At 33.7% G+C, this 144,179-nt stretch overlaps 1 pseudogene; it reads right to left on the reverse strand.

Moving 5' to 3' along the window:
* Positions 1-11,238: 11,238 nt before the first annotated feature.
* Positions 11,239-86,280, reverse strand: LOC100686565 (annotated as a pseudogene).
* Between the last annotated feature and the right edge of the window lie 57,899 nt (positions 86,281-144,179).

Raw genomic sequence — 144,179 nt, forward strand, 5'->3', positions numbered from 1 at the left:
ATATATGCAAAGTAGCAAATTAGCTATGTTGCCTCTTATAACTTGAAGTGATGTGAAACATATGAAAGATAAAAGATATATAAAATTGGCCTCTGCTCCATAAGTCCTTTGGTATAATTGTCTGAATAAAACATTACTGTTGTATTGGGATCATTGCTGTTTTCAGCACACAAAATATGTTTCAAAATTTATGAATTTTACTTTTAACACAGCATTCTTACCTGTTTGAATATTGAACTCTTTCTCTAATCATCAAAGATTATGTGTAGCAATATTTTCTAGGAATAGACTAGGTCAATATGCTACAGTTATTCTATGGTGGTCTTGACATATATATATGTATATATGTGCAATATAGAATTTATAAATTATGTCATACACACAATAAGATAAACTTGTTCTAGTGACTTCTAATATCAAGTAGTAATGACTGAGTGTCATTTCACAGTAGTAAATGGCTGGTATAAAAATGATGACTCCATTTATTATCCCCTTACTAGATGTTTAAAAATTAAAATTAAAATTAGATCTGTTTCCATAATTTGGGTATTGTAGATAATGCTACTATAAACATTGATGTACATGTATCCCTTTGAATTAGTATTTTTGTATTCTTTGGGTAAATACCTAGTAGTGCAATTCCTGGGTTGTAGGGTAGTTCTAATTTTAATTTTGACGACCTCCATACTGTTTTCCAGAGGGACTACACCTCTTTGCTTTCCCACAAACAATGCAAAAGGCTTCCCTTTCTCTACATCCTTGCCAGAACATGTTGTTTCTTGTGTTGTTGATTTTAGCCATTCTGACAGGTATGGGATAATTGTAGTTTTGATTTATATTTCTCTGATGATGACTGATGCTGAGCATCTTTTCATGTGTCAGTTGGCTATATGTTTTCTTTGCCAAAATGTCTAATTATGTCTTCTGCCATTTTTAATTTGATTATTCATTTTGGGGGTCTTGAGATTTATGTTTTTTTTTGTAATTTGGGAACTAACCCCTTATCAGATATATCATTTAAAAATATCTTCTCAGATTCTGTACGTTGCCTTTTAGTTTTATTGATTGTTTCCTTTGCTGTGCAGCAGCTTTTTATTTTGATGAAGTCTCAAAAATTTATTTTTATTTTTGTTTTTGTTTTTGTTTCCTTTGCCTAAGGAACATATCTAGAAAGAAGTTGCTATAGCCAATGTCCAAAAAGTTATTGCATGTGTTCTCTTCTAAAACTTTTATGGCTTCATGTCTGCATTTTAGGTCTTTAGTCCATTTGAATTTATTTTTGTGTATGGAATAAGAAAGTGGTCCAGTTTCATTCTTTAGCATGTTGCTGCCCAGTTTTCCCAACACCAGTTGTTGAAGAGACTTTCTTCTTCCCATTGGATATTCTTTCCCTATTTATTGAAGACTAATTGACCATATAGTTGTGGATTCATTTCTATTCTTTTCTATTGATCTATGTGTCTATTTTTGTGCCACTACCATACTGTTTTGATCACTAAAGCTCTTTAATATATCTTGAAGTCCAGAACTGTGATGCTTTCAGCTTTGCTTTTCTTTCTCAAGGTTGCTTTGGCTATTTGGGGTCTTTTGTGGTTCCATACAAATTTTAGGATTGTGTTTCTAACTCTGTGAAAAATGCTGGTGGTATTTTGATAGAGATTGTATTAAATGTGTAGATTGCTTTAAGTAGTATAGACATTTTAGCAATATTTATTCTTCCAATTCATGATCATGGAATTTTTTCTATTTCTTTGTGTCATCTTCAATTTCTGTCATAAGTGTTCTGCAGTTCTCAGAGTACAGATCTTTTACCTCTTTGGTTAAGTTTATTCCAAGTATCTTATGGTTTTTGCTGCAATTGTAAATGGGACCAATTCCTTGATTTCTCTTTCTGCTGCTTCATTATTGGTGTATAGAAATGCCACATATTTCTGTACATTGATTTTGTATCCTGCAACTTTACTGAATTTATGTATCAGTTCTAACAGTTTTCTGGTAGAGTGTTTTAGGTTTTTTTATTTTAATTTATTTTTTGTTTTGTTTTGTTTTGTTTTGGGGTTTTTATATAGAGTATCATGTCATCTGCAAATCCATTGACTGATGAATGGATAAAGAATATGAGGTATATCTCTCTCTCTATATTATGCTATATATATTATGCCATCTATATTATGTCTGTATATATATCTATAGATATAGATTTATAGATATATACATACAGATATAGACATAATGCGATATTACTCAGCCATAAAAAAAGAATGAAGTCTTGCCATTTGCAACAACGTGGATGGAGGTAGAGAGTATTATGCTAAGCAAAATAAGTCAGAAAAAGACAAATACTATACTATTTCACTTGTATGTGGAATTTAAGAAACAGCACAAATGAGCAAAGGGGGGGAAAAGAGAGAGACAGGCAAACCAAGAAACAGACTATTAAAAAAACGAAAACAGTTTATTTATTAATGAGAGACACAGAGAAGGAGAGGCAGAGACATAGGAAGAGGGAGAAGCAGGCTCCATGCAGGGAGCCATTTGTGGAATTGGATCTCAGGACTCCAGGATCACGCCCTGAGCTGAAGGCAGATGCTCAACCACTGAGCTACCCAGGTGTCCCAAGAAACATATTCTTAACTATAGAGAACAAAGGGATGGTTACCAGAGGAGAGGTAGGTGGGGGGATGGATGAAATAGGTGATTAAGGAGCGCAATTGTGATGAGCACTGGGTGATATATGGAAGTGTTGAATCACTATATTGTACACCTGAAACTAATATTACACTGTGAAGTAACTGAAATTTAAATTTAAAAATTTAAAAATAAATTAAATTAGACTTTGTAGAAATATCTTATTTGCTAAGTCTTATACTTTTTTAATTGTTTTCACAAGAAAACGATTTTAAATCTTACCCTTTTAACAGATGGAAGAGTTATCAAATTTTCAATTGGAAAGAAGATGAAGAGGGTTGTGTGGTCTTTCCTTGTGTCATTGAGCTCACTTATTATGATGAAAAGAATAATAAAATAAAAATAAATAAAAATAAAATATTCTAGTAAAAGAAGAATCAACTCTGCCAACATCCTGATTTCAGACTTTTAGATTCCACTGTGAGAGAACAAACTTCTGTTGTTTTAAGCTACTCAGTTTGTGGTGCTTTGTTATGGCAGCTGTTAGAAACTAATGCATATAGACCTTGACTTTTATTTATGATCTTATATTGGCTTACACCTAATCACCTGTTGTATCATTTATTGTTGTCTCTTTCAAAATGAAAACCAACAGTATGAAGGCTTTAGAAGTAAGATGGGTTCAAATATCTTCCATCATTTAGTAGCTGTGTGATCAAGAACAAATTATTATTTTTTAAAGTCTGAATGTCTTTATTTATAATAATTGTAAAATAATAATAATTCTTTATGTTTGTGCCTGGTATTTAATTTCAGCTGTTATCATTAATTTAAGGTCTTTCCGCTATATTATTTGACTTACAGAAATAAGTCAATACTATTTGCCCTTTGCTTACACACACACACACACACACACACACACACAGACCACACACAGACACATACTTGTTAACATGCTGTGCATGTGTTTCAAATGTACAGACTACACAGGAAAGTTATGTACAAATTATTCTACCTAAACTTTTTAGTCTTTCTTCCCTACGTCAATTTAGGATTGACATAGAAAATGTGAGGAAATTCTGATAGTGCTTATTATAACGCTCAGTGTCACATTTTCTGCAGCTGGTTGTGATGTTCCTTATAATTGTGAATATTACAAATGTAGAATAGCTGTAGTATTGTCAAGATAGGTAATGTGTTTCTACTAAATGAATGACCTGCCAAGCTGTTGAGATTGATATTAATTTGATTGAATGAAATTTTTTGTAATGACTCTACGTGTAAGATGTGATAGCAAAATAAATCATTTGTTTCCTTGATGTTGAACTTTATTATATATATATTCTTACTAGTTCTCAGGAAACAGGATAATACCACACTTCCCAGTAAACTGCAAGAAATGGATGTACTTAGCAGACCTGTAATCCTTTGATCCCCCTCTTAGCATTTAGTTCAACCCTGAATTATCTGAGAAGTTCAAGGCAGTTGGTGCCTAAGTCTAAGAACCGTGGCCGTGGGGCGCCGCCACGGTTTTGACCTTTAGGAGAGAGCCAATTCTGGAGAACAACCTAACTTCTTTGATTGAACATTCACATAATGCATTGGAACAGGATAGGAGATTAAGGTTTAATAATGATAGGATGAAGACCATAATAGAACAGTTCCCCTACTTAGCCCAGCAATTCTTATGTTAGGTCTTTTGAAAGGTGTACCGCAAGGAATGAAGTGCCATCTGTAAATTAATGCTTTTACCAAGGTGGATATTACTATCCTTTATTCATCGAAAAGTTTTATTCTAAGTGTTAATTTCTCATTGAGTATTGACAGAAAGGAGAAAAGTTATTGTCCCAAACTTTTGAGATAGATTTGGCTCTAGTAAGTATTTAGACATGTTATTTGCATACCTAGGAGAAGAAATGAGAACATCATGATTTCCAGCTAAAATTGTTTATTTTCTTACCTCTGTCAAAGGATTTCTTGTAATTTCTATCTTATTACAAATAACTTAAGCCCCTTTAATGCAGAATTAACTCACCAGAAATGTGAGAGTATATGTTCTTGCCTTGTTTGTTTATAAATATATATCTCACAGATTTCTGATATTTTTTAAAGCTATATACAATGAAGAAAATATTGACAAAATAAGTTTAAACCTTTTATGTTAAAGTTACTGTGCAGGGTGACAAGTTAGTTGCCTTTTTTTTTTTTTGTCCCTATTATACTGAAATTAAATTTAACATTTATATAAAAAAAAAAGTTGAGCTGTGTTAGGACAGCCAGATGTGGTTTGTATTTGTAAATGTAGATAACATAAGTCTTTCTGAATGGGATATTACAGCTAGAAAGCAAGATTATGTTGCATAAATCGGGGTAGTATCTGTAAATATAACAACATGGATTCAATAGTAAAATATGTGAAATTCAAAGAGAGGTACCTTATAATGTTTTGCCATGTGAGTTCTTGGATCAGATTGCTTGGTATGGATTTTTGCTCTACCACTCAGTAGATACACCACCTTAATAAGGGACTTCAATATGGATAACTCCAGGTTCCTCATCTGTATAATAGAAATAATAGTATTTAATGGTGTGGATTTCATGGTATTCATCAAATATTCTATCAACTCTTCCTCATTTCAGAGTCCTCGAAGTAAATCCAAGGCAAAGTGACTTGCTTTGGCAAATAAAAATATGAACTGACATAGATATAGATAAAGACATTTATGTTTTTAAATATATTTAATGTATTATATAATATATATTATTTAATATATAACATATTTGTTTTACCAAAATAGTGAAATGTTTATGTATGATTCTCCAATCTTTCTTCCCTTGCCATGACAACTGCAGTGGATCAAGGAGAAATATATGAAAACAACTCTATACCCTTTTAGGCTTCCATCCTTGGTTTCCAACCAGTATTATCTTTGTGGCTAAGCATTGTTGGTCCTGATAGAGTTGACTACTCAATGACTTGTCATCTGCAGTTTAGGGCTTTAATTAGAGTTTATTCATTTGTGGGATGCTCTCATGCCCATTCAGTTCACAAAATATTATTCAAAAATGAAGTTTCAAGATCTTGTCCCATTCCAGGCCTTTAATCATGAACAACTATCCTCCTTCCTGGTATTTATCTCCTAAGGCCATTACTTCAGAAGAGAAGCTTATTCTTCATCATATTATTTCTCTCTAAAGAATACGTATTACAAGATAAAGCCTTCATTTGACTTTGCTGTTCTCTTCCTTACTGAAGGGACAGTTATGAACTCTTGAAATAAATATCCATTTGGTCAACAATGGTTGCAACACAAGAAAACATTTTCTTTCCTTGAAAATTTTAAATATATTGTTCCTGTGATATTCTTTTGGCACAAATTGGTGTTGTCAAAGTCTAAGCATACTCTTCCCTTACACATGTACTCTTTCTCTGTCTACACACCCAAAGGACTTATTCTTTGTCTAAAGTCAGGTAGTTTTTTTTTTTTAATTTTTATTTATTTATGATAGTCACAGAGAGAGAGAGAGAGAGAGGCAGAGACATAGGCAGAGGGAGAAGCAGGCTCTATGCACCAGGAGCCCGATGTGGGATTCGATCCCGGGTCTCCAGGATCGCGCCCTGGGCCAAAGGCAGGCACCAAACCACTGCGCCACCCAGGGATCCCTAAAGTCAGGTAGTTTTATCACAATATGTATTAATAAATCACAGTCATCACATAGTTTTCATTTATTTTTTTAAAGATTTTATTTATTTATTTATTTATTTATTTATTTATTATTTTTTATTTATTTATGAGAGACACAGAGAGAGAGAGAGAGGCAGAGGCACAGGCAAAGGGAGAAGCAGGCTCCATGCAGGGAGCCTGACGTGGGACTCGATCCTGGGTCTCCAGGATCACGCCCGGGGCTGAAAGTTGTGCTAAACCGTTGGGCCACCATGGTTGCCCTCATCTATTTTAAATCAATACAGTTTCAATAAATAATACATTTTACTATATGTTCTGCTCCCTTGCTTCTCCTTCAACAATTCCTATTAATTTGTAGTTTCATTGTCTATATTTAATATCCCTTATTTCCTTGAATAATTTATGTTGCATTTTTATGTTTGGCTTTTAAATTTGTTTCTTTTTAACCTTATATAGTTCTTAAAATATCATTATCACTTTGATGCATGTTGGGTTCTCTTTGTCTAATCTTAATTTCTAAATGATATTTTTAGTTTATTTTAATTCTTTCTTTCGTTCTTCTACTCATTTCAGATTATTTCTAGTTTTCACATTTTATTTTTTCATGTTTTGTGTAAATGTCTTAATATCTTTTAATCATTTTTTAAAAGTACATTAAGCTTTGATACTTTTAGCAAATTTTGCGGTGAACATGCTGTCTTTAGTATTGTTTCTTTTTTTTTTTTCAGTATTGTTTCTAATTCTCTTGTTTATCAGGATAATTTTAGGTAGGATTAGACCTTTATCACTCACTACTGATTTTGTCTGCATATGTGTGTGTGAGTGTGTGTGTGTGTAATTAATTTTTCTAATTTTGAGGCAGAGGCTTGGTTTAGTCAGTAGCTTTTTATAAATTAACCAAATTCTCTACAGTGTTAAAAATATAACTATTTTTCTACCTATAGCTAAGGTGGAATAACCTTCCACTTTAAACAATGGCGAAACTGGGCACATTCATATTGCAGCTGTTTGGGGCATTGAATAATAAACCACAGTGAGAAGAGTTAGAACCATGATAAGACCTCCACATTCACCTCAAATTTCATCCTTTGAACATATTCCTAATTAAGAAAATGGATCCCAAGCTGAGCTGAGATGTAGAAATGGAGGGTCTGTAGTTCTCAGTGGCTAGAATTTGTGGGCCAGGTTGTTTGAAAAGATACAGCTACCTAAAGAAAAGACAACTGAAATATGTAAAGGGGTTCTCCTCAAGTCATTGGCCAAGCTCTTGCTTGCACTTTCTTGGAGGCCTCTTTGAAACCTAGCAATTAGTGGTTCTGAAGGTATAAACAAAGATGTAACAGATTACACATATCTGGAAAATGCTGGAACTAAATAGCCCAGCCCTTGTGGAGAAACTGCACCAATCACTTAGATCATTCAGATTAACCCTACAAATATTTACATCGTATATGTAATATGTTTATATTATATATACACATATTTATGTTGTTTTAGATATATATACATTTTTGTATTTATACATATGTTTGTTTCTTTGCAAGTCTGCTGATTTATTATTGCATTCTGGACTTTGTTAATGGCACATGGTAAAGAGTGAATAATTAGATTTTCCTGTGAAACATTTTGATTTTTTTAAGATTTTATTTATTTATTCATGAGAGACACAGAAAGAGAGAGAGAGAGAGAGAGAGAGAGAGAGAGAGAGGCAGAGGCATGGGCAGAAGGAGAAGCAGTCTCCATTGCAGGGAGCCTGACATGGAATTCGATCCCGGGTGTCCAGGATCATGCCCTGGGCTGAAGGCGGCGCTCAACTGCTGAGCCCCCCGGGCTGCCCCCAAACATTTTGATTTTTGTTCAAATCCTTGATTTTTGTTCAGCAGATATATGTGTATATGGAGATGTATATATTTGTATCTATTGCCATATAAATATCTATCTTCATATCCACATGTCTCTCTCTCACTTATATACATATATATCTTCATATACACCAGTTTTTCAATATATGTGTCTATATATATATATATATTTATGTATCTATCTGTTACACATATCTCTCTATATAGATAGATGTAGATATATAAAAGCAGTTACACATATAAATATATCTGACAAACTAGAGGATACATTGCACTAAATAGAAACAAATCCAAGAGTTGACCCAGATGTTGGAATTAGTTTATAAGGACTATGTTGCTGCTATTATAATCAAGTAAGAACATGAAGACGTCATTCTATTGATTGTTAAGTAAAACTGCAGGAAACAAAGTATTAAACAATATAAATGCAATAAATAAAGATCATAATACTTGAACAAATAATTACATGTTAAGTATGAAATACACATTAAGAAGCTAGAAATTTGTGCTAAAATTATAGAAATAGAAAAAAGTGGAAGGAAGATAATAACTAAAAATGAAAACAGATCAACAAAGTAGAAAATAATAAGTTTAAGGAAGCCTACTGCTGGGAATTTTCATAAAACAAGTGAGTCTCCAACATGACTGATCACAGTGGGAAAAAAAAGGAGATATAAACTATCAATATAGGAGGAATGAAGGAGGAGCCACCATCAGCCATCATATGGACCTTAAATGTATAGTTGGTCAGTATAAATAAGAATTTTTATTTTCATAATTTTAACAATTCAAATAAAATTAAAATCTGAAAACAAAATTTGTCAAGTTGACATGTGAAGAATTAAAAATTGTGAAGGGCTCTATATCTATTGTTTTCAAGTTTTAATTTAAATTCCAGTTAGTAAATAAATAAATAAATAAATAAATAAATAAATATAAATTCCAGTTAGTTGACATACAGTATAATTTTAGTTTCAGGTATAGAATTTAATGAGTGTCACTTACATATAACACCCAGTGCTCATCACAGGTGCACTTCTTAATACCTATCCCATTTAACCCATCATCCTGCACACCTCCCCAACAGCAACCCTCACTTTGATTTCTAGAGTTAAGAATTTGTTTTATGGTTTGCCTCTTTTTTTTTTTTTTTTTTAATTTATGATAGTCACAAAGAGAGAGAGAGAGAGGCAGAGAACACAGGCAGAGGGAGAAGCAGGCTCCATGCACCAGGGAGCCCGACGTGGGACTCGATCCCGGGTCTACCAGGATCGCGCCCAGGGCCAAAGGCAGGCGCCAAACCGCTGTGCCACCCAGGGGTCCCTGCCTCTCTCTTTTTTTGTTTCCCCTATGTTTATCTGTTCTGTTTCTTAAATTCTATATATGAGTGAAATTATATAGTATGTTTCTTTCTCTTATTTTGTTTAGCATAATACTTTCTAGCTCCATCTCTACATCTATTTTTTAATGGCAATTTAAATTTTTTCTCTCAAGAGGTCTCAAGGGCCAGATGGCTTAATTGATAAATTTTATCAAACACTTAATAATTAAATCATAACAATTTTACACAAGTTATTTCAGAAAATAGAGGACAATGGATACTTCCCAAAATAATTTTATTTATTCAATGTAAGTAATTAATTCATGAACATAAAAAGAAATTTTTCAATGAAAATATTAGCAGATCAAATTATGAAACACACAAAAGGTTTAACAAACTTTGGTATAATTTTATCCCCATTATGGAAGGTTGTTTTAATATCCCAAAACAGTCAAAGTAATATTCTACATTATTAAGAAAAAGAAAAAAAATCAATCCCCTCAAAATTTGCAGAGAAAGTATTGACAAAATTCAAACCAATTTGTAATTTCAGAACATCTCTCATAAAATAGGAAAAGTTAACTTTGTTAAGTTATAAAGATTGTGTACAAACCATATATAACTGATATTCTGGAGGTTGAAATACTGAATAGTGTCTTCTAATTTGGAAACTAAGATAAGAGTGTGTCATCTTAAAAAAAAAAGGGTGTGTCATCTTAACATTTCTATTAATTATTACAGCACAGGGCATAAATTGTGGAATAATCTAAGAAAATGAAATAAAAAGCATAATGATAGAGAAGGAATAAGTAAAAATATTTTACATGCAGATAATATGTGTTTGGAAAAATCCTAAGAAACCTAATAAGTGAATTTACCAAAGTCTAAGAATAAAATATAATTTTTTAAAAAGATTTTATTTATTCATGAGAGACAGAGAGAGAGAGAGAGAGGCAGAGACCCAGACAGAGGGAGAAGCAGGCTCCATGCAGGGAGCCTGATGTGGGACTTGATTCCGTGACTCCAGGATCATGCCCTGGGCCGAAGGCAGGCGCTAAACCACTGAGCTACCCAGGGATCCCCCTAAGAATAAAATATCAATGTTGTTTCTATAAGCTAGCAAACTAGCAAGAAAAACTGAAAAAGCATGTTTTATTAAAGTGCAATTTTCAATAAGATTTTTAAAACATCAATTACTTTAGAATATCTTTTACTGAAGACAGACCACTACACTGGAAACTATCATACTTTATGGAGTAAAGAAAATCAAAAGGCTTTGAAAATGTAGAGACATATCATACTCATACATTAGAAGATTTTGTATTGTTATAATGCTAATTATCTCTAAAATGATTGGTAATTGCAAATGTATCCTGATCAAAATCCAAGCAGCTTGTAGAAATCAACCATCTGATTTCTGTAAGAAATATTTCTTAGGGAGGTCAAAAGAACAATCAAAAAATGAAAGTGATGAATTTCATCAAAATTTGAAACTTCTCATCTAGAGATACCGTTAAGAACATGAAGAAGCTGCTTCAAACATTAACAGACATGCTGTTTGAGGATTTCTTTAGGTTAAGCCACTAAATGGTAGATTCTTAAATTATATTCTTATCTATAAAAATAAAATTATGCTCAGCTTTGAGTGAAAAGAGTGCTATGATTGGTATTCAATTGATACTACTGAAACAATTATTTCCAAATAAGGTTAATACAAATGTAATAACTTAAAGGGTTGACTCTACAAAATACTCTTTGAATAACTTTGAGAATGGAAACCCTTGGAAGCTGAAATCCATCTATTTTTACAATAAACTGTTTTTTTGTTTTGTTTTGTTTTTAGGAGTTGCCAATAGCACTTTATTTTTTTCTTTTCAACATCCTGTTCTGCAGCTTCCTTGGCCCTTTTTGCCCAGATGCCAAAGAGCCGGGCATTGCATGGGCCATGCGGAGGCTGGCAAATGCCTTGAAGTTCTTCTCCTCTTCTGTGATGACTCTGGCCTTCTCCTTCTTGTGGACATTCCGGATGGGCATGACCGGTCCCGTCGTCTGTGTTGCCAGTTTGAGTTCTTCAGCTGAGCTGTCGCCTTCTTGGGGGCCGAAGGCTTCCTGGGGAAGAGGAAGAGCTTGGAGCAGTATTCCTTGAGCCGCTGCGCGGTGGCCTGCAGGGACTCTCTCTGTGGACTGGTTCCGCCGCGGGTCCACCGAGATGCCAATGGTCCGCGCCACCTTCCTGCGGAGCCCGCCTCCCGGAGCTCCTCCAGGCTGGAGCCCCTGCAGCCCGCACCTTCGTGTGCCAACTCACCCTCACCGTGGGGCAGGGAATAAAGAGGTACGATTTCTTGTAACATTACAGCTCATTTCAAGTTAGCCTGATTCTTTATATCAATGCATGTCATTGGCAACCAGGTATTATGAAGCAATACACTTAAGTCACCTTTTTTTCTCTAATCACAGAACACCAAAAATAATGGCAATTTATATATTCATAGAATAGCTTGAGGCTACAATAAAAGCATTAGATGTACTTTCACTATTTTCACATTATTTCCTAAAAATGTTTTAGTGTCATCAGAGGGAATTGTCTTAACAATCTCTAAAATGAAGGAAACATACCATCTCTAAAATCAGTTATTATCAAAGGGTTTCTAATAAAAGCTGATGAAATCTTGTTTCCAACAGTAATTTTTATTATTACAACCTTTTTCAATTTATACCACAAAGTGGGTCAAAAATAAATGAGCTTTTTAAAACTACTGGATTAAGCATCACTGAAGTTATCATTTGTAAATTGAAATATCTTTATATTAATCAAAATAAAATGATGCAATGATAACATGCATATAATATTCAGCTCTTATTACTGTTATTAGAAACTACATTATTTCTAAGTATTCAAGGACAAGGCAAATATTTTATTAAATTAATAATTGTTTTTCTTTAAAACATTGACTTAAATAGCATTAATCTGGTCACAAATTAAACAGGCTATGACAAGAATATAATCTCCACAATTCAAATTTAAAGAAGAGTCTACACTTATAAGATAGAGCTATTAATAGATCCTTTGCTACTAAGAATTTTTTTCTGAGAGATGTATAATAATAAAGAAATAAAATAAATTTTGGGGACACAATTTTTCACTTTCAAAATCTTTCAGTTAATAGTTTCATTTCCCTGGATAGCCTATCAGCAGAAAATCAGGAATCATAATTTAGACACCATGAATAAATCATTGTGTAGATTTCTCAAGCTTTGGACCCTGCAATGTGTATTGTTTTTACTTTTTTCTGCTTTCTGTATTCTTGTTTTTGTTTTGTTTTGTTGTGTTTGTTTGTTTTGTTTTTAGGATAAATACATCAGCAGTAAGAGGGAGTGGGAGGTATACTACAATGAATTTTTGGTAAAATTTCATTAAAGAAAACATTAAATATGAACCAATTTGATGTGATTCAAACTAGAGATTAGTTACCAATATATTTATAAAGGAACTTAAAACTTTAGTTTAGGGATGCCGGGTGGCTCAGCAGTTGGGTGTCTGTCTTCGGCTCAGGGCATGATCCCGGGATTCCGGGATCAGGTCCCACATTGGGCTCTTTGCGTGGAGCCTGCTTCTCCCTCTGCCTGTGTCTCTGCCTCTCTCTCTCTCTTTCTCTCTCTGTCATGAATAAATAAATAAAATCTTAAAAAAAATTAAACCTTCAGTTTATAGCAATATGCTAACATAGGATATCTAGAAATATTAAAAGTGTAATTTATTTAACACACTTAGTTTTGTTGCTGTAAACTCTTGAAGTTCAAATCAATAAAAATGTAGCTATTTTTCAATCATTTCTACCATCAAAGAAAATGCATTTGCTTCCAGACAAATCCTTCCATGCTATTGCCATAGTTTGATTTACTTTCTAGCATGTGACAGGAGGCACCAGGTCTAAGGGTTCCCAACTGCTATAAGCATACTTTAACCTGTCAAGTCTTTAGGGAAATAACTTACCCAAGTAAGTTTGAGGTAAAGGAATTGCCACCTTATCCACCACTCCTCTTCCTACTCCAACCCTCGCTCTCCATGGCATATAATATAGCCACATACTTTCAGCCCAAAGACTACAGTAAGACACATTGTAATCAAATTGTTTAAAGTCAAGGACAAAGAGAAAATTTTGACAGTACCAAGAGAAAAGTGTTTTTTCCCTGTATAAGAATAGCTCATAAGATTGACAGATTTCTCAGAAGAAACATTGTAGGCCAAGAAAGAATGGGATGATATATTCAAAGTAATAAAACAACTACCAAATAAGAAATCTATACCGATGAAATTATCCTTTAAAAATGGAAGAGGGGATCCCTGGGTGGCGCAGCGGTTTGGCGTCTGCCTTTGGCCCAGGGCGCGACCCTGGAGACCCGGGATCGAATCCCACATCGGGCTCCGGGTGCATGGAGCCTGCTTCTCCCTCTGCCTGTGTCTCTGCCTCTCTCTCTCTCTCTCTGTGACTATCATAAATAAATTAAAAAAAATAAAAAAATTAAAAATGGAAGAAAATTGGGTGGCTCGGTCGGCTAAACATCTGCCTTTGGCTCAGGTCATAATCTCAGGGTCCTAGGATGGAGTCCAGTTCTCTGCTCAGTGGGGAATCTGCTTCTTCTCCCTCTTCCTCTGCTCCTCCTCCATGCTTGTGCTCTTTTCTCTCAATAAATAAGTAAGTAAGTAAGTAAGTAAATAAATAAATAAATAAATAATAAAATAAAAAGAAGAAGAGGAAAAGAGAAAATCTTTCTCAGACAAAAATTGAGGGAGTCTATCATAAGACCTGCCTTATAAGAAATACTTAAGGTCTTCAAATTGAAAACATGTTACCACAAAAACATATAAAAACATTACTGTAAAGACAAATATATAGGCATAGACAGTTTAAGTAATGCTATAAAGGTGATGCATAAGTCACTTTATGCTCTAATGTAAAGTTAATAGATAAAATTTTCTTAGTGAATGCACAATATAAAAGGAAACAAAAAGAAAGTAGGAGAGGAGAAGGACAAAAGAAATGGAAGATAAACAGAACCAATTAACGAAATGCCAATAGTCCTCATTTATGCAAAAGTACTTTAATATAAATGAATCAAACTCACCAAACAAAAAGTACAGTGTCTGAATGGATACAAAAACAAGATGTACTTTCACCAGTTCCACCTGAAAGGAGCTAAAAAGTCTCCACTAAGTCCTAACAATAAGTTAAACAATGGAGACAGTAAAAAAGTAAGTGATTGCTAAAGGTTGATGAGGCTGGGAGTGAATAGATGGGTCATAGAGGATTTGAGGGCAGTAAAAATACTCTGTGGGATACCATAATGAGGTATTTGTCCAAATACACACCAAGAATGTACAACACCAAAATTGAACTAAAATGTAAACTCTGGGTTTGTGTGACAATGATGTGTCAATGTAAGTTCATCACTTGTAATAAATGCACCACTCTGGGGAGGTTGTACATGTGTGAGAACAGGAGATATATGGAAACTATATTTTCTGCTCACTTTTGCTGTCGATCTAAAACTTCTAAAAATAAAAACAAAACTAAGATCCAACAACTTCCCATCTGCAGAAGACTTACTTTATAATTAAAGACACAAATAGGATGAGAAGTGAAGATAAAAGATACTTCAAAGAGAAACCAACAGTGCTTACGCTTATTTTAGAAAAAATGGACTTTAAATCTAAGTGTAGAGACAAAGAACGTCATTATATGCTGATAAAGGGTCAATTAAACCAGAAGATATAATAATGATAAATATACACCCATCAAACTTCAGAGTACCTAAATTTATAAAGCAAATATAGACAGAACTCAAGGCAGAAATTGACAGCAGTATAATTTCTATTTCTATAATGGAATTTCTATAATTTCTATAACCCACTTACAATAGTGGATTATATGTATGTGTGGTGTCCAGAGAGAAAACTCAATAGAGAAATAGATGACTGGAATAGCACTTATAGACGAAATGGACCTAACACATGCAAACTTTTTTACTTAACAGCAGCTATTCACAATCTTATGGCACTCTATAACAAATTGATTAAAGACTTAAGTGTAAGACTTGAAACAGTAAACTACAAGAAGAAAACATAGGAGGAAAATCTCCTTGACATTGGTCTTGGCAATGATTTTTTTAGGTATGACATCAAATGCACAAGCAACAAAGCAAAGATAAATAATGGGGACCATATCAAACTATTAACCTTCTGTACAGCAAAAGAAACAACAGAATGAAAAAGCAACCTACTGAATGGGAGAAAATATCTGCAAATCATACATCTGATAAAGGGTTCATATTCTAAAATATATAAGAACGCATACTACTCAATAATTTACAAATAAATAAATAAATAAATAAATAATCTGATTTTTTTCCCCAATGGCAAAGGATCTGAATACACATTTTTCCCCAAAGAATAGTTGCCAACCACTCATCTGATAAGAAGTTAATATCCAAAATATGTAAGGAACTCTTAAAACTCAATAGTAAAAATACGTAAATGAATAATCCAATTTAAAAATGAGCAAAGAACCAGAATAACATTTCTCAAAAGAAACAAACTGCCAACAGGCTTATGAAAATTCAGCTCATACTTTTATTTAAAAATCCAAACAAAAGGGGCAGCCTGGGTGGCTCAGTGATTTAGCGCCACCTTCAGTCCAGGGCCTGATCCTGGAGACCCAGGATCAAGTCCCAGTTCAGACTCCCTGCATGGAGCCTGCTTCTCCCTCTGCCTCTGCCTCTGCCTGTGCCTGTGTCTCTGCCTCTCTCTCTCTCTGTCTCTCATGAATAAATAAATAAAATATTAAAAAAATAAAAATCCAAACAAACAGAAGTAGATAACCTAGTGAGTGACAGTGAGGGGAAAGGAGTTATCCACACAGTCTGACATAAAAAATATATAAGATCAGGAGCACCTACATGGCTCAATCAGTTAAGCTTCTGATTCTTGGTTTCAGCTCAGGTCATGATCTCAGGGTTGTTTGATCAAGAGCCCTGCGTTGGGGATCCCCTGCTCAATGGGTTTTGCTTCTTTCTCTCAATCCTTTTACCCCTTCCCCCACACACCCTCTAAATCAATCAAACTTTAAAAAAAAACAAATCAGGAGATTGAACAAGCATAAAAATTAGGCTAGAGATTACCTCTGGGTTACCATTAATGTTATTAGAAAGGAGTTTATTGCACCTCAAGAGTGCTGACTGGGTTTTATTTCTTGACCTGGGTGGCTATTATATGATGGCTCACTTGTGCAAAATTTATTAAAATTTATCATTCTCTTTAGGTGTGATAATTTGTAATTATGAATGGTTTAACTGTAGATCACTTTATCAGAGGAAGGTTTGTGGGAAAGAAAAAAGAAACAATCTGGTGACTGGCTTTTAGCAGTATGTACTCATTTGTCTAGGATTGATAATGGTAAATAGGCCTGGAATATATAAATTTATGAGGCATGGCTTCCAGGAAAATGTCACATAAGCCATTTAGCCTCTGAGTATAAAATGAAGATGTTTCATTACCTGGCTTCTGTGCCAATATGGTCACTACCCACCTATCTTAGAAATATATCTCTTAATCTGGGTCAGTGAATATCAAATGAAGAAAGAAAAGACCTAAGGAGATATGTCTATAGTCCTGGCCTCTTCTGTTTTCACCTTGTACTTATTTGAAAAGCTTTATGGACCACGGTCTCGGATTCACGAAAATCTGATTAGGAAATCCAGTATCAGTGCCGTTTTGATGATACAATATAAAAAATAAGTATGTTTATAAAAATAATAAAAACACAAGTATGTTTATACAATTCACAACTATAACATAGTGTTAAAAACTGCTTGATAACCATGGTAGTAAAATTCATGACACTAATATATTCTTGAAATTATTTAACTAGATATATTAAAATAATTCACGTAATCAACATAATATATAAAGTATGTGATACAAATATTTGATAAAAAGTATTTCATATAATCAAAGACTAATTTGAAATTTAAAATGCTTCATAGAAAATTAAAAGAATATCTTTAACCTAATAAATGTTACTTATCACAACTCTACAGCAAATTTAAGGACCAGAATGTACACATAGACACCACATCTTTAGTATTGTTTCTGAACTCATAGGCAACAAAATAAATTAAATAATAAGAAAAATATGTCAAAAATTGAAGTTATAAGTATTAGAGAAAAAGAAAATATACTTACCATATCAATTGCCATTAAGAAGTATTTAGAAGTATCTACAGTAATGAGTCAAAAACATTTGCGTTTTACAAGAACCATTAAAATAATTTCATTTCCAAAATAAACAAATTTAAAATATAACAGCAAACAAAACACATGAATAAGATTAATCTAATAGAGAAAAACATTATTTTAATCAAAATATAAAATTTACTTAAAAATATAGAAAAACAGACCTAAAATGATGCATTTTATTCAAGGAAATAAAGACACAAACTTAATGTAATGTGAAATTCCAATATGGCACTTTAGGGAATTTGACAAGGTAATTCAAAATGCCAGTGAAATAAATAATCATTAAAATCTAAGAGTATTCAAAGTGTTTTTATCCATCACCTCAGAATAACTTTTCAAACTTTCTAACTAGTCACAAATTTATACAACATATATGGCTTTATTTGGAGGTTTGTTTACAATTCTATAGTCCATTCATTTTTTTCAATTGTCATATTTTGCCAGAATAAGATTAGTCAATTTAATTTAATCAAGAGTTAAATAATTTATAACTGAGATAGTTTACAGTTTAATTTTGTCAAGGACCGTGGTCCCAGACCTTTAGACAAATGCTATAAACCTCTAGTCAGCAACTTTGTCCTTCCGTCAACATAGAATAGCATGAATTAAGGTGCCCATAGTGTTTTTGGCTGTAATTCTTACAGCGGTATAGAGAGTAACCTTAGTCAGTTGAATGAAACATATATAAATATATAATATCTGAGTTAATTTTAGGATTGTCCATTTTTTGTTCTCACTTTCTGAGGATTTGTAGATCAAAGGCAAATATATATTTTACCATACACTGCTATTGAAACTCCTAGTCTTTATAGGATGATTCATTAAAACATGTCCTCAGTGGAAAAAGATGTAAACATTTATCATTCAGATAAATATGTCAATTAAAACATACAGTTTGTTCAAACAAGAAAAAGAGACCAAAGATTCACAGTGGTCTACGTAAGACAAACTCTGCTTGGGAGACAATAAGAACATTGTGATTATCTGGCAACTGCTATATTTATCTTAATTTGAGTTACAATCCTCACAAGGTACAATATTATACTCCAGATCAAAAATACATGAAAATATATGGCTATCAATTGATCTAAAGATGTAACCATCATAAGTATAAATAGGAAGTGAATTGATAAGGGAGTTAAGTGCATTTTATAACAGTACCATTATCTTTTTTTTTTATTTTTTTAGCTTGAGATAACACAGACATACAAAAGCAATTAAGATAGATGCAAAAAATTAATCTAGTAGAGAGGAAGTACAATATTTTGCCATTGCTCATATTTCATATTTTGTCTAAATAATATTTTATATTTTTGTTAGCATTTATAAGAATTGAAAACAATGTAATATGTCTTTTGATTTAAATGATTATATGGTCTTATATTTCCCATGCTCAGATTTACAAAAAAATCCATTACATTTTTACGCCTTTGGGCATTGCTTCTTCCCTTCTTAGGTTCAGAGTTATTCCATCCATACATCATCTTCTACTTGGTCAAAGAAGTTTTAACTTTAATATCCTTGGTATACTATCATGTGTTAATCATCAAATGTTTTTGCACATGCATAAAATACATATGGATATTTAGTTTTAACGTCATATGTGTAATCATAATTAACATATAATTTTAATACTTCATTTACGTAGGCAGCTCTGGTAAATATTGTAGTATATTGCTTAGATGTCATCTCCTCTAGCTCTTTCAAGAACAAAATAGTCTTCCCCAACTTCAAGTCTTAGAAAACTCAGGAGGCTAAATATTATGCATAATACCTGACAACCCAGTCTTAATCAGTGGTAGAAAAAAGCCTCAAAACTGTTCGTCCCAATTGGCCATTTAAGTTTAATAGTAAAAGACCAATTAATGATAACAATACTTAGCAAAACCTTCAGAAGGAAAAGAGAATGTTTTATGGACCATTTGTGTGTGTCTGTGTGTTTGTGTTTGTCTGGATGTATTCATGGCAGCTTTAGGTTGTTAGTTTTTAAAGTCAGTACTTTTTAAGTGAAAACAACTTGACCAAGAAATCTGTCACAGAATTTTTGAAACCTATTAAAAACAAAGTCGATGAGAAAAAAATCCCGTCCCAAACAGACTAACCCCATGCCTACCCTAATTTGCAGACTTACTGGTTCCTGCCTCCTCTCTTCTCTGCCTCAGGGAGGAAGATCCCCACCAATGGCTCTACTTTCTAGCTGATCACACCCATTTACCTATGCAGATTTATGTGGCACAAAGAGTACTTCAAGAAACCAGATGTCTCTCAGGGGACATGTTGCTAAGTGTGTACTTGCCTTACGACTTGTTTGCAACCAATTAAAAAAGAAATCTAAAACTCAGTCCTACAAAGAGATCACAACATGAAAGAATTGTTTAAAACCTCTTTTTTTTTTCTATCTTATTGTCAGTCTTTTTGGACTATTTTACGTACTAATTGAAACAAATTTACTTAAGAGTCAGAAGTCATCTAGCTGTTTTCTAGTCTCTTCACTTTCTAAACTATATTCACTCTGTCTTTAAAAGGACCTGAAATTTTGGCTAATGTAGGATATAATGGTGGTTGCAGAGACTTAAAAAAGGTGTTTTTTGTTGTTGTTTTGTTTTGTTTTGTTTTATACTTCCAATAGATGCTGCTGAGTTCAATTGATGCCTTGGAAAGGCTGAGGATGATCAATCCTCAATTAAAACCTAAATGTGAAAGGCATATGGCTTCATTGGCAGCATGTACAGGGACTCTCATTTCCTGCAGCTGGAACATAGAAAATACGTAGGATCAGGGCTATAACTTAATTATGAAAGAAGCAGAGCTCCTGAGAAAGTTGTATTCTCAATCCCAGCAATATGTTACACTAAGGTCAGGGCTCTGAAAGGAAGGATTGGGACTCTGAGACTTCCTATGGAGTTTTCTTTGTAAATGCACACTCAGAAGTCTTCAAACATCAGATTCTTCTGACAGCTTTGCACTTGGAAAATTATCCCTTTGTGTCTTTGTGCCAAAGCTCAGAATTCACCTCTTGGTTGAAGAAAATATAGAGGTGTCTTCCTTGTAGGAAACATGTGCTCCCCTCATCATCTAACTGCCTATTTCCTCCTGACCACAAATTTAATTAGCATTGTTAATCATTTCCTGTGGCTTGCTGCAACAAATCACCTAGGTGCTTCAAACAATAAAAATTTATTCTTTCAAAGTCCAAAAGCAGTATTACTAGGTGATAAAGTGCCATCAGGGATGTGTTCATTCAAGGGGGTCTAGAGAAGAATCATTCCTTGCCTCTTTCCGCTTCTGGTGCTACCTACATTCCTTGGTTTGTGGTCATAATGTTGCAGGGTTGCAGAGTTTTTGTCTCTCAGAATCAAATGAATCCTGTAGACACAAAAGGGTGAAGTGAAAGTTTATTAAGTGAAGTGTTTATTAAGAATGGGAAAGAAGGGATACCTGGGTGGCTCAGCTGTTTAGTGTCTGCTTTCTGCCCAGGGCATGATCCTGGAGTTCCAGGATGGAGTCCCACATCAGGCTCGCTGCATGGAGTCTACTTCTCCTTCTGTCTGTGTCTCTGCCTCTCTCTCTTTCTGTGTCTCTCATGAATAAATAAATAAAATCTTAAAAAAAGAAGAGAATGGGAGAAGAAAAGCACCTCTCTAGAGTGAGAGGAGTCTAGAATAGATTGCCAATGAGGTCTTTCATGGTACTCTTTTACAGGAAACTGACCAGGGAACTTGGTAAATTTCTTGTCAATATCATGGTGGACTTGTAAATATCATGTCTATATTTAGAATAAACATGGTGGACTTTTAACTGATCATGAGACTAAACAAGGGTTCATGTAAATATCATGAGCCCAGACAAGGTGTTCCCTTCTCTCTGGTTAGTATTTCATCCATAACATTTCTCCACATCTGGGATTTCTGTGAGCCTGGTTTCAGTCTCCCTGCATGAGCCTTGATCACATAGCCTCCTATCAATCCCTACCTAGCCTCTCCTGCCCCTCCGGTCTCTTTTATATAAAGATGCCTGTGACTGTATATAGTGCCCACACTGATAATCCAGGATAATCTTCCCATTTAACTATCCTTACCTTAATCTCAGCTCAAAGGCCCTTTTTCCTCATAGGATAACATGAGTTCTCAAGCATTAAAGACTTGATAGTTTTGGGTTGTCATTCCTTAGCTTACTACAGAATTAATTCATAGCAGTATCTGACATGGAAAGAGGTAGGCATAGTAAAAAAGGAACAGACTATACTATTAATGAACTACAGAATTTAGTCAACAAGTATGTATTAGCAGAAGATGGGATGCTGTGTGTATGGTTGGATCCTGAAGATACTGAATCAAGAGTGGTGGAATGTAAGGTTGGATTAAGAATTCCCTTCCACATAAAAGCCCTCTCCTGTGAAAGGCAGCTTCTCTACTGCACCAGGAAGTAAGAAAAGAAGTCACTGATGGGGCAAGGGTTCCTATTCCTGATCAGCTCTAAGAAATTTGGGATGCTTTTATATGATGAGGGCAGGAAGGAAGGGTGTGTAACCCTGGTGATCCACTTCTGCATCCCTTAGCATTTTTTCTTGCCTGATTGTAACTGAATATATATGTGCAACATTTCAACCCTGAGAAGAGTAAAGTTAATAAGAACCTGTATCACTTAGGAATGAGAGTTTAAGTGTAAGTGATAGTGATAATGGAGAATGAGGATTTAGAATAAATAATAGAAAAGGAAGATAATGGGAACTAGTTGTGGCCCTGAAAACAACTGCAGAACTGGACCTGCATGTCACTAACCTTCTTCCAAATTTTAGCTGAGGAAGTGAGGCCCAAGAGAGCCATAGAAAAGCTGCTTCCCATATATGTGTAGAGAAGTGATTTGTATAGCACATGGTGCTATGAAATTGTAGAGAAGGTATTTTCATGCTTCTAAATGTTCAGGGCTTTTGGAGCAAAAAATACAGACAATCTAGGTTAAAGAATCGTTTAGTAGTAACCCTAAGAGTAAAATACCTCTGAGAGATTTATTGGTTTACCTCTTCTGAGCTATGTGTTTACAGTCCAATGAAGAATTAAAGCCCAAGCCATTAGTTTATATTCCAAAAAACTGTAAAATCCCAGACACCTCTCTCATAGAAGATTTGAGGGTTTTCTCCCTTTCTCCGGAGAAGAGAGTGGCAGCTGTGCAGCAATTCCTCTATAAACTCCCAAATTTATTACATCAGTGTTCCTCTTCAGTAGTACATCCTCCTGTATGTGCAGCTGACAACTGCCTTCATTGTATTGCCCCAGAGAGATTGGGGTAAGGGGAAATGATGCTGCTTTGCTATAGGTAATTCTGATGCCTCAGCCAGAAACTGCATGCTTTATTTTATCTTACTTATTTTTTAAATATTTTATTTTGAGAGAGAGAGTGTGCATGTGCATATGTACGAGGTGGGGGAGGGACAAAGGGGGAGAGAGAGAGAAAGAAAACAACAACAAAAAAAACAAAACCAGACTCCCCACGGAGCTGAGTGTGGAGCCCATCACAATGCTAGATCTCATTACTCTGAGATCACAACCCAAGCCACAATCAAGAATCAGATTCTTAACCCACTGAACTACCAGGCACCCTCCACATGCTTTGTTTTAAAAAACAATCCATCTATCCATATAAAACTTAACAGGAGTAGACCTTGGCCGCCGTAGAGCTTTGCTGCTAAGATGCATTTGCTTTATTAAAACAGACAAACAAACAAACAAAAAAGCTTTATTGAGGTATAATTGATATGCTAAAAACCGCACACGTTTAATGTTTACAATTAAATTGAGTTTGGACATAGGCAAACACCAGTGATTCACTATCCAGAATCTCCCAAACTTCTTTGTGTTCCTCTGTTTTGGGATTTGTTTGTTTTGTTGTTTGTTTTTACTTTGAAGAGAATTATTGTGAGTGGAGTAGTTGGTATACACTCTCTAGCTGCCACACAACTAGATGCCCAGCAGTGCTCAAGACAAAGCTTCATTCTTTCTGGCCTGCTCACAGACAAGAAGTGAAGATGACAGGGGACTACTGGGTCATTTCTGCCCAGTGTGGTACTCCACTAATGGCATTTTCCCCTCTGGGCCTTTCCATCTAATTGGCCAACAATTTTTGAGAACTTCACTGCAGTCTGAGAATCTTCTTTCCAATCCTCATTTCTTCCTCTTTTCACAGTTATAAAACCTGTATCATGGTTGAAGGCTCTGCCTACCTTTTCCCACCATACATCTCTTCATTGTTTAATTAGGTCTTTGCATTTGCTTCTCAGTAGAACTGAACTAACACCAAAACAGTTTGGATATAGGCAGGATCCTAAACAACACACAGTTGCCTCTTCTCTGCCATAATATATTCTATAGAAATAGGGCATTTCACATACATTGAACTACTATATCAACAACATTCTTTTAATTCTCTCTCAATAAACAGAAAGTGACCAGTAGATTAAAAATGTTGGTAAGACACATGCATCTCACACAGTGGATAGCAAAGCTCACAAAGATTCAGGGGCTTTGTACTACCATAAAACTATGAGGTGTCTAGCGCTATAGGTTATCAGTATACTCAGATGACTACTCCAGAGTAACAGATTAATTATTACATTTTACACCTTCCATAATAAGAAAAAGAAGCAAAACCTCTAATAGACATCTTTAGGTTCTGGATTACCATGTTCCACAATTGGTAATACTATTTTAATGCATGTACAAGGTGACACAAGAGGCTACCAGCGCTGAGTGGGGATCAGAACAGAAAAGGGCACTACAGAATGTCCAGGGCATGATGAAGGTTCATACTACTTTTTGCCATATAATCCAGCAGACCCTATGGTATTAAAAGTATTAGTGCTACAGGAAGATGACTTATGGAGTTTACAGCAAGTCCTAATAGGATAATGACATGTGACAAAAACCATGCTATCTACAGAGGAAAATTATACATCTTCTGCAAAATAGCTCCTAGTATGGTATTGAGTCCTGGTAGAGATGAAATGCCTAACCAGAACATCAAATAAGCTCTGTTTCATCCTTTAAGTTATAAGATTGGGTAAACCAGTCAGCATTCCATAGTAAGGCAAATGTGGAAAATCCAGTTCAAAAGCAATATTGGAGTAGACAAATACATTATGTGAGCAGATAGTCAAACCCTATATCTTCTACCATGATTGTACCAGTGCATCTCCATTAGGAATATAATACTCACCAGGCATAGCAGTGGGAACTTTGGTTTATCCTACTAAATGTCACCTTGTAAGTACTCCAGGAAAAGCAGCTGACCAGAATTATGGAGAATATACTTCCCTAACATATTATATGAGTAAGTGGATGCAAGGATCACAAGGGTTAAGTCTACACTGGATGCCGTTGGGGCTTCCTAGAATTTCCCTGCTATTAGAATAAATCATTCATTTCCTTGGTGTCAGGAGTGTTGGGAGCTGACAATAGTCAACTGTGTACCTCTCCAGGAATTGTTCTTATCTGAAGAATGCTTTCTTGCCCAAAGTTATACCTCTTATCCAAAAGACTAGTCAGTGCAAGAAAGGTAGGCCAAGTTCCATTGCATCAATATGGGACAAGTTTGCAGGGCCATCCCCATCACAGATATCAGAGTTTGATGAGCTGAGACTGTTGTTATAACGAAATATCACTTCAAGTTCTTGTTCTATCACTTTCGCTTTTTTCATTTCTCTACGATGTACATCAAAAAGCACTTCCCAGTTAATCTCCTGGACATAAACTCCTGTCTCAGATTCTGTTTCCCAGAAAACACAACTTCCAAGTTCACTTATTTATATTATGATTTTTAAGGTTATGAAACTGTTGATAGATTTATATATTCTGGGCTAAAAACAAAACAACAACAACAACATAAAGGAAATAGGAATTTTTTTTTTGCTTTTCCAAAGTAATGTGAAACTATTGTGGGTAGTCAACATATCCTTGCTTTAAAGGTAATGAATCTCTCAGATCATTGGCTTCCTATCAAAGAAGATGGAATGTAGAGAGATTTTTCAAAATAAATGTGATATCAGTTGTCCTACTGAGATGGTGTATCCTCATTTAGTTTTTTAATACCCATAGGTCATTTCCTGGTGTCATTTAGACAAATAAATCATAAACATGGGCAAGCCCCGGTGGCGCAGTGGTTTAGCGCCGCCTGCAGCCTGGGGTGTGATCCTGGAGACCTGGGATCAAGTCCCATGTCTGGCACCCTGCATGGAGCCTGCTTCTCCCTCTTCCTGTGTCTCTAAGAATAGATAAATAAATAAAATCTTCTTTAAAAAAAATCATAAATACTAGATTAGATCATTTCTGGCTCCTCCATATTCTGGACTGTAAATTGTAATTTTATTCATTAATCCTGGTACTCGATATATATATTTCTTGTTTTATAATGTTGATGAGGATTAAGGTCTTTGAGATATCCCATTTAGAATTCCCCTTATCCATGTCCAAGGCCTGTGGTCTTTTTGCAACAGCTGCACAAATTCATATATATACATATATACAGATATATCTATATATCTATATATCTATATCTATATATATATATTAAAGTAATCTCTATTACCCAACATGACCCCAAGATCAAGGGTCACAATCTCTATTGCCTGAGCCAGCTGGACACCCCTACATAAATTAGTTATAAAACACACCCAGGGAAACATGAAAACATTCCCAGTTACCGCAACTTAGCAAACAGATTTGTGTTACTTATTTTCTCTAATGGTCTTTCTCTTTTATGTAATCTCAAACATGAAAATCAAAAAACAAAAATTTTATCTCATTCAAAATACCTGAGCTCTGGCATACAGCTTAGGTCCCTCCAGACAGTTTTGATATTTTAACGAACCTGGAGAAAAAGATTAAGATTTGTTACCCATACCATTGATAGGTTCCTACCATATGCCTCAGGGTTTATAAGGCAAAAAAATTTTTAAATTTAAAAAGAAAAGCATAAGTAAAGTAGTCCTTTAGATGCAGAGAGAACTTCATTCTTAAGATAAATAGCTCTTTATCTTGGTGCTATCTCTCTTGGACCCTTTCCCAGAACTTTTTACTGTCCAAGTTGATAGTCTGTCAAGACTTTTGACCTGGGTATAGTAATTTCTCAGAGTTTAACTCTTTCTGCAATTGAATCAATCCCTTTAAATTTTATTAATTCTCTACTAGGGTTTTTATGGATTTGAAGAACAGGTTTTTAAGAAAAAAATACTACGATCAGGTAATTTGTCTTTGTCCAGACTATGTAATGCATCATAAATAGAGCAAGAAATTAGCTACTCAGAATCTTTCTCATTAGTCATTTCCTTTTTTTTTTTTTTTTTTTTTTTTTTTTTAATGATAGTCACAGAGAGAGAGAGAGAGGCAGAGACATAGGCAGAGGGAGAAGCAGGCTCCATGCACCGGGAGCCCGATGTGGGATTCGATCCTGGGTCTCCAGAATCGCGCCCTGGGCCAAAGGCAGGCGCCAAACCGCTGTGCCACCCAGGGATCCCTCATTAGTCATTTCCCTAGGAATTTCCCCCACATTAACTCTGTCTCTGTTAAAAATGTTCTAAATGGAGAATATGAATATCACAAAGCAGATTTAAGATATCAATTTCAAAAAGAAAATTTTTCAAGCAGTGCAGAATACCAGCCCCTAGACAATCTGGGTGGTAGATTAGGTTTGGTATCCCCCTTTCAACATTTTTTTTAAAGATTTATTTATTGGGATGCCTTGTGTGGCTCAGTGGTTGAGTGCCTGCTTTCAGCTCAGGGCATGATCTCTAACTCTGGATCACAATAAGGACAATGAGACCCCTAGTAGCTAGTTGGTTAAGCATGTGCCTTCAGCTCAGGTCATGATCCTGGGGTCCTGGGATCAAGCCCCAAGTTGGGGGTCCCTCCTCAATGGAAAGCCTGCTTCTCCCTCCCCTTCTGCAGCTCCATCTGCTTGCATTCTCTCTCTGTCTCTTTATCAAATAAGAAAAATAAAAATTAAAAGAAAAAATAAAAATAAGGACAATGGATTTATGTTATGCTCTTAGAGACTAAAACTCCCTGGAGGACCCTCAATGTCAGCATATTTAACAGTAGCTTTCAATGGGCCTAACCAGCTGAATAAACCTGACTTGTTTACATGATTTCTTGCACAGATATTGATATTTGAAACCATAAACACAGTACAATACATGAGTTCAAATAAAAAAAACATGAGAAGTATGCACATAGCATGTCTCATGGACCTACGGTGCTCACCTGCACTTTATTCCGCTGCCTCTATCCTTTGCCCTAAATGATAACTATAATGAGTATGTTCTGTAAAGTCTTGTGAGTCCTTTCAAATATCTGACCCAGGGAATTTTGTACTATTCAATTTCTCTTGCTCAGGTAAATAAATTCAGTACCCTTTCTATAAATTTATACCATTGAAAAAAAAAAAAAAGAAAGCAAGCTTTCTTCCCCTTCTTCCCTCCCCACCTTCCCTGACTTCCCCCTCTTCCTTCCTCTTTCTTTCTTGCTTTCTCTTTCTCTTTCATTAGAATACAATTTCTTATACCTGTACAATTCTCTATCTGGTATACTTCTTTTGCTTTTGTTTTGTTTCATTTTGTATGGCAGATATGCGTGCTGACCCTTCTGGGGACAGGCATAGTCTAAATTCAGATATCTAGTCTCACTCAGAAAGACCTGGATGGGATCAATTTGACAGAAAGCTCCCTTTTCTAGAGGTCTTTTTTTTTTCTTTTCTTTTCTTTTTTCCCCCTCTGGTTTGCAGGTAATTTGTCTTCACACTCTAGTCTCTGAACCTTCTCTAATTATACAAACTGGATACATGCTAGTTAGAGTATGGGTTACACCTTTGGGGAAGGTTAATTCCCTGCAATTTACTAAATATATTTACAGACTTAAGAAAAAGGAAAGGAATCATTGAAAGAACCTCTAGCCTTCCATTATCACTTCACCTGGTGTTCTTCATCAAAATTTCATGCAAATGAGAGAAAGGTTTAATTGTGACTCCTAGATTTTGGCCTTGGGTAATTGAGTGAACACTGGTGACGTTTAAAGGTAGGGGAAGCCTTGGTTGTTTATTTTGTTAACTGCAGTGTTGAATGATAGAACGAAGTATTTAACTGTACAATACTGTGTTTGAGTTTCCTATAAGACATTCAGGTGAAAATGACAAATGGGCAGGTGAATATTTGATATACTTAAGAATAGATGGTATTCAATAGGAGTTTACTAAGATACCTATATTTGTTTTGAGTGTATCAGTATTGTAATGTTATAATGAGATGTCAAGTATTTTTTCACAAAGAAAAATTTCAATGTAATTTGAAATTAAGCAATAAAATTATTTTCCAGGTTATTATCATCATCATCATCATTATTATTTTAGTTTTGGTCAACTATCCTCAGGGTACATAAACCCCAAGTAAGGCACTGTTCATCCCAATAAAAATCAATGGTTGTCCTCCCATTTCACTCCATTATCAGTAAGGACTAGAAATGACAAAAATAATGGATATAGCACAATTTGACTTGGAACATTTTCTTGAAGACAACAAATAAAAGCTCTTCAACATAGAGCACTATCTAAATAATTCATCTTTGGGCTTACTCTCTTGTGTTGTCATATTTTATTTAGAATACTTCTTCCATAAAATTGTTATAGTAAGATAGAGATGGATCTACGTCCCTTAGCTTGCAAAGAGGTGTAAGTAGAAGATAAATCAAAGACAAGTTATGAGGGCAAACTAGAAAGTGAGCAACAACTGAATGGGGCAAGTCATGTAGTCTGTCTTACTGGTGTATAAGATAAAACAGAAATTTTGGATTATAATATAGTTTAAAGGAAACGAACTAGGGGTGGTGGAAGAGGAGGAGGGCGGGGATGGGGGTGTATGGGTGACGGGCATTGAGGGGGGCACTTGACGGGATGAGCACTGGGTGTTATTCTGTATGTTGGTAAATTGAACACCAATAAAAAATAAATGTATTAAAAAAAGAGTAATTTTACCAGAAGTCTGTCATTCTCTGTGTATATGTATGTGTGTGCATACTCACATACATATATATTACTTATATATGTATATATATATTAGTATTTAGTTTTTGAGACCTGTAACAATAGTAAGCTGAAGTTAGATTTCATCTTCTATAATGCTTAACTCACTCAAGACCTTAATGGTATTGGCATTTGTTAGTTGAGGATAGATCACTAGTTCCCTCTCATAATCTCTTCTTTCTCTATAACAGACAACCTTCCAGGTTGTGTTTTTTTCTGATGAAAAATTTCAGTAAAGCCTTAGAGTCACTGTCAATATAATTTTGGAAATTATGAGTTTTATATAAAAAATTCAAGTGAGAATAATTATTTTATGCTTAAAATGGTATATGCATTTAATATATATTTAATTAGGTATAAATCACCACTAATCAATATTAGGAGTTATATATATCTGGTCAGAAAATATTCCCAGCCTTCCAAACACTTTGCATTATATTGATGATGATTTTTCTAACCTAGAGCTGACCAATTATTATGGGGAGGATTTACAAAATCTGCAATAAAATATCAGAAGTAATATTCTGGATGAGAATTTATAACTGGAAAGAATGAGATAGGAGAGTAAGAGTAAACATAATGTCTCATGGTTGAAACTGCTAACAACTTTTTCTTAAGATGTTTGATAAAGTGGGTCACCTGGTGGTTCAGTCAATTAAGCATCTGACTCTATCTTTAGTTCAGGTCTTCAAACTGTGAATGTAACTTTTGGACAAGGGTTATGAGAAAACTGCTCAGTCACAAAGCAAGCATATCCCCCAATGCTCACTTCAAATTTAGCCAGGTAAGACTGGAGAAGGGAAAAAAATCTTAGGAAGCAGAGACAAGATTCATGGTAAAATATCATATGGGGATTCCTTACCCACTGAGGAGGAGTACTGGCGAGGGTCCTTGATTATAACTGCCGAGCAGGGTATCAGGTTTGCTACAAACCAGTGGCTTCTGTGTCTTTTCTCTCTTTCTTTTCAAATGGGAGTGTTTATTGTGGTGTGTTGGGTATTTAGAAGGTAGATAAGTTGTCATTTTATTTTATAATAACTGGTTCAAGTCTGTCTGCTACAGAGATTACATGTAGGCATCATGGACTTGAGTTACCTTTTAGAGAAAAAAATCATTTTTTGTTTGTTTTGGATTCTAAACTGAACCAAATGCTTTGTGATCATGGAGTATTTACTGCTTCAATTTTATAATAATTCTGATTCTCTGTTTTTGGATTCTGATGGCATTACACTTTCTGGCTCCTTTTCAGTGTGTGTGGGGGGGAGGATAGTTATATCCAATGAATTGTTAGTAGAAATTTTAAGTGTCACTTCTGAATATCAGCATGTTACTGGGTGCATAAGATTGTCTGAAGATCCCTATTATTCTGCCAAGAAGAATGCCAATATTTACTTGGGTGACTCTTCTTTCAGCCTGGGTCCTAGAGTAGCAAGTGAGAGAGTTGCTTGGCTATGGACATGTAGTGTGAACAATAAGTAAACCTTTGTTATCTTACATTATTTTAATTTTAGAATTGGTTGTTACTGTACATTAGTTGTTATAACCTGAATAATACAGAAATAATTATTAGAGTATTTCACATTACTTAATTGAATATTTACAAAATTATTAGTAAGTTTTTAGATTTCCTAATTATAGATGAAAAAATAAAGCTTTAAAATGCATATTTCTTAACTTTTAAACATGTGTGTCTGCTCACCTTTTATTAAACTTGTGATCAACCACAATTTTGATAGTATATCTATGTGAGTTCCTAAATGGGGGATGGGAAATAGATGTTAGCATATTACCCAGGAGCCAAACTTAAGGATCCTCTAGAATTAAATGAAGATACATATATTCCAAAATATCTAAATATTAAAAATGTATCTTTTCCTTTGTTTAAGCCATAAAATGTATTTTACTTGGAACATACCAGTACTCTTGCAATAATGTATTTATAATATACTGTGATAGTGAATGTCTTATTTATGGTAGTTAGCAGTGTAATTTTTACAATGATTTGTTCTTTCATTATAGTATAGATAAATAACACAAGGATTGTCCTATCAGACTTAGAAAAATCAGGTATCTTTCTCAGAATCAATCTACCGATAGATCAAAAGTTACAGGTAATTATAAAACACAGGCAGAGCATGGAAGACTCTGAGGTGACCAGTCCATCCCCACAGACCATTGTCATGTTAAGACACCTTGGTCCAAATTTAACATGTCAGCTTCTACATGATGCAATCAGAGTATCACTTTCAAAGAGACCTTTTGAGATTGTTAATTGTTTTGGGCCCACACAGGAGAGGAAACTACATAATTGGTTGAACAGGGAAGGTTTAATATAAAGCATCATTAACTATGGTAAGTGATTAGAGGGAGGAGTTATTGGCAGGTAAAAAGTAAAGTGAAATCATGATATAGAAATAACAGATTTAAGGAGCAGTCACAAGTCCTGTGGTTGAGAGAAATTACCGGGGTAGCCTGGGTGGCTCATAGGTTTAGCGCCGCCTTCAGCCCCTGGTGTGATCCTGGAGATCCGGGATTGAGTACCACGTTGGGCTCCCTGCGTGGAGCCTGCTTCTCCCTCTGCCTGTGCTTCTGCCTTTCTCTCTCTGTGTGTCTCTCATGAATAAATAAAATCTTTAAGGAGAGAGAGAAACTACCCAAGGAAAAACCAGCAGAGCTGGAAATATGTCATCTGGAACTTGCCAGAAACCCTACTACTGGCTAAAATTGTTCATTGTGGGATTCTGCTACCTACTGTGCACTTCCCTCAGCAGGGAAGACCCTGGCTGAGGTGCGAGGAGTGTCTGTCATCTACGGAAGGCTGCTGCTGACATGGACTGCATGAGCTGGACACTGGGACCTATTCTTTTACAAAGCTGTCAGATGTCACAGGAAACTGCTGGTGGCCAGATATTGCTTCTTGCTCTGTGCTGGAAGATAGTCACTAGAGAAGTTGTGAGCAGTGCAGGAACCTGCAAAGCCAGCACAACAGAAGTAGGAAACAAAACTCTTTCTCTGACAGTGGGCTCTACTGACAAAACTTTATGCCAACTGACAGAGGAAAAACATATTTTAAAGGACCTCACTCCATTTTCACAGAGCTATCTAAAAAGGTGAATTTGTAACGAAGAAGCAACAAAATTATAAGGAGCAAAATCAAGAAATATCAACACTTTTTACAAAAATTACATATCTCATATATTTCTGGGTACTGTACCCTACAAATCCATACATTTCAAATGTATTTGCCATGAGTAACCTAGGTCCGCTCAGATATGTCCTGCTAAAAGCTTGCCATAGAAGAAAACATCTGTTCTGTTAATAAATGCTATCAAGAGATCCAGTTAACACATTTAAAAGAACATTTATTTAATTAGACCATTTTTCCCCAGGTGACTTCAGGGAAGGAAACTTGAATTACATTTCAGCTGGTAATCCTTTTATTCTCAATTGGTTATTGGGTAATAGTGTTGGCCATAGCATTTGAATAATGCAGAGGGATAGCTTGGGTTTGGGATATAATCAGGGTTTTTATTATTAGAACATAGAAACTTATGAGAAATAACTGATTAAAGTACCTGTAGGAGAGAGGAAGAGTAAGTCTATTATTTCATAAGATGTGGAAATGTTGATGGCAAGAAGGTTTCAAAAAAAAAATCCTTTGAATATATTCCAGGTTTTCCAGAGTCAGTAGTTTATACATTTATTTACATCATTACTTCAAAATATTGTTTTCTGCTCATTTTCCAGACTATAACCTATCATTTTAACTGTATTTGTAAGTTGACCAAAATGTTTACTGAAATGCACATCATTTTCCATCTTACAAAGTCATATATTATATTATGAACATGATATTTTACATTGTCACTGCTTACTATATTTTCATAACAAGCAATTACAGGCAATCAATCAAAATGCCAATTGTTTGTATCACAGCATTTAAAAATCTGTGATCATTAATTTCAACATTCAGAAGCACTGAAAGATCAGTCTCAGTATCATAAAGACATGAGACGTCATGAAATAAAAATAGCTTCATAGATTTTGCCAAAGTCTGTCACTTCTTTGCTTTCAGATATCTTCTCCGAGTAAATAAATTAAAAGGAAGGAACTAAAAATCTATATTGTAATAAAAAGCAGGCCATGTGTGAAATTATTTTTGTTTTTATTTTACAAGAAACAATACTAAAGACATCCGCATTTTCTAGGGAAAGCTCAAGTGCAGTATACATTTCCCTAACCAAGGAAAAGTTTCTAAGCCTCATTTGTTTTTTGTTTTTGTTTTTTTAATTTCCTACTTAATGTGGTCATGGTAGAAAAGAAAAGTGAAAAATGATTATTTCTTAGAGGTAATGTGGAAGGGAAAAGACTAGGTGAGCATAATTTTTGATTTTGGGTGTTATACTATTATGTGAAATTTAAAAATTTAAAAATTTGACTTGTAAATGAAAAAGACCAACTGAATGGAAGGCATTTTTGAAGAAATATGTGCTGGTGCTCAAGGTCCTCATCTATTAATTTTTTCATGGGCATAATTTTGCATACTTCTTTGGCTACACCAATAGAAGCCACCCAGTGGAGCCTATACTCAGCACCCAGAGGTCAACAGGCCATAAGCTTAGTCAGAATTATATGAGAATAGGGATAACAATCCAAAGAAATGTGTTTTCCTTAAATATCTATAACAGTATTTTTCAAGTGAGGCCCGTTATAGGGTGGAAGTTTCAGAGGCCATGAAAACTGTAATAATTTTGAATTGCAGAGCTGATATCTCTAGTTTAGGTCAAATTCTACCACCCAGTAAATTGCAACTTTAGTATGTTAAATGGCGCTTAGTAGCCTGACAAAGTTAATTAGCTTCTAAAATATTAAACTTATTTTTACTGAGTGACTAACTGGAGGAATCTTGCTGATTATGGAGTATAACATGAACATATTACTATTATTAATAAAACTAATTATGTGATAATTATTTCATAATTTGACATTAGCTTGTGTGTTCTAAAGACATAACACACTAAATTAATTCTTCCTGAGCAGCAAGCTGCCACTTAGTACCCAGAAAGAAGTAATTTACTAATACCTGATTCTTTAAGAGTTCCATATCTTGTGAGGATAAACACTGTATCTCTAGAATATTTTTCTCATCATCATTTATCATGGAATTATTCCTAGTATTATAAAAGCAAAGCATATAATTATACCTTTATGCTTCAATGTATCACTTTCATTTTAAAAAAAAAACTATTTATTCATAAGAGACACAGAGACAGAGGCAGAGACAACTATTTTATTTCATTATTTTTTTAAGATTTTATTTGTTTATTCATGAGAGACACACAGAAAGAGAGAGGCAGAGACACAGGCAGAGGGAGAAGCAGGCTCCATGCAGGGGGCCTGATGTGGGACTCGGTCCTGGGACTTCAGGATCATGCCCTGGGCAAAGGCAGGCGCTAAACTTCTGAGCCATCCAGGGATCCCCATCATCCTGCATTTCATATTGCTTTGGATAGTTAGATTTTAACCTAAGTAATTCAACACATTTAGTTCTCTATCTCTGTGAGTAGCAAGTAGAGGAAGGATGAACAGCATCTGAAGACTTTCCAGCTGTTTTTGTCTTCCTGTTATTTGACTTTATTTGTATTTTTAAAATTAGGCATTTAAAAAATTGAACTATCCTATCTGTATCTCTGCCTCCTGCTACTTTATGATTTCCTTACTATAAAACATGGTTGTGACAGTAATAAGATGTCTTAAATAGTTTAGAAAATGCAATCTGTTTTATCATCATAGTATAACATAGTTTTATTATAGTACAGGGAAATGATATTTGCTGTATTCAAACAAGAAACCATTTTTGCTTTTATTATCTGTCAGCTTTGAAGCTGAACCCTCTCGACTTTCACTTAAATGCTTACGTATGTTTTCCACCCTAAATCATACTTGGCCTTAGTTGTGGTCAATAGTTCACTGTCTTAATATTGAGTAGGTCTCAATGCATTCTTTATATAAGCTGTTTCCTAAGTACATTACCTCTTTGCCCTTTTGTGTAAAGTTCTTTTGTTTAGGACCTAAAAACCTTCAGATAGATTCTTTTCCCACTTTTCATATTACTTTTTTTTTCATAATGATGAATCCTGAATATCTGGTAATAAATCTGCTTTTGGTTAGTTCTTTTTGTATTAAATAATAAATTTTTACAGAGTGCACACTGTCTAGGCATTTTAACAAATACAAAGAATGTAGATATAAATATGAAAAGTATCCCTACTTTCAAGAAACTGACTGTCAAGCAGCAGTAGCAAATACATAAATAACTTCAGTATGATATGATGAGTGATATGACACAGACAAGGTACAAAATAGTAGAAAAAGATGTGATCAATTCTGGTGGGATATAAGTTATTAAAATTGTACATGACTTTCTGAGCTTAGATCTTTGTCAGTGGAAGACTCTGAACTATATTTGATAAATGGTTTGCAACTTAGAATGACTTATTAGAATGACTAATGAGCCTAAATCATAATAGTATTATTACACTGTTCTTTTAATCAAAATACTCAACTAAACAGTTTTACAAATTACTATTGAGTACAAACCTACTTGATCAACCATCTCTGAATTTGCTCTTATATTTAATGGTTAATTTTACTTGCATTTCCCCAATCTAACGTATCACACTAATACTAAAGGTTATGTTCTAAAATTTGTCTATTACATCCTAAACTCTGGAATAATAACCTAAATTTCAGAATATAGTGGACAATAAATTTTTTTTTCTGTTTGTTTATAAGCAATCTCTTCCTTTCTTCTGAGAATAGTCCTTTCTACTAGATCCTGCTCCTATCTTCTCTCTATCCATAGGGTTCTAGAAAAATCTTTCATATTTTACTATGGTCCTATCAGCTGCAAGGTAATGGTTCAAGACAGATTGTCTGGCATAAGATAAAACAACAAGAGCATATTTCTGCAATTTTTCAAACTTAATTCTTCAAAAATCTTAAGTAGCAGAAATATTAAAACATATATCATATAATTTTAGCAACATGAGATTAAAGACATTATTCAGTGAGAAAAAAATGAAACAATCACTCAGAAAATTAAAGAAAAAGGATACAGAAATATCTAGAAGCATTTAAGCCAATAATTATAAATATTACTGAGTACAGTTGCATTGCTAAACTTTCAACTTTTTGATTTGACATATTTTTAAAAATTCTGTCAATTTTATCTAAGTCAATTTAAGGAACAAAAAATGGCAGCTGCAATCCAGAATGTGTAGCTATTAATCACTGAGGGCATAGATTTCAAGGGACCATGTTTTGGAGAACAGTACTAGAATCTAATATATCATAGACTTATGACGTTGAGGTTAATTTAAGCACATGATATTTAGTTCAGTTATTTAAATGATGACAGCCAACAGCATTCGAATTGGCTGCAAGTCGAGATCACTGTACTGATAGCAATTTCAGCAATACAGTCAAGAAACAAAGATATGTTTTATTATTATTATATATTTTTAACAAAATACCAGTTTACATTAGGGCAAACAAGAGAGCAGAAAAAGTCACAAAACAGTATTCCCTATTTGTTGATAAATTTAAGTAATCTCCACCTCTCATAATAGCACTAAATAGAGAAAAGAGTATGGGAATTGTGACAATAAATGTGAGGAATTTAGAGTAAGACTTTCATTTGTGTGACTTAGGTTCTTAGAGGAGCAGACACTAAGACAGTATTAGACACAGAGGAGATTCACTGGGAGAAATACTTGTGAGGGATAGTGGGTATGGGCAAGAAGGCTAAAAAAGATTTCAGACTACAACACAGGTTTGACCACCGTAGAAGAAACAAGGCAGGATGGTTACCTAGGAAGTCTCTGATTGCAGCGTGGTTACAAGAAAGTTTCAGTCAGGCCAGTGGAGTCCTTGAGCCAAAGCCGACCATTCATCCAAAGAGTCCTGTGTCTTGTAGAAATCGACCTGCATTTGTATCCTTGCTATATTCAGTCACTGGCTTGAAACAGCTCATGGGACCCCTGGCCCAGTGCAAAAGCACCACTAAATTCAGAGAGTAGCAGCTGGAACCAACAGGCAATTATATTGCATGAGCAGTATATCTGAATAGTGTATTTTATGCTTGCTATTAACTCTAGATGTCTTATTGTCCCTCAGCAGGGTACTGATGCAATTTAACAGAAACGCACTAACTCCACTGTCTCTGTTGATATCATTGCCCATTTATCTTTTGAATGCTTGAATCATTCCACTTCAGTGGCCTTCTCCTCCAGCAGGACATTTAGGCATCACTTGGATTAGTTGGGGTTTTCTGAGAAGCAGACATTCAAGCTGAACTAGACTGAAAAAAGATTTATTGAGGAAAATTTCTTTGACAGAAAAAACAAGAGGAGCCAGAGATAGTGAAGAGAACCTTCAGAGCATGATTCATGTATTACCTCTATGGCAGAGAATGGGAGAGAAGAAGGGTCAGAGGTCTAAAAAATATTCAGCTGGTCAAATGAGTCCTGAGCCAAAGTCTCCCATCAGAGGAATCTTACATCATTTAGTATGTATGGGTCTGCATTACTGTATGTAGCTACTCTCAGTTATTAGCTTCAAGCAGTCTTTCTGGGGGTGTGGCTTAAGTGCTAACAGGATGATGGATTCAGAGTACAGTAACAGGGGCCTTTTGTCAATGTCCCTTCCTACAGCAGGAGATCTGGGTGGGACATATTCATTATCATCATGCCATTTCAGTGGTATCACAGAATGCATGTTCCCCAAATAAGTGAATAAATGAGCAGATAGTAGTTGAGCCATTTCAAGTTCTTGTTTGAACACTGAATTTTCTCCTTGCCCTGTCTTCCTTATTTTGGAATGATAGATAGCATTAAGGCAGGAAACAATTTGATTTCTGGAGAAGGGGAAATCTAGTAGCTCCTCAGGTGAATATAAATTTAATTTATAATGAATCCACCCAGCAAGTTCTGCCTCAAGACAAAATCAACACAATGGAAATCTGAGTTGACTCACACTATGGTACTTGGTACAGTGTCACCATGTACCTAACACCAAGTTCAGCACTCTATAGTTCACAAGACGTAGTACATTTGGGATTAGATGTGCCCAAATACAAATCGTATCATACTTTTGCCATTTTATGTCTGCAGAACCTGGAGTGAAATTTATTTCACCAAATCCCAATGTAATATAAAATACCTGACACAAGGATTGTTTTGGGGGGAGAGAGGGATTTTATGGGATCAAATGGAGAGCCTAACAGGTGTTCAGTTCATATTACTTTATTGATTGGTAGACTAGCAATGTTTGGCTGCAAACTTAGGCATTACATTAAAGCTGAGTACACTTTTAATGGTCCTTGTATTATATGAAAAGGTGTTTTAACACAATGTTGTATCTTGCTTTATAATAGTTATGTTCCAGTAAGAGTATATTGTAATGTTTTCATGGATTATATACATTATATTAATAATATAAACCATTAATTTATCACTGTTTTTCAAATCTGCCTGTACACCATAATCACTGTGGAATACTTTAAAATGTCCAGATTCTTGTATGCAGGCAGTCTCTGGCTTACAGTGGTTCAATTTAGGATTTTTTGACTTTATGATGGCGTGAAAGCAACACACATTCAGTAGAAATTGTACTTCAAATTTTGAAGTTTGATCTTTCCTCAAGCTGGCAATATGCGGTATGATATTTTCTGATGATGCTGGATAGTGGCAGTGAGCTGTAGCTCCTAATAAGTCACATGATCACAAGGATAAACCACTCATCCCCTTACAATCATTCTCTACCCATACAAGCATTCTGATTTTCATGTTCAGTACAATATTCAACAAATTATGTGAGATTTTCAGTACTTTATTATAAAACAGGCTTTGCTAGATAATGTTACCCAACTGTAGGCTAATGCAAATATCCAGAGCAAGTTTAAGATAAGCTAAGTTATGATGTTTAGTATGTTAGGTATATTAAATGCATTTTTGACTTATAATATTTTCAATTTATGATGGGTTTGTTGGCTATAACCCCATCATTACAGTACATTAAAGAAGATCTGTACTTGCTCAGATAAACTTAATCAGAACCTCACAGGATTGAGTTTTTAAGTGATGCTTAGTTATCTAATTAGAACACAGTTTTATACTATAATTTGGTAACCATCCTCCTAGCATATTTTTAAAGATTTTACTTATTTATTCATGAGAGACAGAGAGAGGCAGAGGCATAAACAGAAGGAGATACAAGCTCCCTGTGGAGAGCCCAGTATGAGACTCAATCCTGGGACACCAGGATCATGACCTGAGCCAAAGGCAGATGCTCAATCACTGAGTCATCCAGATGTTCTCTCCTAGCATAGTTAGATAAATGAAGAAAAATATAGTTTTATGATACTATTCACAATAGTGAGCAACATCACAACTTTAAATGTCATGAAGGCTTTCATTTTCTGATCATTAGGCCCTTAAAAACAAGGAGTTACCCCTGGATAAAAATGAGAATTGTGTTTATTTGATATTATTTATTTATTTATTTATTTATTTATTTATTTATTTATAATTTTATTTATTCATTCATGAGAGACACAGGAAGAGACAGAGACATAGGCAGAGGAAGAAGCAGGCTCCCTGCAGGGAGCCTGATGTGGGACTTGATCCCAGGACCCCAGGATCACGACCTGAGCCAAAGGCAAACACTCAACTACTGAGTCATCCAGGTGTCCTGAGAAAGGTTTTGTATTAGTTAACCACTGCTGTAGAACAAATTGCCCCAAGATTTAGAGGGTCAATATAACGTATATTTGTTTACTCACATTTTCTGAGGGTCAAGAATTTGGATGTCATTGACTCAGGGTTACTAACAAGGGTTCAATCAGGATGTTGGTCCTGTCTAGTCATAGAAAGGCTCAATTTGGGGAAGATGCACTCCTAAACTCACTCATATGGCTGTAGGCTGGTCTAAGATCTCCACTTGTTGGTTGGACACATCAGTACCTTGCCAGATGGATTTCTCCATAGTTCAATTCACACATCAGTTGACTTTCTGCAGAGTAAGTAAATCAGGGAATTAGAGAGAGACCTGAGTCAGAAACTACTGTATATCTACAACCTAATCTCAGAAGTGTTCTCTCATAACTTCATTTTATAAGTGAGTCGATATGCCCAATCTACATCCAAGAGGAGAGGATTACCCAAGGTTGTGAATACCCAAAAGCAAGTATCATTAGGACCCATTTTTGAGGCTACCTACCATGGCACTACCATTGAATTCCATATCACTGATTTCCTCTCCAGTTCTATTTATGTTAATGTATTAATTCATTTACTTTTTATTCATGGATGTTATTGATTTATTGTGGTCTCTTTGAAGACATAAGCCCATTATGAGTTTATGGATGTTTTATTCTGTTCAGGCTACTATAACAATATGCCACACACTGGGTAGTTTATAAACAACAAAAGCTTCTTTTATCACAGTTCTGGAGGATGGGAAATCCTAGATCAAGGTCCCAACAAGATCACCTTCTGGTGAGGACTCATCCTTGTTCAAATCTGGTGGTCTTCTCACTATCTGCACATGGAAGAAGGGGCTAGGGATCTCTGTGGAGCCTCATTTTTAAGATTGCTAATCTCATTCCAGAAGGCTCCACCCACATATTCTAAACATTTCTCAAAAACCCCCTCTCCTAGTACAATCAAGTAGAGCATTAAGATTTCAATATATGAATTTTAGGACATAAACATTCAAACCATAGCAATGCTCTTCAGAGAAAGAACCTGTATATTTCCCATTCATTCTGTTATTTCTAGAGTAATAATGGATTTATCCATCCTGAAAACTAATATATGACTAATCATTTGATTTCTCCACAAAGTTTTCAATGTGGTTCTATTTATCACATTGCTTGATAAATGCCTAAAGCCTGAGTTTTTAAATCTGTTTTCAAGAAGCCCATGCGATTGGATGACCTACTGCTACATTCTCTAGTGATCTCCTCTATATTATACCTGGCAACATTTTTAGTTTGAATATTAGTTCTAATAACCCCAAAATTCAGATGAAATATGGCATATCAATAGGTTGATACATGGACATTCTGAAGATGAATAAATAGGCATTCTGAATAATGTGGTTTTCTCTATATTTTTTCATTCAACCAGATACTTTGTAACTAACTTGCTTATTATGACTTCTCAAAAGTAGAAATTCAAGATATATTTATTTGCACAGTAGAATATTTCTCTCATAATTCACAAAAACATGCAGTCTGAACCTTGATCCTTTCTTTGTCCTTTTCTCAGTGTTCCCTCTTTTGGAACCCAAGTCCTATCTCAGTGCAAACTAATATAGAAAACTTTCCCAGAGCCACTATTTTACTTAACTAAGTACTCAAGATTTTCTCTATACTGTCCCATTTACTGGCCAATATGGACCCTTTTCAATTGTCACATATTACTTTGAAAAACTTTTCATTCCTGACCTCAGTTGAAGTGAAGTATATCAGATCAGGTGTTATCAGTTGCTGTAACAAAAAACAATTATTGAAATATACAATAGTTGAAACAGACATGAGAAATATCTATGTTATTTAGACAAAGTCCACCATGGCCATTCCTGTTTGATGGGCAGCTTATCTCCAGTGGTGATTCAGGAACACAGGATTCCTCAAATGTGCAGTTTTACATTTTCCAGATTTGAATTCTGAGGTCAGGTAATCATGTACAACAAATCAGTAGAAGGAAAAAGAATGTGGAAGATTGTGCCTAGCAAATATTCATGAGCCAGTATTAAAAATGGCTCACAGAATTTCCATTTACATGCCACTGACTAGAACTCTTGAAGAGAAAAGTATCAAAGAATGTGCATGTATTTTGAAATCACTATTATTACCTGCTGTAAGTTATATCAGATATTTGCTTAAGTAAAAAAAAAATGTGTCTAGGGCAAGATCATAATTTAACAAGAGAAAATTTAAAATGCATAAGCAATTAAGTCAAATCTATATGACATACTGAAGTGTAAATTAAAATTATGGACATATAAATGAATAAGTATTAATGTTATAACTATGGGAGATAAGAATTTTTTTAAATGTAGCCATATGTTGCTAAACATTGAAGAGTAAAATCAATCTCCATAAGTAGATACTTAGATAAAGAATGGTGTTTGATCACTATTGTGATCATTATCATAATAGTTTCAGACAAAAGACATTGAAGAATAATAAGTCCAGTGGCTGAGACATAATATGAAAGACAGTATGTGCATCTTATCTTTACTGCATATAATATACTTATAATTTTTTCGATTTTATTTATTCATTCATGAGAAACAGAGAGCGAGGCAGAGACAGGCAGAGGGAGAAGCAGGCTCCATGCGGTGAGCCTAATGCAGGACTCCATCCCATTACCCTGGGATCACGACCGGCCAAAGGCAGACAGTCAACCACTGAGCCACCCAGGTGCCCCATATAAAATCCTTATTTATTTTAGAGAAATAATTTTATATTATAAAATGTGGAAGACTCCATCTTACCTAAGTAATTAAATTAATATCATTAGTAATTAGAGGGATAGATATTATGTGCTTCCTGATATAATATTGAGAAGGAAACATGACCTTCATGCAATTCCTGACCAAAATACATAATCTGATTCTGTTTATAAGGAAACTGTCTAACGTGTAGCCATGGAATTTTAATTTATGGAGGTAACTGAGTGGCAACACAGAGAAGCCAATGCCATTGAAAGATTTTTATTACTTACACTTCTGAGAGAAGTGCATGCCATACCATGCAAGGCCACAGGGAGAGTATATTGGTTAGGAGACAGAAGCAGGAGCAAGAAGAATGTCCAGCCCAAAATCTTTAATGGAGTTTTCACAGGGAAGGAAAGGCAAAACAGGGTAAACAGTTTCGGATAAGCTAGTTTGAATAATTTCAGCAAGCAATAGGAATAATTAATAATTGCCTCCATTTGGCCCTAGATGATTTAGAGGAGGGGAGGTACTGGCTTTTGTGTGAGTTTGATAAGAAAATGGCTGGTGGTAAGGCTCTGGACTGGTTAATTTGGATGTGAAAAGCATGCTCCCAGGTAAAACTTTGCTATCTAAAAATTGACTTAGCTCTGAGAAGGGTCATTCTGTTCCCACACAGTGAGACTATAAATGCCTAAGCATTCAGAATACAGAAAATAAGAAAATATAATTAATATAATTTGGCCAGTGTTGAATGAATGCCAAACAGACAAATACAGAATCTATGAAAGCACATTTGGAATGAAAGCATAGAAAAACCCAATAGAGGTACTGCTACAAAATGAGTAGCTTATATTCTTCAAAGATGTTAAGGCATAAAGATAAAAGATAGGAAAGCTATCCAATTTTAAGGAGATTAATGTCTTGTTTTGTTTCTAAAACACAGCAAGGATTCACCTTTACAGTTAATCAGGCCAAGGTTAGCATACCTTCAGCAGTTCATTCTATTGCCACTCAGTCTGGTCATGCAATTATTCTAGAAGAGAGGTATAGGAATGGCAGGGAGTGAAAACAAAGAGGTAAATTGATTTCATAGGTCCTGGATAATGTGCTCTTTCATGAGAAATGAAATAAAGTATGTTTGGTTTTGTTTTTGAAATATGTTCCTAAATAAGGGCTTGTTGGCAGATGGATTCTGAGGAAAGGATGATAATTTTTTATGTCCACTTGTCTAACACACTAGTATGAAAGAGAAGAAAGGACTTCTATAGCAGAGTGTTTACTGAAGATTATTTGGTCTGTCAGTTTCCTGTTCAGGAGGTGTTGTTTGTAAAGCTCAGAGCTCCTAAAAGAGCTACAAGTGATTATATCAGTGGTGAAACTTGATATATCTTAACTGCTGGGAGGTGAGTGTAGCTGCTGCAATCATCTTTTGCTATAATTTAAGGTGGGACAATGGAAAATATGACAAGATTTGGAATGTAGAGAAAGTCAGGTGTAATTATTTGTCAGCATTAACTTTATTCGTGCTCTAAAGATAAGTATATGTTAATGATAAGAGCTGCTTTCACTATCAGGTTGTATTTTAATTTCCTTTCATAGTGTATTTTATATTATCTGAAAAGGTTGTCACATTTATTTTACGAATGAAGACAAACTTCCCAGATAGATTTCATTTGATTTTTTTTGAAATTTCACATAACATTATGAGAAAACTTTTGGTTAAAATGTTGTAAGAAAGATCAATTTAGACCTAAATAAACCAGAAAAATTGAAAGAATGTTTAAAAGTAAAGTAGTTTGGTGATCTCTGGGTGGCTCAGTGGTTTAGTGCCTGCCTCTGGCTCAGGGCGTGATCATGGAGTCCCAGGATAGAGTCCCAGGATCGAGTCCCACATCAGGCCCCCTGCATGGAGCCTGCTTCTCCCTCTGCCTGTGTCTCTGCCTTTCTCTCTCTCTCTCTCTCATGAATAAATTAATAAAATCTTTAAAAATATATATAGTAGTTTGATAGTAAGAAAATGAAGAAGCCAAGATCATCTTTGTATAATTAAAAACAAATTAAAAATGATAAAGTAGCAATTTGATATGGGTTATAGGTAGCTAATATAGTAGGTAATTTGATATGGGTTATGTAAAATCTATGATTAATATTTTGGGTATTTCTATACAAATAGAAGATTTAAGCATAAAAACAAGATTTTTATCTAAGAAGATATGGAAAAAATATACACTTAATGAAAGCCTAAAATAATTTTATCAATGTAAGTATAAATAGGTTCATATGAATTAAAAGATGATAATATATTTGAAATTATGTTTCATATGTGCAGATGATGGGAATCTTACAAATATAAAGTGCACATTCATTACAATTATTATGGTGAATTTTTAAAACTAAGCATATGTTGACCCACAAGGAAAACCTTAGTAAAGTCAAAATGCAGAATTTGTTTAGGCCAAGTTTCTCTATGAAAACAATATAAGTAAAAATTAACAGTGAAATCCAAGTTAACAAAAAACAAACACTTTACCTTAAATATTTGGGCAAAAGAGAAATATCAAAATTACATTTATACAATTCTGAGTAAATTATTTAAAAAAATAACTCACATATATATTTATATACACACATGTAAGCACATTCACATAATAGTGATAAAACTCTATTCAGAGAAAAACATGAATTTAAATGTCTGGTTAGCAGAAACCTATAATGATTTTTTTTTAATGTTCATGGGTTGATAACACTTCATATATCTATTTAAAAAAATGCTTTTTCTTAGGAAGACTATACAATCTCAAAGGATATCCACACATCTTATTCCAGGAGCCTAATCCCACACTTAAAAATCAGTGTCAAAAATATTCAAAAATGAAAGTTTTAACTAAAAAAAATAAAAAATAAAAAAAGAAAGTTTTAACTAAGAACTAGCATTTCCTTTGACGTTTTAGCCAAAGCACTGTATTCTGTAAACATGAAGGTGTTAAATGACTGCTAAGCACTAATCACAGTAGAGTAGAGTGGGGGTGGGGGGAGAGAAACAAACAAAACAAACAAAAAACAGGGCAAGGGAAATTTATTTAACAACGTGGAATAAATAAAAGCAATGGAGTGCCTGAGTGGCTCAGTCACTTAAACATCAGACTCCTGATTTTGGCTGAAGTCATCATTTTAGGATTATGAGATTAAGCCCCATGTAGGGCTCTTAGTTTAGCACTAAATCAGGTTGAGATTTTCTGTCCTTTTCCCTCTGCCCCTTCCCCCACTTGCACACTCTAAATAAATAAATACATAAGTAAATATCTTAAAAGTTAAAAATATGTGCCAACTGTGTTAGATCTGACACATTTCATCACTGAATGTTAGATTAGTAGGACTAATACTAGTAGAAGTATTGAAGTAGTAGCTGTGGTAATGATAGTAGTAGTAAAACTAGAATTTATTTTTTTTTTAAGTTTTATGATATATTTGGACTTGTTGAAATTGGTAGTTTGGAATTTTACAACATAATATCTAGGAACAAAATATGCTTAAAACTTTAAAGAAAGTTTTAAGTGGCACAGTCATCTACACAAAACCACATGGCCTGTGATTTATAGGATATCTCCAAAACTAGTAAAAAGTATTTAATATATATAGGTCAACAATGAATAAATATTTCATAGTAAAGAATCATATATTGGCGTGAATTTGTAACATGATTTGGGAAACCTCTTGGTTTATATTAGAATATATTAGAATTGATCTATGTTAACAAATAATGTCAGCTATGTTATCCAAATGTTAAATTATCTATGTTAAATAGGTTAAAATGTTTACCTGTTTTCCCTTCACATAAATTTGATACTTTTTTTCCCAAATATATAAGCATTTGAGATTGACTTCATCATATTTAAAAGTCTAATTGAAATTAAACTCAATAATATCATTATTGAATGACATTTAGAGATTAGATATGCTGCATTTTGGAAAATCTACATGGAGACACCTGGGTGGCTCAGCAGTTGAGCATCTGCCATTGGCTCAGGACATGATCCCTGGCCCCAGAATTGAGTCCTACATTGGGATTTCCACAAGGAGCCTGCTATTCCTTCTATGTCTCTGCCTCTCTCTCTCTTTAAATAAAATCTTAAAAAAGAAAAAAGAAAAAAGAAAATCTACATGAAGTTATATATGACATTCAGTGAAAATTTGTTTTATAACCTTAAATACATTAGGATAAAATCCAAGTATACAGTATATACAGTATATAATTTATTATTTATTATGTTTAAAAAACTCCCAACAGGAATTTTTTACCTTTTGTCAGTTAACTCTTCATAGAATCAGAAGATAAACATTCAGTTTCCACTCCTTGTTTCATTGTCATGTGCTATCTGTCCACCTTCCTGGTTTTTCCTGCAGATTCAGGATTGTCAGAGCCTGATAAATTGGTGCTTTCACTTAGAGCATCTCCCTTACCCTCTAAATCCCCAATCCATCTACCACTGTCTGTGATTCTTGACGACAGGCTTTGTGGGATATTCTGTTAGCACTATGCAGCTATACTGAAGGAAGAGACAGGTTTGCTACTGCAAAATTTGTGAGCATGTAAAAAAAATCCATATTTTTAGCATTTTCTTTTTCTACTTTTTTTTTGTGTGATGTGCTATTTGATTTCTTTAGCCATATTTGATTATGTGGTGTTTTAATTTTAATTAATATTTTCATTGTATGATTTAAATATAGATTTTATTTTCTCAGTAATAAAGCTCAGGAGTATATCTTAATATTATAGGAATAATGACATTTTTCAAGGGGCAAATGGGTAAACATGAAAATATAAAGGAATTTTAATTAGCTGATTTGTTTATTTAACTGAGGAATGCATGCATTGACTGTTGTGCTATTAGAAAATGATAAAAAGATATTTCACAAATATGACTATTTGGAAAATTAAATAAAAATTCCAATGTATAAATATTACTAATTTCCTACTTATGGTGATAGTTTAATAAAATTTTGATGGATGTTGACATTTATTAACTAAGTAATTTAACTTAGATAAAACAAATTTAATAAGAAAACAGTTCTAATATACTATTTTTAAATGTTTTATTTTGTTTTATACAATATTGACTTGTATTATAATATAAAGCATCTAACAGTAAGACATGGATTGTGGCCAGGAAGGCCTCAAATTCCAGCTGTCTCTAAAAGATAAAGGCTTCAGTGCTTTCTTGATGAAAATTAAAAAGAAAGATACCAGCTATAAAATTGTGTTTTCTTTAAACAAATGACATCTGTGATTATATATACATATTGTCTGCCTCCTAAAACTATTGTTTGCCTGCCTTTATTTTCTATTATAGGAATATGTTTTGGATATTTGTGTTCACTTTATGTGATTAGTATCTGTTTGTTGACTATGCATTTATTATTGGTCTGTTATATAACAGACAGTTTGCTTTTGCAGCTGACCTCCAAAGAAATTTTAAATAGTTTATAGCCAGTAACTTATCAATGAGTAAGTATTTTTTAGCTTAGGAAAGAATTATGTTCAAGTCAACTTTCTTCTAAAAATGTGGCTGTATCCTTTATTTTCTATGAAAGTTTGGTAACCTTACGATGATTATCTCTATGATTTTTGTTTCTTTATTTTTAATCAAAAAGAACTTCCATGAATTTGTTAAATATCTGAGTCATCCAGTGTCTGCTTATTTAAATAGTCATTCTAATACATGAATTTTTTTTTTAAACTACACTGAAAATACGTGAATGGATATAACATCTCATTTAGTCAATAGGCAGTCCTAACTCAATTAAAGCTCCAGAATGATTGTCAGTGAAATACAGTTGCTACTCAGGATTTAGGTGGTGTTACTTATCTAGAAAATATGCATTTTGAGAATGGAAATGCAAGGAAAAATAATTCACATGACAGTTTTAGTATAATTGAAGATTTCTGAAATATCTAAGATAATCATTACTCTCATGTTTTATATATATAGTTTGTGTTAGATAGTAAGGTTCATATACAAGTATGAAATGGATTGTTTTTTTTAAAGATTAATTTTAATATATTTCAGAACTATTCAAAGTTTTTTTGGAAGAAAACAGAATCAGAGTAATCTACTTTTGAAATTTTACACCTATTTTTCAAACACCACTAATTGGATTTAAAATTTAATTTATAGGGATCCCTGGGTGGCGCAGCGGTTTGGCGCCTGCCTTTGGCCCAGGGCGCGATCCTGGAGACCTGGGATCGAATCCCACATCGGGCTCCCGGTGCATGGAGCCTGCCTCTCCCTCTGCCTATGTCTGTGCCTCTCTCTTTTTCTCTCTCTGTGACTATCATAAATAAATTTAAAAAAAAAATTAATTTATATTATGAAAATCGTGAACAGAATCATTTTATTTTTTAAAGCTTAAAATGAATATTTTTAAAAACAATAATCTTGATGAAGTTTGCTTACTAGTGATTTTTTTCCTAACAAATATATTTGTGATTAGGTTTTCAAATAAGTGATTTTTTTTTTCTAACTGGTATAAGAAACATAATTCAAAGCAAATGACTACCGTGGGCCTACTATCTAGAGAGTCTTCTGAATCATTGTTGGTCCTCAGAGCATAATTTTTGTTCTTTCAAGTCCCCACTGAGTATTTTGCCATCATCAATTATAGCCTACACACCAAGATTCTTCTAACATTTCAAACCTCTGTGGTAACACAGTGAGATCACTGCCATTTGTTGCCCCCAAAACACTCAGTAATTTCTGTTATTTTATTATGCTATAAACTTCAACTGGTTTAGTTGCCCTTGTGAAAATATATCTTGTGATTCCTTTACCCTGGATCTAAAAAAGCAGTAAATTTCTAATCTGCTTTCTATGTATAAATGAGCTTTGAAGGCACAACTGAGAATTGAATTAGTTTTCTTTCTTCAAGCCACTAATATATATTTTGAAGGATTGTTTTCAAACTTGGTCAAATCACATGTTATATCTCACAATTGATAAGTTTAGATATAAATATGCAAATAAAACCACCTACACAGTTAAGTACCGAACTCTTATGTGCCTATGTGCATGTACACACACAGGTTCCTTACCAAAAACTGTCAATGTTTAAACTTTTTTGCCTCCTCCTACACTGCTGCTTTGAATGTTAAAACAAAAGGTTGGAGAGGAACTTTTTTTTTTTTTAATCAGGGAAGGTGGCATCAGTTATAGAAATCTAGGTCACTTTTGCAATCCTTATATAATAAAGATATTTTAAGATATTCCTCTTAGAAATATGTGTGATATTTCCGATCTATATTGTAAATGTTAAATTTATCAAATAAGTGTTTTCCCTTGACAAATATTAAGTTACTTCTATGTCAAAAACACTTAGCTTTGCTGAGACATCAATTTAAGTAGCATAATTAGATATAGTCTAACAACAGCAACAGCAAACCCTTGAATTAGTTACTATTATTTTTCGTGTTTGAACCTCAGAGACATCAAATGACTAGCCTTCCCTTGCACAGAGTCCATAAATGAACCACATGCTCATTAGCATATGCGTTACACAGAAGGTACTGGTAATCTCTGAGCTCTTCAGCTTTGGTAGGAGTTGGAATAAATTGGATTATGTAATAGCTCACTTGGTTTAGCTTTCATCTCAGAAGTTTGGATGTGGGTCTAATATTCCTCAGGAATCACTCCTGGAATTTCCTGTGAGTTAGCATTCACTTGAGCAATGTAATAAATGCATGCCTGTGAGGTTGCTGAAACAATCACAAAAACCTGAAACCATAAAAAGAATGTCCAAAGGATCATTCAGTTGACCTTGCTTGTCCCCTGTAGCATTGATTAAGTAGACTTTATCTGGATCATGTTCAGTCATCATTTTAGAGGTAAAAGATTGTAGAAAATACTGAATCTTGAGATATTTTTCAGGAGTGGAATTTCTCTTCTGATGTTATTCTATTGGCCAAAGCAAATCATGCAGCCAAGCATGGAAGAATAATCACTCGAGATGAGACACGAATACTACAGTACATTTATAGACTCTGATACCACCTCTTACCTTCTCTCTTCCTTCTTTAACCTCTTAAACGTAATTGCCCACTTACCCAGGCAAAGCTCCTGTTGCAGTTTCTTAATACACACTGACTACCCATATTTTCTGCTGTAGCACAACCTTGTTTGCAGTTGGGTTGATTGAAGTGATACGTGTCCAACTGTGGCAAATAAAAGCCATTTCATCTCTTCTTTCCTCTCCACTATCTGAATTCTACACGTTGACTTGGTAGCGTCATAGGAACCATAGATACAGTGTGGCAATGTGTCACTGTATTTGAGAGTCATTCCTTTGACCTATAGTAGATTTTCTGTGAATAAGAAATAAACTTTTCTTGTTCTATAACAATGTAATTTCAGGATTTATTAGTTCGTCTGGCTTAACTTGACTAATTCGGCTGCCCTTCCCTAGGAACTTTTATCACATATGTTTATCTCAAATACTAGCTATATATATATTTTACTTTGGTAAAAATTGCATTATGCTAGGAGGACACAGAGTTCTATTTCTCATTTTGATTTATTCTATTTTACCAGCCAAGCTCATAAAGTTTTAGAAATGGTACAAGATGACTTCATAGCCTAAGTAAGCAATAGAAATCATAGTAACTAAGTATGCATATACAGTCTGTTCTAATTTGTTTAAAACGAGCAGCATCTTATATCTTGTTCAGATTTCTGTTCTTTTGCATATTTTGCCCACATTTTTCAACAAATGCATACACACACACACACACACACACTAAACACAAGTGTTTGCACATCTTTTCTTTCAGAATGTATATCTCAGTCTCTCTAACTATATTCTACTGTAGAAGACAAATGTGGCAGATACTGTTAATGGTTAGCAGTTTGCAGTCAGATAGTTTTAGTGAACTGTTAGTAGTCTTGACATATAAATTCCTTGGTTCCTTCTTTGTAACAGACTCCCTGTATTATTTAAGTGACTCAGGGTAAGCCAGGCACACTCCCAGATTCAGTTATGAATTCTCACTAATTCGAGTGAATCACGCTGCTCTCTTGACCTACACTGGTGAATGGCTCTGGAATGTGATTGTAGTCTAAGTCTGCTAATGAGACACGAGACAGCATTACCTGAGAGTAATCTGGGTAAAATTTCTTCACTCCATTGAATACCATGGACATTTTTCCCATTTATACATGTCATATTTGTTACCTGTCACATCTCCAGTCATCTTGATGCCAAATGAACGATCAAGCCAACATCTGGAAAGGGTTAAAATAAGACAATCAGAGACACAGAAAAAGAGCAAGGATGGATTGTGCCTAGATCCTCCTTAGCCATGAATTTCTCATGTGAATTTATAAATGCTTTTGTTTTTTAATTACCTTAAGATTGTGTAATATTTGCACTGTATGTCCTTAATGACACACTAGAAGTAAACATCTTAAAAATGAATAACATAAAGCAAGAGTAAATGTATTATTTTTGTGAAAGAAAAGAACACTGAACTTGTATTGGGAAAACCTGGCTTTAATATTCAGATGCATCATTTGATAGTGTTGGGGTAGGTGCCTAAACTCAATGAAGTCTTAGTTTCTTCATTTTAAGTGAAGACAATTATGAAGACTGAATTACAAGATTTCTTTATAAATTTAATTTTTATAATATGAGAGAATTAACATACTATGGTTCTTGGGACATATTTGGAACAAAATAAATTGTTTAAAGGTGAAAAGTTTTCTTTTTATTATTTTTATTATAATGATAATGAACTAAGTCAAATGTTTATATTATTTTATTGTATGATAATAAATAGGTCTAAATTATGTCAAATGTTTTCTTTTGGAAGAAAACGCATGACTTGTTTTAAGGTAACACATTAAACATTAACAAAAAATAGAAAAAATCAAATGATTAATCTTTTAAATTGTATCACTTTACTTATTAGGAGATAATGAGTAAGTGGAAAAAGGCAAAAACATTAAGTTGAACAAATATATAGCAAGAAATACTCCAATAACTTTGAATTGTACAAGAGAAAATACTGTTAACAGAAGACTAAGACTATGTTATTGCCATTGTATTTCCATTATTTTTCTAAGATGCAATTGCATATGTTAAACTCATAGCAAAGACCTATATTTAAAATAAACTACCAGATATTCTAAAATAAAAGCAATTGCCAGAGGAATATTCAATATATTATCTACCCTTTTGTCCTTGAACATTAATGAGATTTCCTTGGAGACATAACAAACACATTTTCTGTTTGTGAAGATTGCCTGAATAGGTGAATATGCACTTACCATCACTGTGGAAGAAAATAAGATCATAGCAACTTATGTCTCCTAGATTTAAGAAAAACCATATTGGGATTCTGAAACTACCTTAATCTATGTAGACTAGTTGGGTTCTAATGTCATATTCATACTTCAGTTTATTTTTTTATAAACTAGCTTAATATTTGCCTCATAGAACTGCGAAGATTCAAAACTTTTGTAAGATTCGAGTAGTTACTGGAATAATTTAACTATTCATGAAATATCTACTTTGCATTTCTATCTACCTTGTTTTTGTAGTGTATTTGTCTTCCTCACTTTCAGTGACATGCTAAGGAACAGATTCCATTTTCTAAAGATGAAGCTGCCATATCCATTCTCCATAAAAACATGCTTGGCTTCATGTCTTCATGCTCTCTTTCTGCCCATACTTGGGGGTACCTTGCAAAGTCCACATCAGTGACCCTCCCATGGTTGGTGCACATAAGATTCACATGAGCAGCTTGCTAAGTATTTTGATACCAGGGGCCTACTTCAAAGTGTTCTGATTCCAGTAGCTGTGGATTTGTATTTTAATAATTGTCCTAGACTTTGATATAGCTGGTCTTTATATACAAGTCCTGAAACTTTTTCACTATAACCAAGCCATAGTGTATTGGAATAGGGAAAAATATTATAAACATAACTTGATATCAGAGAAGTCAGAGTATCTTCTTCCATGCAGATTATGAGGATAATCATTCAATAGTAGAGGTAGCAGTTCAACCCTGGAAATCACGAAAATCTTACATTATTAAAGTTCTATGTTGTGCAGGGAAACTGTGTGATCACTTGTTTTAGTGTCCTGCACAACTAACGTAATTCTCCCATACGTATTTTATGAAAGTAGTTCTATTGGTTGGCCCTGAGCATCCTGTTCTGTTATAATCATGGAATGTCATTTTTTACCTTTACTTTCCCATGCTATATAGAATGACCCCTTCATCCATGAATGGTGTTTTCTTCTTCTCTGTTGTGGAATTTTACTTATTCTTTAATATCCAGATAAAGCATCATATCTTCTGTGATTTGCAGTCTTCCCAAGTAGTTTTAGTTGCTCCTCTATTTATATTTCTCTAATATCTCCAGAACTCCTACAAATTCTGCAGTTTTTTATTGTGTTATATGCTTTAGTCCTTCACTTCTGACCTATTTTTTTAATGTATGCACCAGCTAAAGACTAAGTGCAATAAATGAGTGTTTAATGCATCTTAACATATGTATCAATCTGTTTTATTTACATATGACAGAATGTCATCAGCACTATAGAAAGTTGATCATCTATGAAAATGACATTCCATGAGTAAAGCATATAGTTGACCCTTAAACAACTTGGATTTATGGCCACCAACCCCTCATCCAGTTAAAAATTTGCCTGTAATTTTTGATTCCCACAAAACTTAACTACTAATAGCCTAGTATTGACTGGAAGATTTACCAATAACATAAACAGTTAACTAACACATATTTTGTATGATATATATATATTATATATATATAATATACTATATTCTTACAATGAAAAAGCTAGAGAAAAAGTGTTATTAAGGAAATCATAAGGAAGAGGAAATAGATTTATAATACTGTACTGTATTTACGAAAAAAAAATCCATGTGTAAGTAGACCTAAAGTTTGAACTCGTGTTGTTCAACACCTTATTAATAATAGTTTAACATCTAAAGCAAGTTAATGATAATGGTTTATTAATGAATTTCTTTAGACTTGAAATGCCCCAGTTATATAAATGTCAAATATTTGATATTTTAAGTAATTATATTTACATCATGATTTACCCCAGAACAAACCCATTACCTCTAGAAAACTTTAATAGTTATAAAATCATGTTAAGATGGAATCTTAAACAGTGTACTATATCTAAATTTTCTTTGTTAAATTATAATTGTTAAATAGCTAAAATTAATTGCAATTTTAACAAAATGTGCTATTCAAAGAAAAGTGTGTGAGCATGATCTGTATTCATATTAATGGTACATTTTTTCCTCCATGGAAATAAACATACATTATATTAGTTCAGCATGGAATTAATCGATGAGCTTAATCTTTTCTGAAATTTACTTTAAAATATAAAACAAATCAAAATTATAAACTTTCAATTCGGGACCCCTGGGTGGCTCAGTGGTTGAGTGCCTGTCTTTCGCCCAGGTCATGATCCTGGAGTCCTGGAATCGAGTCCCACATTGGGCTCCCTGCATGGAGCCTGCTTCTCTCACTGCCTATTTCTCTGCCTCTATCTCTGTGTTTTTCATGAATAAATAAATAAAATTAAAAAAATAATAAATAACAAATAAAAAAATAAACTTTCAACTCTAATATTTATAAAGCTATAAATATAAGGCTTTGTATATGTGATATTATTAAAGTTCCCAATTGAATTAAAAAAGCATTAAAGGGATGCCTGGGTGGTGCAGTGGTTTAGCGCCTGCCTTTGGCCCAGGGCGCGATCCTGGAGACCCGGGATCAAATCCCATGTCGGGCTCCCGGTGCATGGAGCCTGCTTCTCCCTCTGCCTATGTCTCTGCCTCTCTCTCTCTCTCTCTCTGTGGCTATCATAAATAAATAAAAATTAAAAAAAAAAAAAACACTAAAGATTTTTTATGGTCATTGTATAAATTTTAATTATAATTTAAATTACTGTTTAAAAGGTAATACATTTTAATACATTTTGACATCTTTTAGAAATATTTCTAGAATAAATAATATCACTTTATAGTTTGTTTTCTAATTTTTTTTAAGTAGGCCCTGCACCAGTGTGCAGTCCAGTGTGGAGCTTGAACTCATAACTCTGAGATCAAGACCTGAGCTTAGACCAAGAGTCAGACATTTAACCAACTGAGCCATCCAAGTGCCCCTTGTTCTCTTATTTGAATTACAAATTCATTACACTAGCCATACATAATTTAGAATTCTAATCATTTATAAGGTGCTAGAACAAGAGTAGGCATTCTGAAATCTATGTATAACTTGTTAGAAATAAGAATCCATTATTTAATTATTTAATTAATGATTATGTTATTCGACATAGATTTATAGTCAATAATGCAAAATTAAGGTACAAATAATAGGGACAGTTAAAAATAATGAAAAGTTTAAGATTGTTAGAAAATTATTTTTATTAGAAGAAAAAATACAGATATTCATTTCAAAGTTTTTATCATTTGATTAGAGGTTTTCATTTAGAAAGTAGGTTGCATAAAAGACTAAAAAGTAGTTTGCAAATTGATCTATTGGTTCTGGTTTCCTAAAAAATTAGTATTTGAATTGGCTCTATTTTAAATTTGTGCTACAATTTGAAACTTAACATTTCAGATTATTAAAAAATATTTGTTTATTCATTTTAGAGACAGAGAGTGCAAGTGAGGTGAGGGGCAGAAGGAGAGGGAGAGAAACCTCAAGCTGACTCCCCAGTGAACACTGAGCCCAACGTGGGCTCAACCGTAAGATCATGACTTGAGCTGAAATTAAGAGTCAGATATTGCAACCAACTAAGCTACCCAGGCATCCCAATATTTCAGATTTCAAGTCCCACTAAAATTGATTTAGGAAATTAATTATATTTTAAAATATTCAATTTATTAACATATATTTAGATGAGATAGAGGTGCAATATGGTCTTAGTTTCCTACAGAGTTAAAAATCTAGGTAAATTAATGGAAGAGATTTTTCATTAACCTGTTTTATACTGCGATTTCATTTATGCTAAATGAGTTGTAGTTAATATTACTATAACATTTTTATAACAATATGCAATAGAAAGTATATGAACTCTTCTCACCTCATTAATAAATCAGAAAAAATATATATATGAAATAACTTGGAACTAATTTAGAGAATATATTTACCAAAAACAAAGAAATTACAGAAATATAATATGTAAAAAAATTCAGAGCAAATATTTATGTAGTTTAAAACCAAAACAATTATGTTATTCTTAGAATATGAAATTTTGTTTTGATATATATATTAACATAGAAAGAATTAATAGTTGATAGAACTTAATGTAACCATATTATTTAATACAAATTTGTTAGATTGCATATTCATAATACATAATTGTATGTGCATAAATTCATTAGTGACAGTTTCTACACTTTAATTCCTTAAAATTGTCATATAACAAAGCCATGCAAATTCAGTTTCAGTGTCAATACAAGGAATAATCATAGGAAAACTTAAATAGATATGTTGATTCATGTAGACATGAGGTACTTACATAACTGCCAATCAGAAAACAATTAGAATAGAATTTTCTCTGAGGATAAACACTTTACATCCATTTTTATCATAAGTTTTGCCAATACACACTGTGTAGCATATGTTGTATACCTCTGTGTTTTTATAGATCACATGTTGTGAGCATCGGATTTCTAAAGGCTACTGAACTATTGATTCCTCTTGATTTTTAGTGACGTTACTTCATGAAGCATAACCCTGTTCAAGGATATTGATTTCAGCTTCACCCCATTCCCAGTTTGAATAGCAACACTTTCTGGCAAAGAAAGCAAATGTAATCTAGTTCAGAGACACAGTCTAGATTAAAGCACTGATCTTTGCAGCAAATGTACTATTTTAGATTGAGCATTATCTGCAAAAGATAAAATGTATCAAGTTGAGTAGCAAACACTTGGAGGTTAAACTACTTAAAAGCAAAAGTACAAAAAGAGGAGTATTGTAAAGGATCAAAACAGAGGTTTGGGATTTTTTTGTTGTTTTTTTTTGTTTGTTTGTTTTGTTTTGTTTTGTTTTTATTGGTGGGGTTTTTATGCTAGAAAACAGGGTTTCAAAAATCCTAAGGAGAGAACTTATAAAAAGACAATTAGAATGTATGTATTATTGGGACACCTGGGTGGCTCAGTGGTTGAGTGCCTTCCTTCGGCCCAGGGTGTGATCCAGGATGGAGTCCCACATCTGGCTCCCTGCATGGAGCCTGCTTCTTCCTCTGCCTGTGTCTCTGCTTCTCTCTCTCTCTCTCTCTCTCTCTCTCTTTCTCTGTCTCTCATGAATAAATAAAGTTGTTAAAAAAAAGAATGTATATATTATTATATTAATTGTTTTCCCAGATCTTAGTTTTATCATCTTTTATTTTTTTAAAATATGGATTTTTGTCTGTTTTTTAAATTGTATTTCTTTATTTGATAGAGAGAGAGAGAGAGAGTGTGTGTGTGGTGTGTGCGCGTGCGCGAGTGTGGGGAAGGGCAGACAGAGAGGAAGAGAATCAAGACTCCATGCTGAACTTAAAGGCTGATAAGCAGCTCCATCTCACAACTCTGAGATCATGACCTGAGCTGAAATCAAGTCAGATGCTGAACCAACTGAGCCACCCAGATCCCCTGGGTTTTATCATCTTTTAATGCACCAGATTGAAGTACTTCCTACATATCTATTTTATTTATATCATCACATATGTTAAAAATATTAAGCTAAATGTGGGGCACCTTGCTAACTCAGTTGGTAGAGCCCCACATTGAGTGTGGAGATTACTTAAAAATTTAAAAATCTTAAAAAATTAAACTTAAAAATAAAATGATATAATACAAGCAGATGAAACCAGGCAGGCTAAAGGAATAAAACAAAGTTTAGCAAGAAAATATGCTAATATAATACATGAATATAATTTGAAGGAAGCATTATAAATCAATGGGAAGGGGTAGAGGATGTAAAAATTGGCATACAAATAGTTTTTAGAGAAAAAGTCTCACATCAAATAATCAAATGTATTAAATATTTTGACATAAAACAAAAATCAGAAAGAAATTGAGGTGAATATTTGATTTTTGATATAGAAAGGATTTTGAAGAATGAGCTCCTTGGTACTACGTATGTATTTATATATATAAATATATGAATATAAATCATTTTATGTAAATATATGAATATAAATATTAAAATATATGAATATAGATCATTTTATATAAATATAAAATGAATATTTTATTCATTTTATTTTTTATTGTCTTCTGTCCTAGAACCAAATAAATAAAACATGTTATAGATGTTCAATGAGGATTTACTGGAGAAATAAAATTAACCAATTCATTAATGAATTATAGCTTCATTAACTTAATTAAAACTTCATTTTCTATTTTGTTTTATTTTTTATTTTGATTTTCATCTCTCACAGTTTATGTATTTCAAGGAGACTAATTAAATCCAAATTTTGAATTTTAACTTGATTATTTCTACATGAAGATCTAAAAATGATTAGTTTTCTAATCATTTAAAGTAATTTAATTATCTCTCTTATTTTAGTTGAATATAGTTGACACATAATGCTTCATTACTTTCAGGTGTACAGCATAGTGATTCCAGAAGTATACATTATGCTATGCTTATATGTGTAGCTACCATTTGTCACTACACAGCACCATTACAGTACTATGGACATATCTTTTATCCTCCTGACTTATTCATTCCATAATAAGAAGCCTGTATATCTCATTCCCCTACATCCATTTTGCATATCCCCACCACCACCATCTTCCCCTCTGGCAACCATCAGTTTGTTTTCTGTATTAATATGTCTGATTCTGTTTTTTGTTTATTCATGTTTTGTTTTTTAGATTCCACATATAAGTAAATCATATGGCATTTGTCTTCTGTCTTTTTTCACTTAGCATAATACCTTCTAAGTCCCTGCATGTTGTCACAAACAGCAAGATCTCATTTTTTTTTTAAGGCTAAGTAATATACCAGTGTGTGTGTGTGTGTGTGTGTGTGTGTGTGTGTGTGTGTTTGTGTGTGTGTATCACATCTTCCTTATCAATTCATCTACTGCTGGATACATGATTGGCTATTGTAAATAATGCTGCAATAAAAGTAGGAGAACATATATATTTTTGAATAAGTGTTTTTGCTTCTTTGGGTAAAAATACTCAGTAGTGGAATTACTGAATCACTGGATCATATGGTAATCCTATTTTATTTTTTTGACAAACCTCCATGCTATTTTCCAGAAAGACTGTGCCAGTTTACATCCCCACCAACAGTGCATGAGGGTTCATTTTTCTCTACATCCTTAACCAACACATTTTTCTTTTATCATTTTATTTTATTCAGTTTGTTCTCTATAGTTGAGTTTATTTCTTTATTTGCCTCACTTTCTCTTTTTCTCCTTTGCTTATTTGTTTTGTTTCTTAGATTATTTGTTTTGTTTCTTAGATTCCAATATAACTGAAATCATATGGTATTTCTCTTTTTCTGACTGACTTATTTGCTTAACATTATACTTGCTAGCTCTATACACGCTGTAATTAATAGCAAGATTTTATTCTTTTAATGGCCAAATAATATTCCATTATATATATAAGTATATATTATTGTGATATATATATAGTGATATATATATATATATATATATATATCACTTCTTTATCCATTCATCTATCAGTGGACATAGGCTGCTTTCATAGTTTAGCTATTTATTGTAAATAATGCTGCAATACACATAGAGGTGCTTGTATCTTTTTGAATTGTTTTTGTAATTTTGGGATAAATTCCCAGTAGTGCAATTACTAGATTGTAGGGTAGTTCTATTTTTAATGTTTTGAAGAACCTCCATACGTTTTTTTTTTACAGTGGCTGCAACAGTTTGCATTTCTAACAACAGTGTAAGAGGGGTCTTTTTCCTCCACATCCCTAATAACACTTGTTGGCACTTGTTTCTCGTGCTTTTGATTCTAGCCATTCTGACAGGTGTGAGGTGATAATTGTGGCTTTGATTTGCATTTCTCTGATGATGAGTGATGTTGAGTATCTTTTTATGTGTCTGTCAGTCATCTGTATGTCTTCTTTGCAAAATGTCTGTTCATGCCTTCTGCCATTTTTTATTGGATTATTTGTTTTTTGGGGTATTGGGTAGTATCAGTTCTTTATATGTTTTGGATACTAATCCTTTATCATATATATCATTTGTAAATGATAAACTTCTTCCGTTCACTAGATTGCCTTTCAGTTTTGTTGATTGTTTGTTTTGTTGTGAAGATTTTTTTTTATTTTGATGTAGTCCCAATAGTTTATTTTTGTCCCCCACCCCCATGCCTCGGGAGACATATCTAGAAAAATGTTACTATGGCCAATGTCAGAGAAACTACTGCCTGTGTTCTCTTTAAGGATTTTTATGATTCAGGTCTGACATTTAGGTCTTGAATACATGTTGAGTTTATGTTTGTGTATGGTGAAAGAACATGGTGCTGTTTCATTCTTTGCACATTATTGTCCAGTTTCCCCAACACAAGTTGTTGAAGAGACTTTTTTCCATTGTATATTCCTTGCTCCTTTGTTGAAGATTAAATGACCATAAAATTATCGGTTTATTTCTGTTTTTTTCTGTTTTATTTCATTGATCTATTTGTCTATTTTTTATGCTAGCACCATACTGTTTTAATTACTAACACTTGGTAATATAACTTGGAGTCTGGAATTATGATGCCTTCAGTTTTGTTTTTATTTTTCAGGATTACTTTGGCTATTTGACATCTTCTGTGGTTCCATGCAAATTTAAGGACTATTTATTCTAATTCTATGAGAAATATTATTGGTATTTTGATAAGAATTTTATTAAATCTGTAGATTACTTGGGTAGTATAAACATTTTGGCAATATTTGTTCTTCTAACCCATGGACATGGAATGTCTTTCCATTTCTTTGCATCATCTTGAATTTCTTTCAGCAGTGCTTTATAGTTTCTTTTTTTTTTCTTTTTTTATGCTTTATAGTTTCCAGAGTACAAGTCTTTCACCTCTTTGGATATGTTTATTCCTGGATATTTTATTATCTTTGGTGCAATTGTAATTGGGATTGTTTTCTTAATTTCACTTTCTATTGCTTCATTGTTAATGTATAGGAGTGCAACAATTTTCTCTATATTGATTTTGATTCCTGTGATTTTACTGAATTCATTTATCACTTTTAGTAGGTGTTTTGGTGGAGTCTTTAGGGTTTTCTATATACAGTATCATGTCATCTTCAAATAGAATTTTACTTCTTTACTAATATGGATTCCTTTTATTTCTTTATATTGTCCAAGCACTGTGGTTAGGATTTCCAGTACTATGTTGAATAGAATTCGTGATAGCAGACATCCTTGTCTTATTCCTGACCTTAGGGCAAAAGTTCTCAGGTTTTTACCACAGAATATGATGTGGCTGTGGGCTTTTCCTATAAGGCCTTTATTATATTGAAGTATGTTCCCTCTAAACCTACTTTACACAGGGTTTTTATCATGAATGGATGCTGTGCTTTGTCACTTGCTTTTCTACATCTATCAAAATATGCATGTTTTTTACCCTTTCTCTTATTGATATGATGAATCACATTGATGTTTTGCAAATAGTGAACTACCCTTGCATCCTGGGAATAAATTCCACTTGATCATGGTGTATGATTTGTAATATATTGTTTGATTTTGTTTGCTAATATTTTGTTGAGAATTTTTACATCTATATTCATAAGAAATATTGGCCTGTAGCTCTCTCTTTTTCTGTGGTGTCTTTATCTGGTTTTGGTATCAGAGTGATATTGGCCTCATATAGAATGACTTTACGTTTTCCTTCCTCTTGTATTTTTTGGAATAGCTCGAGAAGAAGTATTAACTCTTCTTTGAATGTTTGGTAGTATTCACCTGTGAAGCTCTCTGATCCTATACTTTTGTTTATTGGGAGTTTTTTTTATTACTGATTCAATTTCATTGGTGGTATTTCGTCTGTTCAAATTTTCTATTTCTTTCTGCTTTAGTTTTGGTAGGCTACATGTTTCTAGGAACTTATCTATTTCTTCTAAATTGTCCAATATGTTGGCATATAGATTTTCATTATATTTTACTAGAATTCTTTATTTCTGTGGTGTTGGTTACTTTCATCTTTCATCAGTGATTTTGTTTATTTGAGACCTCTGGCTCTCTTTCTCTCTTTTTATGATGAGTCTTGATAAAGGTTTATCAATTTTGTTGATCTTTTCAAAGAACCAGCTCCTGGTATCATTGACTGTTCTATTGTTTTTTTTTGTTTCTTTATTATTAATTTATGTTCTAATCTTTCTTATGTTCTTCCTTCTGCTGTTTTGGGATTTTCTTTGTTCTTTTCTTAGCTCTTTTAGGTGTAAGTTTGGATTGTTTACTTGCGATTTTTCTTGCTTATTGACATAGACTTGTATTGCTTTAAACATCCCTCTCAGAACCACTTTTGCTGCATCTCAAAGATTTTGGACCACTGTGTTTTCATTTTCATTTGTTTCTATGTATTTTTTTTTATTTCTTCTGTGATTCCTTGATTGGCCCACTCATTGTCCAGTAGTATGTTACATATTTGTGCTCTTTCCAGATTTTTTTATTGTGGTTGATTTCTAATTTCATAGAATTTTGGTCAGATAAATTTCATAGAGGAGTGCCTGAGCTGCTCAGTTGGTTAAGTGACTACTCTTGACTTTGGCTCAGGGCATGATCTCAGGGTCCTGGGATTGAGCACTCTGTTGGGTTCCAAGCTCAGCAGGGAGTCTGCTTGAGGATTCTTTCCCTCTCTTTCTGCTCCTTCCTCTGCTCACTCTCTATCTCTCTCTCTAAAATAAATAAATAATAAATATTTTTTTTTAAAGGAAAAGATTAATAGGGGGTGCCTAGGTGGCTCAGTTGTTTAAGCATCCAGCTCTTGGTTTTGGCTCAAGTCATTACCTCAGGGTTGTGAGATAAAGTTCCATATAAGGCTTTGTTCTCAATGCAGAGTCTGCTTGGGATTCTCTCTCTCCTCTTCTCTACTCCCCCTCCCCTTGCTCTCTCTCTCTCAAATAAATAAATCTTATTTTTTTTAAAGAAAAGATTCATGGTATAACACCATTTTTCAAATTTGTTGAGACATGTTTTATGACCTAATATGTGATCTATTTTGGAAAATGTTTCATGCGCATTTGAAAAGAATGTATATTCTACTGTTTTAGAATGGAATGAATATACTGTGACATCCATGTGGTCAAGTGTGTTATACAAAGCCACTGTTTCCTTGTCGATCTTCTATTTGGATTGTCTGTCCATAGAGGTAAGTGGTGTGTTAAAGTCCCCTACTATTATTGTATTACTATCAATTATTTCCTTTATGTTTGTTATTAACTCTTTTAGGTATTTGAGTGTTCCCATATTAGGTGCATTAATATTTATGACTATATACCCACTTGTTGGACTAGCCCCTCTAATATTATAATATAGTGTACTTATTTGTCTTCTGTTAGTCTTAGTTTTAAAGTCTATTTTGTCCAATATAAGCATTAATACCTCTGCTACTTTTCACATCCATATACATGATAAAGGGTTCCCTATCCCCTCTTTCAATCCATAAGTGTCTTTCATTTTGAACTGAGTATCTTGTAGACAGCATATTGTTGTTGGTTTTTTTCAACCACTCTCTTACCCCATGTCTTTTGATTGGAGCATTTAGTCCATTTACATTCAAAGTAAATTTTCTTTCTTCTCCTTTGCTCAACTTGGTTACTTTCCATTACTCTGTCTTCCAAGTTAGTAATTAATTCTTCTGCTTCATCTAGCCCACTGCTTATTCAATCAGGTATATTTTTAATTTCATTTATTGTGTTCTTCATCTCTAGTTCTTTTTATTTTCCTCTGTGTTAAGGGTCTCACTGGTGCCCTCCACTTTTTGCTCAAATCTGGTGAATATCTTTATGATCATTATTTAAATTCTCCATCAGGCATATTACTTATATCTGTTTCATTTTGGTCCCTTGCTATGGTTTGTCAATGCTGCCCTGGCTGCCACAGGTGGCCTTTATTTATAGTGGGGGGTGGCAGAGGGACATGGCACCAGCAAATCCCTCTGCTCATAGTGTTTTCAAACTGCTGATTCTACACTGTATCTGCTCAGGTTGTTTGTCCTGCTGTCTTTTTAAGGATGGGAACTTTGCTTCCTAATGTCCTCTGGCTCTACCAGTGCCAAGATTGCTGATTTTTTAAAAAAATATTTTATCTTTTATTTATTCATGATAGAGAGAGAGAGAGAGAGAGAGAGAGAGAGAGAGGGAGAGGCAGAGACACAGGCAGAGGGAGAAGCAGGCTCCATGCAGGAAGCCCGACATGGAACTCAATCCCAGGTCTCCAGGATCATGCCCTGGGCCAAAGGCAGGCGCTAAACCGCTGAGCCACCCACTGCCCAAGATTGCTGATTTTTAAAATCCCAGGTTTTAAGTCCCGCTGGTTGTGAGAACTCACAAAATTCAGCCCTTCTCACTTTCAAAGGCAAGTGATATGGAGATTTGTTCTCCATCTGTGGCCTCTGTGGTGTGAAAATCAATTTTTCACCCTTCTCCATGCCACTGGCTCTCTCCCCATTGCAGACACAGTCCATTTCACTCCTAGACAATGTGGTTTCTTCTCTACCTTTAGTTGTGGAGTTTGTTCTGCCAGTATTTGGGTCATTTTCTGTGTTATTTATGCTTATGTGAGTGTTACCCAGTTGTATCCATGGAATAAGGTGAGCTTAGGGTCCCCTACTAGGTCATTTTCCCAGCCAACCTCTAGCAGTTGTTACTTATTATATATAAACTTTTTTTATTTTGGCTATTTTGTTAAGTAAAATATGTTACCTCAGACTTCAAGATATACTACAAAGCAATAGTAATCAGAACAGTGTAGTATTGGCACAAAAATAGACACATAGATGTGTGGAACTGAATGGGGAGGCCAGAAATAAACCCAAGGTTATATGGATAATTATTCCATGTCTAAGGAGAAGGAATATACAATGAGAAAAAGACAGTCTTTAGTAAAAGGTGCTGGGAAAATTGGACAACTACATGCAAAAGAATGGAACTGGACCACTTTCTCACACCATATACAAAAAAAAAAAAAAAAAAACTCAAAATAGATTAAAGACCTAAAGATATTAAACCATGAAATTTCTGAAGAAAATATAGACAATAATTTCTTTGATATTGACTTTACCAACATCTTTCTAGATAAGTCTCCTCAGGCAAAGGAAACAAAAACAAAAATAAAATATTAGAAGTACATCAAAATAAAAGCTTATGTAAAATGAAAGAGACCATCAATGAAACAAAAAGGCAACCTACAGAATGGGAGAAGATATTTGCAAATGATATATCTGATAAGGGGTTATATCAAATATATATAAAGAACATACACAATTCAGGAAATAATCTAATTAAAATGGGCAGAGAACCTAAATAGACATTTTTCCAAAGAAGTCATACAGATAGCAGACATATGAAAAGGTGCTCAACATAACTATTCATCAGGGAATACAAATCATAACCACAATGAGATACTACTTTAGTGTAATTTAATTCATAGGGATATTTTATGGTAATGAAGGCTGTTTATCTTATGTATTTTAAAAATTAAATTACTTTAAAGTAATATTCCCACCAGCATGGTATGGGAGTTCCAGTTGCTACACATTCTAGTCAACACTTAGCATGAACAACCATTTTTAATTTTAACTTTTCTTCTACGTTACTGGGTATGCAATGATATCTCACAGAGGACTCACTTTACATTTATTTAATGACTAATTGTGTTACATATGATTGTCTCCTACGTATTTACATATAAAATCTTCTTTGCTATGTGAATTTTTCCTTGGTGAGATGTCTGTACACATTTTTCCCCCATTTTTAATTGGATTGTCTTTCTAACTGGAAAGTTGCGAAAGTTCTAAGGTTCTTTCCCAGCATCACATTTATGAATATAGTCTCCCTTTTGGTGGCTTCTCTTTTTCTTCTCTTCATAATAATTTTATTTTATATTCTTAAAGAACTTATTTATTTATTTATTTATTATTTATTCATTTATTTATCTATCTATTTATTTATGAGAAAGCACAAGCAGGGGGAAGGGCAAAGGGAGAAAGAGCGAGAGAATCTAAAGCAGATTTCCAAAAAAAAAAAAAAAAAATTTTTTTTTAAAAAAAAGCAGATTTCCTACTGAGCACAGAGCCTGATGTGGGGCTCAATCTCATAATGCTGAGCTCATGACTTGAGCTGAAATGAGGAGTCAGATGCTTAAGCAACCAAGTTACCCAGGGGACCCTTCATATGACTTTAAAAGAGAAAAAGCTATTAATTCATGAAAACTAATTTATCAACATTTTTATTTATGTTTCATATATTTTTTCCCATTTAGGAGATCTATAATTCTAAGATCACTAAAAATTTATCCTAAATTTTCTTTATACGTTTTATTAATTGTATCTCTTTCCTGCAAGAGTATTATCATTTTCAAATTATTTTTATGTGGTGTGAAGTAAATACCAAATATTGTTTTTCATATAACTATCCAATTTTTCTAGTATTCTATTTGTTGAAATATTCTGACACTGAATTGTATTGTCAACTTTGTTGAAAAACTAATTGACTATATATGTATGGATAGGTCCATTTGTAGACTCTGCTTTGTCCCATGAAGCAGTATGTTTTTATAAATGCTCAAATTACATGAACTGGTTAACTATAACTTTTAAAAAAGTCTTGAACACAGGTAGTATAAGTTCCCTAATTTTGTTCTTTCTTTTCATAATTGTTTTTGATTGTTTTAGATGCATTTAATTTCCATGTATTGTCTAAAAGCAGTTTGTGAATTTCAGTAACAAAAAAAAGTCTGCTGGAAATTTCACTGGGATCAGCTGAATTTATACATCAAGTTGAGTAGAATCGGCACCTTAATATATTATCTCCCAATACATGAATCTAGTATTGGGAGAGTATTGAAAGTATTTTCACATTTATCCTCAAATTATTTATTTGTTTTTGAAATTCCTTCATTTCTTTATTTATGTTGGAATTAACTTTTTTTGGGTATATATTTCTATGTATTTTGTATTTTGATAAATGTGTTCAGTAACCATTAGCACAACCAATACACAGAGCAATTCCATTGACCATTAAATTTTCCTTAAGCTGTCTTTTTTTTTTCTTTTTTTTTAAATAAGCTCCACACACAGTGTAAAGTCCAATGTGGTACTTGAACTTATGACTTTAAGATCAAGACCTGAACTGAGATCAAGAGTCAGACACTTAACCAACTAAGCCACTCAGGAACCCTTAAGCTGTCTTTTTTGACATTGGGTACTTCTGCACAAATACACACATAAGCAAATAATAGGATGGATGTCCTGTCTTTATTATTTTGTCTGTTCCAGAATCTCATGTAATTGAATGATACAGTATGTTTTTTAGTCTAGCTTCTTACATTTAGTATAGTGTTTTTTTTAAGATTTTATTTATTTATTTATTTATTTATTTATTTATTTATTTATTCATGATAGACAGAGAGAGAGAGAGAGAGGCAGAGACACAGGCAGAGGGAGAAGCAGGCTCCATGTAGGGAGTCCGACATGGGACTCAATCCCAGGATTCCAGGATCATGCCCTGGGATGAAGGCAGGCACTTAAACCGCTGAGCCACCCAGGCTGCCCATAGTATAGCATTTTTAATATTAATTCATGTTGTTGCATATTTGTTATTCATTCATTTTTACTGTTGGGTAGTATTACATTATTTCCATATCTCATATTTTGGCTATCAGTCATCATTTGGTAGACATGTTAGAAGAGTTTTAATTTGGGGTAACCTTTAAGAAATGTATAAGTGACATTTGTTTACAAGCTTTTATATGACTTTATAAGCTGTCATTTATCTCATAGGATAAATAAGATTCCATTTATCTTTTCATTCCATATCTAAGAGTGGGATTGCTTGGATATACACTATGTACAATTTTTTGAAAGATTTTATTTATTTATTCATGAGAGGCACACAGAAAGGCAGAGACACAGGCAGAAAGAGAAGCAGGCTCCATGCAGGAAGCCTGATGTGAGACTTAATCCCAGGACCCAGGATCACACCCTGAACCAAAGGCAGACATTCAACCACTGAGCCACCCAGGCATCCCACTAAGTACAATTTTTAAGTTTTAAAAGCCTGATAAATGTTTCCATAGTGAAAGTAACATTTTGCACTCTCCTAGCAATATAGAAAAGTCTCAATTGTTCCACCTCCTTTCAGCATTTGTCATTGTCAGTTTTACTGCTTTTAGCCTTCATAATAGTTGCATAGTAGTTATCTCATTTCTTTAAAATTTATTTTTTGAAGATTTCTTTAAAATTTAATAAATCTTAATAGCATGTCTACTGTTGGTCATTCCATCTAATCTTTTCCATGTACTAGTTACTGATCAAACAAATAAATAAATAAATAAATAAATAGTTTTATGAGGTATTTTTATTTAATCAAAATTATATTGAATTATGATTTTTCTTGTTTCATTGTAATTATTTCCTTTATAGAGGTACCAATTATTTATATAATGTTCTCTGTTACATTTGAGTAGGTTTTAACTGTGTTTATTTTGATTCTTCCCAGTATTTCCACTTTTTCATTTTCTATTCATTTCAAGAAATTATTTTCTTGTTTTGTATTATATTTGTATTGTTTTATTTGTTTCATCTCATACTTATAGTTTTTGTCATTTCTGAAATAATCTTTTTTTTTCTTTTGCATCTCATTCTTATCTATGTTCTATTACCTCCCTACTAGGTGTTTTTTGTTTGTTTGTTTGTTTGTTTTTAAAGATTTTATGTATTTATTCATGAGAGACAGAGAGAGAGGCAGAGACACAGGCAGAGGAAGCAGGGTCCCTGCAAGGAGCCGAATGTGAGACTCAATCCCAGATCCTGGGATCATGCCCTGAGACGAAAGCAGACGCTCAATCACTGAGCCACTCAGGTGTCCCCTTATTAAGTGTTTGATCCTGATTTATATTTTTTCTTATCATTTGTCTTTATTCAGTCTTTTATTTTTAAACATTAGAAAATATGTTTTATATTTTTCAATAAACATAACTCTCTGCCATGTTGTCATTATCTAATATTTCATTAATTTACTCCTTACTCTTTTTCCTTGTAAATTTGTATACGATTTGATCATTATTACTTTTTTTGATAATTGTAGGTGAAATTTTAAGCACTATTAAAAGAATTTTAGTACATCAAAGTACCTTTAAAAATATGCTTTCATATACATCTCCTGAAATACTTCCCCATTTTAATTTTGATATTCTTTTTCCTTTCTCCCTATTGTATCTGCCTTGTTCACATTAGTTTATAGTTCCAGAAGGTTTTTTTTTTTCTTATCTTAGTCACTATGTTTTTTCTCTGATTTCCCTAGCTGCTAATACAATGGAAGTCTTGTATTAGTGGCATTTCCCACATGCCCCACTCTTGGATTTTGTTAACACACTTTGTAACCTAAATTTTTTAAGCTTTTTTTGTTTGTTTGTTTTTGTCCTCGAGATTTTGGTTTTACTACCCTTTTTACTCTCTCTAATATTATGGTATCTGAAATAAACTGAATATTTTTCTATTACTACTAACATTTTCCAAGTATACATAACACTTTAAAATACAATATAGCAATCGGTTGCAGTTCCAGCTATATTAAGATGGCTAAATTTTATTATACCTCAAACAACTTAAGTAGACATGAAGATAAAATGACAAATTCTGACAAACCTGCTATAGTAATATTGAAGGAGCAAATTTGAAGATGCATGTGAAAAGCTCGAGTACCTGGCTTTATGAAATGAACATGTTTAAAACAATAGTTTTATGTTAGTTTGTGTAAGATATATTTAAATGAATACTTTCTAGTCAATCCATGAATTATAAACATTATTGTGTTTTCCTATTTCCTTTACACTCATTAAAGTTAATATATTCGGAAATTTCAAAGAATGATATAAACAACACCCCCTCCTCCCCAAAAATTAGAAGAGATTTTTGTCTTTGTGATGGGAACATATTTCTTTATATTAAAGATGGCTTAATATACAATAAACCCATTTTAATTAAATATTGGATTTATTATCAGGTGCTAATTTACTTAAATAAGTATTATTAATGTCTTTATTAATTCCAACTAGAAGAAAACAAGAGTGCTAACAGATGATAAATGTGACTCACACTTAGTCTAATTCAAGGAGATGACAGGGAATAATGAGTACTAGAATGGAAGCAGCGCCTTGCCCCAAAAAGAACAGATGACTCTCAAAAAAAAAAAAAAAAAAAAAAAAACAGATGACTCTCAGCTTTGTCTGATTGTTCCTATGCAACCATACAGCTTTGTGACACCAGATTTTCTTTTCTTCCGATGAATCTAGAAAATAGGAGTTTTAAATTAAAAATAAATAAACACAGTCATTAATTATTATTTAAAATTTGCCAAAGCAAATAATGAAGGTTAATAGTGCACACCTTAAAAAACATCTTTTAGCTTCTATTTGACAAATTTGAAGCATCTGTAGAAATTTGTTCTCATACTCAGAACTTTATCACATTCACTATTACATATGAATTTTTTAAAATAATAAATTTATTTTTATTGGTGTTCAATTTACCAACATACAGAATAACTCCCAGTGCTCATCCCGTCAAGTGCCCCCCTCAGTGCCTGTCACCCATTCACCCCCACCCCCGGCCCTCCTCCCCTTCCACCACCCCTAGTTCGTTTCCCAGAGTTAGGAGTCTTTTTCTTCTCCCTTCCCTTATATTCCCTTTCACTGTTATTTATATTCCCCAAATGAGTGAGATCATATAATGACTGTCCTTCTCCGATTGACTTACTTCACTCAGCACAGTACCCTCCAGTTCCATCCACGTCGAAGCAAACGGTGGGTATTTGTCGTTTCTAATGGCTGAGGAATATTCCATTGTACACATATACCACATCTTCTTTATCCATCATCTTTCGATGGACACCGAGGCTCCTTCCACAGTTTGGCTATTGTGGACATTGCTGCTAGAAACATCGGGGTGCAGGTGTCCCAGCGTTTCATTGCATCTGTATCTTTGGGGTAAATCCCCAACAGTGCAATTGCTGGGTCGTAGGGCAGGTCTATTTTTAACCCTTTGAGGAACCTCCACATACATATGAATTTCTATTTCAATTTTTAAACTTCATATTGAATCTTAAAGATGTGGATAATGTCCATAGGCAAAAAGAGGAATTAAAAAAATCCACCACATTAAAACAAAGAAAATGAAGTACTACTGAGTATAGGTTACATGTGTGTTATCTTATGAGGGCCTTTTATAGATTTGTCTGAGAACACAGCCAAAATATACTTCAAATTTATATCATGGATAAAAATAGGCATATATATGAAATTTTAAATATAACTTTGCTATGTAATACAATATACTGTAAATGTGATGTCTTGTAAATTGTTTTGTTTGGTGGCTCCAAAGTTTTTTGAAAAATACAAGTATGAGAGACAATTATATTTTAGATTATATAACATAGATATTAAAGTATGTATACATCACAGTATTTAAAACATGTATTATTGTATTGATAACCTTAATCTAACATAAAAATAAAATACTAATTAACAGTGAGTAATGTATAGTATTGCTTAATTATTATTTTGTACACTTGAACCTAATATAATGCTGTATATTAATTATACTTCAATGAAAAGCATAATATTAATTAAAACAATTTAGATTTTAACAGTTCAAGGAACAACTTATTTTTTAAAAGCTGGTGATATACACAAGTAGTGTTAAATTCCTTAGTCTTCTAAGAAATATGAGAGTAAGATATTATTACATTTGTCTTTAATATGTGAGGATTAGACTTTTCCAATTACAAAAGGATAAAATCTCTTATAGAAACAAATTTTTATCAGAACTTTTCAGAAGAAAATATTTTCCCCTCTACTCCTTAAAGTTTGTCATGCTTTTATATTACAATGTCCGATGAAATCTTATTGCAATGACAGAAGTATTCTGTCATTATTTACTATTAAATAAATAAATGTATTAAATAGAGGTCAAAATTGTATAAATTCGTTTTTCCAAATTACTTTTATAAGTTTGGGTATTTCTTTGAATACACAGTTGAAATATAATGAGAATGAGAACAAGAAGAATGTTAAAAATAACCATCAAGAACCACCTACTTAGTCAACATATTTGAGAGTTGTTCTCACATTGATGAGGAGTTTGAAAAGAAACTCCCCCCCCCCGATTGCATGAATAAAAAATAAAATACTGAAATGAAATTTATTATTAGTGAATTAGAACATTAAGCACTAAAATTTAGGGGATCCCTGGGTGGCTCAGCGGTTTAGCACCTGCCTTTGGCCCAGGGCACAATCCTGGAGTCCCGGGATCAAGTCCCGCGTTGGACTCCAGGCATGGAGCCTGCTTCTGTCTCTGCCTCAATCTCTCTCTCTCTCTCTATGTCTATCATGAATAAATAAATCTTTTTAAAAAGTACTAAAATTTAAGGTAACATAATCTCTATCTTATTTTTAAATCACTGAAAGCCAAGTATATTTATATTATGTCTAGATAGATAGGTAGATAGATGATAGAGATAGATAGATGATGATGATAGATAGATAGATAGATAGATAGATAGATAGATAATAGACATACATAAATATATAATCAGCTTTCTTTTACAGATTGGAATGCCTCATATGTACCACTAAATCATGGTTATTATACATGGCAATGTACAGGAACTAACATGACATCCCATCTTTTCTTATATTTGTATTTAGGAGTATTTTGTGAATGTGATAATAGAGTATAAGTGAAAATAATATAATTAAGGAGCCATAGAAAATAAGAAAATGAAAAGATAAGCTATAACTCTTCGTCTTCTTGCTAAGGATTACTTACAGCTATGGTTGCAAATGAAGCGTTTTCACTTAGCTTATAGCAAAGATTTTCTTCTCTTTTTTTTTAACAAACCATAAGAAAAATGTATATGATAGCAGTATAGCAGTATATAATTGTGAGAGAAGATTTTGCAGGCCAGTCAACCAAAATAAAGAGGAAAAGAAACAGATGATCAATCAAAAAATAATACCTTATTGCTTCACTCATACATCACTACCACCACATATACTGCACTACTCACTGAGTCTTGGTCTTCAGTCTCAAGAGTTGGCAGTTTTAGTGAGGTTACAAGGAAAATGTGAACCACATAGAAATATAAATGATATAATAGAGTCAACTAATACACTGATAGTGATTTATATCCTTGAGCATTTACTGAAGGGTTGTATCAGTAAGGATGATTTGGCAGAGAATGTATCTAAGTGTTTTTCCTTAAGGTAGTCTTTGAATGAATGTAAGATTTGTATTGCTAATCAAGAATAAAAAATGTTTTTTAAAAACACATGACAATGCACAAAAGTCATTTGTTTCTATTAACTAGCAATAAGAGTCCAAAATTGAAATTAAAAAAAATAATTTCATTTACAGTAGAATAACAAAAAAGAACAAAGCAAAATAAAAAGATCAAAACACATAAAATAAATTTTAAGTTTTTTCCACACTCCATACCTGTCTATCCCTTTCTACTTTTCATTAAAAAAAAACAAAAACAAAAACAAAAAACGAAAAAAAACCCTTCATAATGGATATGATCCTAAATGTAATCCTTAATTTAGTAACATATATCATAAATATTAATCTGGACATCTGATTTTTAAAAAATGGTAAAAGGTGCTTATGTTTTGCATAATTTAGTCTATTAATATTTGCTATGTAGACTTTTCCAATTCTTCCATCAATATAAATAGCGCTATAAGGAACATCTATGAACAGAAATCCTTAACAACATAGTTTAGTTCCTAAATCTATTTCTGAGTTACTTGGTTAACACCTTGTAAAGTTGTAATAATTTTGATACATTAAACAAAATATTACTTTTTTAAAAAGGATTATTTTAATTCACAAACTGATTTCAGTTCAAATTTCAAAGTTAAGGTTACAAATAGGGATCCCTGGGTGGCGCCGCCATTTGGCGCCTGCCTTTGGCCCAGGGCGCCGTCCTGGAGACCCAGGATCGAATCCCACATCGGGCTCCCGGTGCAGGGAGCCTGCTTCTCCCTCTGCCTGTGTCTCTGTCTCTCTCTCTCTCTATCATGAATAAATAAACAAAATCTTTTTTAAAAAAGGTTACAAATAAAAGTAACTTTTACTTTATTTCAATATGTGAGTAGTTTTATATTCAATGATATTGTATCATCAAGATAAAACAGTTGTTTAAGTTTTCTATATTAAAAAAAAGAATTCTATATTAAAAATCATAGAATATATGCTCATAGCACCATGGCTTACTAATGAAAGTGAAATGGAATGAACTGGAAAGGCCCGGATGGAATTACTTTTGAATAAAATATTTCTAACTGCAATTACATGGGCAATTCGTGCAGATAGATTACAATTTTTTTTACCTTGTCAATCAAGAGAGTTTCGTGTGTTTTAATAAAAATCTATAATATTGAGTATGAAAATTTTTATAAAGCTCTAAACACATAAAATGTAGACACGTGCAAGATATTCAAAAGTGCTAGAAAACAACCTGATTAAAAAACAACAAAAGAAAAAAATCAACTCATATGACTACATCAAACTAAAAAAGTTCATCACAGCATAAGAGACAATCAACAAAATAAAATGGTAAGTATGGAATAGAAACAAATATTTGCAAACTATATATCTGATAAGGAATAATATTTAATATATATAAGGAGCTCCTACAACTTGATATAAAATAAACAATCAGATCAAAAATTGGACTGATAACTTGAATAGATATTTTTCCAAAGAAGGCATACAAATGGCCAACAGGTACATGAAAAGATACATCACTAATCACAAGAAATGCCAATCAAAACCACAATGAAATATCAACAAATCCTGGTAAGGATATAGAGAAAAGAGAACCCTGGTTCACTCTTGGTAGAAAGCTAAATTGGTACAGCCACTATGAAAAGCAGTGTGGAGTTTCCTTTAAAAATTGAAAATACACTATGATATGATGTAGCAATTCCACTTCTGAGTATAAATCAAAGGGGATGAAACCAATACCTCAAGGGGATATCTGGGCTTCCATGTTTATAGCATCATTATTATTTACAATAGACTGTCGTGGAAACAATGTTCAATAAACTATGATACATCCAGACAATGCAATAGCATTCAGTGTTAAAAACTAAAAGAGCTAGCAAGCCATGAAAAAAAAATAAAATTAAATTAAATGCATATTACTAAGTAATGGAGGCCAATGTGAAAGGCTATAATACTGTATGATTCCAATTATATGACATTCTAGAAAGGATAAACTATAGGGAGAGTTAAAATATCAAGGATTGGGATATAGGGAAGAATGAACAAAGAATAAATAAGAATGTATAGAGTTCAGAAGATTTTCAGGGCAAAAGAACCTCTCTGCATGATACTCTATTAATAGAAAAATATCACTTTATATTTATCAAAACACATAGGATATAAACATGAGCCCTTCTGTAAATATGTGTCAGTGTAGGATACATGGATTGTAAAAGATGTACTACCCTGGTAAAAACATGTCGATAGTAGGGGAGACTATGCAAACTATGCATGTGTAGAAACAGGAGTTATATGGGGAATTCTGTGCTTTTTCTCAATTTTTCTATGAATATAAAATCACTTTAAAAAGTAATGTCTACTTTTAAAAGTAAGTGTATATCCAAGTCAATATTTGGTGTGACTATATTATTATATTTTTTTCTTATTTCTTCTATGGGATGCTTTTTAAAAATTCCATTTCATGTTTTTATCTGGGTACCTTTGTTGTGTTATTTTGAAAATAGCACACATTTCTTGTAAAGATTACAATTTATTCAACCTTGTTGCTGTTTTCTATTGGATTTTACTTTATACCCTGATGTTTTCATGGGTGAATACCTCAAATATGGAAGGAAATATTTTTATTTGTGGCCTTATAAGTTACAGAATTTCCTCACTCTTTAGCACTGTCTTCACTGCTGGTACATGAAAGTTTCACAGTGAATATTTATATCTATGATATGAATTTGTTGTGGAAAGGTGTTTCAAATAATTAAGATAGAGAAAGGTCAAAGAACTTGTCATTTTCTTTTACCTTACTTTCCAAAACCATTCCCATAGAAACCACAAGCAAATAACCTTATTTTAGTCCCAAATTTAAGAATAAATCCTAAATATGAAGGCATTTGAGCAGGATATTTAAATTGGAGCACATTTTGAAATAGATGAAGTCATCTATATAATAAGGCATGTTGCTGTAGGGTAAAATGCATAATGTCAATTTTCAGATTCTTCTTCAGTATCACCGGATTTTGAGCTATAGGCTTGAAATGTACAACTATTGTCAGAAGGTCCTAAGCTCATAGAAAAAAAATCAGACATTTGATGGATGTTTTTTTCAGGTCTATTCATTTCCAAGGCAGATAATTATATGAAATTGTGACAATCACTATGGTGCTTTAGGGATGAAATGCCTAAGCACAGCTATAATAGTTTGGGCAGCATGTCACTATCATCCAGAAACTTGGCACTGCTTTCAGATTAAAAGTTTTCTCATTAAAATATTAACATTATGAAAGCAGTCCAGCAAAGGTTGGACTACGAGCAAAGTAAATTTATTTTATTTGATGTTCTTACATCTCATAAATATAGGTAAGTATAATAATTAAGAATGTGAGCTTTAGGGGTTCCTGAGTGTCTTGGTTGAGTGGCTGACTCTCGATTTTGGCTCAGGTCATGATCTCAGGGTCCTGAGATAGAACCCCACATCAGGCTCCTATGCTCAGCATGGACTCTGCTTGAGATTCTCTCCCTTTGCCTTTACCCCACCCCCAAGTGTGTACTCTCTCTCTCCATCTCTCTGTCTCTAAAATAAATAAATAACATCTTTAAATAAAAGGAATGTGTGCTTTGATGGAAAAAAAGATAGTCTCTTCAACAAATGGTGTTGGGAAAACTGGACAGCCACATGCAGAAGAATATAACTGGACCACTTTTTTACACCATACTCAAAAATACATTCAAAATGGATGAAATACCTAAATGTGATACAGAATCCATCAAATCCTAGAAGAGAACACAGGCAGCAACCTCTGACCTTGGCCATAGCAACTTCTTGATAGACATGGCTCCAAAAGCAAGAGAAATAAAAGCAAAACTGAAGTATTGGGACTTCATCAGGATAAAAAGCTGTTGCACAGCAAAGGAAACAACAAAACTGAAAGGCAACCTATGGAATAGGAGACAATACTTTCAAATGACATATCAGATAAAGCGCTAGTATCCAAAATCTATAAAGAACTTCTCAAACTCAACACTCCAAAAAATAAAAAATCCTGGGCAGCCTGGATGGCTCAGCAGTTTAGCTCCGCCTTCAGCCCAGGGTGTGATCCTGGAGACCGGGGATCGAGTCCCGCGTCGGGCTCCCTGCATGGAGCCTGCTTCTCCCTCTGCCTGTGTCTCTGCCTCTCTCTCTCTGTCTCTGTGCGTCTTTTATGAATAAATAAAGTCTTTAAAAAATAAATAAAAATAAATAATCCAGTCAAGAAATGGGCAGAAGACATGAACAGATATTTCTCCAAAGAAGACATACAGATGACTAACAGACACATGAAAAAATGCTCAGCATCACTCATCATCAGGGAAATACAAATCAAAACCGCAATGAGATACCACCTCCACACCAGTCAGAATGACTAAAATTAACAATTCAGGAAACAACAGATGTCAGTGAGGATCTGGAGAAAGGGGAACCCTCTTACACTGTTGGGAATGCAAACTGGTGCAGCCACTTTGTGAAACAGTCTGGAAGTTCCTCAAAAAGTTAAAAACAGAACTACTCTATGATTTAGCAAGTGCACTACTAGATATTATACAAAAATAGTGATTTGAAGGTGCACATGTACCCCAGTTTTTATAGAAGCAATGTCCACAATAGCCAAAATATGGAAAGAGCCCAGATGCCCATTGACAGATAAATGGATAAAGAAGTAGTATACAGATACACAATGGAATATTAGCCATCAGAAAATAATGAAATCTTGCCATTTAGAACAATGTGGATGGAACTAGAGAGTCATGTTAAACAAAATAAGTCAGAGAAAGATACCATATGATTTCACTCATATGTGGAATTTAAGAAACAAACCAGATGAACATAGGAGAAGGGAAAGAAAAATAAAATAAGATAAAAACAGAGGGAGGCAAACCATAAGAGACTCTTAACTTTAGGTAATAAACAGAAGGTTGCTGGAGGGGAGGTAGATGAGGGCATGGGGTAATTGGGTGATGGGCATTAAGGAGGGCACTGGGTGTTAAATGCAACTAATGAATCACTAAACTCTACCCTGAAACTAATATTACACTATCTGGTAGCTAACAAATTTAAATTAAAAACAAAACAAATGAATGTGACCTTGTGTCCTATTTGCCTATGTTCAAACTTCGGCTTCCCAACCCTTTTGCTTAGAATCCTATACTAGTTATTTCTTTGAACTGCAGTTTCCTCATCCATACATTAGAGTTGTTGATAGTGTCTTTTTCAAAGAAAGGCTATAAAATTAAGTTAGTTAAGTCCTATAAAGTTCCTGGAACAGTGTTTAGCATAATTAGTGCTCAAAAAATACTAATACTATTACTATTCTTAATAGTACTACTTTATTGCTTATTGTTAAATAATTATAGTAATCTTATAATTTTAACACATATTTTGAGTAACATCTATGTATTCTCAAAAAAAGTAGAAGATAACAGGAAGTTTATAGCTCTCATTCTCTTGGAATTCTCTCATTCTTAGACTTATTATTTTCAACAAAAGTGGAAAAGAAGTTAATTTCAATATAAAATAAACTATTTAAGAACTTTTTGCATGTGGATTTTCTTTTTTATTTCATACTTAATAACATTAAAATATTTATTATTTTTAGTAATGCTTGTCAAGTTTACTAAATTGTTAATATTTTTATTACTAATGATACTTATACTACTAAAATATACATTCAATATTTATAAAAGTATTTTTAGAAATTATTAATTTGGGCAGCCCTGGTGGCTCAGCGGCGCCACCTTCAGCTCAGGGTGTGATCCTGGAGACCTGGTATAGAGTCCCACCTCAGGCTCCCTGCATGGAGCCTGCTTCTCCCTCTGCCTGTGTCTCTGCCTCTCTCTCTCTCCTCTCTGTGTATTCTCATGAATAAATAAATAAAATCTTTTTTAAAAAAGAAATAATTAATCCATCCAAATTGTTAAAATTTCTCTAAGCATTGACTAAAGACAGCTTAGAATATTTTGCTAATTGAAAGCACAATAGAAATGTTAAATGCGCATTTACATGCTTTAAATGTTTTTTTTAACGAAGTCACTAGTGAAAATGAAGAAATTATGTCATTTTTACAAGCTTTTGAGCATATCCTAAAGTGAAATATTTTTTATTCTTGCCCAAATAACATAGTTAAACATATTTTGTTGTGTTTTACAAAAAGAGCATTAGGAACATTCATGCAAGGTTTTGTAAGTGCATATGCCATCATTTCCCTTGGATAAATACTTAAGAAGAGAATGTCTGAGTCATATGGAAGTTATGTCGATTTTTTTTTAGAAACTATCAGATTCTCTAGGTATTTTGTGCCATTTTATATCTATAATAACAGTGAATGGGAAAGGTACTACACATCTCTGCTTAGAATTGGTATGGTCAGACTTTAATACACACCCACATACACACAGAATCTTCTGAAAATGAGCAAAGTATATATTTTCACTTGTTTATGTATCATGTATTTATGTATTATGTATTCATAAATCTACCTCAATATTTGTAGTTCCAGTTATACAGGTATTCTACTTTTATTATATTTATCTCTAAGTATTTTATATTTTTTGATGTTCTGGTAAGTGATGACTTAAAATTTTAATTTCCAATTGTCCACTGCTCTTATATAGAAACACAATTTATGTGTGTATATTGGTATTGTATCATACAAATCTGCCTAAACTCATCTAATAGTTTTAACTAACTTATTTGTAGATGTCATTATATTTTCTGCCAAAAAAGAGAGTTCCTCAATGCAATTCTATTTTGGACTGTATAATTATTTGTTGTGTGAGGCTATCCTGTGTGTTGTAGCATTTTTAACAGCATCCTTGTCCTCTACACACTAGATGTCAGTAGTACCCCATTAGTTTTGATAATTAAAAATATCTCCAGATACTGCCAAATATCTCCTGGTGGCAATAGCACCCCTAGTGTAAAACCATTGATATAATTATTCATGTCATCTGTGAATAAAGACAGTTTTCTGATTCCTTTCCATTATGAATGCCTTTTTGTCTTTCACTTATTTATATTGATTGCATCAATAAGAATTTCTAGTACAATGTTGAATAGAAGCAGTGAAGATGAATATACTTATTTTATTCTTGATCTTAGGGTGGATATATTTATTCTTTTGCCATTTAGAATGACATTAGCTATAGGTTTTTCATAAATGCTCTTCCTTAGGTTAAGAAAGTTGCCTTCTGCACCTGGAGTGTTGATCTTTTATCAGTAATGGATGTCGGAATTGGTTAAATGTTTTTTTGTTGTTATTCCATCATTTAAGATTATCATATTTCTTTTTTCTTTTAAATCTTGCTATTATTGTAGATTACATTGGTTGATTTTTTAATGTAAAGCAATCTTATATTAGTGAGATAAACCTTACTTGAATATAATTCATTGCCCATTTCATTTATAACCGAATTTGATTTGTGAAAAATTTATGTAAAATGTTTACATTTATATACATGGAGGATAACAATCTGTAGTTTTCTTATAATGTCTTTGATTTTGGTTAAAGGTAATACTGATTTCATAGAATAAATTGGAATGTATTCCCTCCTTTTCAATTTTTGGAAACATTTTCTGCTAGATTGTTTGATATTTGGTAGGATTCATCAGTGAAGCCTGTGAACCTAGACTTTGCAGAAAAACTTATAAATACAAATTTAATTTATTTTGTTTAATAGATATGAGGCTATTATATATATGTATATATCTCACATATTATATGAGATGTGACACTCATATTACACATGTATTCTTGAATAACTGGTAATTTTGTCTGTAGAGCAATTGTCTATTTTAAATTTTGTAGAATTACTGACATGTAGTACATAATTCCTTTTTCTCCTATAGGCTGAGTATATATGTCCCCTCAAAATTCATATGTTAAAATCTAATCCCCAGTGTGATGGTTTTTGGAGGTGGAGCCTTTGGGGGCCTTTGGTCATGAGGACTTCTCTCTTATAAAAGATTAGTGCCATAATTAAAGCATATCCCAAGGATTTCTTTGCCATGTTTACCATGTGGGAATATAGAGGAAAAAATAAAGGTCATCTGTGAACCAAAAAGCAGCTATTACCAGACACTGAATCTGCTGGCACTTTAATCTTGGACTTCTCAGCCTCTAGAACTATAAGAAATAAATTTTTATTGTTTATAAGTGACCCAGTCCATCATGTATTGTTATAGCAGCCTGAATTGGCTAAGACATTACACTTTTAACTATTATAGAAGCAGATTTTGTTATAATTGATTTCCTCTACTGTCTTTATATTTTCTATTTTAGTGATTGTATTATCTCATCTTCATCACTGACTTTCTTCTACTTATTTTAGGTTAAATTTACTCATCTTTTTTGTTTGTTTGTTTGTTTATTAAGTTAAAGTCATTGGTATGAAACTATTTTTCTTCTCTAGCACTGGCATATACTACTATAAATTTACCACTACCTTATTCCTTAGTGGTAGTCTACAAATTTTCATATTTGTATTTTTTATTTTCACTGAGTACAAAATGCTTTGTGTTTTTTAATGCCATCTTCACTTTCATTCAATAAAAATATTCTCTAACCTCCTTCTTAATACTTTCTTTAATCCATGCATTATTTGAAAGTTGTTAATTTGTTTTATATTACATGGGATTTTTCCAGAGATCCTTTTGTCATTGACTGCTATCAAAACTCCATTGTAATCAGAGAACATACTTTGTACAATTTAAATCCTTTAAATGAAGGCACCTGGGTGGCTCATTTGGGCTCAAGTCATCATCCCAGGGTCCTGGGATTGAGCCCTGCATTGAGCTCCCTGCTCAATGGGGAGCCTGCTTCTCCTGCTCCCTCTGCTGCTCCCATTTGCTCGTGTTCTCTCAATCTCTCTCAAATAAATAAATAAAATATTTTAGAAAAAATTTAAATAAATCCTTTAAACTTATTCAGAATCATTTTATGGTCCAGAATATAGGCTATTTTGGTAAATCTTTTTTTGTCCAATTGAAAAAATGTATACACTTTTGTTACTGGGTAGAGTGCTCTGTACATGTCAATTGGGTTAAGTCGGTTGATGGTATTCATCTATAGTGAGGGTTTTTTTTTTTTTTTGTCTTACTGATCTAACAATTATTAAGAAAGCAGAATAAGCATGAAAATTAGCATTCCAACTACAAGAAATAGTTTTGGGATCCAGTAAGTTAATGCTTAGTTGGTGATACATTTGGTTTGAATTTAGCAAGACATAGCTATAGATGTACATGTAGATACATATCAGTCTCTTCAGTATATATTTATTATTAACCATTCTTGAATGCAAATATCTTCTAGAAATATCCTTCATTAATTTTGTGGATATACTTACAACCTTGAAAAAAATATGTGGGCTTTGGCAATGCTTACTGGAAAGATGAGGTATAGTAGAGGAGAAAAATATTGAAATGAACATAGGCAGGAGATGATTGGCAGAAAAAATACTAATCCTAGTATGGAAGATTTAGCTCCCTTTGAGACCTAGTTGAAATGGAAGTTCTTACTCATCAGGAACTGATACTGTAGTATATAGAGGCCACCCTTAGGCAATAGGATTGAGCAATGAAAACTTGAGCAAGGCAGAAGGGCTCACAGTGACCACCCAGATGAAAGCAAACAGGCTTATAAAGTGACCCACCTTGAAATAGCCATAGGCCCTAACTGACCAATTACAACCAGTCACAGTTCATAAGATTACCAAAAGGGAAGATGCCATACATCCTCTCCAACTGTGGCCCCTCACCATTTAGTGGCAGACAGTCTCTCCTTTGCTGTTCTGCAAATACCTGGCAATGTATTAAATAAATTTCTATCTCTTTTGTCCTGCCTTGGGCGAATTCTTTCATTACATGAACCACTGGACCCCTCCCAATTAGGATACCCCACACTTATTGGCTCCCCATCTGATCAGGGACTCTCACGTTGTATATAAAATTATAAACACAGAATTTTTTTTCTGGTTTGATTGATATAACCTGAAATTAAAATATCAGAATCTGTGCATTCATTGTGCACACAAACCAGAGTATGTCCACTTTTAAATGCTCACAGCTTAGGCATCAAACAATACATAAAAATAAATAAAGACCAATCATGATATGTGACTGAATTATCTTTCTACTCTTTCTTTAGAAAATTACATTACAAAATTATTGTGATATGAAAACACAATTAGAGTATCCAACAATCAAATGCAGGAGAAATTTTATAGAGTAGTTCAAGCAGGTAATTAATAATAATAATGTGTTGTGGTTTTTTGCAGTTTTTAATGTTATAGAATTCGTAAGTCTTCAAAAAGATGTAATTTGTTGTGATTTCTCTGCACATTTCAAATTAGTATTCATTCTCATACATAATTTGTTTTCAATATTTTTATATTTATATTCTTTTAAGAGTCTCCCAGTACCTGAATCTTATATGATTGTGTAGCAAAAGCTTACTAGAATGAAAGAGTATTAGGAAATGATAGGAGAAAAGTAATGCACAGTCAGATTCTGTTGGACTTTTAGGCTACAGGAGTGAATTTAAGTCATTATCTTACAGCATTGGGCTAGTGTTAGGGGGAAAATAAAAAGAAAAAAATCATTCTGGTTCTGGCATGAAGAATAGATCAGAGAGAGCAAACACAGAATCAGATTCCAGTTGAAAATGTATTTCATTATTCAGGCTTAAGATGATGGTAACCTGGTCCAGTATTTCATGATGAGATTGAGAAGATATAGAAAGCTTATAGAAAGGGATGAAATAAAGTGTTATAAACACACAAGGAGGTTTTTGTTTTGTTTCATTTTGTGTTAAAGTGTATTGTCATGGACACATACAGCAAGTTATATAGATTCATGAGTATTTGTCTTGAGCCTCTGGGCAAATTTTTGTCCATTTACAAATATAAAAAAAGAATAAATCTTAAACATCTATAGCTTGTGTAAAGCACGTATCAGGAGATCTCATCAAAGAAAAGAGAAGAAATGGCTGAATGGCTCAGAGCCAGAATAGTGCAATAATTCACAAGAAGTAGGGTGTGTTCAGTAGTGACAAATTCTGCTGAAATTGATGTGGGCAGAGATGTGTTCAGTGGATCTAAAAATAACATTACTTTGGAAAGAACACATTTAATAATCTGGGAGTTTCAAGCTTTTTTGCAAAATTGGAGTGGATTGAAGAGTCAATAAGGTGTTAGGAGATGATAATCTATCATTAATGCTATCAAGAAGTGTTTATTAATGATGTTTTCCCACAGGTCACCACCTGTGATCACAGTGAGCTTTGAAGTGTTCATAACCTGAACCCATCCATCTGGGGGCTTACCTGCAGGTTGGGAGGAGGAGCCAGCTCATGTGTGCTGTTTCTCACCATACCTACTGCCATCTTGCCACTAACACTTCTAGGTTGCTGTGAATCATGGGCCAAGCCAGCTCATTAGTCCCTCGTTCTGTAGCCTGGGGTTATACCTACAGCCCCTGGGCCCACAGAGAATCACATTGTTTAAAATGCTAAATATCAAATATACTTCAAGACAGAAGTTTGAGTGAGACACCTTGTGGCCCTGTGCCTGGGAAGAGTAAGGGTACCTCGCCAATATAATTTTTTAAGTGTTTATTGAAGCTAAGCAGAGAAATGAGAAAATCTAGAGGGAATATAAAGTTTATTTTTTTGGGGGGGCGATATGATGTTTAGAAAGAAATGGATAGTGGAGGAGCTATTCTGAGTTATTATTATAAGAATAGGGAAATTCATTTATCTTAAAAATAAATGGAAGTTGAAAATTTGTTAATGCAAGGGAGAGACTACCAAAAGGCTAATTTATGAATGTTTTAAATGACACTAAGGTAAGAATTCAAGAAGTAGTTTATTTAGAAGATATAAAAACACTAGTAGGGCAGTGGGAAATTGAAATTGGAACAGAAAGAAGCCAATAAATTTGTGTCATCAATCCAAGTAGACTATGAAAAATAGTGTAGAGCACACATTTGTTATTCTATACAAGGAATAGGAAGTCGGTACAAACTTATTTGAGAGCTTCTCCTAGTCCAGAACTCTCAGCTCTGACAGCATACAGTAGTCTTCCCTGGAGAAAGCCCTCAGGCAGAGGTAGAGATAGTGTGGCAGCTGGAATTTGTCCAAGACACCAGAATTGTAAAGGCCTAAGGGCTGTAGGTGTAGCACCTATAGCATCACCCAATTCAAAAACTAGATATGTTATAACTGAATATTATAAATTCTAGGTTAAAGTGCACATTTCTACTTAAGAAAGTAAATGTTATAGTTTTTGTTCAAGTTTTCATATTTGAGTCATTTTTAAAACAAATGACGTGTTGTATTTAAGTTATTCCTTTCAATTGAATATTTGGGTGGAATAGATTGCAGGATAAAAGCAATGGATATTAATATAAATTGAGAAACAATTTTTCATTAATTTTAGATTTAATTACGGGATAGCATGTGCAACTTATCAAATAAGTTTTGTCGTTTTGCCTAATGCAACTACCTGCGGCTACAGATGACAAAACTGGAAGAGAAGGAGACTCCTAACTAGTGAAGGAGACTTTCCTTTGTTATCATTTAACTTAATTTTAAAAACTTTTACATAGAATAACTCTATTCTTTAGTCACAAATACTTAAATTGGAGAAATGTTAAAGGGAAACTATTTTATAAAGGCAAGCATTTTGGAAAGGAATACATTGATTAAATTCACAGTAAGCCTGTGAATGGTTTTGCCCAAGGTAAAATGATCAACTAATTCAATTCAGGGAAATATAAAAGAGGGTGAAAACCACCGTTTTAAATATTAATTCCTTGCACTGGAAAGGTAACAGCACTTCTTTAAACTCTTATATCACAGTCCCAGTTGGTGGTTGATGATTCTGACAAGCTGTGATGCTATCTACTTAACAAAGCCCAGAGCTTTCATGCTGTTATACAACAGTGATTTTCTGATATGCTTGATATGAGTATAAGGTTTTATTCTAATAATGCTATCTTGAAACTCTGACACCCCTGTAGTCTTTCTTAGAAAAGAATGTGACAGCCCCTGGGCCCACAGAGAATCCCATTGTTTAAAATGCTAAATATCAAAAAAATAAAAAATAAAAAATAAAAATAATAAAATGCTAAATATCAATGACTGTTGGAGAAAAGAAGACTATTCAGATGAGTATAGATTTCTAAGCATCATTTCCATTCACTTTACTAAAAAGAAAAAAAAAGACATTAAAAACTAAAACTATATATGTACATTTTTGCATGTTACACTACTATTCTGATTTCCTTATGACAGCTAAACAACTAACATTTGATATAACTGTAAATATTCTACAAACATTTGACATTTTGCAAATTCACTTTCCTGATAGGCCCTCTTTTTAATTATTAATATTTTAGTTAAATATTATTTAATATTGGTATAATATAATAAGTTCTGTCCCTCCCACCAAACTTGCAGTTATGAAGAAACAGGAAACAGTAGTCTCTACTACTTAGAAAAGTACAGAAATATAGAAATGGTCTCCACGATGCCAACTTGAAAGGATGACTGAAAGCTGCAAGTGAATGTGATACCTTTGAGGATTTCAGAGCTAAAAAAAAAAAAAAAAAAAAGAAAAAAGAAGTGACCAAGAGAAGGCAGCAAGCTTTATTGGGTGGCCACTTAGAAAGGATTGCATGAGGGATTCATTCACACCAAGAGATCTTTTAGAGGCAGCAGTGCAAGACCTTAGTCTAGAAATGGAAATGGCCAAGGTAACTCTCATGGGAGACGGAATTTGGAGAGGGCATTTAGTTTGTCTATGATGTTGCTTAGCAACAAAGTGGGGAATATGAATTGCCAAGCACCAAAGAACAATAGTAGCTTGTTTTTTTTTTATAGATACGAGTTTTGTTTTTTTCATGGCTATTGTATGTTGAGTGAATTTTCATATGTTATAAAAAGCAGGTAGGATCTATATGGCAAAACTTTGCTGATTTGAGCTGTATTTCAAGTAATTGCATGTTTAAGAATTTGAGTTTTGTGCCAGCAGTCTTTAAGCTAGTGATCTGAGCTTGCTATGAAGTAACCAACAAAGGGGTGAATAAACAGGTACCATCTTTTGCCATTTATATAACAATCCATCCTTTGGTCCCATGTTTTTTACATACAATTTTGTGTGCACAATCCTTTGGATGTCACTATCTGGTGTTTCTTTTTACTGCTGTGTTAAAGAATATAGAAATATACTTGTATATAAACATAAAGTATTACTTTATAATATTATAATATTTACAATAGTATTATATTAAGCATACTTAAATATACTGGTATATTCTATACCAGGAGGGCTATTAGAAAGTTGCTTTATGTCATTGGAGGGTTGCAGCTAGCATGGTTTTTAGGGTCAAGTACTAGGGGATTTCACTGCTCATTAAAAATCTATTGGAATTTTGAGCTAAAGTCGAGTACCAGAAATATTGTCCAAAGTTGGATGAGGGAAGCTTATGATAGAATAAGCAATTTGACTTCCTTACAGGTTCACCAGGCTCCCTCTGCTGCCTGTATACTGTGTTTTTATGAAAGTCAATTTGTATAGTTTAGTGCAATTTTAAGTGGTGCTAATTGGAGCCTATAATAGTGTCAAAAAGCTTGGATTTTATCTGCCTTGCATTCAGACATGGGTCTAATAAATTGGTTATTTGTGATAACCACAAATTACTAGGAATGTAATTCCCAGTAATGGTAGGACTCATCCTACCATTGCCCATATTATTCGTGTGAGATTAGCTTCTGGATATTGCTGTTGGATGTCATTGATTAAGGGCATAATCTTATTTTGGTAAATAAAGTTCATATGGGAAATTGGCCAGGAGAGGTTTATTATGCTAAATGTATTAAAATTAGGTTGGAAATGTCCTATATCCATGCTATGCAGTGTAGGTGCCACTGGCCACAAGCACCTATTAAGTAATTGAAATGAAACTAGTGTCACTGAGAAACTGGATTTTTAATTTTATTCAGTTTTTAACAAGAGTTTGGTGTGTACTGACATCTCATTGTGGTTTAATTTTGCATTTCCCTGATGACTAATTATGTTGAACATCTTTTTGTGTTTATTTGCTCTCTCTCTCTATCCTCTCCATTAAGATATCTATTAATGATTCTTTCATCTTCATTGAAGTATATTGGTATACAAAAAAAAAACAAATATAATTAATGCACATAATTTGGTGAGTTTGGACATATGTATATACTCATATTACTATCAACACAATCCAGGAAATAAACGTACCTGTCACCTCCAAAAGTATCCTTGTGCCCCCCTCCCTTTTTTTTAAGATTTTATTTATTTATTCATGAAAAACACACATAGAGAGAGGCAGAGACATAGCAGAGGGAGAAGCAGGTTCCCTATGGGGAACGTGATGTGGAACTCAATCCCAGAACCCCGGGATCACAACCTGAGCCGAAGGCAGATGCTCAACCACTGAACCACCCAGGTGCCCCCCCTTGTGCCCCTTTTTGATGTGATTCTTTTCTTTTCTTTTTTTTTTCTTTTTTTCTTTTCTTTTCTTTTCTTTTCCTTTTCTTTTTTTTCTTTTTTTTCTTTTCTTTTCTTTTTTTTCTTCTTTCCTTTCCTTTCCTTTTCTTTTTTCTTTCCTTCTTTCCTTCCTTCCTTCTTTCCTTCCTTCCTTCCTTCCTTCCTTCCTTCCTTCCTTCCTTCCTTCCTTCCTTCCTTCCTTCCTTTCTTTCCTTCCTTCCTTCCTTCTTCCTCCCCTCCTTTCCTTTTTTCTATCTTTTTTAGTAAGAACACTTAACATGAGATCTACCACCCTCATACATTTTTCAGATGCAGTAGTTTATTGTTAACTATACACACTTTGTACAGCAGATCTCTGTAACTTACTTGTCTTATATACCTGTAACTGTATGCTTATTGAACAACTGTCCATATTCTCTGTTACAGCATTTTATTGCACACTTCTATACATTTGACTATATAAGATGCCTCATATAGTAGTATTTGTCCTATTGAGTTATCTTACTTAACATAAAGTCATCCAGGTTCATCCATAATATCACAAACAACAAGATAATTTTCTTTTTAAAGGCTAAATACTATTCTGTGTGTATATATACCACATTTTCTTTATCTGTTCAACTCTTGGACATTTATTTGGTTTCCAAATCTTAGATATTGTGAGCTTTGGTACGTTGAACATGGAAATGCAGATATCTCTTTGAAATCTTGATTTCAATTCTTTGGATACATACCTAGAAAGGAGATTCCTGATCATGTAGTATATCATTTTTTTTTTGAGGAAACTAAATATTGTTTTCCAAAAGAGCTGTATTATTTTACATTCTTAGTATAGTAGGATTTCAACTTCTCCACAAACTTACCGGGGCATTTTTTAAAAATAATAGCTAACCTAACAGGTATGAGATAATATCCTTTTGTGGATTAATTTTCATTTCCCTGATGATTAGCTATATTGAACATCTTTCACATATCTGTTGGTCATTTGTATGTCTTCTTTGGAAAAATTAAAGGTCTTTTTTGTCCATTTTGACCAGTTTGTTTTCTTACTGTTGAGTTGCATGAGTTTCTTATATATTTTGCTGGGTGATGAGCATTAAGGAAGGCACATGAAGAGATGAGCACTTTTATACTATATGTTGGCAAACTGAATTTAAATTATATATATAATATTTAATATATGAATAATATTTATATATATAAATTAATCCCATGTCATTTATGTGGCTTGCAAATTTTTCTCCCATTCATTTGGGAGATTGGTTGCCTTTTTACTCTGTTTCTTCTGCTGTACAGAAGTCTTTTAGTTTGATGCAATCCAACTTGTTTATTTTTGCTTTTGTTACTTGTTTTTTTTAAATTCATATAAAAAAAAAGTGTTGCCAAAACCCATGTCAAAAAACTTTTATCCTATTTTTCTTCTAGTAAATTTATGGTTTCAGATCTTATTTTTAAGTCATTAATTCTTTGATTTGATTTTTGTATACAATGTAAGACAAGGATCCAATTCCATTCTTCTTCATGTGGATATCCATTTTTCCCAGCACCATTTGTTGAATAGACTATCCTTTCCCATTGTATTTTATTGATACTGTTGTTGAAGTTTAGTTGACTATAAATGTGTGAATTTATTTGGAGGGGGAACTTAGAGCTTTTCCTCTAAGATCTGGTCATCACTCTCTCTTCTGCTATTTAACATAGTATTGGAAGTCTTAGCCAGGACAATTAGATGAGAAATAGAAGTAAAAGTCATCCAAGTTAGAAAGGAGAAAGTAAAATTATGTTTGCAAATGACATGATAGTATATGTAAAAAGCCCAAAAGACTCAATCAAAAATAAAACAAAACAAAACAAAAAAAAGAAACCCCATCAGAACTAATGAACAAATTCAGTAAAATTGTGAAATACAAAGCCAACATAAAAAATTATACTTCATTACAATAACAGCAAACTATCTGATAAGGAAATTAAGAAAACAATTTCATTTACAATAGCAACAAATAGACTCAAATACTTAACAATAAATATAACCAAAAAATGAAAGATTTGTACACTGAAAATGATAAAACAATGGTGAAGGAAATTAAAGAAGACATAGATAAATGGAAAAAATATCCCATGTTGGAAGAAGTGAAAGCAATTTGAGCAAGTACAAAACTAGTGGTATACTTCCCGACTTTAAAATATATTACAAATCTGGGTCACCTGGGTGGCTCAGTTGGTTAAGCATCTGACTTCAGCTAAGGTCATGATCACAAGGTCCTGGGATCAAGCCCTACATTGGGCTCCCCACTCTGTGAGGAGTCTGCTTGTCCCTCTGCTCTTCCTCCTGCTCATGCTTGCTCTCTGTCTCTCAAATAAATGAAACCTTTAAAAATAAAAAGTAAAATATGTTACAAATATACAATAATCAAAACAGGCATAAAAACAGACATATATACCAACAGGATAGAATAGATATCTCAGAAATAATTTCACACATTTGCAGTCAATTGATTTTCAATAAATATTATAGTGCTCAGTTTAAGCCTTGATCAGTTGATCGATTAGATGCTGCTCATGGATATCCAGTTGCTTTAGCACCATTACTTGCAAAGACTATGTAACTATCCTTTTTTTTCTTTTTCTTTTTCCTTTGTCAAAATTAGGCATAATTTTGCATGTATGTTTCTAAATTTCCTATCCTATTGCATTGATCCATGTATGTATCTCTCTGCCAATATCACATTCCTTTTAAAGATATTTATTTATTTATTTATTTATTTATGAGAAAGAGCTTGCATACATGCACATGAGTTGGGGGAGGAGCAGAAGGGTAGGAAGAGGGAAGGGGAAATAATCTCAAGCAGACTGTGCAGAGCACAGCACCTACTCAGGGCTAGACCTGGTGACACTGAGATTGTGACATGAGCTGAAACCAAGAGTCAGACATTTAACCAACTGAGTCACCCAGGTGCCCCCTATATCACTTTCTCTTTAATTCTGTAGCTATATAATAAGCACTATAATTAGGAACAATGATATTTCCCCACCTCATTCTTTTCATTTTTCAAAGTTTATTTTTAGCCCTTCTGGTTCTTGTGCCTTTCTATATGATTATAGTATAACTCATCTATCTCTGTAAAAAAATCTTGCTTGCTTTGATAGTAATTATAATAAGCTTATAAACTCACTTAACAGTTTACAGTTTACTATGCTGATGCTTCTAAATTATGAACATGGAATATATCCCTAATTACAATAAGCTTATAAACTCAACTTGAAGACAGTTTACCCTTTAATATGCTGATGCTTTTAAATTATGCACATGGAATATATCCCTAATTACTGAAGCCTTTTTTATTTCTTCATCAACATTTTTCAATTTTTAGAATGTATTTTTCATTTGTAATTTTTTTTGCTTCTGTCATACCAAAATATGTCATTATCTTTGTAGTAAGTGTAAATGGTATTGTGTTTTGAATTTTGGTTTCCATATGTTCATGATTATTATTTAGAAATTTTGTTGAATTTTTTGTACATTGATCTCATATCTTGCATCATTGTTGAACTCAATTATTAGTCTAGGAAAATTTTTTTTTTTTTTTAGATTTCTTGGAATTTTCAATGTAGAATATCCTGTTATTTGTAAATAAATATAGCTGCAGACTGTTTCCAATATGCAAGAATTTACTTATTTTTATTTTTTTATTATAGTGATTTGAACTTCCAGGACCACGTTGGATAAAAGCAAACATCTTTCTTTAAAAAGAAAAAAAAAACTCCTTTTATCCTAGACCTTAAGGAGATCTTAGGGAGAAAACATTAAATTTTTATCTACTTAGCAATAGGTTCTCTGTAGATACTCTATATCAAGTTAATAAGATTCCTGTCTGTTTTTAGTTCTTTGAGAATTTTATTTACTTGTTGGATTTTTGTTAAATACTATTTTTTAATCAAGTGATATTGATCATATAATTTTTCTTTAGTCTTTTGTGGTTGGTTAAATTGATTGATTTTCTTTCTTTTTCTTTTTTAAAGAGGTGAGACAGGGGGAAGGGGCAGAGGGAGAGGGAGACAGAATCTTAAGCAGACTCCATGCCCAGTGTGAAGGCCAGTGCAGGGCTTGATCTCACAACCCTGAGATCAGGACCTGAGCCGAAATCAGGAGTTGGACACTTAACCGAGACGCCCACGTACCCCACACTTATTGATTTGCTAATATTGAACCAGCTTTGCAGTTTTGCACTAAAGTCCACTAATTATCATGTATAAATTATATTTATACATTGTTGAATTTGGTTTACTAATATTTTAATGAATATTAATATTCATCTAGAGTATTCTTTTTTTTTGTATTGGTTTCTCTCTTTTTGGTATTAGGGCAATAACAACTTAGAAAATGCAGTGGTCCATATTCTTTTTACTTTTATGGGATGGGGGAAATACTGTGCAAATATTATGTTAATTTTTCTTTAAATTATTGGTAGAATTCTGCAACTAAAACTTCTGGCCTAGAAGTCTTTCTGAGTAATCTTCATTTCTGAGGGATAATTTTAATGGATATTATATATATATATCATATATCATATATCATATATCATATATCATATATATCCTACTAAGCCACCCAGGCGTCCCTGCAGATATTTTCATCATATTTTCTAAATCTTATTTTACCTACTTTCCAAAACACACAGCCTTATGTTCTTATTGCTTAACAATTAACTATGTTTGCTGATTAATATTTAATACCCTTATTGATTTCAATATATTTTGTATTCCTGCTTATTAATTACAATAGCATATTAATTACAATATATTTGCTATTCCCACTCAATGGCCATGACATTTATCATAACAACAAATGTATTTTTATCTAAGAATTCTTTGGAAAAATAAAAAAATATTCAATGAATTATAGTTTGTGAATGGTAAAAAGAACTAAGAAGTATATCAACCATATGAATTTAATTTCATCATTTGAAAATGCTGGTGAAGAGAGGTATTTGATGACTCTTTGCAGGACATTATCACAGGCATTTATATTTGTAAGGGGGACATGCATGTACACACATATTTACATTTGTGTACATAGGCACACAAGCTTCCTTCTAACACTATAACAGATTAGCTCATACTATGAGATTAGGGTACACACATTATGTACCATCCTATCAAAGATAAGGATTTTGGGCACCTGGGTGGCTCAGTGGTTGAGTGTCTACCTTTGGCTCAGGTCATGATCCTGGGGTGCTGGGATCAAGTCCTGTATCAGGCTCCTTGCCGGGGGTCTGCTTCTCCTTCTGCCTATGTCTCTACCTCTCTCTCTCTGTCTCTTATGAATAAATAAATAAAATCTTAGAAAAAAATAAGGATTTGTAGAATAATTTAGGCAGAAAATTTGATATAAATTGGCTTTGGAATTATATATTTCAAGTAAGAGATGTGATGTTCTTTTTTTATTTTTATAATAAATTTATTTTTTATTGGTGTTCAATTTACCAACATACAGAATAACACCTAGTGCTCATCCCGTCAAGTGCCCCCCTCAGTGCCCGTCACCCATTCACCCCCACCCCCGCCCTCCTCCCCTTCCACCACCCCTAGTTCGTTTCCCAGAGTTAGGAGTTATATGTTCTGTCTCCCTTTCTGATATTTCCCAAACATTTCTTCCCCCGTACTTTATATTCCCTTTCACTATTATTTATATTACCCAAATGAATGAAAACATATAATCTTTGTCCTACTCCGATTGACTTACTTCACTCAGCATCATACCCACCAGTTCCATCCACGTCGAAGCAAATGGTGGGTATTTGTCATTTCTAATGGCTGAGTAATATTCCATTGTATACATAGACCACATCTTCTCTATCCATTCATCTTTCGATGGACACCAAGGCTCCTTCCACAGTCTGGCTATTGTGGACATTGCAGCTAGAAACATCGGGGTGTAGGTGTCCCGGTGTTTCACTGCATCGTATCTTTGGGGTAAATGCTCAACAGTACAATTGCTGGGTCGTAGGGCAGGTCTATTTTTAACTCTTTGAGGAACCTCCACACAGTTTTCCAGAGTGGCTGTACCAGTTCACATTCCCACCAGCAGTGCAGGAGGGTTCCCCTTTCTCCGCATCCTCTCCAACATTTGTGGTTTCCTGCCTTGTTAATTTTCTTCATTCTCACTGTGTGAGGTGATATCTCATTGTGGTTTAGATTTGTATTTCCCTGATGGCAAGTGATGCAGAGCATTTTCTCATGTGCATGTTGGCCATGTCTATGTCTTCCTCTGTGAGATTTCTCTCATGTCTTTTGCCCATTTCATGATTGGATTGTTTGTTTCTTTGGTGTTGAGTTTAATAAGTTCTTTATAGATCTTGGAAACTAGCCCTTTATCTGATACGTCATTTGCAAATGTCTTCTCCCATTCTGTAGGTTGTCTTTTAGTTTTGTTGACTGTATCCTTTGCTGTGCAAAAGCTTCTTATCTTGATGAAGTCCCAATAGGTCATTTTTGCTTTTGTTTCTTTTGCCTTCGTGGATGTATCTTGCAAGAAGTTACTGTGGCCGAGTTCAAAAATGGTGTTGCCTGTGTTCTCCTCTAGGATTTTGATAGAATCTTGTGTCACATTTAGATCTTTCATCCATTTTGAGTTTATCTTTGTGTATGGTGCAAGAGAGTGGTCTAGTTTCATTCTTCTGCATGTGGATGTCCAATTTTCCCAGCACCATTTATTGAAGAGACTGTCTTTCTTCCAATGGATAGTCTTTCCTCCTTTATCGAATATTAGTTGACCATAAAGTTCAGGGTCCACTTCTGGGTTCTCTATTCTGTTCCATTGATCTATGTGTCTGTTTTTGTGCCAGTACCACACTGTCTTGATGACCACAGCTTTGTAGTACAACCTGAAATCTGGCATTGTGATGCCCCCAGATATGGTTTTCTTTTTTAAAATTCCCCTGGCTATTCGGGGTCTTTTCTGATTCCACACAAATCTTTTTTTTTTTTTAATTTTTTTTTATTTATTTATGATAGTCATACAGAGAGAGAGAGGCAGAGACATAGGCAGAAGGAGAAGGGAGAAGCAGGCTCCATGCACCGGGAGCCCGATGTGGGACCCGATTCCGGGTCTCCAGGATCGCGCCCTGGGCCAAAGGCAGCGCCAAACCGCTGCGCCACCCAGGGTTCCCTGATTCCACACAAATCTTAAAATAATTTGTTCTAACTCTCTGAAGAAAGTCCATGGTATTTTGATAGGGATTGCATTAAACATGTAAATTGCCCTGGGTAACATTGACATTTTCACAATATTAATTCTTCCAATCCATGAGCATGGAATATTTTTCCATCTCTTTGTGTCTTCCTCAATTTCTTTCAGAAGTGTTCTATAGTTTTTAGGGTATAGATCCTTTACCTCTTTGGTTAGGTTTATTCCTAGGTATCTTATGCTTTTGGGTGCAATTGTCAATGGGATTGACTCCTTAATTTCTCTTTCTTCAGTCTCATTGTTAGTGTATAGAAATGCCACTGATTTCTGGGCATTGATTTTGTATCCTGCCACACTGACGAATTGCTGTATGAGTTCTAGCAATGTTGGGGTGGAGGCTTTTGGGTTTTTTATGTAGAGTATCATGTCATCGGCGTAGAGGGGAGTTTGACTTCTTCTTTGCCAATTCGAGTGCCTTTAATGTCTTTTTGTTGTCTGATTGCTGAGGCTAGGACTTCCAGTACTATGTTGAATAGCAGTGGTGAGAGTGGACATCCCTGTCTTGTTCCTGATCTTAGGGGAAAGGCTCCCAGTGCTTCCCCATTGAGAATGATATTTGCTGTGGGCTTTTTGTAGATGGCCCTTAAGATGTTGAGGAATGTTCCCTCTATCCTTACACTCTGAAGAGTTTTGATCAGAAATGGATGCTGTATTTTGTCAAATGCTTTCTCTGAATCTAATGAGAGGATCATATGGTTCTTGGTTTTTCTCTTGCTGATATGATGAATCACATTGATTGTTTTACGAATGTTCAACCAGCCTTGTGTCCCAGGGATAAATCCTACTTGGTCATGGTGAATAATTTTCTTAATGTACTGTTGGATCCTATGGGCTAGTATCCTGTTGAGAATTTTTGCATCCATGTTCATCAGGGATATTGGTCTGTAATTCTCCTTTTTGGTGGGGTCTTTGTCTGGTTTTGGAATTAAGGTGATGCTGCATCATAGAACGAATTTGGAAGTACTCCATCCCTTTCTATCTTTCCAAACAGCTTTAGTAGAATAGGTATGGTTTCTTCTTTAAACGTTTGATAGAATTCCCCAAGGAAGCCATCTGGCCCTGGACTTCTGTGTCTTGGGAAGTTTTTGATGACTGCTTCAATTTCCTCCCTGGTTATTGGCCTGTTCAGGTTTCCTATTTCTTCCTGTTCCAGTTTGGGTAGTTTGTGGCTTTCCAGGAATGCGTCCATTTCTTCTAGATTGCCTAATTTATTGGCGTATAGCTGTTCATAATATGTTTTTAAAATTGTTTGTATTTCCTAGGTGTTGGTAGTGATCTCTCCTTTCTCATTCATGATTTTATTAATTTGAGTCTTCTCTCTCCTCTTTTTATAAGGCTGGCTAATGGTTTATCCATCTTATTAATTCTTTCAAAGAACCAACTCCTGGTTTTGTTGATCTGTTCCACAGTTCTCCTCGTCTCGATTTTGTTGAGTTCTGCTTGAATCTTCATTAAATCTCTTCTTCTCCTGGGTGTAGGATCTATTTGCTGTTTTTTCTCTAGCTCCTTTAGGTGTAAGGTCAGCTTTTGTATTTGAGTTTTCCAGTTTTTGAATGGATGCTTGTATTGCGATGTATTTCCCCCTTAGGACTGCTTTTGCTGCATCCCAAAGATTTTGAACGGTTGTATCTTCATTCTCATTAGTTTCCATTAATCTTTTTAATTCTTCCTTAATTACCTGGTTGACCCTTTCATCTTTTAGCAGGATGGTCCTTAACCTCCATGTGTTTGAGGTCCTTCCAAACTTCTTTTTGTGATTTAGTTCTAATTTCAAGGCATTATGGTCTGAGAATACGCAGGGGATGATCCCAATCTTTTGGTATCGGTTCAGACCCGATTTGTGACCCAGTATGTGGTCTATTCTGGAGAAAGTTCCATGTGCACTTTGAGAAGAATGTGTATTCAGTTGAGTTTGGATGTAAAGTTCTGTAGATATCTGTGAAATCCATCTGGTCCAGTGTATCATTTAAAGCTCTCGTTTCTTTGGAGATGTTGTGCTTAGAAGACCTATCGAGGGTAGAAAGAGCTAGATTGAAGTCATCAAGTATATATAAGTGTATCGTTATCTAAGTATTTCTTCACTTTGGTTATTAATTGGTTTAAATATTTGGCAGCTCCCACATTCGGGGCATATATATTGAGGATTGTTAAGTCCTCTTTTTGGATAGATCCTTTAAGTATGAGATAGTGTCCCTCTTCATCTCTCACTACAGTCTTCGGGGTAAATTTTAGTTTATCTGATATAAGGATGGCTACCCCTGCTTTCTTTTGAGGACCATGCGAATGGTAAATGGTTCTCCAACCTTTTATTTTCAGGCTGTAGGTGTCCTTCTGTCTAAAATGAGTCTCTTGTAGACAGCAAATAGATGGGTCCTGCTTTTTTATCCAGTCTGAAACCCTGAGCCTTTTGATGGGGTCATTAAGCCCTTTCACGTTCAGAGTTACTATTGAGAGATATGAGTTTAGTGTCACCATGATATCTATTCTGTCCTTGTTTTTGTGGATTGTTCCACTGAACTTCTTCTTAAAGGGGAATTTTAAGAGGCCCCCTTAAAATTTCTTGCAGAGCTGGTTTGGAGGTCACATATTCTTTCAGTTCCTGCCTGTCTTGGAAGCTCTTTATCTCTCCTTCCATTTTGAATGAGAGCCTTGCTGGATAAAGTATTCTTGGTTGCATGTTCTTCACATTTAGGACCCTGAATATATCCTGCCAGCCCTTTCTGGCCTGCCAGGTCTCTGTGGAGAGGTCTGCTGTTACCCTAATACTCCTCCCCATAAAAGTCAGGGATTTCTTGTCTCTTGCTGCTTTAAGGATCTTCTCTTTATCTTTGGAATTTGCAAGCTTCACAATTAAATGTCGAGGTGTTGAACGGTTTTTATTGATTTTAAGTGGGGGATCTCTCTATTTCCTGGATCTGAATGCCTGTTTCCCTTCCCAGATTAGGAAAGTTTTCAGCTATGATTTGTTCCAATACATATTCTGGCCCTCTGTCTCTTTTGGCGCCCTCGGGAACCCCAATTAAACGTATGTTTTTTTTCCTCAGGCTGTCGTTTATTTCCCTTAATCTGTCTTCATGGTCTTTTAATTGTTTGTCTCTTTTTTCATCAGTTTCCCTCTTTGCCATCAACTTGTCTTCTATGTCACTCACTCATTCTTCCACCTCGTTAACCCTCGTTGTTAGGACTTCTAGTTTGGATTGCATCTCATTCAATTGATTTTTAATTTTTGCCTGATTGGATCTAAATTCTGCAGTCATGAAGTCTCTTGAGTCCTTTATGCTTTTTTCTAGAGCCACCAGTAGGTGTATAATAGTGCTTCTGAATTGGCTTTCTGACATTGAATTGTAATCCAGATTTTGTAACTCTGTGGGAGAGAGGACTGTTTCTGATTCTTTCTTTTGAGGTGAGGTTTTCCTTCTAGTCATTTTGCTCAGTGCAGAGTGGCCAAAAACAAGCTGTATTGGGAAAAGGAGAAAAAGAGAGGAGAGAAAGAAGGAAAGAAAAGAGAAAAAGAAAAAGGAAAAAAGGAAGAAAAAAAGAGAAGAAAAAGAGAAAGAAAAAGAAAGAGGGGAAAAAAAGGGTGGGGGAAGCAAACAGAAATCAAAAAGCAAAACAAAACAAAACAAAACAAAACAAAACAACACCCGGGGGAGTATCTTCTGATTCTGTGTACTTTAAGTCCCTTGACTTCCCCTGGAACTTGTCCGTCTAGCTGGTCTTCTGGGGGAGGGGCCTGTTGTGCTGATTCTCAGGTGTTAGCACTTGGGGGAGCTGCTGTGCCCCTGCCTGGTGCAGGGCTCAGTGGGGGCTGTTTACCCCGTGAGGCCGCAGGAGGAACAACTGCAGTGGCGGGGCCATCTCTGGAGCCCTGGAGTCAGCCCCCGCAGTAGCTCCGGAGCTCTCGGTCTGCAGGGCCTGGAGGCTCCGGGGCGGGGCCGCTGATCTGCTCAGCTCGGGGCAGGAGCGTCCTCGCTGTCCTGGGCCCTCCCGGCCTCTGCCTGTCCCGGGGGAGGCCGGATCCTGGGCTGTGTCCCGGCGCCCTGTGCTCCGGAGCCTGCGCTGGTGGATTCGGCTCCCGCCCCGCAGCCCCCTCCGCTGAGCCACCGCCCGAGCCCCCCCGGAGCTGCTCCTGGAACCGTGCAGCCCCCTCCGCCGGAGCCTCTTCCTCTGCCGGAGCCAGAGATGTGATGTTCTTATAGATTCACCATTTTTGATACATTAGTATCCTTTTGAGATGTGGTAACATCTTTTTACAGAAAGAGTCGGTAATAATATTGGTATTGTATTAAATGTATACATTAAAATGTTTCTGTCTTCTATTTATATAATATTATATTTTGCTTATCAAAAATTTTAATCTCAACATCAATTTTAACATATACTCATGTTTTCTGTATATTTGCTAATGATTTATTTTTAAGTAGTTTCAGTTAACTGATAAAGAAAATAATAATATAATTATAATGTCAAAACATTTTTCTAAATCTCCTTAAAAATTAAAAACGTGTTTTTGAAAGAAGACATACTACAATAATAACAATGTACAGATGAAAATTAGTATCAAAATACCCAATGGTGTCAATAAAGAAGAATAATTAGATCCTAAACACTTTATTAAAAATAAGACGCATTTGAGACACCTGGGTTGTTCAGTCAATGAAGTGTCTTCCTTCAGCTCAGGTCATGATCCCAGGATCCTGGGATGAAGCCCCAAATCAGGCTCCCTGCTCAGTGGGGAGCTTGCTTCTCCCCCTCCCTTTGGTTGTCTCCCCCACTCGTATTCTTTCTCAATTGCTCTACTCTCTTTCTTAAATAAATGAATAAAGAAATAAATATTTAAATAATAAAAATAAAAGCATTCAAAATATACTATTTCATATTAACTCTGATAGAAATAATTTTAAAAATAAAATGATTAACCCAGCACACGAATTATATTTCATATATAAAAAGCCAAAAAGAAATGAATGATGAGGAATTAAAAATCAGAAATCAGTAGATTTAAGGATTAATTCACTAGTTTGAATATTGAAACAACATTGATGAAATGCCCCAGTGGAAAGGAAAGCCTAAGATAATGACTGGTCAATTAAAATTACTATTATTTGAACTACCTATGTGCCATGTGCCAAAAATACAAAGGAAAATAAGACAGGCATTCTAATAGGAAAAACAAACAAACAACAAATAAGTTAAAAAGTAATTATTACAAAAGTGATACCTTTAGAGTTTGAATTGCCTAGATTTATATAATAGAGTCAAGTAGTTTAGGAAGAATTTAGGCAGCATTGTCAGAAGTATTTTCTTAGGGCAGGTAGAATTTGAGCTCAGACCTGAAAGTTATGGAGTAGCCACATTTAAGAGGATGACCAGATCCTGGAGATTCCCAAGATGAGGTAAATTTATCAAATTTGATTAGGAGCTGAGAAAGTAAAATGTGGTTTCCAGGGTTAGGGAGAGGGGGAGAAGAGAGGTCGATAAAGTTGCCATTCAATGTGTATAAAGATTCAGTTATGCAATATCAATAAATTCTAGATATTTTCTATACAACATTGCATGTGTAGTTAACAATGCTGTACTGTATACCTAAAATTTTGTTAAAAGTGTTGATCTCATGTTACCTATTCCTGTCACAATAAAAAATATATTAATTAATGGGGCACCTCAGTGGCTCAGTTGGTGAAGCATCTGATTCTTGATTTTGGCTCAGGTCATGATCTCAGCGTTGTGAGACTGTGTCCTGAGTCTGTGCACAGAGTCTGCTTAAGATTCTCTCTCTCTCTCTGCCCTTTCCCCCCTCTTTCTAAAAAAAAAAAAACAAAAAAAGTAAATAGATAAAATAAATGTATTTATATATTTTAAGATCTTCTACTTGAAGAATACAAAGATTATTTTAAAAATCATTACAAATAATAAATGAATTTCATTTAGGTGAATATGATAACCAAAATACATATATCAATGGTTTCCATATAACCAAGTAAAATTATTACATAGGCAACAGTATGGGGAAAAAGATAAATTACTAGAATAAAAGTAATATACCTACATAGAAAAACCTATAATACTTTACTTATAACTGAAAAACTAATCTGGAAATAAATGGAGAGACATACTATTATCCAGCATATAAAACCTATTTTCTATATAGTTTTCATATGGAAGATTATCTAAAATAATACATGAAATCATTATAATTTTTATATAAATATAAATATCCAATGATGTATTTTAAAACTTCATAAAATTATTTATAAACTTTATTTGAATGAACAAGTATGTCACGAGTGAAAATATTTTAAAAAGAATGAAAAGAAACACAGCCTGTCATTAAAATATATTAAAAATGATACACAGAATATTATTTAATGTCTGCCACAGTAGACAAATAAATATGAAAAATAAAATGCCAAAAAAATTCAAGTGTTTATATGAATTTAACATGTGATAAAGATTCACCCACAAATAGTCATACTAGTTTGCTGGTTTCACAAGTGAAAGATCAATTTTGGGTACATTTTTTTATGTAATCTTAAAAACATAGACTTTGTCATAAAGTGTTACCACTTTCCTGTTTTTTACCCAGAGTAGCCACTCCCTTGGTCTTTATTTTATCATAGGTTTTCTTTGTTTTATTCTCTGCAGTATATCTACACATTCCCCATATAAGAATGTGATGTACATTTTAAGGATTATCAATAATACAATGAAGATAAAGAATGGGTTAGAGAAATAGTCAAGGAAGAGTGAGACCACTCAAAGGGAATCACATCTCTTGATGTTTGAATCAAGAAAAAAATATAAGGTAGCTTTAATTGCATACATACCCAAGGTTTGTTTATTTTTTTATGAATTCTTTTCTTTTTTGTATTTTATTTTATTTTATTTTTTTTTAATTTTTATTTATTATTTATGATAGTCACAGAGAGAGAGAGAGAGGCAGAGACACAGGCAGAGGGAGAAGCAGGCTCCATGCACCAGGAGCCCGACGTGGGATTCGATTCCGGGTCTCCAGGATCGCTCCCTGGGCCAAAGGCAGGCGCCAAATCGCTTCGCCACCCAGGGATCCCATCTTTTTTGTATTTTAAATAGTAAAATGTAACCAGGTAAATTGTGAATGACAAAATATAATTGGTATTAAGAATAATATAAAACTTCAGTATAAGTATTTTCAATTGGCAGAAGATTGGAAACAGCACAAATTGTGCAATTGTATCCAAGAGATTTGAAGTTATACAACAAAAAATATTGAGTTTTTCTAACAAATTCTTCAAGAATTTTGCAAAACGATAAGATTTAGTTTATACATTCTGAATAAATGAATTCATTGTTTGAAAAAAGAGTATTTAGAGGTGAAAGTCAGGGCTTTAGATCTTTTAGATCTTTAGCTTGCTTTTGCCTTATCTGAAAGTTTGCTTTTTCAAGGCAAAGCATTTGGTACTATGACAATATAGGTATGTCAACTGAAATATCTACAGAGTTCTGTGTTTCAATCATAAGAAGATATATTGTGCAAATTCAAAGCTGGCTACTAGAATAAAAAAAAGAATCAAATAAAGCTATTCGAAAATGGTGAAACAGCATAATTTCCTATCAGGAAAACAAATTAGCTGAGATTTTAACTGGCATTTTTTGATACTTTACTGATGTTTTTCAATTTAAAATATTTTCTTCTTCACTATTTTGAATCACTTAACGAGTTCCAGAATTTCATTAGTTACTAAAGCTGAAATAACAGAAAAAAAGTCATCAATAAATGTTGTTTTTAAACATCTTTAATGTATTTACTAACCTCATAAGAATTTTTTTAAATAGAAGAAGAAACTATCGTTTACCTTAAAAACGAAGCACTCAAGTAATGTGTTGTAAACATGGGGAATAATGATCATAGGCTGGAGAACAGTAATGATAGATATATTTTAAGAGTTAATGTATCAAATGACTGGGTTTTGTTGTTCTGATACCATTCAAAATGTGACCTTTACAGAGCAAACAAAACAAAACAGAAAGAAAAGGAAAGGAGAGGAAAGGAGAGAAGAGAAAAAGAAAAAAAAGTCTACATATATTATACCAGATTAAAGATACTATGGGAATTTCTTCTGATGTCTAGCCTGCTTGAGGAAAAATTGAACAAATTGCTTAACCTCTCCAAATTTACTTTATCATTTAAAAATTAGTATGGCACACATGGCATTTCTTATATATAAAAATATAAATGCTATTAATATGCATTTTGTGTTGCTTCTTACCACTTTTTGTGTATGTACTTTATTAATCTAGGATATTTACCCAATGAATCTTTATACTTTTTTATAGCAATGCATTTTACTTCCACCTTTCCACTTTTCTTCAAAATTTATATTTTTTATTATATTGTTATATTTAATTAACTTTCCTTGGGAGCATAGTAAATTAATTTTTTCTTCTTAAAGGTCAGTATTAACCTCTATTATTATCCTTAAATCCATCACTTTCCTTTACAGATTCTATCCAATTCTTCTAACTCTCCTATCCAATTGTAGATATTATTCTAGTTAATTTTTTAAATTTCTCTTATGTGTATCTTTCTTCCCTTCCCACCTGTCCCCTCCTTACCTCTGTTGCTCCATTCTCACCCACGTTCTCGTTCTCTGTTTTTCTCTTATCTCTTTCTTTCCATCTCTGTTTTTCCCTCTTTCCCTCCCTATCTCTCTTCCTCTTACCAAAAAGACTTGAAGTAGTTTTTTACATGCCTGTATTTTCTTATTATTTTAATAGCTTAATATTTTACACTTGAATAATTTTAACTATATTTTAATATTTAGTTTTCTTTTTTAATATTTTATCTAGTCATTCATGAGAGATACAGAAAGAGAGGCAGAGATGTATGCAGAGGGAGAAGTAGGCTCCTCAAGGGGAGCCCAGCGTGGGCTCCATCCCAGGACTCCGGGACCACTCCCTGAGCCAACAGCAGATGATCAACCACTGAGCCACCCAGGCATCCCAATATTTAGTTTTCTTATTTCTTTTACATATCATTTTATAATGTTCTTTATTTCTTCTAATGTCCTTTTCCAGAAGTGTTTTTTTTCTTGATACATAATGACATATTTTATAATCTCAAATTCTGAGTGATTTTTAGATGAAATTATTTATAAATCCCAGAGTTTATTAGAAACAAATACTCTAAAAAAAAAGAAATGAATACTCTGCACCCAAATTTTTTATTCTTTTGTATATAGGCAGAGAAATGTTTCTTGTATCTAATATTTTAATTAAAGCCTTGTAAAATAAAACTCAACTATTTAAATCGAGTATTTTTTGCTAGTCCTTATAAACACTCATCACAAAGAATCAAAGTACATAAACTCCATTACTAATATAACTAAAAATTCAGTTTATAATGATAATAAAATATACCAGTTAGGGCATTTAATGAATCTACAAATTGTCAGCTTCATTTTTTTTCTGAGGGTAAAGATTGATGTATATATTTATATTTATATATATTTATATTTATGTATATGTATATGTATATGTATATGTATATGTATATGTATATATACATACATACGTTTGGGAAAGGTGAGAGTAATAAACCTTTCCAAAATACAATGAAAATATTACTTTCTGTCTTTGAAAGATAAGAATTAAGGTTGCTTATTTGAAGACCTCAAATTGGTGAGAACCACAAAGTCCATACTGAATTTCACACACATGTATGTAGTAAAAGAAAAGAACAAAAAAAAAAAAAAGAAAAGAACAATGAAAATTTCTTTTACTACCTTGAGAGATGCATAGATGCACTTTGTGATTGTCTTCTTTATACTCCCAGGGAGAACCCTGAATTCACTGGGGAGGTATAGTTGATGGTTCCAAGTGTCAGAGGGCCTGTGATCTTGCACTGTAAAATTAAAAAAAAAATTAGTCATTTTATTGTTTGGTATGTTTTAAAGAAGACTCACTAAGGTAGAGAAAGTGGAAAGGTAGTCCCTCCCTCAAAATTCTGTCATTTTATCCTTACACATGGCATTATTTTAGTTCGTCACAAATAGGCAATAATAACTTCTGATCAAACATGTTCTTACATAGACAGCCACACAATTATGTTGAAGAGAAAATTGCAATTAGCTTTGCCATGAGTGAACATTTTAAGTGGAAGTAACAGTGGAAAGAGCCAGAGAGGAAGCACATTGTTATTAGCTGCATGATGATGATGTCTGGCAAAACTTCTGGTGACTCCAAAGCAAATGTGAATGACCTTTTCAGGAGCTGGGATCCTGTATGAAGTAAAGGCAAAAAAAGACTTAGAGAATTTAGGGTGATACACACATTCATAGTTACTCAGCTATTTAACAATGCTTAAGGTATACAATTCATTCCATCAACACATGAAACACAACACACATCGTTTGCAAGGATGTGGATGGAGCTAGAGGGTATTATGCTGAATGAAGTCAGTCAGAGAAAGATGAATAGCATATGATTTCACTCATATGTGGTATTTAAGAAACAAAACAGATGAACATAAAGGAGGAAGAAAAAGAGAGAGAGAGAGAGAGAGAGAGAGAGAGAGAGAAATCATAAGAGATTATTAACTCTAGAGAACAAACTGAGGGTTCCTGAAGGGGAAGTGGGCAAGGGGATGGGCTAAATGGGTGATGGGTATTAAAGAGGGCATTTGTTCTAATGAGCTGTAGGCATTATATGTAAGTAAGGAATCACTAAATTCTACTCCTGAAACCGAAATGACACTATATGTTAACTAACTTGAATTTAAATAAAAACTTGAAACAAACAAAAAACAACACACATATGAATGCATGCATATGCTCACACACATACAAATGAACATGGAGAAATAATCAAGCTCCTTTAGGATAGGAGACATAGAAAGTATAAAGAAATTTGAATGGCTTTATGTGGCACACTGTTTCATATCTATAAAATATTTAATATTTAACGATAGAATTACTTATATTACTGGGAATATTGATAACAAGGTCTATAGAGTAAACAGTAGAACAAAACTTCAGATTTGAATTCCTGATATTTTCTGAATACTATAGGTAGAGTTTTGAAAATAATGTTTTTAAGTATACTAAAAATATCCTCCTTATAAGGAAATACCTGTTTCAAAGTTATTTAAAAAGTCAAGAATTAGGACAGCCCTGGTGGCTCAGTGGTTTAGCGCCACATTCAGCCAAGGGTGTGATCCCAGAGACCTGGGTCGAGTCCTGAGTTGGGCTCCCTGAATGGAGCCTTCTTCTCCCTCTGCTTGTGTCTCTGCCTCTCTCTCTCTCTCTCTCTCTCTCTGTGTGTGTGTGTGTGTCTCATGAATAAATAAATAAAAATCTTTTAAAAAAGTCAAGAGTTAGATTATAATATTTTGAAGTTTTTACTTTATACATTCATGACTAAGTCAAATGATGTACATTAAAGACAATTGATGAACAACTAGGAATTTCATAACAACCAACTGTAAGAAAAACATAATCAATGAAAAGATTGTATACTTTTTACTTCATTTTTTCAATTTTAATAATACTGTTGAAAAGAATTGTTAATTATAGTGTTAATTATACTTTCACAAGCTGTTATTTCTTAGTTAACCAGTATCTCTCTAAAAGATAATTAAAACTACATTTCCTTGTGACTATTTTCCTAGGTTCCACATATCATTGCTTAATTACTATTGCAAGGATGATTAAAAGTTTTTTAAGAATATTAACTATATTTAGTTAATAACTAGTTGGCTAAAAATGATTGAATGTAAATGTTTATACATATAAAATGTACATATATATGTAAAATTTAACATCTTATACTAGAAGTTCTCTGCATGAAGATAAATTTACTGTTCTAAAAGAAAATGAGATGTGGCACACAAAATTAGAATGGAAGTCATTAGATAGCAATGAGGAAGACTGATTTTATTACTTGGGAAGGTTTATTTTTGATATGGTCTCTAATGCTCTCTTTTGTAATTGCCATTAGCAAAAAACTTCATAAATGACTTATGGTGATTTTTTTTCCAGGATAGTTATTTTAATGTGAACATGTGTGTGTGCTCACAGATATTCTCGTGTTAGACTGACATAGTTTTACAAGAAGTACTACAGATAGAATGGAAGCAGAAACCCCAATGAAGGAAGGACTACAAGGATAAGAACCTCGATTAATTAGATTTCAACTTTTGTCAGCATTTGTAGAGCTCTTTAGAAGTGCTTTACATTTCTAAAGTTTATAGAATTGTGGAATTCAAACCAAGGATAGAGAGGTCTGCCTAAAATTTAAATACTTAAGAAATTGACTGAAATAAATGATAAAGCAGAATAATTACATAAATCATCCCATACAATAAAGTTTACCCAAAAAATAAAAAATAAAAAAATAAAGTTTACCCACATGATATAGAAAGATTTTTCAAATATCTCTTTGCAGTATTATAATATGATGTCAAAATAGATGCTGGCTTGTATGTTTGTTTTCTTCTATATTGTGAGCTATGCAGCAACCTTGAGTAAATAATTTTACATTTCTTAACTCTAGTTTCCTCATCTGTGAAGTGTGATAACAGCCACATCTCAGATAATCGTATAAGGATTTAACTATATAATGCGTGTAAATACATAGAAAATTACTAGCTTATACTAAACAACCAACAGATGTCCAGTTGTTGTGATTACTATAGAATTGATCAAATTGGGTTGCTCTTACTTTCCATTATAACATCCAGAGAAACTTTGCTTCACTTAAACCTTATTTTAGAGACTTTAGAAATCAGAAAAGTTGTGTTCCTTCTATTCAAGGGAAAAAATGAAAGTGATGTATAAGAAAATTCTAAAAATAATTATCTGGGTGAACAATATATATATAATGAATTTATATTCATAACATATAATATTGATTATACTGATAACACAAAATGCTAAGAATCATGCTAAATGTTATGGAAGTTACAAAGAGAAGCTTTTTTTTAACTTTGATGTTTACGTTTCTCATTATGGAGGATATAATTTCTTTCATTACTAAAAAAAATACAATTCACATTCAGAAAGGAAGAAACTGCTTCTAGCTGAGGGACTGAGTAGAATAATGTAAGAAGTAACATTTGGGTTAGAATTTAGAGAAAGAGTATGATTCTTACAGGTGAAAATTATCTAGAACAGATTATTCTATTTTTTTAGGACAGATTATTCTAAATAGAGAATAGGGTCCAAGTGAAAATGTGGTGTTAGGAATATTTATTCATTTTCTTAACTAATATTTATTGACAGTCTACTAAGTTACTAGGTACTGTACAGAGCCTAGGAATACAATGTAACTGAATATAATCTCGACCAGACCATTAGATCTAGGATAGATATTTAAGCTGAGATCTGAAAAACAAGTGTTAGTTAATAGAAGGAATAAATACGGAAGTGGGTGTCACAATGAAAACACAAGAAGAGTAACCATGGTGATTTAGAGGAACAAAAGGAAGCCAGAATATCAGGGGTCTGGAAATCAGAAGGGATATGTTGAGAGGTGGCTGGAAATCTGAAAGAAGTCAAACTACACAACATCTTGTAAACAAGCAGTGCTGAGAGCCTGATCTTTTTGAGTAGGGCAGTATAAAATCATTGAGGATGTCCAAGAAGGCATGACTGCATATGATGGCATCTTTATCTGAAAATTTCACTGTGACTACAATGGAAAATGAACTTAAGAAAAGAATATACTCAGAATAGGCAACCAGTCAGTGACTATTATAATATTTGAGGCAAAAACAACTGGTGGAAGGTATATTTGAAAAATACAAGTTTAATTTATTTTTATTGAAAAATAGTTGACATACAATATTATAATAGCTTCAGGTATGCAATGTAATGATTCAATAATTCTATGTGTTATGCTATACTCACCATGATAACTACAGTCGCCATCTTGTCTTCATAGAAAAATCATATATTATTTTATTGGATATATTCCCTAGATTGTACTTTGTGTCACCATGACTTATTTATTTTAGAATTGGAGTTTGTACATCTTAATCCTCTTCACCTATTTCATCAATTCCCCCACCTTCTGGGACCCCCTTCTTTGTTCCTTGTGTACAAGAGTTTGTTTGGTTTTTTGTTTGGTTGTTCACTTGTTATGTTTTTTCCATATTCTATGTATAAATGAAAACATATGCTATTTGTCTTTTCCTGTTAAATTCTTTCACTTAGCAAAATCCTCTCCAGGTCCATCCATGTTGCTCCAAATGGAAATATTTCATTTTTATAGCTGAATAATATTCCATTATATATATATCACACATCTTTATCCATTTATCTATTGATGAACACATGCATTACTCCTATAACATAGCTATTGTAAATAATGTTGTAATAAATATAAGGATATATATGTGTGTGTGTGTGTGTGTGTATACATATTTTTTTCAAATTATTGTTTTCATTTTCTTTGTGTAAATACTCAGTAGTGGAACTACTGGATTGTAGAGTATTTCTATTTTTAATTCATGAAAGAACCTCCATACTGTTTTCCACAATGGATGCACCAACTTATATTCCCATCAACAGTGCATGATGGTTCCCTTCCCCCCACATCCTCAGTAACACTTGTTTCTTCTCTTTTTTATTCTAGCCATTCTGACAGGTGTAAGGTGTTTTCTTATTGTGGTTTTGATGAAGTCAGTTTTAATGAAACAAATTGTATCTTGAATAGAATATAATACTCAGTTGGGAATACAAATTTAAAGCCAAAATATTGAGGGAACAATACCAACTAAAATTGTGAATATAATATGATGATGACAAAACCAAAAGATATTGAACAAGGTGTAACATAAAAAGGATTCTAAGAAAAAAAATATCTCTAATCTAGCTTCTTCATAAAAGAAAGGTATTTGCAAGGAGACCAATTGGAAAAGGAATGCTAATTGCAGTGGTACAGAATCAAATAGAGCACTTGAATATAGATGTAGGATGATTGGGAATAAAAGAAAATATAAATTAAAGCAATTTAAAATTCAAAGTAAAAAAATAGAGGAATTATTCTATAGAATAATATATACCACCTTCAAAATATTTTTTAAAATTAAGACAACTTTTTAAAGCAGATAGAGTTTACAGCAAAATTCAGGGGAAGATATAGAGATTTCCCATACATTCCCTGTACCCACACATGCATATAGTATCTCCCATTATTAATATCCCATCGCCACATTGTTCATTTATTATAATCGATGAGCTTACATTCACACATCATAATGAACCAAAGTCCATACATTTTATTACAGTTCATTCTAGGTGTTGTATGGTCTATGGATTTGAGCAAATGAATAATTATATTTATGAATCAGCTATGGTATCATACAGAGTATTTTTACAGACTGTGCTCTTTAAAATTGTCTGTGCTCATCCTATTCCTCTCTTCCTGCCTAGCCAACGTCTGTGTATCTTTTTACTATTCCCGTAGTTTTTTTTTTTCAAAAGATTCATAAAATTGGAATCAACACAATATAGGCTTTTCACTTAGGAACATGCATTTAAGTTCCTTTATTTATTTTCATGCCTTATTACTAATTTCTTTGTAACACAGAATAATATTCCAGCATCTGGATGTACCACCACAGTTTACTTATCCATTCACCTAATGAAGGACATCTTGGTTGCCTCCAAACTTTAGCATTTATGAATAAAACTGCTAAGAACATCTCTGTACAAGTTCTGCGTGTGTATATGGAAATAAAATTTTAACTCTTTGGCAAATATCAAGAAGTGTGATTTCTGGATCATATGATATGATAAGAATATGTTTAATTTTGTAAGAAACTGCCACACTCTTTTCCAAAGTGGCTGTACCATTTTCACTTCCATCAGCAATGAATGACTGAATAAGTTCCTGTTGCTCTACACTCTCACCAGCGTTTAATGTTGTCAGTGTTCTGGATTTTTGCCACTTTAATAGGTGTGTAGTGGTATCTTATTCTTGTTTTATTTACATTTTCTTGATGACAAATGATATGGAGCATCTTTTCATATGCTTATTTGCTGCCTGTGTATTTTCCTTCGTGAGGTGTCTGTTAAGGTCTTCTGCACATTTTTAAATTCGGTTGTTGGCTACCTTATTGTTGAATTGTAAGAATTCTTTTTTTTAATAATAAATTTATTTTTATTGGTGTTCAATTTGCCAACATACAAAATTACACCCAGTGCTCATTCCATCAAGTGCCCCCCTCAGTGCCCGTCACCCATTCTCCCCCACCCCCCGCCCTCCTCCCCTTCCACCATCCCTAGTTCATTTCCCAGTTTTAGGAGTCTTTCATGTTCTGTATCCCTTTCTGATATTTCCTACCCATTTCTTCTCCCTTCCCTTCTATTCCCTTTCACTATTATTTATATTCCCCAAATGAATGAGAACATATAAACTTTGTCCTTCTCCCATTGACTTATTTCACTCAGCATAATACCCTCCAGTTCCATCCACGTCGAAGCAAATGGTGGGTATTTGTCATTTCTAATGGCTGAGTAATATTCCATTATATACATAAACCACATCTTCTTTATCCATTCATCTTTCGATGAACACCAAGGCTCCTTCCACAGTTAGGCTATTGTGGACATTGCTGCTAGAAACATTGGGGTACAGGTGTCCCGGTGTTTCATTGCATCGTATCTTTGGGGTAAATCCCCAACAGTGCAATTGCTGGGTCGTAGGGCAGGTCTATTTTTAACTCTTTGAGTAACCTCCACACAGTTTTCCAGAGTGGCTGCACCAGTTCACATTCCCACCAACAGTGTAAGAGGGTTCCCTTTCCTCCACATCCTCTCCAACATTTGTTGTTTCCTGCCTTGTTAATTTTCCCCATTCTCACTGGTGTGAGGTGGTATCTCATCGTGGTTTTGATTTGTATTTCCCTGATGGCAAGTGATGCAGAGCATTTTCTCATGTGCATGTTGGCCATGTCTATGTCTTCCTCTGTGAGATTTCTGTTCATGTCTTTTGCCCATTTCATGATTGGATTGTTTGTTTCTTTGGTGTTGAGTTTAATAAGTTCTTTATAGATCTTGGAAACTCGCCTTTTATCTGATAGGTCATTTGCAAATGTCTTCTCCCATTCTGTAGGTTGTCTTTGAGTTTTGTTGACTGTATCCTTTGCTGTGCAAAAGCTTCTTATCTTTATGATGTCCCAATTGTTCATTTTATATTCGATAAAGGAGGAAAGACTATCCACTGGAAGAAAGACAGTCTCTTCAATAAATGGTGCTGGGAAAATTGGACATCCACATGCAGAAGAATGAAACTAGACCATTCTCTTTCACCATACACAAAGATAAACTCAAAATGGATGAAAGATCTAAATGTGAGACAAGATTCCATCAAAATCCTGGAGGAGAACACAGGCAACACCCTTTTTGAACTCAGCCACAGTAACTTCTTGCAAGATACATCCATGAAGGCAAAAGAATTGTAAAAATTCTTTGTAATTTCGCATGACAGATGCAAAATAACAACACAGTATTGAAGGAGAAGATTAATACTAACCAATATCAATACTTAACTATAAAACCTGTGGTAATAAAGACTGCATGGTATCAGTGAAAGAAGAGACAAGAAGATTAGATGTAGATGGAAGTAAATCTACATAAGTATAGTCAATCTTTGACAAAGAAGCAAAGGCAATACAGTGGAGCAAAGATGGGCTTTTCAAACAAATGGTGCTGGGACAACTGGACACCTATGTGTAAAAAAAAATGAATCTAGAAGGGGCCACCTACCTTTCACAAAACTCAGCTCAAAATGTATCACGGACCTAAATGTATTTTGCAAAGCTATAAAACTCCTAGAAGATAATAGAAAAGAAAGCCTAGTGACCTTGGGTATGGCAATGGCTTTTTAGGTGCAACACCAAAGGAACAATCCATGGAAGGAATAGTTGATAAGTTGAGCTTCAAAAAAATAAAAACCTCTGCTCTTAGAAAAGCAATGTCAAGAGAATGAGAAAAGGCACAAACTGGGAGAAAAAGTTTACAAGACACATCTGATAAAGGACTGTTATTCTTCAATATATTTTGAATGACATCAAAATGGCTTGCTGTTCATATGATGATCTTTATTATTCTTCACAAAATCTTAATTTTTTAAAGATTTATTTAGTTAATCATGAGAGACACAGATTGAGAGAGAGAGAGAGAGAGAGAGAGAGGCAGAGACATAGGCAGAGGGAGAAGCAGGCTCTTCACAGGAGCCCAGTGTGGGACTCCATCCTGGATCCCGGAATCATGACCTGAGCTGAAAGCAGCTGCCCAACCGCTGAGCCACCCAGGTGTCCCTCACAAAATCTTAATTGAAGTGTTGTCTGATTTGGCCGGTGTTTCATTTTTTTCTCCTCTTTGGTCAACTCTAATGCCTACTGCTTGACAAAGTACTATGTAGAGTTACTTCACAAGTTTATCACATCAAACTGGAAATGCCATTTGTAAAAGCAAGAAGCACTATCAACAAGGATGATTGACCTATAACATTCCAGAATATATGTTCTTTGAAGGTTTAGAAGGGACTTACAACACAAGAAAATGGGACAGCTGCTTGCAAAATATTTAACATAAGGATAGGGCTACCTTTAAACACACACACACACACATACACATACACACTAATTCTACATTTGCTGCAATTAGCTTTTGTGTACTTGGCCAATATTTGAGAAAATGTCTTTAAAGCCTCAGTTTTTGTTAATGAAAATTAATCAACTTCCATGTCTACAGTAATGAGAAATTAAAATCAGTAATAGGAAATTAAAAGCAAAATATTCTAGTTATTAAATCATAAATTTATAGAATACAAATACTAATGTCTTTGTAGTCTCCCTCACATAAATGCAAATAATTTTATAAACATTTTTAGTGATGAAATGTACTTAAATTATGGGACAAATGATTTATCTTAGACCAATGTTGATAGAATAAATAGAAAAAAATTTTAAAAATAAAAAATGATATAGAATCATTAAAGTAAATAAAAAGTATAGTAGAGAAAATATGGAGTGAGATACAAACACAAAATACATATTGAATTGAAAATATTTTAAAGACTGCAAAATTCATTTAAGTGGAAATTTTGTAGTGCTGTGTTCCATGGTGATCCATGTATGTTTGGGTAGCAATGAAGATGATGTTATGAGTTCCTTATGTGTACATTTTGGTGTGCTGGGATACTACAATGTGAGGATACTATAGTACGAGTATTTGCTGAGTTTAAGGTGTTGTAGTTTCCTCTGATGCAGTTTTCATCAAATACATCAACCCTTTTGGGTTGGCCAAAGGGGAGAATAATTTTAAAGAAAATCATGAGATTTTATATGGAAATAGTGTCTACTCTCACATGGACTTTGGGCTAACAGATCCTGATGTTGTCAGTTTAGGTATTTGAAGCAAAGACACACTTTCACTTGAATTCTTATTCTATATCCTGGATGACATAATGTTATTTTCCAGAAGTGAGAAAGGTATTCAGGTTCAGTTCATTTTCAGAATGAAACAAATAGCAATATAGATCGTTGTATCCCCTCTGTTTTTTTTTTTTTTTTTTTACAATTTTGTTTATTTATTCATAAGAGACACACAGAGAGATATAGGCAGAGACACAGGCAGAGGGAGGATCAGGCCCCATTCAGGGAGCCTGATGTGGGACTTGATCCCAGAACTCCAGGATCATGTCCTGAGCCAAAGGCAGACACTCAACCACTGAACCATCTAGGTATCCCTCTTTTCTGTTTTCTATTCCTTCTCAGTCCATGGCCCTGGGTTTTTTCTACACCCACCAGTTTTGAGGAGCGCTAGTAAATGTATCAGAGAAAAAATATATTATAAATTGACTTCTTTTATCAATGTTGGATCGATTCTTATGTCAAATTCGAATGTATTTTCTTTTTTTGATTCATGATATTAGAATAATTGAAAAGGACAGAGAGAGGGGAAGGAGAAAAGAAATCCCAACCTTATCTCAGTGGGACTGTGGGGGAATGAAAAGTGATGAAAGGCAGAGGGAACCTGTTTTACGTGAATATATATATGCTCTGATGCTACGCAAATTTGATAGTGTAAAGATTCAAGCAGTGGATAAAAGATATTCAATAAAAGAGGCTCAGTTTAATACCAGGTAGTAACCACAAGTCATGGGTATTGAAACTATTCAACAAAGCTTGTATTGAGACCTAAGGAGTGCTGACCTCTAAGTTTTATGCCTAGCGTATCAGCACTGAAACGTTTTGAGCCTCCTAATGAAGTACTACACGTTGTATTCTATCCAATCAAAGTCATCTGATTCAAATGCTATTTTGGATTGTCCCTTAAATTTAATCCTACACCAAGAAATTTTCATGTCTTTATTTACAAAGCAGTCAATAAAATTGGCAGAATATTTGCACATTGAAGTATAGCATCTGCCTCCCTCTTACAAATTAAAACTTAAATGTGATACTCCCACTGTAATGTTTCTTGAATTGAACATAATTATCATGCATTCTCTTCTGTTTTATTTGAGTCTTCATTCTTATAGAAAATTGAACAAAACATAATTTTATAACATTTCCCTTTATTTCTCTGTCTACTTTATTTCACCCTATAGCTCCTTAGGAAGATGGTGAAGAATTAATATATGTGTAGATATTTACATATTCTTATTTACATTATATATATATAATATATATAATTACATTATATATATACACACACGCACACACATACACACACATATATATATATGTCAAATGGATAGTTAGAAATCGGGAACAATAGGAATCAGGTAATTCCTTGAGAATGACTTCCAGGCATTTGGTACTTTGGCTATCATTGGAATATTTTATATTCTTTTTTTAAAAATTTTTTATTTATTTATGACAGTCACAGAAAGAGAGTGAGAGAGAGAGAGAGAGAGAGAGGCAGAGGGAGAAGCAGGCTCCATGCACCGGGAGCCCGACGTGGGATTCGATCCCGGGTCTCCAGGATAGCGCCCTGGGCCAAAGGCAGGCGCCAAACCGCTGCACCACCCAGGGATACCTATTTTATATTCTCAACAAAATTTAGTGACATGAATCTTATTCTTTCCTCAAAATTGAAATTTAAATTATTTTTTTGAGAATTAATATCACAACAAATTTTGAATTATGACTTTTCAAAACTATATATGTAGCAAAATAGTATTAACATATAAAATATAAAAATAAAATCATAACATGTATAAACTTGTTATAGGAATTTTTAATTCCTTTCTGGTTTTCAGATTTAATTTAGAGTCAAATGTGTTTTACATCTGAAAGAGATTTTTCTAATTTACAGTTTTTGTTAGGAATTCTTTCTTATCAGCTTCTGATTAGAATGTTTTTCTCCCTATGATTGGGTTGTATTATTTATTTTAACAAGAAAGGCAGGGGAATATAATAGAATGAATATGAGATTTGTATTAAGATGCAGATTTTACTAGCTGTGACACATAACTGGATTTATGAGCATAAGCAAAGCACATTTTTTCTGAGATTTATTTAAAAGTAAATAAAAATACTAACATATGAATTTTTAAAAGAAAACTATGTTAATATATATGTGTATTTCCATGTATGTGCCACATGTCAGACATGTTGCTAAGTGGCTAAGATCTCTCTCTCTCTCTCTACATATATATATATATGTGTGTGTGTGTGTGTGTGTGTGTATGTATATACAAATATATATTTGTCATTTTCCACAAATTTGATATTATGATGGGCTCTTTGTACATTTGTACCTTTAGACCCAAAATAGTTGAGAAAGGTATCCAATATTTCACCTAAGAAAAAGACACTCAGAAAGAAAAAGACACTCAGCTACAGATGTAAGCAAGCATGCAGGAGGTTTATTTGGGTGTGCACTTAGGATCATCACCTTTGAAAGAGAAAGAAAGGATACAAGTTTGGGTAAAGGAAATAGGCCATGAAGCAGTCCAGCAAAATCATCAACACCACATGAAACTTTGAAGCTAGAATGGCCCTTCATTGTTTCTAAAATTAGGGCAGAAAAATATAAAATAAAATGAAATAATAAAATAAAATGAAATAAAATAAAATATAAAAAATAAAATAAATAAAATAAAATAAAATAAAATAAATAAAATAAAATAAATAAAATAAAATAAAATAAAACAAAATAAATAAAATAAAACAAAATAAAGGCAAAAGGTCAGGTCTTTATTTGCTTACATTAACCAGTCACTAGATGCAAGCTTCCCTGGGAAAAACGTGTGATATTTAGTGAGACAAATATTTTTAGCTGAAATAGTTCTTGGAGGGATCCCTGGGTGGCGCAGCGGCTTGGCGCCTGTCTTTGGCCCCGGGCGCGATCCTGGAGTCCCACGTCGGGCTCCCAGCATGGAGTCTGCTTCTCCCTCTGCCTGTGTCTCTGTCTCTGTTTCTGTCTCTCTCTCTCTCTCTGTCTATCATGAATAAATAAATAAAATCTTAAAAAAAAAAAAAAAAGAAAAGAAAGAAAAAGACATAGTTCCTGGAGAGGTCTGACAGTTGAAGGGGATCTGCCAGCAGCACTTCCAGCAACAGGCAGAATAATTCCGCCAGTTTTGAAGGAGGATCTGGGTGGCATATCACAGAGTAATACACTGCATATCATTCTTAAAAAACAAATGTGGAAGAAAATTAATATCCTACCCCCACAGTCATTCTCTGCTTTATTTTTTTCTAACAGAACCTCAATTTAGTTGAAATTACTCTAGCAGTTATTTATGTCAGAGAAGACGTTTGTATTCCCAGATCCCAGACTCTGAGAAAAAAATATGGTTAATACAAACAGCTCTTTTCCACTGGGGTTCTGGGAGAGAATTAAATCCTAATGCCCTAAGACATCCATTTTGTGTAATAAAGTAACTTCTCTCCCATGTATCTGAAATGGTGCTGACCATGTACTGTCCTTGGAAAAATTGAGAACATAGTGTTTTATAGTGCTTTATTCTGTCCTGTAAACCTGGTGAGAAAAAGCTAAACCAATCCATGTGGTCTTATTAGCTTTTGCATGGTGGGCATTCTGAAAGAGCTCTGACCTCCTCTATTCTCAGAAGAATACTTGGAAGGTTTACTTGTGCTTAAATAATGGGTGAAGAGAGGGAATATTTTCATACTTAGAACTATACACTAGGATATGAAGATAATTTGTCTAAATATTGTATCTCCATGTATAAAGCAGAAAAAAATGCTAAGAATGACAGAGAAAAGATAAGAGAACATGAGTCCTTGAGGACTTCATTTAGCTTAGGAATTAACTAATCCTTGATCCTCCCTATCAACACTCATCAGCATATGTGAGGTTAAGGGTGTAAAAATCTACTATTTAAACAGATTTTTAAACCCATTTAAGCGTTAAAAGCATTTAATTGTCACAATAAGTACACAGTTTACATATTTATGATTAACCCCAAATCCTGTCCACTTTTCATTATATATGCTGTCTCCTAAATGCATCTGATACCAAAATATACCTGAAAGTGTTTTATAAAACAAAGTATGTTTTTATAAAGCAAACGGATGTGTTATGTATGCAATGATTTCTACTGCCATGGATCTACGGAGATCAGATAAGGTTTCTGAGGCCCTTGAATATATTCCTCCTCTATCCAGGGGTTTGGGCACATTACTTAGCCACCAGAGGCCTCAGCTTAAAATACCTTTCCCATTACTCCTAGGACTAGTCTCTGCTACTTGGGTCTCAGCACCTATCCCTCTCCCTCGCTCTGCACACACTCTTCTTTTAAGTAGTGAGTGCCATGTGTGCTGTTCTTTTCAAGGTAAGTATAAAAAACAAGGGTTTAGAAAGAGTAGATGGCAGAGAAATGGGTTATTGCTGATTGTATTTCAGTTTCATGTGTTAAATTGAGAATTCTGTTCACATACTACTATTATTTTGAATATAAATTAAGGAAACAAACTGGTTTTAGGCTGGAGATAAAGTGTGATAAAATTTAATGGATGTTGAAGTGCTAATTCACCATTTTGTTTGACTGAACCCTTGTGTGTCTTTGAGGCTCAGTGTCTTACCTAATTCACCAAATGAAAACTGTGGATTTCGTGATTTCCAACACCTCTCAAAATCCAAATTCTGTCAATTCTCTTTCAATTGCATGAAAATATTATTGTCATAACATGAAACCTCTTTAAAACGCTAGGTTTTTATTCTTTGAAAAGAAAAAACTACAGGTTGATTTGTAAACCTTTTAAACAGTATGAGTAAGAAGAACATTCTGAAATACTTTTAAGAATCACTGTTTTGAGGAAAAAGTCGCTAGTAACTGTATCTTAATTAAAGTGTTTTTATATTTTAATGGAGACACTTTTATGGTTGGGGTCATATAGTTCTGATTTTAGGAAAAAAATGAATTTATTTAAAATAGGTCATATATATTATGAACCTCATTTAAATTACATTGTAAGATAAAACAAAGAATGAAAAATCTTAAGTGGAATACCAACTAAAAATATATTTCATTACCCAGGAAATGAGTAGTTAAAATGTGAATAAAATCAGAGAAAAATCTAAGGACAATTATAAATGTAGAATCATGGGTTATATTTGATAAACTTTGCTGGATTTTTTTCATTTTAGGATTAATATTATTGAACATGTTTGAGTCACGAGATTCTCTCACATGTTTTCTATTATTGATCTAAGTCTATATTAATACTATATAACTCATAATTATTTTCCTTTCTCCTTGTAAATAATGAAATAGACAAATAAGGGTTAATAAATAAAACTCTCCAAAAATAATGCATTTGTGGCTAATATATATGTAATAATGCATACATATATATGGTATTAGCCATAAATAGCTATATATATATATATATATGTGTGTGTGTATATATACACATATATATATACTCCCTAAGAGAGGGAATAGGGAACAGTTGTCAAGAAAGAGTCTCATGGTCAACCAGGAAATTAGAGAAGAGTTAAAAAGATTCATGGAAACTAATGAGAATGAATTTACAACAGTTCAAAACCTTTGGGATACAGCAAAAGCAGTCCTGAGGGGGAAATACATCTCAATACAATCATCCATCCAAAAACTGGAAAGAACTCAAATACAAAAGCTAACCTTGCACCTAAAGGAGCTGGAGAAGGACCAGCAAATGAAACCTTCACCCAGCAGAAGAAGAGAATAATATAGATAATAATAAATAATACTAATAAAGATTCGAACAGAACCCAATGAAATAGAGACCAGAAGAACTGTGGAACAAATCAACAAAACTAGGAGTTGGTTCTTTGAAAGAATTAATAATAGATAAACCATTAGCCAGCCTTATTAAAAAGAAGAGAGGAAAGACTCAAATTAATAAAATAATGAATTAGAAAGGAGAGATCACCACCAATACCAAGGAAATACAAATGATCTTAAAAACTTATTATGAATAGCTTTACACCAATAAATTACGCAATCTAGAAGAAATGGACACATTTCTGGAAAACCACAAACTACCAAAACTGGAACTGGAAGAAATAGAAAACCTGAACAGGCCAATAACCAGGGAGGAAATTGAAGGAGTCATCAAAAACCTCCCAAGACACAGAAGTCCAGGGCCAGATGGCTTCCCAGGGGAATTCTATCAAACATTTAAAGAAGAAACAATACCTATTCTACTAACGCTGTTCTGAAAGATAGAAAGAGATGGAGTACTTCCAAATTCGTTCTATGAGGCCAGCATCACCTTAATTACAAAACCAGACAAAGACCCCACCAAAAAGGAGAATTACAGACCAATATCCCTGATGAACATGGATGCAAAAATTCTCAACAAGATACTAGCCAATAGGATCCAACAATACATTAAGAAGATTATTCACCATGACCAAGTGGGATTTATCCCCAGGATGCAAGGCTGGTTCAACATTCGTAAAGCAACCAATGTGATTGATTATATCAACAAGAGAAAAAAACAAGAACCATATGATCCTCTAAATAGGTGCAGAGAAAGCATTTGACACAATACAGCATCCATTCCTGATCAAAACTCTTGAGAGTGTAGGGATAGAGGGAACATTCCTTAGCATCTTAAAAACCATCTATGAAAAGCCCACAGCAAATATCATTCTCAATGGGAAACACTGGGAGCCTTTCCCCTAATATCTGAAACAAGACAGGGATGTCCACTCTCTCCACTGCTATTCAACACAGTATTAGAACTCCTAGCCTCAGCATCAGGCAACAAAAAGAAATAAAAGGCATTCAAATTGGCAAAAAAGCAGTCAAACTATCCCTCTTCACAGATGACATGATACTGTACTTAGAAAACCCAAAAGACTCCACCCCAAGATTGCTAGAACTCATACAGCAATTTGGCAGCGTGGCAGGATACAAAATCAATGCCCAGAAGTCAGTGGCATTCCTATACACTAACAATGAGACTGAAGGAAGAGAAATTAAGGAGTCAATCCCATTTACAATTGCACTCAAAAGCATAAGATACCTAGGAATAAACCTAACCAAAGAGGTAAAGGATCTATACCCTAAAAACTACAGAACACTTCTGAAAGAAATTGAGGAAGACACAAAGAGATGGAAAAATATTCCATGCTCATGGATTGGCAGAATTAATATTGTGAAAATGTCAATGTTGCCCTGGGCAATATACACATTTAATGCAATCCCTATCAAAATATCATGGACTTTCTTCAGAGAGTTGGAACAAATCATAAGATTTGTGTGGAATCAGAAAAGACCACGAATAGCCAGGGGAATATTAAAAAAGAAAACCATAACTGGGGGCATCACAATGCCAGATTTCAGGTTGTACTACAAATTGTGGTCATCAAGACAGTGTGGTACTGGCAGAAAAACAGACACATAGATCAATGGAACAGAATAGAGAATCCAGAAGTGTACCCTCAATTCGATGGTCAACTAATATTCGACAAAGCAGGAAAGACTATCCATTGGAAGAAAGACAGTCTCTTCAATAAATGGTGCTGGGAAAATTGGACATCCACATGCAGAAGAATGTAACTAGACCATTCTTTTACATCACACACAAAGATAAACTCAAAATGGATGAAAGATCTAAATGTGAGACAAGATTCCATCAAAATCCTAGCAGAAAACACAGGCAACACACTTTTTGAACTCGGCCACAGCAACTTCTTGCAAGATACATTCATGAGGGCAAGAGAAACAAAAGCAAAAATGAATTGCTGGGACTTCATCAAGATAAAAAGCTTCTGCACAGCAAAAGAAACAGTCAACAAAACTACAAGACAACCTACAGGATGGGAGAAGATACTTGCAAATGACCTATCAGATAAAGGGCTAGCATCCAATATCTATAAAGAACTTATTAAACTCAACAGCAAAGAACAAACAATCCAATCGTGAAATGGGCAAAAGATATGAACAGAAATTTCACAGAGGAAGACATAGACATGGCCAACAAGCGCATGAGAAAATGCTGCAACACTGGCCATCAGGGAAATACAAATCAAAACCACAATGAGATACCACCTCACACCAGTGAGAATGGGGAAAATTAACAAGGCAGGAAACCACAGATGTTGGAGAGGATGTGGAGAAAAGGGACACCCTCTTGCACTGTTGGTGGGAATGTGAACTGGTGCAGCCACTCTGGAAAACTGTGTGGAGGTTCCTCAAAGAGTTAAAATTAAAACTGCCCTATGACCCGGCAATTGCACTGCTGGGGATTTACCCCAAAGATACTTATGCAGTGAAATGCTAGAACATCTGCACCCCAATGTTTATAGCAGCAATGTCCACAATAGCCAAACTGTGGAAGGACCTTGGTGTCCATCGAAAGATGAATGGATAAAGAAGATGTGGTCTATGTATACAGTGGAATATTCCTCAGCCATTAGAAACGACAAATACCCACCATTTGCTTCAACGTGGATGGAACTGGAGGGTATTATGCTGGCTGAAAAAAGTCAATTGGAGAAGGACAAACATTATATGTTCTCATTCATTTGGGGAATATAAAAAATAGTGAGAGGGAGTAAAGGGAAAGGAGAGAAAATGAGTGAAAATATCAGTGAGGATGACAGATCATGAGACACTCCTAACTCTGGGAAATGAACAAGGGGTAGTAGAAAGGGAGGTGGGCGGGGGTTTGGGGTGACTAGGTGATGGGAACTGAGGAGGGCGCTTGGTGGGATGAGCCCTGGGTGTTATGTTAAATGCTGGCAAATTGAAATCCCGTAGAAAAAAAAATTAAAAAACAAAAAAATAAAGAGTGTCTTGCACACTGTTTTTAGGTATATTTCACCCCAGGCCACATAAGAATGGATATTGGGCCTGGAACACTTTTCTTAGCCCACAGAGCCTATGCCAGGTTTATCACCTTGTGTTCCCTCTATCATGGTCAATGATGGTTCTTTTGTTCTGTTTAAACATTTGTGTCAATGGCCGTCAGGCTTTTAGCATTTTAGAGTGTAAGGGAAAGGAAGGTGCCCTGCTCCTGCAACAGGAAAATGGTGTTTATACGATAATCATACCATGTTGCTGCCAGGGTCCCCACTAGTCATAAGATATCAACACAAAATGTTGGAGGAGATCCTGTTCTGTCTCTTCTCTGTGTGAGTAAAAGTGTTGTTTCAGTGCTCGACTGTGCTGTATTTTCTTTGACATCTCCTATACCAAGATGCAGTGAGCAGAAGTATTTGGGTTTCTGTTCCTGGTAACTGGAACTGTAATGGCCTTTGCTATCTTCCATGTAGTTGTAAATCTTTTCCTGTCAGTGATGACCATCCATGGTGTTCTGCTCTACAGCACTTATGCTCACTCACAGCAAAAAGAAAAGAAGCAAAGTAAATACAATAATACGAAGGCCAATAATAATGTATTTTTCATTAATGTGAACGCTGGGGGGTGTGATGTCAGTTAAGTTACAGACTCTTGGTTTTGGCTTAAATCATAATCTCAGTGTTGTGAGATTGAGCCCTCAGATGGGCTCAGTGCTCAGTGTGGGGTCTGCTTAAGATTTCCTCTCCCTCTCGCGTTGGGCTCCCTGCATGGAGCCTGCTTCTCCCTCTACCTGTGTCTCTGCCCCTCTCTCTCAGTGTCTCTCATGAATAAATAAATAAAATTTAAAAAAAGAGACCACAAAATTTTATTTTGTTAATTGAATAAATTTTATTTTGTTAAATGAGTAAATATACGTGGTAAGCTCTTACCTTGTTCTAGATAGGCCTACAATTGAAAATTATCAGAATTCCAACTCCTACTCTTCATGTTCAGTCTTCCCAATAGAGAAATTATCTTGTAGTTATTTGGTGTTGTGTAAATTAATTTAATTATGATACTTAAACATTAATTTCCTAACTTACAGATGATAGAAAAACTCCACTGGCAGCCAATCTGGAACATTAAAACTCTGGGTCCTTTGCATAACTCCCAAAGTATTCCTCATTGCATAAACAGATATCTTATTAAGGCTTATTATGGTAAATGGCCGTTGATCTTCCTGGGATCTATTAAATTGCATTCATTATCACCTTCATTCTTATAGAAATGTATTTAATATGATGAATATCAGAAATTTTGAGATTGTGAAAGCTAGCAAATATAGGTTTAAACTCAATATTTGGTATCTAAAGAGCAGATGGAGAAAATAATGAACATTATTTCACTACATTTTAATATAAAGTAGATAAAATATGTAAAATCCATGAAGAAGGATGAGGGAAAGAAAATCCCTGGCCTAGGAAATTTTGAGTAGGGAAGAGTGTATTAAGGGTGCACTGGATCTGGCATAAAAACATTTTTGCTTGGGACATCCACCCAGATTTTTCAAAGCATTGCAGAAAATGGAAGAAAGGATCTTTCTTAATATATAATTGAGTAGAGTTTACTGTAAATACATTGCTAAGCAAACAGCCAACTCTGAGTAAAAAATATTTCCAGGTTCTGACAACTGTCAAATGTAGCAAAGTAAACAGGTCTCCAAGTGACAAACAGCAGACAAGAGACATTTGACAATATATACAGTCAAACTACTGAATTTAACTGAAGATATGACTGTGCTACTCTTGTTTTTCTGAGACATCTAATGATAAAACAACATGACTGATCATATTTCAGTCCTTCCTGTATACATTAGAAGGAAAATGTTTCTGAATAAATACAACTGTACAGAATTCCTAAGAGCTCCATAGATTCAAATGTGAAATCAAGGTTGAGAAGTACTAGAGAGGGTTGAGGCTTTTATCTCCAGGTCCAATACCTTATTATCATGGTTCTGTTGTGGGTTTTTTTTTCTTTTGATCTGATTTTTGGTAAGATCAAACCTAATATTGCTTCCTGCCTTAGGTATGATTCCTGGAGAAATACTGTGGTTAGTTGGTTAAAAATACAAATTTTAGCGTTAGAAAGTGTTGGATTTAATCCATAGCTTTGTTTTGTTTTGTTTTCTAGTTTTGTTGTTTTGTAAGTAACAATCCTGAAAAATGGTTCATGAGGGAATTAATGCATATAAAAGTGGAAGATAACAGACTGCTTGAGTTATTTTAGTTACCTATTATATATAGTAGTTATTAAGATTTAGTTTATTACATAGGTAGCAATGGTTGAAGTTTTAGGGATTGTGAGAGTGTGGGAGGGTAGGACTTTGATGACATTTGTGACAGGTGGTGTTTTTGTAGCTGTAGGCATTAGCAAGTTGAACTTAAGTGGAGTTCAATGGACAGGAAACACAATGTGAACTGTTATTCTAAAAGTTGAATTCCTTGGCCCCTATAAATCCCTTAGATTTATTTAGGGATCTACAAGGCCGAAACTATTTTATAATAGTTTTTGGATAAAAGATTTTGCATTCTTTTCCTTTTTTTTTTTTTTAGTGTGTTAATTTTTGCACTCATACAAAAGCAGTGGTAGGTAAAATTGTCAACTACTCAACACAAATCAAAACACCTCTGCCTTCCTATAATAATAGTCATTGTATTTTAAACTGTTGCCTACACAAATGAAACAGACAAAAAAGTTTCCCTAAGAATGTTTTGATGAAGTAGTAAAATAATTAGCTTTCTCATACCTTGAGCTTAATATCTTTAAAAAATATTTTCTGTAACACTTTGGAAATATAGAAAAAGCTCTTCTGTGCACTGAAATAAAATGATTGTCTTGAGGAAGAAACATTTGTGTGATTGTCAGCTGACCTAGCTGATTTATTTTATAGAATGCCACTTTCACTTAAAAGAACAACTGATAGCCTAACTGTGGTATTCAGATTTGGGCATTTGGCAGAGATATTCTCAAAAAAAAAAAAAAAAAAAAAAACTTGAAGTGAGCCTGTCATTGCAAGGGAGTAAAATCTGTACTTTTGGATCCAGTGATAGAATTTGAACTTTCAAGGAAAATAAGAATTTTGAAAAACATATCCAGGACCAAGAGCTGAATAGATTTTCAGTACTTAAAAAGGTTTAAAGTGAGATGGGTGGTGATATTAATAAATGTGATTGTTTTTTATATTATACCATATGATTTGCCAATATTTGAAAGAGCTTCAATATCAGTGTTTCAGTATTTTCCAAATGACCAATTTATAATGTTACAAAATGAAGCATGGATGTAATATCCATTCAAAGTACAAGATAGACTGCTTGCCAGTAGCTAAGGAAGTAGTAGGATAGGAGAAAAGAAAGTGTGGCTATTAAAAAGATAATAGGAAAAATCTCGTTGGTGATGAAAATACTATATTTTATATTTTGCAAATACAGACTTTGCAGTTACTGCATTTTGGCACTATTCCAGTGGTGATATTTTATTATAGATTTGCAATATGTTAAATTGGTAGAAATTGAGCAAAGGGTATCTGAAAGTTCTGTGTGTTATTTCTTAGAACTGCATGTTAATTTACACTTATCTCAAACTAAAAACTTAATAGAAGCTATGGGCAATATTAACCTATACTGCTGATATATAATATATATGTATACACACATATAATATATATAAAATCTGTATAGATAAATATATATACTCACAATACTGCTTATATGTATAATATAGGTAGTATTACATCAGAAATTAGAAATAAAATCTCCACCATCTGAGAAATATTATGAATCATACTTATAAATTGCTCTTATTAATAGTATTATATTTACATTATTTTGAATTTGAATTATTTTTACTAAGTTTTTAATTTTAATTTCAATATAATTAACATACATATTATATTAGAATTAATGTTATATTAGTTTCAGGTGTACAATATAGTGATTCAACAATTCTACACATCATTATTCAGTGTTCATCATCATAAGTATACTCTTAACCTCTTTTACCTATTTCACTCATCCCCCCACTTCCCCTCTGATATGCTTTATTTTACACAAGTACTCTCAGTTAAAGTTGTTGCTTTTCAATAAGAACATTTTTTACTTGAATCATACTTCAAAATACATGATTCTAAAAATATATATGTAAAACATTCTATCCAAGAAAAATGGAATGCACATTTTCTTCAAGTACACAGAGAAGAGGACCCTCATTAAATCTCATAAAGATACAATGAGGTTTACAAATTTAAGAAGACTGAAATGATACCAAATATATTTTTTAACCACAATGATAAAAAAAAACCTAAAGATCAATTATAAAACAGCTGGAAAATCTACAATGTAAGTGTTAAATATTTAATATGGAAATATTAAATAGCACATTGGTATACAAGCAATGGACCAAGTAAGAAATCAAACGGTAAGTCAAAATGTGTCTGACGGGGCATCTGGGTGGCTCAGTTGGTTAAGCATTGGATTCTTCACTCCAGTTAAGATCATGATCTCAAGGTCATGAAATTGAGCACTGTGTCAGGCTCTGTGCTCTTTAGGGAATTTCCTTGAGATTCTCCTTGCCTCTCCCTCTGCCCCTCCCCCTTCTCTAAAATAAATAAATACGTAAATACATAAATAATAATCTTTCAAAATATATCACAATACAAAAGAAAAAACAATATTCTAAAACCTACAGGATGCAGCAAAAGCAGATAGAGTAAAATTTATGCTATAAATGCTTGGATTGAGAAAAAAGTTCAAGGCACCTAGGTGGCTCAGGTGTTTGAGCATCTGCCTTTAGCTCAGGTCATGATTCCAACATCCTGAGATTTAGCCCTGCATAGGGCTCCTTGCTTAGCAGGGAACTTGCTTCTCCCTTTCCTGCTGCCCCTGTTTGTGCTCTCTCCCTCTCTTTCTCTCTATCAAATAAATAAATAAAATCTTAAAAAAAGAAAAATGTTCAAATAACACTACACCACAAGGAACTAGAAAAAGAAGACATTTAGCTGAAATTTAGTATAGGAAAATCAAAAAGAAATAAAATAGAGACCAGAATAAACAACAACATAACATTGAAAGTAATGGCCAATTTTTCCAAAAAAATAAATAAATAAACAAAGTTAGCAATGCTTTAGCTACATTCAGAAAAAAAAGAGAAGACTCAAAAATGAAAATGAGAAATAGAATAAAAAATAAGAGATAAGCACAGAAATATAGAGTATGAAAACAAATTACTATAAACAATTATATACTAACAAATCAGATAAATTAGGAGAAAAAAAAAACAGATAATTCCTAAAAGCACACGTTATCAAGATTGAATCAAAAATCCTGAATCCAAGAAATAGGAAATCTTCTTATAAACAATAAACAAGAATGAAAGTTGAATTAGGAATAAAACATATTCCAGCACAGAATAGTCAAAGACCATATAGGTTTCATTGGTAAATTCTACCAAACAATAAAAAATAATGACAATCTTGATCAAAATCTTACAAATAATTGAATAGAGAAAGCACATTCAAAGTTGTTCTATGAGGCCTGTATTACACTGCTACCAAAACAAGATAAAAATAATACAAGACCAAAAAAGGCTAGTTTGTCCCATGTAAGTATTGCTACTCCAACTTTCTTCTGACATCCTTTTGTGTGATGTTTCTCCACCCCCTCACTTTTAATCTTCAGGTGTCTTTAGGCCTAAAATGAGTCTCTTATAGGCAGCACATAGATGGGTCTTTTTTTTTTTTTTTAATCTATGCTGACACCCTATATCTTTTGATCAGTATATTAGTCCATCTACTTTTAAAGTAATTATTGATTATGTATTTTTTATTACTTGTTTTGTCATTGTTTCTGGATATTATCTCTGATCCTTTCTTGTCTTTGTTACTTTTGGTCTCTCCTTTCCACTAAAAGGGTCCTCTTTAATATTTCTTGCAGGAAATATTTAGTGGTCATGAACTCCTTTAATTTTCATTTGTCTGGGAAATTCTTTATCTCGCCTATTCTGAATGAAAGCCTTGCTGAATAGAAGGTCTTGGCTGTAGAGTTTTCCTATTCAGCACTTTGAATATATCATGCCACTCTCTCTGGCTTCCCAAGTTTCTGTTGAGAAATCTCCAGTTAGCCTTATGGATTTCCCTTGTAATTTAAGGACTTCCTTTGTCTTGATGCTTTTAAGGTTTTTGTTTTTATCACTGTATTTTGTAAATTTAATTAAAAATGTCTTGGTGCTGGCTTTCTTTTGTTGATTTTGATGGGAGTTCTCTGACCTTCTATATCTGGATGTCTTTCCCTTCCCAGATTAGGGAAGTTTTCTGCTCTTACTTCTTCAAATTTTCTGACCCCCTTTTTTTTCCTCTCTTCTTCTGGAACTCCTATAACATAAATGTTATTACACTTGATGAGGTTACTGAGTTCCCTAAATTTATTCTCATATTGTATTCTTTTTTCCTACTTTTGTTCAGTTTAATTATTTTCCATTATTTCTTCTTCTAGTTCACTAATTTGCTGTTCTTTCAATCAAGCCTGTTTCCAATCTCATTTATTACATTCTTCATCTCTGATTCTTTTTTAACTCTTTCAACTCTGTGGAAAGGATCTCCTTGGTGTTTTCCATTCTTTTCTCAAGCCTAGTGAGTATCCTTATGCTTGTTACATTAAATTCTCCATCAGGCATGTTACTTGTATCTGTTTTGCTTAGATCTCTGACCAGGTACTTGTCTTATTCTTTCATTTGGGATAAATTCCTCTGTCTTGGCTTTATATTCAGAACAGTCCTCCATTCTACCAGCTGTGCTGTCAAAAGGTGCTTGTTTTTTAATTCTGATAAATTCATCATAGTTATACAAGATGTTAATATCAGGGAAAGTTGAGTGAAGGGTAAAGAGAATATTTTTTACATTACTGTTATATATATTTAAAATTCTTTCCAAATGGAAATTTTAAAGTCAAGTTAAACTAAATAATTAAAAAGAAAAGCAAAAAAATATATATATTCAAAAAATAAAAATTAAAGTTGATAAAATAATAAAGGGTTGAAAATAAATTAATTTAGCCAAGCATAGGAGGAAGAAAGAAAGTGTTAAGAAAAAGTCTAAAGATGAAAAAGGTACATACATAAAAAAAAAATCTGAAAATCTAAATAAATGTGAGGTACTTTTCGCTCTAAAAAATAGAAATTAAAATAAAAGTGCAAGTTGACATAATTTATGAACATATATATTCAACTCCCAACCAACAAAATTACCCAAATACATGTAAAACATTACTTTTTCTTCTAATGATGAAAAATTTTTTAAAGATTTTATTTATCAGGGATCCCTGGGTGGCTCAGCAGTTTAGCACCTGCCTTTGGCCCATGGCGTGATTCTGGAGTCCGGGGGATCAAGTCCCACATCAGGGCCCCTGCATGGGGCCTCCTTCTTCCTCTGCCTGTGTCTCTGCCTCTCTCTTTCTCTCTGTGTCTCTCATGAATAGATAAATAAAAAATATTACATATATATATATATAATAAGCCAATATATTATATATTATATTATATACTTTTGTTTCCCTGGCCAGATTCATTTAAACATATCTTTTATAATCAGAGCCCTCTCCCTCTTTTCCTATTTAGTTGGAAAGTCAGTCAAATATGCATGGATTGTTGGAGTTCTTTCCTTTCTCCCTCTCTCCAGTAACCACAAATTTAGGAATATGGTTCATATATATATATATTCAGAATATTTTTAGAGTGCCTGGGTGGCTCAATAAACATCCAACTACTGGTTTGGGCTCAGGTCATGATCCTCTGATCATGGGATGGAGCCCTGTATCAGACTCTCCACAGAGTACTGAATCTGCTTCAGATTCTCTCTCCCTTTCCCTAACCCTCTGCCTCTCTCCCGCACTTTTGCCTATGTGTGCTTTCTCTCTCTCTTTAAAATAATAAAGTATTTTTATTTTTATTTATTTATTTTTAAAGATTTCCTTTATTCATGAAAGACAGAGAGAGAGAGAGAGAGAGAATGAGAGGCAGAGACACAGGCAGAGGGAGAAACAGGTTCCATGCAGGGAGCCTGATATGGGATTCGATCCTGGGAGTCCAGGATCACGCTCTGGGCCAAAGGCAGGCACTAAACCGCTGAGCCACAAAGGGAATCCCAATAAAGTATTTTAAAAATATATTATTCCACTGTTAGCTATGATAATTCAGGAATGGGCACATAAATCAAGGTAAAATAATTAGAACATTTCCTGGACTTCATTTACCAGATATTTTGCCCTTTGGAGTGTGCTTAGTGTAAAAAAAAAAAATCCAATCCAAAAATATCTTTGGAAGGAAAAAAATAAAAGGAAGAATGGAGAGAAAAGAAGGAATGGAAGAGGAGTTTTCAAATGTAATTGTCAACATAATAAATAGAGAAAAGTTCAATTAGACAATTCTTTGTTGATAGGATTTAATGTTCTCTCTATGGTGGTGTAATATTAGACCTAGGATTGCCATACGTGATTTCATGTATACACAGATTAATTTTGTTATATCTCTCTAAAGTTACCTTAGCCAGATACTTTGTTTGAAAGAGAGCTTATTGCCCTATTATATTTATTAAAATATTAAAGTCAGACTCAATTTATATTTTTCTTTAGTGCATTTAAATTATTTTGGAGAGCTTAAGCATTTTAATATTTTAGTAAAACATTTTAATGTATGAGGAAATATGTTCATTTAGAAAAATATGAAAATATTAGTTATCAAGCATCTTTTATTTAGTCTCCTAGAAATTATTTCTAATATGGTCATTCTTTAATGAGATTATTGAAGAATATAAAAATCTATCTCCAAAATTGAAAATACAACCAAGTCATGGAAAAATGACTTTTAAATCTAAATCTTCTCTATATGCCCTTCACAGAACTGCGCTGCATTTTCATTTGGCTTTTATGTCAATCTACTCAACTTGAAGCTGTCACTATCATAGCAGCATATGTATTTTAGTGGATTTAGTAGAAAGCAGCATGCAAAAAGCAGCATAAATTTAAAGGACAGGAATACTACAACTAAACGTTGAATTATATTTAAGCCATTTCCTATATGATAGCGATGTAGCACTTTTCCACTGTCGAAGAACTTTATGATAATTGTAAATATTGAGTTCCTTTCCATGAGGCCAAAAAATTGAATGTTCTTCACCTTAAACAGCTCTCAAGGAAACTGATGTATAAAATATATAAAAGGATGGTATAAGGTCATCTCATGAGTAAAGGAGTATTTAAGATTAAAGGAAAATATATTGATAGAAAAATGAAGACGCTTTGATTATGAAATTCTACATAGAATGCCATAATTGGAGAATATGACATCTTTTATTATGTAAAATGTATATATATACTTATGTATTATATACAAATATATATTTTTCCCTCTTAGCTAACTATGTATGAATTCTAGCAAAAAATGTCTTTATTGAAAAGTAAATGTCTTTCATTGAGGATGCCTCAAGGAATTTGGAAAAGCATCATTTGACTTAAGGTCCATCTCAACTGGCAGTTTTAAAGCATATCATTTTCCCCTGTTACAGAATATAACTATTAAATATTTGATGTATACTCCTGTCCATATTCCAGGACATGTGCCCTTTCACTCCAGTCATTTCCAAAAACTGGCCATGTCATATCACCTCTACCACTGTGATTTATGACTAAATGATATGGTATCTCTTTGAAAAGCAACCCCTCTAATTTTATTAAAAAGTGAAACTTCAATCCTTATTTTATCTAGAGTGCCAAATTGAGTTTAAAAACAGAAAAACTTTGGGTACAAATTGACCCATTAGCAAAAGAACTAACCCAAAGACAGAAATGCTACCCTGAATTTCCTTCTCTGAGATTCCAGAGTTTTTACATCAGCCTTGTAGATTCTCTTCAGATGTGTGGAACACTGAAGAGTGTGCCCTGAAGCAGAGCCCTCACAAACAACACATCACAAACAAATCACATATGAACAGTTGTCATAATCTCCATACCTTTAACCAGCAGAACTAAAATAAAAAATAAAATAAAATAAAATAAAATAAAATAATAAAATAAAATAAAATAAAAGCATCAGGCCATGCTACTTTTTATTTTATTCAGGTATAATTAACATACAATTTTGTATTAGTTTCATATGTACAGCATATTGATTCAACAATTCAATGTATTACTCACCACAATAAGCGTAGTCACCATTTGTTACCATACACATTATTACAATATTATTCACTGTATTCTCTATGCTGTACTTTTCATCTCCATCACTTATTTTATAACCAGGCATTTGGACTTCATATGTTTTTAAATATTGTGTTGTGAAAATGTTACAGATTCACAGAAACCTGCAATGCCATGTATTGGGAGTCCCCTTCGTCCTTCACGTACCTCCCCCATTGTTAATATCTTGCATGCCTATAGTAGAATATAAAAGTTGGCTCAGTGTAATCCAAATATCTTACTAGATTTTACCAGTGATATATGCATTATTTGTATGTTTGTGTGTATTCCTGTGTTTGTGTGTCTTTGTGTGCATAGCTCTATGCAATATTACTATATGGATAGTTTCAGGTAACCATCATCCTAATCACAATACTTAACTGTACCATCACCAAAAATGCTGTTTTTAAGTAGCTAATATATCTGAAGTACTCTGTTAAGACTTTTTTTTGTGCATTACTTAATCTACAAATCACAAGAGGTAGATCATATATTTTTTTGATGATAGGGAAACAAGTCTCAAGAGGTTTACTTATTCAAAATCATAAAACTAGTAATAAAAAGTTGAAAAAGTCAGGGCTCAACTCAAACTTTTTATTAACCCCAAAATTCATACAAAGTATTTTCATAGTTCACATCCAAGCAGGAGACACTTCTATTTTTCAAAGAGCTAGTATTTTGGCAGAATTGGGGAATGAGGACAGCTATACGGAGAATGATTTTGAACCCTTTGACTCTTGATGTAAAAAACTGAATCTTCTCCCTTGTTTTTCAAACATGTCTCCTCATTTGAATTGCCTGCAGAATTAGGGGATGAAAAAGAGCGAAGAGAGATATATGGAAAATATGTATGCAACATAGATATTTGGCATATGCATATACAAATATGTGAATGTACACATGTACATATTCATATTCACATAAACACACGCATTTGTCGTGTACATATTCTGCATTCATACTATGGATAAATATTTTCAGAAATGTTTTCTCTCTTGGGGTGCATGGGTGACTCAGTGGTTGTCTGCCTATGGCTCGGGTCATGATTCTGGGGTCCTTGGATCAAGTCCCACATCGGGTTCCCATGGTGAACCTGCTTCTCCCTCTGCCTATGTCTCTGCCTCTCTCTCTGTGTCTCATGAATAAATAAATAAAATATTTTTTAAAAAAGGAGGGTATTATGCTGAGTGAAGTAAGTCGGTCGGAGAAGGACAAACATTATATGTTCTCATTCATTTGGGGAATATAAATAATAGCGAAAGGGAAAATAAGGGAAGGGAGAAGAAATGTGTGGGAAATATCAGAAAGGGAGACAGAACGTAAAGACTGCTAACTCTGGGAAACGAAGTAGGGGTGGTAGAAGGGGAGGAGGGCGGGGGGTGGGAGTGAATGGGTGACGGGCACTGGGGATTATTCTGTATGTTAGTAAATTGAACACCAATAAAAAATAAATTAAAAAAAAAGAAATGTTTTCTCTCTAAAGTAAGAGCAAGACTGAAAAGTCATCAATCATGTTTATATATTTAAGAAAGCAGAACAAACATTGGCATATTGTTAGGTAAAGTAACTTCTTTTTTTTTCCAGTTTATTTTTTTAAACTACCCATTTCTCTGACCCCCAACACCCACCTCTGGAAAGCACCAATCTGTTGTCTACCTGTATGAGCTTTGTTTTTTCTCAAAATTGCATTGGTTATTTTTTTTTTAATTCTACACAAATTTTAGGACTGTTCTATTGCCATGAAAAAATGCCATTGAGTTTTAATAAGGATTGCTCTGAAATCTGTAAACGGCTTTGCATAGTATGGACATTTCAATAATATTAACCCTTCCAACCCATGAGCATGGAACATATTTCCATTTATCTGTGTCTTCCATTTTTTTCATTAATATATTCTAGTTTTCTTTATATACAAGTCCATCACCACTTTGGTTAAATTTATTCCTAAGTATTTTATTATTATAGATGCAATTGCAAATGGGATTGTTTTCTTAATTTCTTTTACTGATAGTTTATTATTCATGTATAGAAATGCAACAGATTTTCATGTATCAATAATGTGTCCTACAAATTTGCTGAATTCCTCTATTAGATCTTAAATTTTCTGATGGAGTATTTAGAGTTATCTATATATAATTTCATGCCATCTACAAACAGTGACCATTTTATATATTCTTTTTCGATTTGGTGTCTTTCGTTTCTTTCTCTTACCTCATAGCTGACTGACTGACTCACATACATGTAAACTCAATAGCCCAACCCCCTTCCTTCAAAGTAAGATAATTTTGCAATATAATGTATATTTTTTAGATTTATTTATTTATTTATGAGAGACACAGAGAGGAAGAGGCAGAGACATAGGCAGAGGGAGAAGCAGGCTCTTTGCAGAGAGCACAATGTGGGACTTGATTCCAGGATCCTGGGATCATGCCCTGAGCCCAAAGGAGAAGCTCAATGGCTGAGCCATCCAGGCATCCCATAATGTGCATTTCTTTGTGTTCTTCCAAATCAAGTCAAGGCTAAAAGCTACATAAAAACATACTTGTGCAAATTTTCTCCAGTTCTTATTCTATGCTTTGTTGGACAACTCTATTAATCAATTGTATGTGATTAAATTCTTGTCTCAGGGTTTGTTTCTAGTTAATTAAACTTATGTCCCATGGCATAAGCTGTGTTCCATCCATTCTATTTATACTCCTTCTTTTGATTTACTTTGCATTTCTTTGCTTTTTGAATTTAGAATTTTAAAACCACAATGACATATCACATTATACCTGTCAGAATGGCTAGAATCAAAAAGATAACAAAAAGTCTTGGTGAAGATACAGAGGAAACAATCCTCATGCACTGTTAGAGGGAATGTCACTTGGTACAGCCAAAGTCAAAAATATTATGGAGGTTCCTCAAAAAATTAAAAATAGAAATACCATATGACCCCCGCAATTCTACCACTGAATATTTGCCCAAAGAAAACTAAAACATTAACTTGAAAAGATATATGCACCCATATGTTTATTGCAGCATTATTTATAATAGTCAAGATATGGAAGCAGCCCAAGTATACATTGATAGGTGAATGAATAAAGAAGGAATATTACTCAGCCATGAAAACGATGAGGTTTTGCCATTTCCAACAACATGGGCATTATGCTAAACCAAAAAAAGCAGAGAGACAAATACCATAAGATTTCACTTACATGTGGAATCTGAAAAACAAAATTAATAAACAAAAAGGAGAAACAGACCCACAAGTACACAGAACAAACTGATTATGGCCAGAGGAAAAGATGGTAGGAGTATGGGCAAAATAAGTGAAAGGGAGTGGGAGATACAGCCTTCCAGTTAGGAAATTAATAAACCCTGAGAATAAAAGGTACAGCATAGGAAATACAGTCAATTGCATTGTAATAGCATCGTATGGTGACACATCCTAGCTACACTTGTGAGCATAGCATAACATGTAGTTATGAATCAGTATGTTGTAATACCTGAAACTAATGTCACATCCTGTGTCAACTATACTAAAACAAACAAAAAAGAATTTACTTTGTATTATTTTGTTTCTGTTAAAGGCTGTACATTTTTCTCTAATTGGACATAGAATAGTTCCATGACTTTTTTCCTAAGTTTTGCTTTTGGTTTGCCTTACCCCTTTAATCAAACTTATAAAATATTCATAAATTCCCCTACAGATGAGTCTTTATTGTTAGTGTCAATTTCTAGTTTTATTATTTTGTGATTATTTTTTCTTGCTACATGAGACTTATTCATGTTTTGGTTGATTACTGTGTGAATGTTTAATGTAGACTTGAGAAAAGATGTATTTGTTAATATTAAGTGTTAATAAATATCCATAAAATCTACTTTATAGATTATGTAATTTACATATTGTAAATACTTCCTTATTTAACCTGCTATTATTATGTCATGAATTCGTGTGTTTTAAATATCATGTATCATTAATGTGTAACTGAATTTATCTCCTTCAATCTATAACAGTTTCTGCTCTGTAAAAGTTGATACTATTTTGTCTGGTGAATATCCAAAATTGTGTCATTAACATTGCAAACTGTAAAAATTCTGAATCCTTTATGGATTAAAATGTATCTTGTTTAGATCACAAAAGCATTTCCTCTTCCTTATTTTTCCCCATTTGACACACATACCAAATATTTAATGTCCTATTTTATAATAGGATATTTAAGCTACTTCATATTTATTGGTCACAATGCTATAGTAGTCTCATTGTTTTATATTATATACTGTATGTGTCATACTGCATTTAATTTATTTTTCTTTTTTTAAAGATTTAAAGATCTTTTTTAAAGATGTTTATTTATTTATTCATGAGAGACAGAGAGAAAGAGAGAGAGAGAGAGAGGCAGAGACATAGGCAGAGGGAGAAACAGGCTCCATGCAGGAAGCCTGACGTGGGACTCGATCCCCGGTCTCCAGGATCACACCCTGGACTGCAGGCAGCGCCAAACAGCTGAGCCACCCGGGCTGCCTTAATCTATTTTTCTACATAAACTTTTCCTTTATTTTTTATTGTGGAAATAAACTTAGTAAAATTTGTATTTTTGTTCCAATGTTTATCTTTTAACTAATATGATTTGGAATGTTTTTTTCCATATGTATATGTGTGTGTGTGTGTGTGTGTGTGTGTGTGTGTATTGCAGTTAGCATGGGGGTTCAGATATCTGTTTGACGTAGTGATATCATTTCCTTTTTTTTTTAATTTTTGATATATCCAGAAATGGGATTGCTGAGGCTGTGTTGGCCAAGGACAGAAGCAGTAGGAAAGGGAAGGTGCTTAAGCCAAAGCCTTTACTGGGCTTTCCCGGAAAAGGTAATGAAGGACTGGGTAAACACTTTAAGATTTAGTTTGAATTATTTAAGCAGGCTTTGGGTGACAGCAGTGATCTCTAGTTGTTTTGGGATGATTAAGACTAAGAAATATTGCCTCCCAGGGTGCACTGGCCAGATAGAGGAGGTATGGCTTTGAATTGGTTAGCTTATATATCAAAAGAGTGTTTCACAGCAGGGCCTTTTGCCATCTCTAATAATTGGCTAGCCCAAGAAGAGGCAATCTCTCCTGAGCTGGAAGTTTTTTGTTTTTCTTTTTTTAAGATGTCAAAACATCATAAATACAAAAAATTTTATACATACATGTATACACAGAGAGAGAATACAGACATGACAAGAATTTGGGATGTTATTTTCAGTAAGATGAGAAACCATTTCTAATTTGTTGACAGAGAAATTACATGATACTCATGTTTTTTAAAGGATCAGTCTGCTGGCTGAGAATAGGAAGTGTGGAAGCAGAGACTTTTGAGAAAATTATTGACATGATCAGTGAAATGTGATGAAAGTTTAGTCAAGAGTGTTGGTGAAGGCAATAACGGTGAGAACTGGCATCAGTTTTTCATGCTTTGGATGTGGTAATGTGAAAGAAAAAGAGACCTAAATAGTGTCTTTAAAATTTGGCCTGAATACCTGACAGATTAGATTTGCCTTTTATTTAAATTAGAAAAGAAAAACAAACAAACAAACAAAACAAAACAAAAAGGCAGTTGAAGAGGGCCTATCAAGACTTCAGTAATCCATGAGTTATTAAGGATACATTTGTAATATGAGTTTAGCTTTCATTAAGAGATCAAGAATGAGGATATATGTTTGGAAATACGTGTGGTAGGCATTCCAAACTATGAACTTGGACGAGATCACCAAAAAGCATTGTGCTGAAACAGGCCCCTGGATGGCGCTCAGTCAATTGAGCGTTGGATTCTTGATTTCTGCTCAGGTCATAATCTCAGGATTTTGAGATCAAGCCCCACCTTGGGCTCTGTGCTGGATGTAAAGCCTGCTTAAGATTCTCCCTTTATCTCTGCTCTTCCCTGTCATCCCACTGGTATACAGTCACTCTCTCTGTCTCTGAAAAAAAAAAAAAAAAAAAAAAAAGACTGAGAGACACATAAGTTTCAGGACTGATTCTTGAGCGGCACTCTAAAATTCCATTTTCATAAGAAAAAAAGCAGAAGTGAAACCTAAGAAAGAATGGTAATAAGAATTAAGGCAAAGAAAAAAAGCATTTCAAAAAAGAAAAAAAGAAGAAACGTGTGAGAAACTATGTCGAATACACCAAACAAGTCAAGTATGATAAACCCTGGGAATAACCATTGGGTTTCCAAAATAAAGGTCATTGGTGTTTTATATAAGAGTAATTTTTGGGACACCTGGGTGGCTCACTGGTTGAGTATCTGCCTTTGGCTCATGTCGTGATCCCTAAGTCCTGCAATTGAGTCTCGCATCAAGCTCTTCGCAGGGATCCTGCTTCTCCCGCTGCCTATGTAGCTACCTCTCTCTCTGTGTGTGTCTCTCATGAATAAATAAAATCTTAAAAAAATATAATAATTCTTTTCCTCAAGTTTACCAGTATTCTATTCCAGAAAGGTTTTATTTGTAATAGTCCATGAAAATTACTCTTTCTTTTTTAAAGATTTTATTTATTTATTCATGAGAGACACAGAGAGAGGCAGAGACCCAGGCAGAGGGAGAAGCAGGCTCCATGCAGGGAGCCCAATGCGGGACTCAATCCCGGAACTTAGGATCACACCCCGGGCTAAAAGCAGGTGCTAAACCACTGAGCCACCCAGGCATCCTGAGGAAAATAATTAGACTGAACTAAAATACTTAAAATACTTTAGGTATTTCTTTTGAGGAAACTTGATTTTTCAAGGGAAATAAATAAATGGAGAATTAGCTAAAGGGAAATGTGGAGTCAGAGGTTTTTTGTTGCTATTATTTTAGTTATGTGTAATTTATGATTAATGGAATTTCATCATGTTTGTTTAATGATGAAAATAAAGGAGAGGGAAAAATTATTCAGGATACAGAGCATAGGCAAATGCTGGAGTGCAAATGTGAAAGGGTTGGCCTAATATAGGAGAACATAATAGGAGAAAGTAGAGTGTATGAGCAAATGTGCAAACAGCTGCCTAGCTGTTGGATTAGAATTTATGGAAATTATATTCTAATTGCTTTTATTTTCTCAGTATAGAAGTATAGAAGCCAAATTATTTACTAAAAGTGAGGATGTGAGAGGCATTATTGTAGCTTTTAGTAGAGAGGCTATAATAATTAATAGTTGTCTAAGACAGAAGTCTTATGAGACTGAAAAAAAATAGCCATTTGAGTTTGCTAGTCCTGAATTTAAAATAGGATCAATCAACAATGATTAGTTGTTTTTTTATAGTCATATACGGCCTCTTTGGAATAGGCTCCTTATTAAGAAAAGATGAAATTTAACTGGGGTTGCAGTTCTTTCCAATAAAGTCAAATGAATTGAGAATGAAAAAGTTAAAATTCTATAGAGAAGGAATCAAACATATTGATGGACTCTGGAATCTATACTGGATAAACAGACAAATCAGAACATAGAAAAATGAGGGTCAGAAAATAGTAGTATTAATAGATTGTTATATCGGTGGAGACTAAAATTTATTTGTGCCAGTATTAGAATAAGCAGGAAATTGAGTAGTTGTAACTGTTAGTGGAAATTATAGGTTTGACATTTTTAAAGTCAGTGTGTTTGAATAAGGGAGGATGATAGTATCAAGGAAGAGACCATATCTTGGTGAGGCCAGTATATCTGAAGTATAATCTACATACATTTTGCAGTGTCTAGAGATTTGAGAATGTGTATTAGGAAGAGTGATGGCAAGACAAAAACCGAAATCTTTATGGGATGAGGAATGTGAGGGGACAAAGTCTTATAACTGATTATAATAAGAAAGACCAGTGATTCAAATAGACTAACTAAGATTTTTTTTCCAATATCTATTGTAAGTAGCAAGGGAGAATGGTCTAAAAAAAAGAGGAGTGAAGACTTTACCAACCTGCTATCTACGTCATTGATTATAGGATAGAGAATAAAATTTCAAAGGAAGGTTTTCAAGAAACACTGTCCTAAGAAATAATCTAT

Source organism: Canis lupus, chromosome 13, assembly GCF_011100685.1.
Source record: "Canis lupus familiaris isolate Mischka breed German Shepherd chromosome 13, alternate assembly UU_Cfam_GSD_1.0, whole genome shotgun sequence".
Classification (NCBI taxonomy): Eukaryota; Metazoa; Chordata; class Mammalia; order Carnivora; family Canidae; genus Canis; species Canis lupus.